The sequence below is a fragment of the Sapajus apella genome, unplaced genomic scaffold (assembly GCF_009761245.1).
Source record: "Sapajus apella isolate SASKATOON/1434 unplaced genomic scaffold, GSC_monkey_1.0 scaffold25, whole genome shotgun sequence".
In the NCBI taxonomy this organism is placed as follows: domain Eukaryota; kingdom Metazoa; phylum Chordata; class Mammalia; order Primates; family Cebidae; genus Sapajus; species Sapajus apella.
Window position 1 is genome coordinate 16,604,484 of NW_022436965.1, and position 129,577 is coordinate 16,734,060.

General features: G+C 38.9%; 3 protein-coding genes, 1 long non-coding RNA gene and 1 other non-coding gene across 7 annotated transcripts in view; 4 read left to right on the forward strand and 1 right to left on the reverse strand.

The window, feature by feature from the left end:
• The window catches only part of ANKRD45 (ankyrin repeat domain 45), a 59,431-nt gene extending 45,039 nt beyond the window's left edge, over positions 1 to 14,392 (forward strand). For all 3 annotated transcript variants that reach the window (XM_032291359.1, XM_032291361.1, XM_032291360.1), the window contains 3 exons: positions 967 to 1,061; positions 3,224 to 3,362; positions 13,746 to 14,392. In XM_032291359.1, coding sequence (XP_032147250.1) covers positions 967 to 1,061; positions 3,224 to 3,362; positions 13,746 to 13,816 — 305 coding nt within the window. In that variant the 3' untranslated portion in view covers positions 13,817 to 14,392. The remainder of the gene's footprint in view (positions 1 to 966; positions 1,062 to 3,223; positions 3,363 to 13,745) is intronic.
• A 7,494-nt stretch (positions 14,393 to 21,886) lies between these two features.
• On the forward strand, positions 21,887 to 96,200 carry SLC9C2 (solute carrier family 9 member C2 (putative)). The gene is made up of 27 exons (XM_032291365.1): positions 21,887 to 22,129; positions 24,431 to 24,531; positions 26,231 to 26,359; positions 37,598 to 37,763; positions 42,352 to 42,468; positions 43,958 to 44,119; positions 48,411 to 48,510; positions 51,187 to 51,330; positions 53,281 to 53,449; positions 56,005 to 56,086; positions 60,510 to 60,673; positions 61,611 to 61,706; positions 64,266 to 64,363; positions 65,361 to 65,480; positions 66,631 to 66,829; positions 68,568 to 68,756; positions 73,103 to 73,252; positions 76,726 to 76,777; positions 78,340 to 78,488; positions 79,167 to 79,292; positions 81,454 to 81,552; positions 85,143 to 85,310; positions 90,806 to 90,937; positions 92,156 to 92,341; positions 93,850 to 93,934; positions 94,186 to 94,193; positions 95,779 to 96,200. Exons 1-27 carry the CDS (start codon positions 22,006 to 22,008, stop codon positions 95,836 to 95,838), a joined length of 3,375 nt encoding a protein of 1,124 aa, XP_032147256.1. The 5' UTR covers positions 21,887 to 22,005; the 3' UTR covers positions 95,839 to 96,200.
• On the forward strand, positions 69,163 to 69,269 carry LOC116560340. The gene has a single exon (XR_004272924.1). It is a non-coding gene; the product is annotated as a U6 spliceosomal RNA (small nuclear RNA).
• Positions 96,201 to 103,183: 6,983 nt separating the features above from the next.
• PRDX6 (peroxiredoxin 6) lies at positions 103,184 to 112,534 on the reverse strand. Its single transcript, XM_032291366.1, has 5 exons — positions 112,313 to 112,534; positions 108,289 to 108,445; positions 106,697 to 106,843; positions 105,809 to 105,955; positions 103,184 to 104,180 (listed from the first exon to the last, which is right to left on the reverse strand). The coding sequence occupies exons 1-5, from the start codon at positions 112,405 to 112,407 to the stop codon at positions 104,052 to 104,054; spliced, it is 675 nt and encodes a 224-aa protein (XP_032147257.1). The 5' UTR covers positions 112,408 to 112,534; the 3' UTR covers positions 103,184 to 104,051.
• Positions 112,535 to 112,606: 72 nt separating this feature from the next.
• Positions 112,607 to 119,653, forward strand: LOC116560131. Its single transcript, XR_004272810.1, has 4 exons — positions 112,607 to 113,166; positions 115,085 to 115,165; positions 115,798 to 115,894; positions 118,607 to 119,653. It is a non-coding gene; the product is annotated as an uncharacterized LOC116560131 (long non-coding RNA).
• The last annotated feature ends 9,924 nt before the right edge of the window (positions 119,654 to 129,577 follow it).

Here is a 129,577-nt window from a genome sequence, read left to right on the forward strand (position 1 = left end):
CTGCTGCTTATTCAGGACCCAAGGGCTCTTCAGTCAGCAGATGATGAATCCTGCCAGGACTGGGTCCTTCCCTTCAAGGCAGCTGGTTTTCTTCTGGCCCAGGGTATGTCTAGAAATGTCACCTTGGAGTTAGGACCTGGAAAGGGGACCTAAGGACTCTGCCTTGTGTCCTATTCTACTGTGGCTGAGCTGGTATCCAAGTTCCAAGACAAAGTCTTATTCTCTTTTCCTTCTCTTCTCAAGCAGAAGGAAGGAGTCTCTCCCAGAGCTGTAAGCTGTGCTCCCTAGGATGGGCAGGGGGTGGTAGCAAGCACTCTCATGGCCACTCAGGCTGGTGTCTCACTAGGTCCTGTGCATCCCAAGTCTACTGGCTCTGATCTCAACACAGCACTAGGACTTGCCCAGGAATTGCAGCCCTCATGACCTATATGACTTTTCAAGTTTATTTAGAACCCCATAGCACTTTAGCCTGTAGTGGTGGGGCCTGCTGGAACTCAGGTTCCAACTGCTGGGATGTGTGCTTCCCCCCTGGCTAGGGCTGGTCTAAATGTTTCCTTCATGGGTGCTAGCTGAATTCTGCCCGATGTTGCTTCTCAGTATGACAGGGAAGCATTGAACTATAGTGCAAAGTCCCACAATCACTGTGCTCTGCCTCTCCGAAGCGTACAGATTCTCTGTCTGCACCATGTGACTATTGCCAAGGGTACAGAGAAAGTGCGGTAAAGGCAGTTTGAGACTGTCTTTCCTACCTTCTTCAGTGCCTCTTTCCTTAGTCTGATGTTAAAATGAGGTCCTGTGATGGCTTATCTGATTTTTGGTTCTCATGATGGTGCTGTTTTGTATGGGCAGTTGTTCAATTTGGTGTTTCTCTTGGGTGGGGTGGACACTGGAGGCTTCCATTTGACTGTCTTGCCCTGCCTCTTGTCTTTGTCTTGTCATTGTGTGTGTTTCTGTCCATTCTTTCAGATGCAAGGCTGACTCTGAAAAAATATATTGCAAAAGTCTCTTTAGCCGTTACTGACACTGAAAAGGGATCAGGGAAGCTCCTTAAGGAAGACAAGGTACTGTACTGTGATTATTGCTTGTTCTGAAGTGCTTTGAGACTTTTGTCTTACAGTTTAATTTCCACACTGTTGTTTTGTTTTAAAGGCAGATTGTGGCCCTTACTTCCTCCCTCCTCCCTCTTTCTTTCCTTCTGCCCTCCTACCTTCCCTTCTTCTTTTTATAAACTACTAATAGAGGATAGTCTGATCAAAACTAAAAGAAATAGTATTAAAGAGTGACATAGAGATGTAGTATCATACCCAGCAACATGTCTGAATCGTAGAAATGTAATATTGAGTAAAAAAAAAAACAAAAAAAAAAACTAATCAAAGACTACATAGATTTTGATCAAGCTCAAAAACAAGCAATATCAAACTATATAATTTAGGGATACCTACATTTAGGAGTAAAACTGTTTAAGAAGCCGAGCAAAGGGGGCAAGCACAGATCATAGTTATTTCTTGAAGGCAGGCAAGAAGGTGGGATGGGGAGGGACAGAAGCTGCATTAATAGTATTGGTAGCGTTCTGGTTCTTCTGCTGAGTAGTAGGGTCCAAAATAATAAAATGGAAATGTTCATTTCATTATTTTGCTTCAAAACTGAGATATACATTATATATTTTAGTATATATGTATATACACAAATACACTGCATATTCTTTAATGTATCAAATTTTCCAGAATGAGAAAAAAAGATACACAGCTATAAACATAGCAATTTTAAAGCCCACTTCCCACATATCTAAGTACTAGATCTAAGCATTCCCCGTGGAATAGTTTTATTGCTCTGAATGTACATTTAAAAAATATACTCAAGGTATCAGAAATGTGTTTTGATTTTAAATTATTTCCTATATTCTCATGCAGGATGCTCTGTGAATTTCCTGTGACCTGTTATTCAGATGAAAAAGAATAGGTATTGCTAAAAGTGTACGATGTCACTAAATCTGAGCACTTGATAAGTTACACATTACACTTGTGTCTTGTAGAGTACTCTACAAAATCTCTTGTGAAACAAACAAAATGTAGGCAAAATTCTATTAGAATAGCCTTTGAAGCTATCAGATCTTCAAAACAAAATTTTTCTGGCACAAAGAAATAGTGCTTTGTCAAACTAGTTACTAAAAAATTTTTATTTTAATTTTTAAAAATTTGATTATTTGAACTAGAAATTATTGTGTATACATAGTAATAATTAGAAAAAATCAAAATGTCTAAAGCAAACATAATAGTTTTTCCTTTTCCATTTCTAATCTTATTACCTACTCTGTGGTTCTGATAACGATTTTGTGTTAATTGTACCATGTTTTCTCTTTCACTTATATAATCATATGTATCTATACACATAATAGGAATTTTATGAAAGATTTTGTTTTTATAAAAGTGGGATCACACTTATATATAATTGTATAATTTTGTTTTTTTCTTCTTAATAAGATATTATGGACACCCTCTAAGTCCACTTCCTTCTACATACTTCTGCATATATGACTGCTTATTATTTAACAGTGTGGACAGGACACACCACAAATGTATTTATTTATCTTCATTATTACAAACCATAGTACTATAAACATCTTAAATCAGACATCAGAAATTTGCCGCATATGTACAATGAGATGATTTTACAATGCAAACTGAGAGGTTTTCAGTAAGGTGGAGCTTTTCTTGTATTTCTTGAACTTCTGTGAATCATTTGAGAAGGAATAAAATATCAGCATTGTCTTTTGAGTTGCATGCAACTCATACCGTCCACCCATTCTTTTCTGGCCTGTCCAGGTACTTCTTTTAGTCACAGGGCTTAATGAAAATAAAGAATTAGGGAGGAAGTATAGACTGGTGCCAGGCTTCATGACTCCTGATGATGTTTTATTGTGCTCATATTCACTAATGTTAGAGCTGCACTGTCCAATATAATAGACACTAGCCACATGTGACTATTCAAATTTGAATTATTTAAAATTAAATGAAATTGAAAATGTAGTTCCTTAGTCACCCTAGCCACATTTCTAGTGCCGAAATAGCTATTTGTATCTAATGGCTACTGTATTGGACGATGCAGGTATAGAATATTTCTATCATCACAGAAAGTTCTCTTGGACAGTGCTGGTTTAGAGATACTGTTGAGTTTTGTTTTTCAATAAATAAGTGGAGAGTAAACTCTGTATTTCTGTCCCTAGAATACCATCCTCAGTGCATGCCGTGCAAAAAACGAGTGGTTGGAAACCCATGCAGAGGCTTCCATTAATGAGCTTTTTGAGCAGAGACAACAACTGCAAGAAATTGTGACTCCTATCCTTGCAAAAATGTCTACACCACGTAAGTTTTGGATAAAAGGTGGTTTGAATGTCAGAAGGGATGAAAATTAAATTGAAAATTGTTATTTCTGAGATATTCTAATTTTAACAATCTTCATTAAGTAGTCATTAACATTGTTACAGGCACTAATCCATGATATAGTTCCCTAGTTTCATTATTTATTTTCAATATTAGCAACAACTAATAACTGAATTCTTCCTATAGGAAATGTCTAATACTAATTTTAATATTACCATCATTAGTCATTAAATTTTATGTGATTACTGTGCCTTTGCTTTGTTTTTTTTTTAGGTAGAGTCTTGCTCTGTCACACAGGCTGGAGCACAGTGGTGTGATCATAGCTTACCACAGCCTCCAACTCTTGGGCTCAAGTGATCCTCCTGCCCCCTGAGTAGCTGGGACCACAGGCGGGCATCACCATGCCTGGCCAGTTTTAAAATTTTTTATGGAGATAGGGTCTTGCTATATTGCTCAGGCTGGTCCTGAACTACTGGCTTCATGTAATCCTCCTGCCTCAGCCTCCTGAAGTGTTGGGATTACAGGTGTGAGCCACCACACTGGGCCTGTCTTTGATTTTGTTTCTCATCTAGGAAGGCATCTCTTCCTGGGAGATAGGGTGGCAGCATTTTATTTTATTTATTTTGTTTTATTTTTTTCCTTCAACATTTATTTTAAGTTCCAACATTTATTTTATTTTGTTACCTATGTAACAAACCTTTGTTATATAGGTAAACGTGTGCCATGGTGTTTTGCTGCTTTGGTAACTCACCACTTTGGTATTAAGCTAACCATCTATTAACTATTCTTCCTGATGCTCTCCTTCCCCCAGCCCCCAGAGCATATGTTTCTCCCCTCCATCTGTCCATGTGTTCTCATCGTTCAGCTCCCACTTGTGAGAATATGCTGTATTTGGTTTTCTGTTCCTGCATTAGTTTGCTGAGGATAATGGCTTCCAGCTCCATTCATGTCTCTTAAAAGGATATAGTCTCATTCCTTTTTATAGCTGCATAGTATTCTATGGTATATATGTTCCACATTTTCTTTATCTAGTCTATCATTGATAGGTGCTTGAGTTGATTCCATGTTTTTACTATTGTGAATGGTGCTATAATGAACATATCCATGCATGTATCTTTATCATAGAATGATTTATATTCCTTTGGGTATATACCCAGTAATGGGATTGCTGGGTCAAATGGTATTTCCACCTCTAGATCTTTGAGGAGTTGCCATACTGTCTTCCACAATGGTTAAATTAATTTACATTCCCACCAACAGTGTATAAGCATTCCTTTTTATCTATAACCTCGCCAGCATCTGTTGTTGCTGGACTTTTTAATAATTGCCATTCTGACTGGCATGAGATGATGTGTCATTGTGTTTTTGATTTCTCAAATGATCAGTGTGTTGAGCTTTTTTTCATGTTTGTTTACTGGTCACATGAGTGTCTTTTTTTTTTTTTTTTTAAGCGGAGTCTCACTCTCGTTGCCCAGGCTGGAGTACAATGCTCACTGTAACTTCTACCTCCAGGTGGAGTGCAGTGCTCACTGTAACCTCCACCTCCAGGGTTCAAGTGATTCTCTTGCCTCAGCCTCCTGAGTAGCTGGGATTACATGTGTGCCACCGTGACCAGTTAATTTTTATATTTTTAGTAGAGATGGGGTTTCACCATGTTGGCCAGGCTGGTCTTGAACTCTGACCTCAGGTGATCCGCCCACCTCAGCCTCCCAAAGTGCTGAGATTATAGGCATAAGCCACCATGCCCAGCCTATTTTTTTGAATATCTTCTTTCGAGAAGTGTCAGTTTATGTCCTTTGCCCACTTTTAAATGGGGTTGTTGGTTTTTTTCTTGTAAATTTGTGTAAGTTTCTTGTAGACTCTGGATATTAGACTGTCAGATGAATAGATGGCAAATATTTTCTATAGATTGTCTGTTCACTCTGATGATAGTTTCTTTTGCTGTGCAGAAGCTCTTTAGTTTAATCAGATCCCATTTGTCAATTTTTGCTTTTGTTGCAGTTGCTTTTGGCGTTTTAATCATGAAATTTTTGCTTGTGCCTATGTCCTGAATGGTATTACCTAGATTTTCTTCTAGGATGTTCATAGTTTTGGGTTTTACATTTAAGCCTTTAATCTATCTTGAGTTACTTTTTGTATAAGGTGTAAGGAAGGGGTCCAGTTTCAATTTTCTGTATATAGCTAGCCAGTTTTCCCAGCACCATTTATTAAGTAGGGAAAGCTTTCCCCATTGTTTGTTTTTGTCAGGTTTGTTGAAGATCAGATGGTTGTAGGTGTGTGGTCTGATTTCTGAATTCTATATTCTTTTCCATTGGTATATGTGTCTGTTTTTGTACCAATACCATGCTGTTTTAGTTACTGTAGCCTTGTAGTATAGTTTGAAGTTGGGTAGCATAATGCCTCTAGCTTTGTTCTTTTTGGTTAGGATTGTCTTGGCTATTCAGGCTCTTTTTTGGTTCCATATGAATTTTAAAATAGTTTCTTCTAATTCTATGAAGAATGCCAATGACAGTTTAATGGGAATAGCATTGAATCTATAAATTACTTAGGACAGTATGGCCATTTTCACAATATTGGTCCTTCCTATTCATGATCATGGAATGTTTTTCCATTTGTTTGTGTCTTTTCTGATTTCCTTGAGCAGTGGTTTGTAGTTCTCCTTCAAGAGGTCTTTCACTTCCATTATTTGCTGTATTTGTATGTATTTTATTCTTTTTGTAGCAATTGTGAAATGGATTTCATTCATGATTTGGCTCTCTTCTTGCCTGTTGGTGTATAGGAATGCTAACAATTTTTACACATTGATTTTGTATCCTGAGACTTTGCTGAAGTTGCTTATCAGTTTAAGAAGGTTTTAGGCTGAGATGTTAGGAATTCCCAGATGTAGGTCATGTCATCTGCAAACAAAGATAATTTAACTTCCTCTCTGCCTGTTTGAATACCCTTTATTTCTTTCTTTTATCTGATTTTTCTAGACAGAACTTCCAATACTATGTAGAATAGGCATGGTGAGAGACTGCATCCTTGTCTTGTGCTGGTTTTGAAGAGGAATGCTTCCACCTTTTGCCCATTCAATATGATATTGGCTGTGGGTTTTTCATATAGGGCCCTAATTATTTTGAGGTACGTTCCTTCAATACTTAGTTTATTGAGAGTTTTTAACATGCAAGGATGTTGAATTTTATCAAAGGCCTTTTCTTTGTCTATAATCATGTGGTTTTTGTTTTTAGTTCTGCTTATGTGATGAATTGCATTTATTGATTTGTGTATGCTGAACCAAACTGGCATCCTGGGGGTGAAGCCAACTTGATCATGGTGAATAGGCTTTTTGATGTGCTACTGGATTCAATTTGCTGGTATTTTATTGAGGATTTTTGAGTCAATGTTTATTAGGGATATTGGCCTAAAAAGTTTTCTTTTTCTGTTGTATCTCTGCCAGGTTTGAGTATCAGGATGATGCTGGCCTCATACAATGAATTAGGTAGGAGTCCCTCCTTTTCAATTTTTTGGAATAGTTTCAGTAGAAATGGTACCAGCACTTATTTATACCTCTGGTAGAATTCAGCTGTAAATCCGTCTGGTCTTGGGCTTTTTTTTGGTTGTTAGGCTATTTATTCCTGCCTCAATCTCAGAACTCGTTACTGGTCTATTCAGGGATTCAGTTTCTTCTAGGTTCAGTCTTGGGAGGGTGTATGTATCTAGGAATTTATTCATTTCTTCTAGATTTTCTAGTTTATATTCATAGAGGTGTTTATAGTATTGTCTGATGGTTGCTTTTCTGTGGAATCAGTGGTGATATCGCCCTTACCATTACCCCATGGTGATATTACCCTTACCATTTCTGATTATGTCTGCTTGATTCTTCTCCTTTTCTTCTTTATTAATCTGGCTAGTGTTCTATCTATTTTATTAATTTTTTTCAAAAAAAACAGCTTCTGGATTCATTGATTTTTTTTTTGAAGGGTTTTTAATATCTCTGTCTCCCTCAGTTCTCCAATTTTGGTTATTTCTTGTTTTCTGCTAGCTTTGAGGTTTGTTTGCTGTTGGTTCTCTAGTTCTTTTAGTTGTGGTGTTAGGTTGTTAATTTGAGATCTTTCTAGCTTTTTGATGTGGGCATTTAATGCTCCCTCTTAACTCTGTTTTAGCTGCATCCCAGATATTCTGGTACGTTGTCTCTTTGTTTTCATTAGTTTCAAAGAACTTCTTGATTTCTGCCTTAATTTCATTATTTACGCAGGAGTCATTCAGGAGCAGGTTGTTCAATTTCCATGCAGTTGTGTGGTTTTGAGTGATTTTCTTAGCATTGAGTTCTAATTTGATTCCACTGTGGTCTAAAAGACAGTTCGTTATGATTTCAGTTATTCTGCATATGTGATCAATTTTAGAGTAAGTGCCATGTGGTGATGAGAAGAATCTATATTCTGTTGTTTTTGGGTGAAGAGTTTTATAGATATGTAGCAGGTGTGCTTGATCCAGAGCTGAGTTCAGGTCCTTAATATTTTTGTTAATTTTCTGTTTGGATGGTCTAATATTGTAATGGGGTGCTAAAGTCTCCCACTATTACTGTGTATGAATCTCAGTCTCTTTCTAGGTCTCTAAAAACTTGCTTTATGAATCTGGGTGCTCCTGTATTGTGTGAATATATATTTAGGACAGTTAGCTCTTCTTGTTTCATTGATCCCTTTGCTGTTATGTAATGTCCTTCTTTGCTTCTTTGCATTTTGTTTTGTTTTGTTTTGTTTTGTCTTGTTTTGTTTTTTGAGATGGAGTCTCGCTCTGTCATCCAGACTGGAGGGCAAGGACACAACCTCGGCTTACTGCAAACTTCACCTCCTGGGTTGAAGTGATTCTCCTGCCTCAGCCTCCTGAGTGGCTGAGATTACAGGTGCCCACTTCCACACCTGGCTAATTTTTGTACTTTTAGTAGAGACTGGATTTCACCATGCTGGCCAGGCCTGTCTTGAACTCCACCCACCTTAGCCTCTCAAAATATTGGGATTACAGGCATTAGCCACTGCACCTGGCCCCTTCTTTGTCTTTTTTGATCTTTGTTGGTTTAAAGTCTGTTTTGACAGAAACTAGGACCTGGCCTTTCTCTCTGGCTGCTCTTAACAGTTTTTCTTTCATTTAAATGACTTTGGAGAATCTGATTTTGTGTCTTGGGGTTGATCTTGTCTTGGAGTATCTTACCGAGGTTTCCTGGATTTCCTGAAGTTGAATGTTGGCCTATCTTGCTAGGTTGGGGAAGTTCTCCTGGATAATATCCTGAAGTATGTTTTCCAACTTGGTTTTGTTCTCCCCATCTCTTTCAGGTACCCCAATCAGTCATAGGCTTGGTCTTTTTACATAGTCCCATATTTCCCAGAGGTTTTGCTCATTCCTTTTCATTCTTTTTTTCTCTATTCTTCTCTGCCTGTCTTATTTCAAAAGATACCCTTCAAGCTCTGACATTTTTTCCTCCTCTTCATCTGTTCTTCTACTGATACTTGTGATTGCATTGTGAATTTCTTGTTCGTGGTTTTCAGCTCAGTCAGGTCAGTTATGCTCTTTTCTAAACTGGCTACTCTGGTTACTAGCTCCTGTATTGTTTTATCATGATTCTTAGCTTCTTTGCATTGGTTTACAATGTGTTCCTTTAGCTCAGTGAAGTTCATTATTACCCACCTTCTAAAGCCTACTTCTGTCATTTCAGCCATCTCAGCCTCAGCCCAGTTCTGTGCCCTTGCTGGAGAGGTGTTGCAGTCACTTGTAGAAGAAGAGGTACTCTGGCTTTTTGAATTTTCGGCATTTTTGCATTGATTCTTTCTCATCTTTGTGAGCTTATCTATCTTTGATTTTTGAGATAGCTGACCTTTGAATGCAGTTTTTGTGAGGTCTTTTTTGTTGATGCTGCTGCTGTTGTTGCTTTTTGTTTGTTTGTTTTTCTTTTAAGAGTCAGGGCACTTTTCTGCAGGGCTGCTACAGTTTGCTGGGGGATGGCTTCAGCAAACTGGGAGTTGCCTCAGTGTTTCCTTTAGCTGGAGGTATCAGCAAGTGCAGGTGTTGAAACAGCCAAGATGGCAGCCTGATCCTTTCTCTGGGAGCTTCGTCCCAGTGGGGTATTGACCTGTTGCCATCCTGGACACTCCTATAGGAGGTATCTGAAGACCTGCATTGGGAGGTTTCACTCAGTCAGGAGGGATGGGGTAACACACCTGCTTAAAGAAGCAACCTGGCTGCTTTCTGGTAGAACAGGTGTGCTGCATTAGGGATAGCACTTCCTCATGCAGACTCTCTAGAGCCAGCAGGCTGGAAAGGCTGGTAACGGAACTACAGAGACATCGGTTATCCCTTCCCCGAGGGGCTCCATCTTAAAAGAGATCAGATTTATGTCTGTATAACCCAGGCTGGAGTTGCTGTAATTCTTACAGAGAGGCCCCACCCAGGGAAGGGTCATGGATTGGGGTCCCATTTAAAGAGGCAATCTGGCCAAGATCTGGCACAGCAGCTGTGCTTCATTGTGTGGGACCCTCCTCATCAGGATTTCTTCAACTCCCCGGAGCTGGGAGGCAAGAAGGGCTGAATTGAACAAATTGCAGAAAGGGATGGCAGCTGTTTCTATCCCTGGGGACTCATCCATCTCAGACAGTCTCCAGCCTGTTGTACTGTCTGTCAGGAATTCCAAGGTGGTGGGTCTTAACTTGTGAAGTGCTGTGGAAGTGGGGCCCACAGAATGACACTGCTTGGCACTCTGTATTTAGCTCCATTCCTAGGGGAGAATATGAATAGATCTTCTGCCTTGCTGGGATTCCTGGAGCCAGAGTATGTAAAACTCCTGAATCTCTGTGTGAGCCTGAGTGTCTGCTCTGCCAAGACTCCACACAGGTCTGTGTATCGGCCCCAAGGCTCTGGTGGCATGGCCTCATGAGAGGATCTCCTGATTGGTGGGTTACAAAGATTGGTGGGAGAAGTGTGATTTCTTAGGCATGGTCACACAGTCACTCACTGCTTCCCTTGGCTGGCGGTGGGGGTTCCTTTGGCTTTGTGCCACTCTCGGGTGGGCCGCTGACCCCCACTCTGCTTTTCTTCATTCTTTGTGGGTCGAGCCATTTGCCTAGTCAGTCCCAATGCAATAACCTGGATATTTCATTTGAAGGTGTCGAATTGACTCACTGTTTTTATTCTTTCCATGAGATCTGTGGACTGCAGCTACTTTAATTGGCCATCTTAGTTCCTCCTTGCAGCATTTTAAAAAGCAGTTTAAGTATTATAATTCTCTATTTGGGGAAAAACCTACTGTGGGAATACTATCCTAAGAATCAGAAGGTGAACGTTATCAGAATCTTGGTGGTAGGCACACCCTAAAATTTTTTTAAAAAATAATAGCTTTATTAAGATCTAATTCTCACACCATAAAGTTAACCATTTTAAAGAGTACAATTCAGTGGTTTTCAGTATATTCACAAAGTTTTGTAATTATCACCATCATCTAACTTTAGAATTTTACCTCTCTGAAAAGAAACCCTATAGCTATTAGCAGTCATTTCCTATTCTTCCCTCCCTCAAGCCCTGGAAACCATTAATCTACTTTCTGTCTCTATGGATTTGCCTTCTCTGAACATTTTTTTTTTTACTTTTTTTTTCTGGGGGTAGGGCAGGTTGGGTTAGGATGTCTGCCCTCTGGACCTGCCCCTGAACATTTTATACATGAAATAATATGTGTTGCCTTTTGTGGTGGCTTCTCTCAGTATATTTTCAAGGTTCATCCATATGGTAACATGTATCAGTACTTTGTTCTGCTTTATGGCTGAATGATATTTCATTTTGTGAGTACAAATTTAATCTATTTATCAATTGGTAGACATTTGGGTTTCCACTCTTTTGGCTATTATAAATAATGCTGCAATGAACTGCTGTATGAAAATTTTTGTGTGGCCACATGTTTTCCTTTTTCTTTGGTATATTAATGAGTTATATGGTAACTCTATGTATATAACCTTTTGAGGACCTGTCACTGTCTTGTTTTTTTTTTTTTTTTTAAATAGCCATCCTAGTGGGTATGAGGTGGTATCTTAATATATTCTGATTTGCATTTCCCTAATTGCTAATAATTTTAAGCATCTTTTCATGTTTACTGGCCATTTGTATATTTTCTCTAGAGAAATATCTATTTGAATTGTTTGCCTATGTTTTGTTTTTGTTTTTTTTTTCTTTGCCTGGTCATTAATGGGAAGAATCCCTCCCCTCCCCTCCCCTCCTCTCCCCTTCCTCCCTCCCCACTTCCTCCCTTGTTCCCTCCCTCCCTCCCTTCCTACCTTCCTTCCTTCCTTCATTCCTTTTTTACTTCCTCTCTCTCTCTCTCTTTTCTTTCTTTCATTTTGAGACAGGCTCTCACTCTGTTGCCCAGGCTGTAGTGCAGTGGCACAGTTATGGCTCACTGCAGCCTCAACCTCATGGGGCCCAAGCAATCCTCCCACCTCAGCCTCCCAAGTAGCTGGGAGTACAGGGGTATGCCACCACATCTGGCTAATTTTTCTACATTTTGTAGAGACAGGGTTTTGTCATATTGCCCAGGCTGATCTCAAACTCCTGGGCTCCAGTGATCTGCTTGCTTCAGCCTCCCAAAGTGCTGGGATTGAAGGTGGGAGCCACCATACCTGGCCTTGCCATCTTTAAATTGGGTTGTCTTTTCATTTTTAGTGTATGAGTTCTTTATATATTCTGAATACAAGTCTCTCATTAGAAATATGATTCTGTTTCCTTCCATTCTCTGGATTGTCTTTTCATTTTCTTAATTATGTTTTGAAACACAAAAAGCTTTATTTGGATTGAGTTCAATTTATCTATTTTTCCTTTGTTGCTTCTGCTTTCTGTGTCATATCTAAGAAAACCATTGCCAGTCCAAGGTCACCAAGATTTAATTCTGTGTTTTCTTCGAAGAGTTTTATAGTGTTAGCACTAATGTTTAGTTCTGTGATCTTTTTTGATACATATATATATATGTGTGTCATATATATAGTATGTACATATATATCTATACAAACGCACACACACATATATATATATCACATATATATGTATAGTATATATAGAGTATGAGATGGGGTCCAATTTAATTCTTTTGAATGTGGATATTTAGTACCTAAGATTTTTATGTTTATCAAATGTTGTATATTTTTAACAGTTAAGACGCTTACCCTAGTCCAGGTATTACAGTATGACAGAATGTTTCTTACCATCTAGAACTAGTATGAATTACATGATCTGTTGAACATACACATAGCACTCTCCTAGGAGTCTACTACTTAGTTTGTGAGTAGAACATACCTAAAAAGATGATCTAAGTGCTCTATAGGATCAGAGAAGCCTAAGTATAAAGAAAAAGCATCACGAAGAAAGAAGAGTTACCTGAGAAGATGGATAACCAGCGTGGAGTATGAAGGAAATTCCAGAATGAAAGCACAATATTGCTGATGAAATGTTCAAATGTGGGAATAAGGAAATGGCCAGTAACCATCTGGCTGATTATAGTTGGGTTTGTGTCAAGGTACAGTAGAAATGTAGAAAAAACAGTTAGTTGCAAAGTTAACATGTGATTTTATTAAAACTACTAAATTATAAATGTAGAAGGAGAGAAGAGGGATTAAGTAGGGGAAAATAATCTGGCCTTCTTTGTAAAATGGATTGGAGGGAGAGGAGTCTAGAGAAAGTGAGATGAGTATAGTTTAGGAGTGAGATAATTAAGACCTGAATTATTTTTATTTTTTTAAGATTTTGTGTTTTACTTAATTTTTTTTCAATTAAAAAAATTTTTTTACAGATGAGATCTTCCTATGTTACCCAGGCTGAACTTGAACTCCTGGTTCAAACAGTCCTCTGGCCTCAGCCTCCTAAGTAGCTGGGACTATTGGATATACAGTTATTCCTACCTCTCCACCACTTCCATTAACCTGGCCCAACAATCCTCCTTCCTTCCCTTCTCACCTGTGAAGATTTGCCTGTCTCCCTGAACCCCCTGTATCACATGTTCTCTAAGCACTTTCAAATCACAGAATGTTAGATCTTGATGGAACCTCTGAAATGACCCCTGCCTTTGCAGTTAAGAAGATGAAGACGATAGAGGTTTAACTCATCCACTCATTGATGAGTTATTCTCATCAATGGCAGAACTAGGGACAATAATACTGATTATATGGGAAATATGACCTCACAGCTTTAAATATAATGAAAAGGAGAGAATATTTGAATGACATACCAACAACACTAGGGTTGAATTAGTAGCTGGGACAGTCTGATTTATTCCATGCCTATTGTCTTAAAAACTGGCTTCATTTTGTTTCGTATTGCAAATAATTATATGTAATTTTAAAATCTGTTTCCTTTTAGGTCAAGTGAAAAGTGCCAAATCTATAATAAGCCATGATCAGAAGAGAAATCAAGATGATACCTTCCACTGAACATATGCTTTGTAAAAGGTCACATTTTCTTCTAGTATCTGAAAGACAAACTATTCATGCCATTTCAAACCTAGATAACATATGTGGTTTTCTTTAGGTATTTAAGTACAACATTACATCACCCTTGTTTTGTTTGACCTGTTCAGCATGCTTACGTCCGGACTCTCTGGCCTTGCCTCTGCCCCTCCAAGCACAGCCCCATGTGAGTTTCACGTGCTCCTTCAGGAAAGCACTTGGGCATAAATCACTCACAAAGACCATGTGGAGGCTTTAATAACTACTCAGAGAACCTAATAATTTTCTGTGTAATTGAGGCATTCCATATAAAAGGACATATTTGGCTGTTTCCAGAGAAAAAAATTTGTTCTCCTTCTCTAAAAAGGAAATGTTATGGAATGACACTTGGAGCAAGGAAATATTAAGACTGGGTTGGATTAGGAGCCTCTGTGTACAACGATCACTTTTTATGTCCAAAATAAAATTTACCTATGAGGTGGGACTTTACCTCTGAGTAAACCCCCTCTTTATCTTTGACCTCCATCTATAAATTAATAAACACAAATCTGTATAGTTTTACTATCCTATAAGGCTGGCAATACAGATACTGTAACTGGACTGAAGGCCATTTCCCCTCCCATTCTGTTTTATATTTCCTAGGTTTTAAATACTATAGTCGGTTTCATATTGGTGGTTTGGAAAACCTTTTTTCTAGTTTATTTAATCAAGCGCCTCAACCTTCTCTTACATGTAACTTTATGGAAAAATTTTATAGAAAAGAAAATCATTTTTAAAAAGCACTTATTCTTTGTTCTTATGACTTTCTCCTCTTTGTCTTGTTCTGAAAGCTAGTTTTCCTTTATGGGGAGAAGGAAAAGAAATGAGTAATTCAGTAATATTTTGTCAGTTGACATTTACTTAACCATGGTTTTAAGATAACCCTGTTTTAAATGTCTCCCAAATTTTAAAGTTTTTAATCTTTTTAATGTGTGAACAATTCAGTTTTAATTTTTCAAAGCAAAAGAACACTGTAATAACTCTCAACACACCTTTTTGGCCAACCCAGTGGGTGTTTATGGAGCAATACAAAGAAGATCTGTGTTTGCTCTTTTTTCTTTTTTTCCTTCCTTCTCCCTTCTCCTTTCTCCCTTCTCTCTTCTCCCTTCCCCTTCCCCTTCCCCTTCCCCTTCCCCTTTCCCTTCCTCTCCCCTCCCTTCCCTTCCCTCTCCTCCTCCTCCTCTTTTTTCCTCTTTCTGTCTCTGTCTTACCCACCCTCTTTCTTGACAGGGTCTTCTTTTGTTGCCCAGGAGCTGTCATGATCCTAGCTCACTGTAACCTCTAACTCCTGCACTCAAGTGATCTTCCCACCATGCCTGACTAATTAAATAATAAACATTTGAAAGCTGGGTGCTGGCTCACACCTGTAATCCTAGCACTTTGGGAGCTGAGGCAGGTGGATCATCTGAGGTCAAGGGTTCGAGACCAGCTTGGCCAACATGGTGAAACCCTATCTCTACTAAAAATACAAAAATTAGCTGGATGTGGTGGCATGTGCCTGTAATCCCAGTGACTCGGGAGGCTAAGGCAGGAGACTCACTTGAGCCCAGGAGGCAAAGGTTGCAGTAAGCTGAGATCACATCACTGTACTACAGCCTGGGTGACAGAGCAAAACTCCGTCTCAAAATAAATAAATAAAAAAAATAAATAAATCAATAAATATTTGCAGAGATAGAGTCTTGCTACATTTCTCAGGCTAGTCTTTGAGCTCCTGGCCTGAAACATTCCTTTTGACTTGGCCTCCTGAAGTCCTGGGATTACAGGTCTGAATCACTATGCCTTGCCCATTTTCTTAATACAGTGTATCATGAGAAGACCAGTGTTCTTAAGCACTGCGATAAGTCCAGGTACCGCTTCTGTCATTTCTACTCTAACTCCACATTTTCTGAGCTTGGATTTTGAATACGACATTACTTTCCAGGTGTGTGTTCCTGATTAGGGAGCAGTTCCTGGATCTTACTTCAAAGATTCCTAAATTAGACCAAGACATTTCTGGAGACCCCTTAGTATAAAATAAAACTATTTTCCCTCTTTATTCATCTTTGAATCCTTATCCTTAAATGTTTTATAGCTTTTGATACATTTGCTGATACTATTTTTAAACTCCTTGTGTTGGCACCTTTATACCAGTTATGATTCCTCTACTCTCTTAAAACTGCTTTTCTAACTCCTTCATCAGTTACTCTTCTTCATCTTGCCCTCAGTTGTGGGAATTTCTCAAAATTCAATCCTAACCCTTAGCAAAGCAATCTGTAATTCTCTATTCCATGACCTTTCCTGTCACGAGTATTATGAAGAATGAGTCCTTCCCTCTTTGGGGCACCTGTAGTGCTAATAGCCTCATACTGTATCCTACTTAATTGTTCACAAGTTTGTCTTTCCATGTGAATTGTAAGCTTTTTGAGTGTAGGGACTTTGTCTTGTTCCTTCTTATACCTAAAAAGTTCGTAAGACAGTAAGTTAGTAAATCATTGAATGAATTATCTTTTAGTAATACCTTATACATATAACTCATTGTCTCTTCATTAATTTATAGAGCTTGTTCACCTTTATAAAAATGACTTTACACACTTGATCTCCACATCTTGCCCCATTTTAACTCCTACTCCTCCAGCAGATAAGCCACATATATATCCAACATTGTAATTCTATGCCTAATTTCTCCTCTGACCTTCTATTTTCTAAGCCTTCACCTTGAATGTCACTTTACTTTTTAGCATGTGAACCTAGTGATTACCAACAGATTCCTGGATCTCATGTCAAAGATTCCTTTGATGGGAGAATCTGAACATTTACTTATATCTATAGATTTGTAATGTTAGTCCATTTTGAGAGATATAGTATCTCTTGTCACATACTGTTGCATTGAATTATATTCATAGGAGAGCTTAAATGCCCTTTTGCTTTGAGTTTTGAGCATAGGTAGCTGCATACAGTAGTAGCTGCATGGCTTTTTCTGAACATCCACAAAGTAGTTACTATCCAAAGTGCATACTAATAAATCCATAAAGCCTCCACATTATTTGGGAAGTAGCCAGTCAAAGGCTAAATTCAATGTTATGTTAACTTTTAGACAGTAGTTCTTTAGACTTTTGTATTTAATTGACCAGAAAAAAAGGAATGGCCACATCTCCCTTCTCACATGCTCTTCTTACAATATGGTCATGACATTCCTCACATAGAGAGGTGTGTCTCTGTTCTTTCCTCTTGAATCTGGGCAGACTTGTCACTACAGTGGAAATGATTCTATGAGGCTAGATCATAAAAGGTGAGAGTTCTCAGCCTAACTAGGGGAAATGCTTTCTCTTGAATGCTTACTCTTGGAAACCAGCCTGTAGAGAGATCCATGGGGAAGAACTGAGACTCCAGCCCACAGCCTTGGCTGAGCTCCAGCCTGCAGTCATCCCCAACTTGCCAGCCATATGAGTGAGCCATCTTAGAGCAGATCCTCCAGTCAAGCCCGCCCAGCTGATGCTGTATGGAGTGGAGACAAGCCTTCTGTGCTGAGCCCTGCAAAAAATTGCAGATTTGTAAATGAAATAAATGAATGTTGTTGTTTTAAGCTACTCAGTTTTGTGTTTGTTTGTTACTCTGCAATATTCACAAATTTTACAACTTGGAAGTGAGAAATTGACATAACAAAACCTAAAATATGTGGCGTTGTCTTTCGGACTGGATAGGCAGAGGCCAGAAAGGCCTGGAAGAAGGTGTGGGTGAAAGCTACAGGCCTTCAAGTGAGGAAGGAGACCCAGGCATCTGAGATCAACTTCCCCTTTGACTATCACACTGCATTTCAATAGAAGAAAAGGCTGACTGACTGGTGCCTCCTATTTCACCTTCCTGTAGGTGGCAGGCTTGGTCTTGGGGAAACTCTCCGGAAGACACTGCTTTTACTTAAAACAAGATCAAACCCGAAACCTTTTCACATGAGTCCTAAAACTGTAAACCGGAACCCTTTCATATGTGATTCCTAAAACTGTAAACCGGAACCCTTTCATATGTGACTCCTAAAACTGTAAACCGGAACCCTTTCATATGTGACTCCTAAAACTGTAAACCGGAACCCTTTCATATGTGATTCCTAAAATTGTAAACTGCAACCCTTTCATATGTGATTCCTGAAGATGTAAACCAGCACCCTTTTCATATGTGATTTCTAAGACTGTAAACCCAAGATTCTTCGACATGTAATATCTAAAGTATAAGCCTATATAAAGGCAGAACCTTCCTTTGTTAGATGAACTGAGCTTTGGACAAATTATCACTCAGGCTCCTTCCTTCTCCATTTGGTGTTCTAGAGATTTCCCGTGGCCGCTCCTGCTACAAAAGTACAGTATTAGCAGAAGCCCTAGGGCCCTCTAGTAGGCTATTGGTGAGTTTATAGTAAAGAGAGGAAAGTGTTACCAGAAGCTGGAGAAAAGGGGCCCTTGTTAGGAGACGGTGGGCAAGTTTGGCCACATTTTGTCTATTTAATGAACTTCAGTGACCCTGCTAAGGATATTTCCGCTGAGTGTTCAAATACCACCTGGCTTCTACTAAAAGAGAGAAACTGAGAAGGAACATTTCAGCTTTCAAATAAAATTTAGAAGATATATAAAAGAGCCAGTTCTCACTGGCTTTCAAAATAAAATTGCTTTTCAATCCTATCCTTTCTAGGGGGCAAAACGTTCTCCACCTAAGAAATGGTTTCTGGGAAAAGATGAAATCCATGGTAGAAGTATAAAGTCATTTGTTAAGAACTCGGAAATATCTAAGGTGGTGCCTCATAGAACCTTTCAGACTTTAGGTGGGCTTTCTCCATACAGCTGGGAAGGCGGCCTCTAGCTGCTCTGTGCAGTCATCATCACAACTAAACCCAAGTGGTGAGAGAAGAGCTGTCTCCCAATAATGGAATATACCAACCTAGGGAACCATCTAATTGGTGCTATCGGAGTCCGTGACCACTCCTGAACCAATCATAATGTTAGGGGATGGGAAACTGACTAACCCTCCTATGTTATGTGTCTATCTAAGTTAAATAGTATTATCTCTTATCAGAAGATGGAGTTGGGAGAAAATACACTGGGCAGCCTCTCAGCACTCAACTCCCCAGATTTACCAGCATCTCCTCCAGTTGGATTTATTAAAAAATGGTGAGATATAACTTTATTATTATTATAATTTTTAAAAAAGCTCTCTGGGAAGGGTTGTAATGTAGAGAAATTTGGTCATCTCTATATTTTAGTTACGTGCTTTCTTTAGCTTTGAGAAATATGTGTAAGCTAGCTGACTTTATGGATTTCCTCCAAGTTTTCCTGAAGTATAAGGATTTTTCTAAAGGCCATGGGAAATCTGAACTTCAAGGAGTCTTAGCTGCTTGGTTTAGGTGAACCAAATGAGCCTGAGGGGAAAGCAGTTAGGATAGGAACTAAATGGTACCTGGAAGGGCATTACTCAAATTGATCTGAGGCAGTGCTGAGATCAGTTTGACTAAGGAGAGAGTCAAACTTAATTCTGAGAGGAATCAAGGTGACAGCCAGTATTGAAGATGAGAGTGGGAGGGTAGTGAACTTGGGAATGAGGTGAGTTAAGTAAAGGCAGAAGAGGTAAGAGTAAGGAATGGGTCTCTTAGGAGAGGGCCTGTGAATGAGACAATTTGTCTAAACATGGTACTTGGCATTATAGTAGGGCTGGGCCCAGTGACTTAAGAGAACCACACCAGTTTGTACAAAAAAGGAATTCATAAAGAATATTTTAGGAGCTAGTATGTGAGCACCAGTGTTGCTTGTCACAGTCGTAGAGCTGTTGACTCGAGTTTTGTTTAGTCTCAAGTAGGAATTGATACTCATTTGTCAGAGGTTTCTTGATACATAGTGAAGGAGTAATCTAGGATGTTTGCTTTGGTGCCCTCTGGAAGACGATGTGCAGAACCTTGATGAATGTGGCACAGGAATCAGAATTTGTCACCAAACAACCCTTCCTTGAAAGTAACCCACAAATTGATGATGATTATTCATTTGTTTAATATTTATACTGTATTTGTTTTTAGTGATTAGATTTGAGGCAAGAAGTATGTAAGTTAGGCCTCATGGAATTTGGGATGCATTTGTCATCCCATGAAGAATGGATGACATTGTTTCTTCAAATTAAGAACTAGAAACCAATGATAAATAGGAGTTAGGAAAATGAGAGTGAGCAAAACTGAAAAGGAAGGAAAGGTAGAAAAAGAAAATGAAACAAGACCACTAAAAGATAACTAGAGAGGAGACAAGACTGTTGAAGAGGGGGTTGAGCCAGATAATGTTGGCATAAGAAATATAGAGTATATATTAAAAATATAGAAGGAGATTCTGTCTATATTAATATCTTTGACCATTTCAGCTATTATATCAGCAAAAAAAAAAAAAAAAAGTCAGTTAAAACAGTTGTGGGTGCCTACCTAGCTTGAGCGTTAAGATATGAAAGCATCCCCAGAACCTTGGGGATGCTTTGGCTTGGCTTCTTCTGGATTGGGGGTTGGGATAATGTAGGTAGCCAATCAGAATGAAAGCAGGTTGGCAAGAAGCCAATGGGAAGTAGGCATGGAAATAGATTTTGGTGTGATATCAGTTGGTAGTACTGTCCCTGGCAAACAGACGCAGAGCTGTGCATTGTTCTTTGGGATTTTGAGAGCCTTCATCTCAATTTCAACTTTGAACTAGCTTAATATTGGAGGAACATATCTCTGATCTGGGTAATTTGGAGAAGAACTTAACTTGAGGGTCATTAACACATGAGGATAGCAGGGGTTGAAGACACTAAGGACCTGAAGGGCTACTGGAGGGACAGGTGAAGGCATTTGAAGATGTAGCATTTTGAATCTCTTTCTGGTCCATCCTCTGCTTCACATAGAATCACTGTGACCTGTAGACCAAACAAGTGCAAAACAAGGGACCAAAGATAAGGCTTAAATATTATTGGAGATACTCCAGGATTTTTAGGTTAAAGCTAGCTGCAAGGAAAAATAAAACAGAACAAATCTTTCTCAAGACCACTGCATAGGTTTGCACAGGGTACATCCTAACAGAGCACCAGTTGAGGTGGGGGCCTGGGGCTGAAATCCAGCCTGGTAGTCACATCTCAAGTCATGTGCCCTGTTGTCAGGCTTCATTGCACTGAGAAAGGGGGTCTTTCTCTAATTCACTCAAAGGCATCATATGATCAAAGCTCAGTCTTGGTCTTTTCCCTTATTTTGAGGTTATTCACCCTTATCCTCATTCCAAAACCTTAACTGGTGTTACTCAACTTGATTTTGTTTCCCATCCACCATCTTTTATTCGAAGGATGCAGAGAGAAGAAAAATAGATATTGGGGCTGGAGTGGTAAAATGGAATTCCAGAATGATTTATACCCACAGAGAAGGAGGGGCATAACATTTATCCTTGCATCTTCCCCCTCAAAGAGTTCAGCCCATCAAATATTTTTGGAGAGCCTATCTTGTGCCACATACCATGTGCACAGCCTTAAGGAAAGTTTGGGCACTGGCCTTTGAGAAACTCCCTGTCCAATGGGTAAAGCAAGCACATTACCATATTGGTATAATGGTAAATGTGCCAATCAATGCACCCCCTCTTTCCATATGCATGTAACAGTACAAGGAGTAAATACTAACACTGCTGTTAGTGTTCCTATAAAATGTTCTTGGAGCAAGAGATAGGACAAGAGGTATTAATGTGTGCTCTGTGACAAGAAGAGACATGCTCAGATCTGAGTGTGGCACAATCTTAGGTAGAAAGAGTATGGATGAATTGGGTCTTGGTAGGTCTCATGTTCTTTTTGCATGCTATACAGTTTAGTGTGCAGAAGTGTAAGTGTCAATAATAACCGAAACGACTCCCATCAAGTTAGGTCTGGGGAAAAGCAGCAGCAAAAATGAGTTACTTCTGGTCCAAAACAAAAGTACCAGACCTGATTTACTCTGCGGGCATCCAGCTGACTACCTTGTTGAAGACAAACATTTCATAATGCTTGTATGTTTCATTGTTGCTTTGGGAGGTAAGCGATTGTGGTCTCATGTTCTTTTTGCATGCTATACAGGTTAGTGTGCAGAAGTGAAAGTGTCAATAATAACCGAAACGACTCCATCAAGTTAGGTCTGGGGAAAAGCAGCAGCAAAAATGAGTTACTTCTGGTCACAAAACAAAAGTACCAGACCTGATTTACTCTGCGGGCATCCAGCTGACTACCTTGTTGAAGACCAACATTTCATAATGCTTGTATGTTTCATTGTTGCTTTGGGAGGTAAGCGATTGTTTTTGAAATTCATCTTTCTTCTGTTCTGTGAACCTTTTGTCAATGCAGAAAGCCATCACAACTACATACCTCAAAAGAAAGGGCCCAATGAAAAGATAAAGACATGGGTTAATACTGTCAATCTCGCTTCATTTAATTATAAGTAGGATCTATTCTATATTCCTCTATTCAGTAACATTTGCTGAGCATGTAGTGTGGTAGACATGTAAGAAGAATAACTTAACTTCAAGGAGTCTTCTCATGGGGGAGATTGGCAAACACATAATTACTGTGCAGTGTGTTAAGTATAACTATAAAGGTGTGGCCAAGATTCTCTGCTCACAAGAATGAGGAAGAGCTGTACACTGCCTGCCTGGCCAGACCTAACCTAACCAAAATATCTGAGAGAGGAGAGGGCAATGGGAGCAAACACACAAATAGAGCCCAGGCATACAATTCATGATTTACATAATTGATGTCATTAATTTTGTCCATTTTACTATGGCTTTTGATGTGATCGTTCTTCAGGGAAGATAAATAACCCATCCCAACCCCAAGAAGAAAATTAGGAAAGGCTTCACAAATAAGGACCTCTTAATGTTAAGAATTCAACAGGTATAGTGAATGATATTCATGCGGATCAAGCAACATATTCAATACACAGATGCTTTAGTCTGCAATTCAATGCTAGAGATGAGGAAAAAGTTTCTAGACTCCTGTAAAATAAAATTTATTTGGGAAAAATAGCTGCTTTAAAATCCTTTCTGGTACTAGGAATACTATATAGAAACAAATAATGAAGCAAGTATGCATAAAGAACTCCTTCAATTTAACCCATTGTATCAAGGAGTGAAATTGCTTTCCTTGGGGATCTTTAATGTACTCACTAATGATCTTGGTCCCTTTTGATATCACAAGGTGCTGACGACCATGAACTAGCTCTATAACCTTTATAGAGACGAATGCTCCAGTAATAAAGAGCATTGCAGAGATAGTGTAAAAAACATTTCTTAATCTGGTCTTACCTGTTAGAAGTGCAGATGCCAGCCGGGCGCGGTGGCTCAAGCCTGTAATCCCAGCACTTTGGGAGGCTGAGGCGGGTGGATCACGAGGTCAAGAGATCGAGACCATCCTGGTCAACAAGGTGAAACCTCGTCTCTACTAAAAATACAAAAATTAGCTGGGCATGATGGTGCGTGCCTGTAGTCCCAGCTACTCGGGAGGCTGAGGCCGGAGAATTGCTTGAACCCAGGAGGCGGAGGTTGCGGTGAGCCGAGATCGTGCCATTGCACTCCAGTCTGGGCAACAACAGCAAAACTCCGTCTCAAAAAAAAAAAAAAAAAAAAAGAAGTGCAGATGCCTTTGATTATCAGGTTGTATCCTAATAAACCCATCATAAATTAAAAATATTGTAAGTTGAAATGCATTTAATACAACTAACCTACTGAACATTGTAACTAAGACTAGCCTACCTTAAAAGCTTTCATAACATATCAGCCTACAGTTAGACAAAATCATCTAACACAAAGTCTATTTTATAATAAAATATTGACTATCTCAGGTAATTTAGTAAATATTGTACTAAACATGAAAAACAGAATGGTTGTATGAGTACTCGAAGTATAGTTTCTTCCAAATTTGTATCACTTTTGCACCATCCTAAAGTAAGTCAAGACCTTCTGTATTAATATTTAATGATGCGGCTTGACTTATAACTGGAAGTCAGGAAATGCAGAATCTGGGATGCCAATGAATCTTAATTGAATTATAGTTTATTTATTGTCTCTGGAGGGAATGAAATGAATAACTTTAGACAGAGTAGAATTTCAAGGCAAGAAAATGCAGATAGAGAATAATGACTGGCTTTTGTTACTAGTATCATAAAAGCAGTTTCTCTATAGAGCTCAGTTAAATGTCTTTCTGGCTTCTGGGAAAATTATAGAAATATGTCGCTATAGCTTAGGATGAGGAATCATTAACATAAGGTGTACTATGTAGATGTAAAACTGGGCTTTCCATAATTTCTCACTGTCCGATCCATTGGTAAGAAACCCATACATTATTCTGATGTGTCACGGGGTGGGCAAATGGGAAGTTGTTGAAACATTAATATTTTCCAGATTCGCCTGTGAAAGATGCCTTATTATATGTTATATACTTAAGAGACAGCATTTATAACAGCTATCAGCTATTCATCCACAAGAATATGACACTCGGAAGTTTGAAATTAAACAACTAGAGAAAAGAAATATTAATTAAATTGTTTTGAAACAAATTATGTTTAAATAACACATATATACATTTCTTTAGGGTTTTTGAAGACGTGTTTAAAGAATTCTGAAGTCATTGTTTTGACAATTCTCTCTCTATCAGGATTTGTGATAGGACGAATGGCCTACAATTCTGTTGAGGTATGTACTATAAATTAGAGAAAAAATTAGAGGAAAGAGGCCAAAAATAAAGTCTACTCCCATCTTATTCCTGAATGCATGGAATATTTTCTCTTATGGGAAGAGTTACTCAAAAAATTCTATCTGGTATTAAAAAATTAGAAAATAAAAAAAAAAAACACACAGTAAAGGACACATCAATTAGGGAAGCTTTAAAAAAGTAGTAATAAGAGAAAAATGTGGCTGGGTGTGGTGGTTCACACCTGTTATCACAGCACTTTGGGAGGCCGAGGCGGGTGGATCACTTGAGGCCAGGAGTTTGAGACCAGCCTGGCCGACATGGCAAAACCCTGTCTCTAATAAAAATACAAAAATTAGCCAGGAGGGGTGACCCATGCCTATAATCCCAGTGACCTGGGAGACTGAGGCACAAGGATCACTTGAACCCAAGAGACGTAGGTTGCAGTGAGCCAACATCACTCCACTGCATTCCAGCCTGGGCATCAGCACAAGATTGTAAAAAAACAAACACACACACACAAAACCAAAACAAAACAAAAAAAATAAAGCAAGGAAAATGTGTTTGCATTTTTGGGTTTATTATTTGCTTCTGGAGCCTTGCTCTTCCCCTCCACATACAGTGGCTTCTTCCCTGCTGTTGCCTTATAAAAGACCTGCTTATAAATGGCACCAGTTATGTTCATCACGAGGCATGGGCACTGCCAGATTAAATGTAAAACATGCTTCACATAATATATACTATAGATACAAAACAACATTCATTTATTTATCAACCTAGTATTAACTTCTGATTTCAGCTGTATAGCAGTATGATCAATAACAATTTGCTGTCACTCATTCCTTTATTTTTTAAAAATGGAGATAATGCTTGTACCCATCTAGGATTGTAAATACCTCTTCCTAATCTTCTGAAATACCACCGCTACTACTAGCTGACATCTTCAGAGTGTGCCAGGCTCTCTTTTAAGTGCTTTGTATTTATTAATTTATTAGCTTAGTAACCTTTGAGTTAATTTATTCAGTCTCACAGCAACCCACTGAAAGCAGATACTCTATTTCCATTTTACAGATGAGCAAAGTGAGGTATAGGGAGGTGATGTAATGAAAGTTAAACTAGGGGGCCAAAATAAACTTTTTAGTATGGAATATTTATAGCCCTTCAATCATTGTTGTTGAGTTTTCCATTAATCTGTGTACAACCTTCATGATTTATGCCTTATGTATACAATCTACTGTTTTCTATGAATTATTTTTCTCTACTGTCCCACTTAAAGATTTAAAAATCCTAAGCCCATGTCTGTGAAACAAGCACCCATTCAGGATTCTTTCCTCAACTAAAGCAAATGGAAATAAACATCTAACAGTCAAATTAAAAAATACTTACCTGTGAATCACCTAAAATATTTTCTAATATTACCAATGTAGGTAATATTGAAAATACTGATTGCATATCATAAACAGTGTTTGTGTAGCTGCAAACCATATAATTCACTGAATAGAGGACTACATATATAACCCATATGGATGGCTACATTAAGAAATCTACCATGGGACCCTTAGGATTGCCCTTGTAAATACTCTCTCACTAGCTGTAAACTGAGAGATTCTAAAATGTGTATTGATTGACATAGCATCAAACTAATTTCTAATACTTGGAATTGGTAGCAAACTAATTTCTTGTTTGCCTTTGTTATTTTAGGTGCACCAAATTGTCTACCCTCTTATAAGAACATCAAGTTTTTCACTTTTTTCTTACTTTTCACCTTTAATTATGTTCATGGCTGCTTTGGATGTAGACTTTTATATAGTCAAGAATGTGTTTTGGCAGGTAAGAAACACCTTTAAAACAAAGTATGATCAATTTTTGCTTATGCATGTTGATAGAGAAAATGGCTGCATATATAGATGATTAATAATTCATAAAATCTCACATTTTATTTGTTTTGCCGTCTTCATTCAACAGAACTACTAACTAAAAGAAATTGAAGGGAGATGAAAGAAATTAGTATTTGCTGAGTGACCATTATGACTAGGCATTCTCAGTGTAAATATCATCTCCATTTTGCATATGAGCAAACTGAAGCTTAGAGATCACAAACAAGGATAATAAATGGCAGAATTTGGATTCTAGTCCCACATCTGACATAATCTCAACTGTGTCTGTAGATTTGCCCATTTTTCCTGCAAAGATTGTTACTTGTGTCTTCCTTCCTTTTTTCTAAATCATGATTGTTGGACTGTTTTATTTCTTTTTTCAGAGAACATTTTATTTTGGTTTTATTCTGTTCTTTTTAATATCTTAATAGTTGATTGATTTTTAGCTTTTTTTTGTTTTCTGTGTGCAGTTAAAGTTTTAAATTTTCTTTTTAGTGGCATCCCACATGTTTTGGTTTTTAGTGTATTCATCATGATCCAGTTCTACAGTTTCTTAAACTTTTTGACCCATTAATTATTTATAAATTGTTTTGAATTTTCCAAATATGATGTTTTATTATTATTTCTCTTATCACACTGTGATCAGAGAATGTGTTTTGTATGTCAGTTCTTTGATTTGTGAAGATTTGCTTTGTAGCCTTGAATATGACTGGTTTTTCCAAATGTTGTGTTTGCTTTATAAAAATGCATATTCTCTAATTGTTGGATGCAGGGGTCTAAATTTGTTCAGTAGATTGTTTTGTTAATTATGAAGTTCAATCTTCTATATTTTTCCCAATATTGTTTTTCAGCTAAATCTAACAAGTTTCCACTATCACTGTGGATTTATCGTTTTCTCCTTGCAATTCTGTCAGCTTTTACTTTATACAAATAGAGGTTGTTATTAAGTGTCTATAAGTATTAATATTTTCCCAGTTAATTTTTTTCTTATTATTTAATTTCCCTTTTATCCCAAATAATGCTTTTTGCCTTAAATGAATTTTATCTGGTATTACTATAGCTACATCAGCTTTATTTTGTTATTTGCTACAATTTTTCCATCCTTTTATTTTCAAGATTTTGGTGTCATGACGTTTAGATGTCTTTTTGATAGTATACAGTTGGATTTTGTTATTTTTTCCAAGTTGACAATTTCTGCTGCTTTTTAAAAACTAGTTTTAGTCCATTAGTATTTATTGAAATTAAAAATAGATTTAGAAGAGAAAAGATTTTAACAGATTTGAGACACCAAGGAAGACATATGGATGGAATAAAGGCACTTGGAAAGACACTCAACATTGTAAGTCATTAGAGAAACACACATTAAAACCACAGTGAGATACCACTGTCTACCTACTGGAGTAGCAACAACAAACTTGTTAATGCCAAGTGCTAGTGAAGATATGAAGACAATGAAACTTGCATACATTGTTCGTGAGAATGTAAAATGGTAAAACCACTTTGGAAAACACTTTGGGAGCTTCTTATAAAGTTAAACATACACTTGCCACATGACTCACCAATCTCACTCCTATGTTTTATTTCAAGCAAAATGAAAACTTATGTTTAAAAAACCTCTATATGAATCTCTATAGCAGCTTTATTTATAATATCACATGTCTGGAAACACTCTTCAACTGGTGAATGGATAAACAAATTGTGGAACATCTTTTTTTTTAATTTAAAATGAAATTCTGGTATTTGAACTTTTTTTAAAAAAAAAAGAAAAAGAAGAAAGAGAGAAAGAAAGAAAAAAAAGAATTAAAAAAAACGAAGGAGAGGAAGAAAGAGGAAGAGGAAGAGGGAGAGAGAACGGGGGTGTTGCTTTATTGCCCAGGCTAGCATGCAGTCTAAAAATGGATATGCCTATAATTGTGCTTAATAATAGAGACATAAAAAAAAAGAAAAAAAAATGAGGGAAGAAAATAACAAACAAGCAGCCAACCAATATTTCATTTAAACCTGTAAATAGGTGTGATGTGGTACTAAGAAGAGTGTATATTTTGTGTATTTAAAGTGGAGAGTTCTATAAATGCTAAGTTTACTTGTTCCAGATCTGAGTTCAAATCCTGGATATTGTTGTTAATTTTCTGTCTCATTGATCTGTCTAATGTTGATGTTGAAGTCTCGCACTATTATTGTGTGTGAGTCTAAGTCTTTTTATAAGTCTTAAATATCTGGGTATTCCTGTATTGGGTGTGTATATATTTAGGATCTTTAGCTCTTCTTGTTGCATTGATCCTTTCATCATTATGTAATATCCTTCTTTGCTTCTTGTGATCTTTGTTGCTTTAAAGTCTATTTTATCAGAGGCAAAAATTGCAACTCCTGCTTTTTATTTATTTATTTACTTACTTACTTATTTATGCTCTCCATTTGGTTGGTAAATCTTTCTCCATCCCTTTGTTTTGAGTCTTTGTGTATCCTTGCATGTGAGATGGGTCTGGATGCAGCATACTGATGGGTTTGGCTTTTTTTGCCTGTCCGTGTCTCTTGATTGGGGGATTTAGTCTATTTAAATTTAGAATTAATAATAATATATGTGAGTTTAATACTGCCATTTAATGTTAGCTGGCTGTTTTGACCATTAGTTGATGTAAATTCTTGATTATGTTGATGCTCTTTACTTTTTGGTATTTTTTAGAAAGGCTGATACTGGTTGTTCCTTTCTATGTGTAGTGGTTCTTTCAGAAGGTCTTGTAAAGCAGGCCTGGTGGTGATGAAATCTCTGAGCACTTGCTTGTTCACAAAAGATTTTATTTTTCCTTCGCTTATGAAGCTTAGTTTGGCTGGATGTAAAATTCTGGGTTGAAAGTTCTTTTCTTTAAGGATGTTGAATATTGGCCCCCACTCTCTTCTGGCTTGTAGGGTTTCTCCTGAGAGATCTGCTGTGAGTCTGATAGGCTTCCCTTTGTGGGTAACCTGACCTTTCTCTCTGGCTGCCCTCAGTATCTTCTCCTTCATTTCAACCCTGGTGAATCTGATGATTATGTGCCTTGAGGTTGGTCTTCTTGAGGAATATCTTTGTGGTGTTCTCTGTATTACCTGGAGTTGAATATTGTCCTGCCTTGCTAGGTTGGGAAGGTTCCCCTGAATAATATCCTGAAGCGTATTTTCCAGCTTGGATAGATTCTCTTCGTCACATTCAGGTACACCTATCAAACGTAGATTAGGTCTTTTCACATAGTCCCATATTTCTTGGAGACTTTGCTTGTTCCTTTTTATCCTTTTTTCTCTAATCTTGTCTTCTCGTTTTATTTCATTAAGTTGGTCTTTGACCTCTGATATCTTTTCTTCTGCTTGATCAATTCGGCTGTTAAAACTTGTGCATACTTCGCGAAGTTCTCGTGTTGTGTTTTTCAGCTCCATTAATTCACTTATATTCCTCCCTAAATTGTGTATTCTTGTTAACATTTCGTCAAACCTTTTTTCAAAGTTCTTAGTTTCTTTGCATTGGGTTAGAACGAGTTCTTTTAATTCACTGAAGTTTCTTATCATCCACCTTTTGAAGCCTGCTTCTGTTAATGGAACACACTCGTTCTCCATCCAGCCTTGTTCCGTTGCTGATGAGGAACTGTGATCCCCTGTAGAGGGAGAGGCGTTCTGATTTTAGGTATTCTCAGCCTTTTTAGGCTGGTTTCTTCCCTTCGTTATAGATTTATCCATCTGTGGTCTTTATAATTACCGTCTTTATAATTGGGTTTCTGAGTGGACGTCCAACTTGTTGATTCCCAGAGCTAAAATCTGAGCAACCCACTGTGCCGGCCAAAACAGCGGTGTTAAGATTGATGGTGCTTTTCTGACTCTGCACCAAGAACCTCTGCACCAAGGCAGCGGCAAAACCGCCTCACCGGCCACAAGAGTCACACTGGCAACCCGTGGGGCTCCTCTGCTGGGAATCTCCTGGTGCGTGAGCAACAAAAATTCATCTGAAACTGTGGCGTCCTCTCCTTCTCTGTGCTTTCCCTGGGAGCTACCATCCTGAGCTGCTAGTGATCAGCCATCTTGGATCTCTCTCCTGGAACATCTTATAATGAAATATTACTCAGCGATAAAAAAAGGAATGGAGTATTGATAGGCACAACAAGGAAGAATTTAAAATGCATTATGCTAAGAGAAATAAGCCAGCCTCCAAGGGAGACATACAATTATATAATTACATTCATAGACCTTCTAAAAATGGCAAAATTATAGGTCTAGAGAACATCATTGGTTGCTAGGGGTTGCAGTTGGGGAAAAGAGTTGACTACAAAGATGTAGCCTGAGGAAATTTTGGGAGTGATGTATGTGTTTTGTTTCTTAGTTGTGGTGTGATTACATAACCGCATGCATTTATCAAAACTCAAATAACTGTACACCAAAAGAGTAGATTTTACTGTTTATAAATTGAAAATAAAGTTTTTAAAAGGAATATATTTGGACTTTTTCTCACATGTTATTTTGTCCTTTTATTTACCTTTTATTTACTTTTTCTCATTCTTTCTTTTCTCAATTAATTGAGTTAATTCAGTTTTCTTTAATCCCTTTGTTCCCTCTACCAATTTAACAGTTTTATGTTCCTTTTTTTATGGCAGGCATTTCTGGCTGCTTATCCAATATGTGGTCTCCCTCTCTTTCTGACTAATAGAAACTCAGTATTTTTTTGTTGGTATGGCAATAGGCCTAGTGTGAAATATCATACTTCCAAGCATTCCTGACAACTTTGGTAGCTTAAGAAGACAGTTTGGCCAATGAAAAATGTACAAAAGTTTGCTGAATAGGCTTCTAGAAAGCCCTATTGGGGGTCAAATCATCTGGCATGTGCTTTTTGCTCTTTGCTTTACCTTGCTTTCTGCCTGGAGCCCTCCAGTGGGCTGAAATGAGTATCCATCTTGAGATTGTGAAGTGGTGACCATGAGAACAGACACTAAAGATGGTTGAACACAAAGAGGAAAAAGAGCCTGGGTCCCTAAAAGCATTGGGAGCCACCATACTAGCACAAGGCTGCTTATTCTGGATTTAGGATTACTTGAGAAAAACAAAATCTCCATTTATTATTATAAGTGCTCTTTTCTGTTAAATGCAGTCAAAATTGCTATATTCCTAAATACAGTTTTCTTAGTGGTTTCATACATTAAAAAAATCTTAAATTGTAATAATTATATTTGATTTAACAAGTCTAAAGCTAAATAGCTTTGCCTTTCTCCAAATAATGCAGGAACTTCAGAATGCTTTAATCATCCTTTCTCATCTTATATTTTGTTACATTATTGACATAGTACTAACATCTTTGAAATTAGTCATTATCATTATTATTACTATTGTAATGTTTTAGGTACCAGTGCTTCTCTCCACTCGTCACAAGCTTACCAATTTCAGTTTCTTTGCTCACGGTTCGTTTTTGCATCCAACTCCATCTTTTGGGATTCAGCTTCCTTTTTCCTGAATTTTTGCTCTAGTGACTTTTTAAAAATTGTATTTTTTAATTGACTAATAATTGTACATAGTTATGAAATACATAGTGATCTTTCCATATCTATAATGTATAATGATCAGATCAGGGTAATTAGCATATTCATCAACTCAAACATTTATCATTTCTTCATGTTGGGAACATTCAATGTCTTCCTTCTAGCTACATGAAACTATGTAATATATTGCTGTTAAATATAGTCATCCTGCAGTGTTATAGAACACTGGAAGTTATTCCTATTTAGCTGCGATTTTGTATCCTTTTCATTAAAGATCTGTGAGTAGTCATCTTTTTTCATTTCATCTTTTTTCTTAGTGGCTTCATCTGTTTTCATTTAGTCTTTGTTTCTCTGAAAATGTATCTGTTTTGTCTCAATTTGGATAATACCTGAGCTTAATTGTTGCTTTTGAGACAACTGCTATTAATTGTAATTGTCATTATTTGTAAGTACCTGTCTTTCTTTTAGATTGTCTCTTTCTCTTGGTGTCCTGTACTCACCTCTTATCCACCATTTTGCTTTCTCTGGTGTCAGTTATCCAAGGTTTCAGTTACCTGTGGCCAACTATGGTTCGAAAATATTAACTGTAGGTCTCCAAGAACTTGCTTTATGAATCTGAGTGCTCCTGTGTTGGGTGCATTTAGGATAGTTAGGGCTTCTTGTTGAATTGAACCCTTTACCATTATGTAATGCCCTTCTTTGTCTTTTTGATCTTTGTTGGCTTCAAGTCTGTTTTGTCTGAAATTAGGGTAGCAACCCCTGCATTTTTCTGATTTCCATTTGCTTGGTAGACTTTCCTCCGTTCCTTTATTTTGAGCCTGTGGGTGTCATTCCATGTGAGATAGGTTTCTTGAAGACAGCATACCATTGGGTCTTGCTTTTTTTTTTTTTTTTTCTTTGAGACGGAGTTTCACTCTTGTTACCCAGGCTGGAGTGCGATGGCGCGATCTCGGCTCACCGCAACCTCCGCCTCCTGGGTTCAGGCAATTCTCCTGCCTCAGCCTCCTGAGTAGCTGGGATTACAGGCATGTGCCACCATGCCCAGCTAATGTTTTGTATTTTTAGTAGAGACGGGGTTTCACCATGTTGACCAGGATGGTCTCGATCTCTTGACCTTGTGATCCACCCGCCTCAGCCTCCCAAAGTGCTGGGATTACAGGCTTGAGCCACCGTGCCCGGCAGGGTCTTGCTTTTTATCTAACTTGCCACTCTGTACCTTTTAAATTGGGCATTTAGCCCATTTAAATTCAAGGTTATAATAATAATAATAATAATTATTATTATTATTATTATTACTTTTTGAGACAGAGTCTTACTCTACTGCCCAGGCTGGAGTGCAATGGCATGATCTTGGCTCACTGAAACTTCTGCCTCCTGGGTTCAAGCGATCCTCCTGCCTCAGCCTCCTGAGTAGCAGGGATTACAGGGGCACACCACCATGCCTGGCTAATTTTTTGTATTTTTAGTAGAGACAGGGTTTCACCATATTGGCTAGGCTGGTCTCAAACTCCTGACCTTGTGATCCACTTGCCTTAGTCTCCCAAAGTGCTGGGATTACAAGCATGGGCCATTGCGCCTGGCCAAGGTTATTATTGATATGTGTTGATTGGATCCTGTCATTGTGGTGTTATCTATTTATTATGCTGACTTGTTTATGAGGTTGCTTTATAGTGTCACTGATCTGTGTACTTACCTGTGTTTTTGTATTTGCTGGTGTTAGTCTTTCCTTTCCATATTTAGTGCTCCATTTAAGATCTCTTACAAGGTGGATCTGGTGGTAATGAACTCCCTCAGCATTTGGTTATCTGAAAAGGATCTTATTTTTCCTTTGTTTAGGAAGTTTAGTTTGGCTGGATAGGAAATTCTTGTTTGAGGATTTATTTCTTTAAGAATGTTAAATATAGGTTCCTGATCTCTACTGTCTCGTAGGGTTTCTGCTGAGAGGTCCACTGTTAGTCTGATGGGGCTTCTCTTTGTAAATGAGGCATCCAAATAGGAAGAGAGGAAGTCAAACTGTCCCTCTTTGCAGACAACATTATTCTATATCTAGAAAACCCCATAACCTCAGCCCCAAATCTCCTTCAAGTGATAAATAACTTCAGCAAAATCACAGGATATGAAATCAGTATACAAAATCATTAGCATTACTATACACCAAAAACAGCCAAGCTGAGAGCCAAATTAAGAATGCAATCTCATTCACAATTGACATGAAAAGACTAAAATATCTAGAATACAGCTTACCAGGGAGGTGAAAGACCTCCACAATAAGAAGTACAAAACACTGCTAAAAGTAATCAGAGAAGGCACAAACAAATGGAAAAACATTCCATGCTCATAAATAGAAAGAATCAGTATCATTAAAATGGCCAAACTACCCAAAGCAATTTACAGATTCAATGCTATTTCTATCAAACTACTGCTGACATTCTTTACAGAACTAGAAAAAAGTATTTTAAAATTCATATGAAGCCAAAAAAGAGCCCAAATAGCCAAGGCAATCCTAAGAAAAAGGAACAAAGCTGGAGGCATCACATTACCCAACTTCAAACTGTATTACAGGGCTGCAGTAACCAAAACAGCATGGTACAAAAACACACACATAGTCCAATGAAACAATACAGAATCCAGAAATAAGGCTGCACACCTAAAACCATCTAATCTTCAACAAAGCCTACAAAAACAAACAATGAGTAAAGGACTCCCTAGTCAATGAATCATGCTTGGATAGCTGGCTAGCCATATGCAGAAGATTGAAATTGGACCCCTTTCTTACATCATATACAAAAATCAACTCAAGATGGATTAAAGACAAACATAAAACTAAAAAAACCATGGAAGATAAGCTAGGAAATATCATTCTGGACACAAGAACAAGCAAATATTTCATAATGAAAGATGCCGAAAACAATTGCAACAAAAGCAAAAATTAACAAATGAGATTTAATTAAACTTAAGAGCTTCTGCACAGCAAAAGAAACTATCAACAGAGTAACAACCTATAGAATGGGATAAAACATTTACAAACTATGCATGTGACAAAGGTCTAATATCCAGCATCTACAAGGAATTTAAACAAATTTACCAGAAAAAAACAACTCCATTAAAAAGTGGGCAAAGGATATAAACAGACACTTTTCAAAAGAAGAGATACATGCAGCCAAGGAGCATATGGAAAAAAGCTCAACATCACTAATAATAAAGATATGCAAATCAAAACCACAATGAGATGCTATCTCACACCAGTCAGAATGGCTATTAATAAAAAGTAAAAAAATAACAGATGCTGTCAAGGTTCTAGAGAAAAGTTAATACTTATATACTCTTGGTGGGAGTGTAAATTAGTTCAACCATTGTGGAAAGCAGTATGGCTAAAAATAGAACTACCATTCAACCTAGCAATCCCATTACAGGGTATATACCCAAAGGAGTATAAATAATTCTGCCATAAAGACATATTCACATGAATGTTCATTGCAGCACTAGTCACAATAGCAAAGATATGGAATCAACTTAAATGCCCGTCAATGCCAGATTGGGTAAAGAAAATGTGGCACATATTTGCCACAGAATACTATGCAGCTGTAAAAAAGAATGAGATCATGTCTTTTGCGGGAACATGGATGGAGCTGAAGGCTCCTTATCCTTATCAAACTAATGCAGGAACATTTTCTCACTTATAAGTGAGAGCTAAGTAGTGAGAACTCATGGACATAAAAAGGAGAACAACAGATACTGGGGCTTACTTACTTGAGGATTCAGGATGGAAGGAAGGAGAGGATCAGAAAAAAATAACTGTTGTGTACTAGGCTTAGTACCTGGGTGATGAAATAATCTGTTCAGCAAACCCCCATGACACAAGTCTACCTATATAACAAACCTACACATGTTATCTCTGAACCTAAAATAAACACTTTTGAAAAAAAGAAAATATTAAATGAAAAATTCTAGAAAAATTCATGCATTTCAAATTCTGTGCCTTTCTGAGTAGTGTGATAAAATCTTGTGTCATTTTACTCTGTCCTGCCCAGGATGTGACTCATCCTTTTGACCTGCATGTCCACTCTGTACACCTCCTGTTCATTAGTCACTTAGTAGCCAACTCAGTTATCAGATAGACCATAGGGTATCACAGTGCTCATTCAAATAACCCTTATTTTACTTTGTAATAGCCCTAAAGTGTAAGAGTAGCTATGCTGTCATACTGTTATTCTTGTTCTATTTTATTATTATTATTGTTAATCTTTTACAGTGCCTAATTTATAAATTAAACTTTATCATAGATATATATATATTTTAAAAAACTATAATATATATAGGGTTGGTACTATCTGTGATTTTAGACATCCCCTGGGATCTTGGAGCCTATCCCATGCCGATAAAGGAGGAAGATTGTACTTTCACTGTGATGTTTCTGGGTATTAGTATCTTTTTATTTATACATACCAAGACTTCTTAGGCTTACTAAATCTGATTGCCTAAGTGCAGGAGTTTGAGGTTGCAATGAACCATGATATTATCACTGTACTCCAACCTGGGTGACAGAGCAATCCTCCCACCTCAGTTTCCTGAGTAGCTGTTTCTACAGGTGTGCACCACCGTGCCCAGCTAATTTTTAAGATTTTTTTGTACAGGTGGAGTGTCACTATGTTTCCCAGGCTGGTCTCAAACTATTGAACTCAAGAGATCCTCCTGCCTTGCCTCCCAAAGTGCTGGGATTATCAGCATGAGCCACTGTGCCTGGCCTCCTCCCTTAATTATTTTATAAGGCTTCTTTAACCTTAACACCAAAACTATATAGGAATATTAAGAGAAAGAAAAATCATGAGCCAATCTTGCCCACAAACACAGAACAATTCTACACAAATTTTTGGCACAAATATATCCAGTAACATAAAAATAATAAAAACATGATCAAGTCACGTTTATTTCAGAACAAGATTAATTTAACATTTAAAAAATTGCTTAATGTAATTCATGCTCTTAAGAGATTTAGGAAGAAAAACCATATGACATCAATATAGATAAAGAAATAAAAGGACCTAATGGGTAAATTGTGGAAACCTCACAGAAAGTAAAACAAAAAACAGATGGAAAATATGAAAAGGATTGAATAACACAACTATTTTTTTCCTGAAGATAATTTTGAAAAATAAATATTTTCTTATACTTAGGCATAAACAATGTGTGCATAGAAATTACAAAACTCTGTTAATCACTTAATCTCAAGCATTTCATGGCCTTCCCTTTCTCTGTTGCAGAACTACTTGTTTTACAACTAATAAATGGTAAAGCGGGGGATCTTCTGTGAATATATTAGAGTCTTGGTATATAAATTTGTGTCATGTACTAGACACAATATGTCAGTAACAATTTATTTTCCAAACAGGATACATTCTATATAGAAGCAGGAGAGATTTGCATTGTGTTTTAAGAACCTTTCAATATTGAGAGCTATCAAACTAGAGTAACAACAAGAAAGACAGTTGAGTCAATCTTTTTAATAATAAGGTAGAATCTTGTTTATTTGAAAGGGACAGTTTCTTTGTGGAAGGTGGTTAAACTAGAATACCTTTTAAAATTATCTTCCAGGGTAATTGTATAACATTTATAACCAAGATGTGACTCTTAGGATGTAAGTAAATGCCATCATGTCACCATTAGATGTTAAGTCTAATACTGTGTTATGAATTGATTCGCAGGTCTTGTTAGCTGGATTAATCAGCTTTTCTGCAGCGTGCATCATAATTGGATGTGTGGTTATAATATTCAATAAAGAGTCGTGGGATTTGCAATCTTCCCTATTCTTTAGCATCACCCTTAGCATTACCGATCCTCTTCATTCTGCGAATTCACTGAAAACTATTGGTATGTCACATTTATTTCTTTCTCTCATCTTGAAAATATAAGGGTACATCATTTTCTTTTGATTATATTTTTCTTGCATGAATTGTGCACTCAGAAGAATAAGAATCTGTGCTTTTGCTCTTAATCTTGGGGGGTAGAGCAATGATTGAAGGAGACAGTGCAAATAAGACAACCACTGAGGAGATGAGATACATAGCGTCAATTATAATCTCCAAGGAAGATTTTCAGTTTTTTTTCAAAGAGAATGTAACCTTTCTGGAAGGTGATAAAAATTGGCATTCTTGTTCTGTTCCAGTGAATTCTTAGCCACGAGGTAGATATTCTAAGTTGGTGAGTTTGTTTACCAATCAGGGGAAACATTAAGATCCCTAATGAGACTTTTCCAGGGCTTTGCTACCTCCTGTTAGAACTGCCTCCATTTGGAGTTCTAAGGTTTGGCAAGTGGTGGAGAGGGGATTATCGTGTATCTTCAAGAAAAGGGGTGAGGATATAGTCTGGCACTCAAATATATTATTACTCAATAAAAGCTTATTCCCAAGAAGGTTTGGAGTCCTGCACTATTTCCCATATTATTTGGTAAGGTGGAAGATAATTTCACTCTGAAATATCCCCCTATTGTCAGGTTTTTTTCTTTATTTCTTCCAAAAAAAAAAAACAAACCCCAAAACAGGATACATATACAAAATGTGCAGGTTTGTTACACAGGTATATGTGTGCCATGGTGGTTTGCTGCACCTATTGACTTGTATTCTAAGCTCCCTCCCCTCACTCCCACCCCCTAACAGGCGCAGGTGTCCATGTGTTCTCATTGTTCTCACTTATGAGTGAGAATATGTGGTGCTTGGTTTTCTGTTCCTGTGTTACTTTTCTGAGGATGATGGCTTCAAGCTTCAGCCATATCCCTGCAAAGGACATGATCTCATTTCTTTTTATGGCTGCATAGTATTCCATGGTATATATGTAGCACATTTTTTTTTTTTAATCTAGTCTATCATGGATGGGCATTTGTGTTGGTTCCATGTCTTTGCTATTGTAAATAGTGCTGCAATAAACATACATGTTCATGTGTCTTTATAGTAGAATGATTTATATTCCTTTGGGAATATACCCAGTAATGGGATGGCTGGGTCAAATGGTCAGGTTTTATTAACACAGCAATAACAACATGAACGGCTAGATGCTTTGGTTTCTGTTTTGACACAGAAATATTTTCCTAACCAATTTTAAAGTATCAGTTGTATTTAGTGAAAATATATTACCTTATGATTGGAGTGAGAAACCTCCAACCTTTCCAGCATGTGATATTCTTATTTTCATACCCGTGGGAAAACACAGGGTTTTAGGCACTTTTGGTGGTTCTGTTCTAAATTGTTACACGGTTGATATATTTCTCAAAGATTCTGATCCTGTTCTCTTTTTTCTCTTTGCAACCCTAAGTACAATTTTATTTCTCTCTTTCCTTACCTGTCTTTTTCTTCCAACCATTTGTATTTACCTCTTGTTTTATTACTTCATTCTCTTCCCATACTCTCTTGACTGTAAATGGTTATAATAAACTGTAAATGTTATTTACTGCAGTTCCAATGTTCATTTTATTTTTTTAAAAAGGAGTACGGTAGAAAGGCTTCTTTTTTTTTTTTTTTTGAGATGGAGATTTGCTATATCCCTCAGGGTGGAGTGCAATGGCATAATCTTGGCTTACAGCAACCTCTGCCCCCTGGGTTCAAGCAGTTCTCCTGCCTCAACCTCCTGAGTAGCTGGGATTATAAGCATGTACCATTATGCCTGGCTAATTTTTCTATTTTTAGTACAGATGAAGTTTCTCCATGTTGGCCAGGCTGCTCTCGAACTCCTAACCTCAAGTGATCCGCCCACCTTGGCCTCCCGAAGTGCTGGGATTTCAGGGATGAGCCACCTCACCCAGTTGACAGTCCTCTATTTCTTTTTTTTTTCTTTTTTTTGAGACGGAGTTTCGCTCTTGTTACCCAGGCTGGAGTGCAATGGTGCGATCTCGGCTCACCGCAACCTCCGCCTCCTGGGTTCAGGCAATTCTCCTGCCTCAGCCTCCTGAGTAGCTGGGATTACAGGCACGCGCCACTATGCCCAGCTAATTTTTTGTAGTTTTAGTAGAGACGGGGTTTCACCATGTTGACCAGGATGGTCTCAATCTCTTGACCTCGTGATCCACCCTCCTCGGCCTCCCAAAGTGCTGGGATTACAGGTGTGAGCCACCGTGCCCGGCCAATCTTCTGTTTCTTTAAGACAAAACTTTAAGTGAAGGTATTTTGTTGACTCTTAATTCACATTTTTTTTTTTTTTAATTTCAACAACACTCAGGAGGTTAGATGGATTCTGGATCCAGTAGCATTGTCTCCTGATAAGACAAATTTGACTTATTTTTACAGGGAAAGTCACTCTCACTTGTTTTGGGTGTTGGCAGGGCCATCATGTTGTCCCTTTGTGTGAATTAGAAAAATGATTCTTTCTTCAAAACAGTTTTCTTCTATTTAATAGTCATAACATATTAATTTTTTTAAGGAAAAGCTATTTTTGGCCATATGCCTAAAATTATCATAATATACAGAACTACAATTTCTACAGTGTTAATGGCATTTCTTTTGATGAGGTGCCTGCCTGCATTGTAAACCTGTACAACCTAAATCTAAGGTGGACTGGCCCCGTCAAAAATGTAGTGGACATTTATATGTAAGTTAAAAGGAAATTGTCTATTCATTACCTGTTTTAAAAGAGTGCAAGGGCTTAAATAACTTTTATTTTACAGCAAATCTGGAAGAGGATCTTGTAAAGAAATAAAATACAGAGTTTTAGTATGATCTCAATTGAGTGAAAAGAACCATTTACTCAGAAAATGACTTCAGTTTTAAAATGGTTACATGTGAGTCATCACAGAATTATAAAAATTTTTAAAAATTCTTTCCTTTTCCAAATTTTACAATGAATCAATATAAATTAGGTCCACATTAAGCCAAAAAAGAAGGTGGAGAGCAATTCTTACCGTGTCTTACTATTAAAAATAACTATAAATCAAATCCAAAAGGTTTTGGATTTGATTTATAAATGGCTTTATACACCAAGCCTTATACTTTACTTGTTCTGATTAGCCCACAAATGTGAGAGCGGAATTAGAGGATTTCTTCACCAGATAAATCAAATGTGCTAATAGTCTCTCAACCTGTTTAACCAGTATTTTTATGCCTTCTGCCATGACTATGGTAGTAAGGCAGCAACAAGTAGTAAAATGAGATGATTGTGACTGTTAATAACAGCGGATTAGACACTGCAGAGGAAAGGATGAGAAAACTTGAAGATGTAGTGATAGAAAGTATCTAGAATGGAACACAGAGAGAAAAAGACTAGAAAACATGAACTGAGCATTAGTGAGCTGCGGACAATTTCAAATGACCTAATATATAAGTCCCCAAAAGAATAAAGTGGGAGGAACAAATAATTTGAAGAAATCATGGAGGAAAAATTTCTGAATTTGATAATAATGAATGCTACAAATTCAACAAGCTCAATAAACTGCAGGCCCAAGAAATATAAAGAAGACTACACCAAAGCACATAAAAAGCAAATTCCTTAGAACCAATGATAAAGAGAAAATTTTCAAAGCAGCCAGAAACAAAAGACACTTTGTATTTAGAGGAACAAAAATAATGACAGCAGACTTAGAATTCTATACTCAGTGAAAATATCTTTTAAAAGAGTAAAGTGAAGACTTTCTTAAACATACAAAAGCTGAAAGAATTTATCATCAGCAGGCCTGTACTATAAAATTGTTAAAAGTCTTCTAGGCAGAAAGAAAATGATGTTAGATGGGAAGTTGGTTGTGGAATTTTATCTGCTCAAGCCTCTGGAAATCACAGCCAGTTTATTTTTGGTCTCTATGTATTTGTCTATCACGGACATTTCATATAAATCAAATCAGACAATATGTGGCTTTTGTGTCTGGTTTCTTTCACTTAGTATAATGTTTTCAAGGTTCAGGTTGTAGTATGTATCAGTAAGTACTTCATTCCTTTTTGTGGAGCAATAATATTCCATTGTAGGAATATATACATGTATTTATTCATTTGTCGGCTGACAGACATTGAGTTGTTTCTACCTTGTGGCTCTTACGAATAATACTATTATAAATATGTACAAATCTTCAAGTGGTCATACATTTTCAATTATCTTGGGTATATACCTAGAAGTAGAATTGCTGGGGTCGTAATTTGTCCTTATTTCGAAAATGAGATTATTTTGGAATCTGATTCAGGTTTATTCAAACTAAACGTGTTATCTTGAGAAGTATTTGTCTCATTCTGCAACCCAAGTATGGTTGAGACAATGAGCAATACAAGCAGTGCTATCGCCATGTTTCTTTGCCATTGCCAATACAGGAGGCACAATAGAAAAGTTTAAAAATGGTGATTGTGATTGTCTTACAGACTCATCCCAGTCATAGTTGCCTTGTTCTTTTCCTTTTTTCTTTTTCTGTTCTTTCTCTTCTGTTTTTGCTTCCTGTGCAAAAACATTATTTTCATATAGCATATTAAGTTATATTTTGTATTTACTTTTTCAGGCGTTTCTAAAATATATACTGATCTCATTAGAGGAGAATCAGTGATCATTTGTAGCATCACATCAATTTTTTTTGGAATTTTTCGGAACAAGAAAATCTACCTTTCTGTTTTTAGAGGTAGGAGCATTTTTTTTGGTCTGTATATTTTCTAAAACCATTCTAATTAAAATTAAGATACATTCAAGATGTTTTAAGTGTACTGCCTTCTCTATACTTTATTCTTGTGCTGATTACAATGATATATTGAGTAACAAGAAAAAAATCATAGTTGGCCATTTGCATCCATGAATGCAACCAACTGCAGATCAAAAATATTCAGAAAAACTCAATAAAAATAACAATACAACAGTAAAAATGCAAATTAAAAATATATATAGTATAACAACTATTTACATAATATTTACATTGTATTAAGTATTACAAGTAACCTAGAGATGATTTAAAGTACACAGGAGTATGCGCTGTAGGTTATATGCAAATATTACACTATTTTATATCAGGGTTTTGAGGATCTGCAGATTTTGGTATCCAAAGGGGTTCCTGGAACCAATGCTCCATGGATACCTGAGGGAGGACTGCATGTGTGTTCCTGGACATTAAAGGGGAAAGAACATTTAAAAAGGGTTTTAGTTTTTCTCGATATGCATAGATGTATGTGTCCACACGTAGACAATTGTGTCAGCTAACTCAGACTTACTTCTTGCCTGGATCAATCTGGATCTCAATGAATGAGTGCTAAGAATTGGATTGGTTCTGGATTTGGGTCTGAGAGTAAAAGCAGAACGTTCTATGCAGGACTGGAGAGTCCAGTCCTAGAAGTAACAAGAGCCAGACTCCTGCAGCTAAAGACCATTGGGACATGAAGCATGTTGCCTTGCTAGGTTTCCAGATGTGGTACTAGTAGAGATGAAAAGGGGAAAAAAAAATCACAGTATGAAAGGGGAAAATGTGTTTTCCTGATATACTTTTGAGATAGTCACAAAATGAGGAAGATACTAAAAGGAGAAGGAAATATTGAGGAATAAAATGGGGTTTGCAGTGCTTCTCAATGAGGGAGCTATCGGGCATTGGGGTGGGACAATTTCTGTCATTGAGGACTATCCTGATAGCTACCCATTAACTGCCACTAGTGCCCACAGTTATGGTGACTAATGAACATTTTTCATCTTCATTTTCCAATGTCTCCTGGGCTGGGGGCAAGGTCATAAACTAACTGCAGGTTAGCAGTGACCCTGGCCCTGACTAGCTTGGTCTTGACATAGTTTATCTAAAAATTTTTAATTTGGGTTTTTTGTTTGTTTGTTTAGATATTCACTGTAAACCAGTTTGTCACAAGTTTTTCACATTTATTCTCCTTGCCTTTCTCCTGAGGACATTTGAATCTTCTTTCCCTCGATAAACAAATCTTAAGCTGCAGACCATAAGGGAAGGATATTCTAAGAGAGCCTCTTTTACCAGACTTTCACGGGACACTTCTATTTGCTGAAGGATTAGGTCCCTACTCAAAAATCGCATCAGCAAACCAAAGTGCAAAGGCCTAAATGCCATCAATGAAAGAAACGAAAGTTATGGCTCAACATTTTATTTCTTATTTATTTATTTATAGTGTTACATGCAGCCATTGGAATCATCTTGGACATTTTTGGAAGCATAGTATTTGGATATTGGTGTGCAAGAATCATTCAATTTATATTGGCTGACCTTTTCATCAATATGCTGACTGATATCGTTCTCTGCTTTTCAATGGTGTACATGACTTTCTATATTGGTAAGGCAGAAAAAAATACAAAAAGTACTGTCCTCAAAGTAAGCTTTATACACCTTTATTTTTTCCTGATCTTGAATCCAGTTCTTCTTTCCAACATCTCTTTCTTTTTGTGGCCCCACTGTGTGTCTTGTCATACTATCTTACTGTTACCTCTAGCCCTTTCTTGGTCTTTCTTAATATCCTCTTTATTTCAACTCCATGTCCCATTTTCTTGCACTGTTCTCTGTGGTTATTCTATTCTTTTTGAACTCTTCCTTTGACCTTGTATATAATCACCGGCATTCCCTGGGCAGAGGAATCAACACTGAGCTCATTCTGCTCTAACCCTGAGCAAACCATCTGCAAACTGAGGAGGCTGGGAGAGATGCTCCTGAGGCCTTTCTAGATCAACAGCCTTTAATACAATGGTTGCCAAATTGAGGGGACTATAGAAATGGCAGCCTTTACTTAGGCTAGGAGTCAGGAAAGGAGAGGTATATTTATTGTTGAAAGAGAAGCAGGAGAGTGAAATAATCACATGAGTAAGAGTGCCCAGTACTGGCTGACCCTCAGCTAGTTTAGTCCAGTGAAACGGAGATCTAAGTGTTTACTGGCCTGACTGAGGGGCCCAGTCCCTAAGAGACATAGCAACTGTGGCCAAACTGTCAGATTCCACTTTTGCTCTCATCTCACACAGTGAAGCAACTTCTGTTCTTGAAAGACCTCAGGTATCAAGAGGTTGTTTCTCTTTCACCTACAGTTTCACCTACAGCGCTTTTACCTAAAAGCGCTGCTTCTTTTACAGATTCCTGAGGGTTGCTCACTGCCCTGAATCAATAAAATCATAGAAAGCATTCACTGAAGGTTCCTTTCCTTCAAATGTCTTCATCTTTTTTTCTTCTCCTTTGCTGCTTTTTATAGATGCCTTAAATGTTTGAAGAAAGAACGTTTATCTACTACACTGTGAGTTCCTTGAGGTGAAGACTGTCTCTTAGTCATCTTCCTGTTTGTTCTCTTTTCTATGTTTGGAGCTTGCCATATGCCTGATAGTAATTTAACACATGTTGGTTGAGTAAACTGCTACTAGTCCTTGAAGAGCTTTGGAATTGGGCAGACTTGAGTTCAAATCTCAGCTCTGCAATTTATTAGCTTGGTGATCCTGGAAAATTACTTAACCACTCTACGGTTCACTTTCCTTATCTTTAAAAGTGGTATGATAGGCCGAGTGCAGTGGCTCATGCCTATAATCCCAGCACTTTGGAAGGCTGAGGTGAGTGGATCAATTGAGGCTAGGAGTTTGAGACCAGCCTGGCCAATATAGTGAAACCCTGTCTCTACTGAAAGTAAACAAATTTAGACAGGTGTGGTGGCTCACGCCTGTAATCCCAGCTACTCGGGAGGCTGAGGCACAAGAATCTCTTCTACCTGGGAGGCAGGGTTTGCAGTGGGCCAACATCACGCCATTGCACTCCAGCTTGGGCAATGGAGCAAGACTCTGTCTCCAAAAAAAAAGTATAAATTAGTTCAACCATTATGGAAGACAGTGTGGTGATTCCTCAAGGATCTAGAATTAGAAATTCCACTGGACTCAGCAATCCCATTACTGAGTATATACCCAAAGGATTATAAATAGTTCTATTATAAAGACACATGCACACATTATGTTCGTTGTGGCACTGTTTATGATAGCAAAGACCTGGAACCAACCCAAATGCCCATAAATGATAGACTGGACAAGGAAAATGTGGCACATCTACACCATGGAATACCATGCAGCCATAAAAAACGACAGGTTTGTGTCCTTTGTAGAGACATGGATTAATCTAGAAACCATCATTCTCAGCAAACTGACACAAGAACAGAAACCAAACACTGCATATTCTCACTCATAGGTGGGAGATGAATAATGAGAATGCTTGGGCACAGGGAAGGGAACAACACTCACAGGGCTAGGTGGGGGGAGATGAAGGGGAGCGGAGGGAAGGGACAGTTAGTTGCATTTGTTCGGAAGACTTACTGCAGAGTATGAATGAACTATAGAAGGTAGGGATTTTACACTAATCATTCAGGCTTAAATACATCCCAGAGTCAGCACATATGTGTGTTATATATACCGATTTTAGCCAATGATTCTTTGGGGCTTCAAGGCAGCACTGTGCCACTGCTCAGAAAGAAAGCTTGCTAGGTAGCCTCTTGTTTTAGGTTGAATTGCATCCCCCTAAAGGATGTTGAAGTCCTGTATTCCAGTACCTGTACAGGTGACTTTATTTGGAAATAGGTCCTTTGCAGATGACCAAGTTAAGATGAGGTCATTAGGGTGGGTCCTAATCCAGTATGACTGTATCCTTATAAAAAGGGGAAATTTGGACACAGAAACAGACACACATAGAGGGAAGATTATGTGAAGACGCAGAGAGAATACCAGCTATAAGCCAAAGGATGCTTGAAACTATCAGAAGCTAGGAGAGAGGCCTGGGACAGAATCTCCCTCACAGCCCTCCGAAGGAACCAACCCTGTTGATCTTGGACTTCTAGCTCCAGAACTGAGAGACAGTACATTTCTGTTGTTTAAGCCCCCTAGTTTGTGCCATTCAATTTGGCCTCCCCAGGAAAGCAATACACCTCCCTCCTTAATTACACTTTCCTCTGCTTCAGGAATTAAAAAACAATGTCAGGCAGTCCTTTACTCATACTTAGTAAGTTCCTGACAGCAAAGTCAGAAATAGGCAGTGTCATAAGGAGATGTTCCATAGCCAGAGAGCTATAATGTAGATAAAATTCTCACTTATACATTCTCTAATGCTACATTTCTTTCATGCTGTTTAATTTTTTTTTTCCCTCACTTAAGCTTAAGTCCAGAGAGCATCTGATTGAGGTTGGAGAGTCACCTCTTGGAATGCTGATGTATAATTCATGAAAGAACATGGGTTCTATAAAAGTGTAGGCTAGAGGCATTCCTCCTAGCAAGGAGGAATATTTCATTAAGTGACAGTGTTTAGAATTTTGGGGGCAATGGAGATAATAAAAAGTGGAAGGACTTTTTATCATCTTTATAATTGTTTTAAAAGTCTACAAACAACGCGTCCCCTTGTTGCCTGTAACTGGGGCTTATTACTTACACTGTCCCTTCTTTATAAAACCCTAATTATTGAAAGATAGTTTCCCTGTCATCACAGTTTGCAGCACTCCTGGTTTTATTGTCATTGGTTATTTAAGGTAAATTCAGTTAACAGGTAGATAAAAAGAAGTCTAAATTGAACTTAAGTGATTAGATAAACTGAAAGAATAGTAAACTCATCTTTAATAAATAATATTAGTTTGCTAAGCAATAAAGTAGATACAAACAACAGCATGATAGTATTATCACTTATTCATTGCTTTAAAAGTGTGCCAAGCATATGAGTCATAACTATTTTATGCCTGTTTTATAGTTGCAGGGCCATTAATGGAGGAAGGTGAGGCCACATTCCAAGAGCAATTAGCTCTGCTTTGCCTCAAAGCCCTTGCATTCCTACCTTTCATGTTCTTTGTCTTCCTTTCTGTCTGATGGTTTTAATGTGCTATTTGAAGACTCTGTGGTCTAAGACTATCAATATTTATGGTATTCAAACATCCTTCAGGTTGGTTTTCCTGCCTCAGACTATTAATACATTTACACACTTGTTTAGAGCCTAGCAAATTACAAGTTTAATTAGGAAGGTCTATATCAGCAAAAGAAAAGCAGGCATAAGGAATTGGGGTCATTACAAGCACTGAGGTTGGCTCACAACTCCTGGTACATGTAGTGCAGTATTCCTGAGATGCTTAAAGGACACCTTGAGGGCTGTGGAACTTATTTTTTCATGAGCCCTATTCTCAATGATGGTCTCCAGCAGGAGTTGGCAAACTGCAACTCTTGGGCTAAATCTGCCTGTTAGCTGAAAATAGATTTTACATTTTAAAATGGCACAAAAGAAGAATATTTTATGGCATATGAAAATTATGTGAAATTTGGACTTCAGTGTCTAATAACCAAGTTTTACTAGACACACCCATTTACATATTATCTATGGCTGCTTTTGCACTACAGTAGCTGAATTGAGCCATTGTAACAGAGCCTGTATGGTTCACAAACATTAATATTTACTATCTGGCCCTTTATAGAAAAAGTTAGCCAGCCCCCAATTTACTGGATTAGGTCAATCCCTTGAAGCAACTTTCTAAGAACTACTACTCCTCTTAAGATTCCCATCAATTCATTCAAGATAAAGTATCTCAGTGTACAGATCTGAATGCATTTCGTTTGATTCATTTGTTTATTTTTTCTCTGCAGTGGAATATTTAGGAATGTCAGGCGTTCTTGCCTTAGCCACTGTAGGACTGAATTTAGACTCTTTAACCTTTAGACCGAGGATCGAATTTGTAATTACTAGGTAAGTTTCCTATCGTGCACTTGGATAGATCTCATAGCAGTTTAGTGCATAAGGGATCTCAACTTCATGTACACTAATAAAATTCTTTTTCCATAGCTTTTTTTTTAATCCTTAAAAATTTTATTTTTGCTATCAGTTATATTTGAAAAGAATTTAAGGTGCCAACAATTATCAGCATTAATTGACACTCTGGTTATGAATAAGTATCAGTGGCTCAAGAGACCATGGTGTTTTTTGTATATAACCTGATAAAAATTTACTTTGAACTGTGAAGATTTAAAAAAACACATTATTTCTTTGTTTCCTTCATCATATACCTAAATAACAGTATATCAATATGGGAAGAGCTGGAAAAGAAGAGTAGCAGAAAGATGTAACATCAACAAAGCTCTCACCTGCCTTTTACTCCTGGTAATAAATGCCACGTGGACATTTCTGGACAGAGGGAAAATCATTTGCCTGTCTGGGCATGCAAACAATAAATTAGCCTTTCTCTTAGAGACTATGATAAATTAGAGAATTGGTTAAGAATTATTGGATACCAGATCATCGTCTAATGTAGAAATTTCCACATCAGATGAAAACAAATGTCGAACTGAGAAAAATAAGCCATAATCTTGAGTTTTCCCAGGAAAATTAATTTATTTAATGTATGGACTATGCATTATTATAAAATTATGTTCATCCTACCTTTTTTGTTGTTTATACTGTCCTTTCTTTTACGACATTTCAATGACAGAAGATAGTATTTTCTTGCCTACTTGGCAAAAGAAAATAAAAACATGGGCACCTAAAACTATTCCATATTTGTGTGTATGTGAACGAAACTTTACTGTGTTTTTTAAATCCAGAGGCTTGGGAATAACATGTCATAGAACATCTATTTGGCATAATGCCTGAATTTAGACAGTTTCATGAGTAGTGCTGTCTGTTGACATCATTATAAATTACTTTCTATTCACTCAATTATTTATTTTTTCACCCATTCAACCCAATCCTTTCTTAACATCTGCTGTGGTCCGGATATTGCATCTTAGGTCTGGGGCTACAAAAATAAGTCCCTTCTCAGAGGTGCTTATTGTTAAGTGGCAGACGTGTTTATATAAGAAAGTAACAATATGTGTGAATAAGCATGTATTTTTCAGGTTCTACTATACGTAATGCATTTTTTAGGTCTTGTGGAGAGATTAAAAAAAACTTTTTTTTTGAGACAGGATCTTGCTTTGCCTCCCAGGCTGAAGGGCAATGGCACTATCAGAGCATACTATGGCCTCTACCTTCAGGGTTCAAGTGATCATCCCACCTCAGCCTCTCAAGTAGCTGGGACTACAGGCCTGCTCCATGATACCTGGCTAGTTTTTTTTGTATTTTTTGTAGAGATGAGGTTTCACCATGTTTCTCAGGCTGGTCTCAAACTCCTGGCTCAAGCAATCTGCCCTCCTCAGCCTCCCAAAGTGTTGGGACTACATGCATGAGCCACCGTGCCCAGCTGAGGTTTTTGAAAAAGTATTTAACTCAGTCAGTTATTCCATGACTTCTGAATTTTTTGAAAACTATGCACTAGGGTTTGAGGTTCCCCTACTCTTTCCCTGTAGGGGTTTGGAATCAATTGAATCAAGAGATAGAAGTCACTTGGAGAACCAAACTATTTCCTTAATTGGGGTAATGCTGTATGTATCAAAGAACATGGTTTATATCTGTAGCTAAAATGAAGCTTCCTTGTGCTTCTTTCTGAGCGTAAATTTTGAGATCCACCTGTAAGGAGGCTGGTTTGTGGGGCAGACACACTTACCCACTCAGCTGAAAGAGAAAGACCCGAGAGGGAATCTAGAGGAGGCAGGTCTTGAGATCTGCTTGTGGAAATCACACTTGGCCCTGACCCAGGTGTGCTATGACGTGCAACTATACAGAACAGAATGTGTACTCTACTGAGGCCTCAGTCCCATGCCCTAACCCATGTGCTCTGGTCTACTCAGTAAGAATCTCTGCGGGTGGTTCTGTCAAGCTTTAGAATTCAATCTGGGTGATTCTAATGCTTTCTTCTGCTTAAAAACTACAGTAGTGCAGAGAGTCGGCACTGTAGGAGTTCAGAGCAGGACCGCCACCACCTAGGGTGCTTAAGAGGCTTTCATAGACAACGTGGGGCTACAGTTAGCCTTACAAGACTTTTAGGAATTCAGGAGACAGGAAAGCAGACAGGATAGACTTTCAAAGTAAATAGAAGAGCACATGTGAGTCACAGAGGGAGAGGTTGTGCAGAGAGCATTGGGATGATCCGGTTAGCTATTGCAAAGTCAAAGTTACTGAGATGTACCTCCTAGTAGCAACACAACTCTGGGTTTAGCAGTAGCAGCCCCAACAGTTGATATGCTGCCAGAAAATCCCAGAGAAACTGATAAATCATCTGCTGGGGGAGGGCCTCAGTTTTCTGCCTTGCTGTTATTATTCTACTGTGAGAAGCAGCCCACGGTATTGGTGTGATGAGGGTAATGAAAAATATGGAACTGGGTGTTTTTAGATCCAACAAAATTCTTTTAATTGTTGACTGTAACAGAGGTGAAGGCAAGGGCCTCTGCTAAGACAGTGAAAGGTATAAGATACATGCTTTTATGTGAAAAAAAAAATTTTATTTAAGATGCATTGCTTAAAATGTCATTTCCTTTTCATTCATCCTAGGTTCTTAAGAATGTTTTCATCTGTATATGAACATTTAATATATGCTTTCTCTGGCATTGTGATTGGATGTGGAGAAAGCAACCATTATGACTTTCACACCATAATTTTCATACTCATCTTATTTGCAACAGTGAATTTAGTAAGGTAAGAATAATATTTTAAAGTTTGTTTACTAAGCTTAGATTCTCAAGCTCAGAATTAGAATTAGGAAGCATTGGCATATAGCAAAAAGGGCTCTGAACATGGAGCCAGGAAACCTGCCTTGTTGTCAAGGCCTTGACAATAGCTTGGTGTGCAACTTGGGATAAGTGTGTTTATTTTTCAAGATTTTATCCATAAAATGAGAGGGATTGGCATCACCTGTAAGCTAGACAGAAATGCAAATTCATGGGCCCATTTCAACCTACTGAATTGAATCTCTAAGTATGAGAGCCAGGAAATAGTTTTAACATGCTCTGCCATGAGAGCTCATATGTAAGCTGAGATTGGTCATAAAGAAAGAAACATGGCTTTAGCACACTGTTTGACTCAGGTATACATCCATTATCTAATTTCATCTTCATAACAACACTAGGAGATAAGAATTATCATCTCCAATTATTTATCTCTGTTATTTTCTACATTTTGAAGAAATCGGCCCCCAGAAAAGCAAAGGACCTTGTCCAAGGTCAAATGGCTAGTGAGTGGCAGAGATCTTGCTGAACTGATGGTTCCACGCACTAGAGGAAAGGCTTTAATCAAGGGCATTATCCTTAAGTTGGCCCTCGAAGTGTGGGTGGGTTTTCTTGTAAGACTTGAGAAAAACATTTCAGAGAGTATGAGCCAAGATAAAGAAATGGGAATACACGAACATAATAAGTGTTGCTGATTGAATATTTTGTATGGATACATGTGTATCGTATATAGTTATAATTATGTATTGATTATGTATTGAGTGCTGACCACATGCAAAGCATCATTCTAAGCCCTGAGTATTGCTGCATTTAATTGAATTACCACAATAATCCTTTGAGGCAAGTACAATTGTTATTATCATCTTCATTTTACAGATGAAGGAGCTGAGGTACAGAGAGATTAAATAGCTTGCGAATGTAGTTATGCAGTTAGTAAAAGGCAAGCCTAAATTTAACACAGGTAGGCTGACTTCAGAGTCTTTTGCTATTCTGCCTCCCTGTTTTTGATATCAGGAAATGACATAAGTTGGTTCTATTTTGGTTGGACTCTGATATTTTAGGGAAAGGTTATTTAGTAAGGCTGAAAAGGTTGGTAAGAGTCACGTTGCAAAAGGCTTGAATGCAAGGCAGAGGAGTTTGCCAAAATTAATTATATACATTATAGATGGTAATTGTAGATTTTCTGTTTCTCAATGACAGGAATTCTCTAAATTGACTTGTACAATTTATAGCTCACCAACTGATGCACAATATACTTTTTGAGGCTAAGAACACATCTGATTTTACTTTTGCGGAAATTTCATTTGTTCTAAATCATTTGAAGGACAGTACTGATATTCTCTCAGTGCTGGTCCCTTAATGATAGATTTTAAATTTTGGCACAGGTTACTTTTAAAATGTAATCTGGAGAGCAAGAAGGCGCAAATTAAAATTATTTGTGTGACATTTAGCGTATGGATTCTTGTGGGAGCTCAGTAAACATTTGGTTGGGTTAAGTTTATTAATGTGTCTACAATAATCTTACATTTGGGTCATGATCTGCACATGCCCCCATTATAATTTTTGAATCCAGTCATGTATGGCTTTTCAGGGAGTAGATGAGCTTGTCAGCATTCTTAGAAGAGGTTTCCCTGTGAGAATTTACTACCCAAATCCAAACAATATACAGTAGTGTTGATGATAATTCCTTATATTTGTTTAAAACTTTCAGCATTATTTTTCAAGACTTGAGTATTACGTGCAAAATTTAAATAGTAGATTTGATTAGTCCCAGAAAATTGGAAGGATTTAACAATAAATTGCATTGTTTTCTCTTTCCTGAAGAAATGTATATTAAATTTAGTATTTAGTACATGCTTTCAACCATGAATAACATTAATAAACAAGGTGTGATTTATTTTTAATGTTTCTCTCTCCACAGGTTGCTCACTATTTTGTTAGTGAGCCTTATTTTGATGCGTTCAAATTATGAATATAATTGGCGATGGGGAGTTGTTATGGCATGGTCTGGAATTAAAGGAGTTTTTAGTTTACTCCTTGCTCCTGATATTTATAATCTCACTGAAAAAAAAGTAGAAGTACCAGAAATGGTAGGAAAGATCATGTCTCATGATTATTCATATTTATAATTTTTACTTATTTTTTATGTCAGAGAACCCAGTAATAAAGTTAACCAGTTTTGAATTAGATTTTAAGTAGAAATGCATTCTTTTAAGTAGAAAGGAACTGAGCAGAACCTTATTTATGCTGAGAATTTGAAAGGGACCAGTAATTATGGAGTAGTTATGGATATGGTATTAGATGAACTTGGGCTCTGGTCTGAAACTCTGCCATTCACACGATAGATGATCTCGAAGAAGTTCCCCAGCCTTGCTGAGCCTCAACTTTCTGTTGAGGATTGAGATGATGCCCAGTAGAATACCTGACACTTAATAAATGCTCAGTAAATGTTATTGAACACACAAATGCTATTTTCTTTTTCTTTCTTTTCTTTTCTTTTTTCTTTTTTTTTTTTTTTTTTAGACAGCACCTCTCTCTGTCATCCAGGCTGGAGTGCAGTGGTGCAATCTTGGCTCACTGCAATCTCTGCTTCCTGGGTTCAAGCAATTCTCATGCTTCAGCCTCCCAAGTAGCTGGGATTACAGGTGTGCACCACCACACCTGGCTGATTTTTTTTTTTTTTTTTATTTTTAGCAGAGACAAGGTTTCACCATGTTGGCGAGGCTGGTCTTGAACTCCTGGCCTCAGGTGATCTGCCCACTTAGGCCTCCACTCAAAGTGCTGGGATTATAGGCATGAGCCACCATGCCCAGGTACAAATGCTATTTTTCAATGGCTGCCAGAAAGCACGAAAAAACAATACTTTTGTCAAAAACATCTACTCCTTATAGTTCTTAGAACAAAAACTGAAAGGTTTTGGAACAAAAACTGAAACTAGTTAAGCATACCATGATGAGAAAGATTTTATACATTTTTAAATTAAGGATCTAGTTATATTTATGTCTTTAGGGCTAATTAAAAAAAATTTATTTCTTGAAAAATTCTAGGCAAAGACTCCATTATCTGTAGCCAAAAAAAAAAAAAAAAAAACTTGGTTTCCTTTCCACTCTTTCTGAAAGCCTTTCCCCATGGGTTAGCTGGTGGATTTCTGGGCAGTCTGGTGGTGGTTGTATCCTACAGTCCCCGCAAATCCAAAGAGCCCAGTGCATCTGCTGGCAGTGCACCTTGTCATCTGTAATAGCACTGTAAGCTAGATAGAGAAGTTTCCAGAAGCTGCTACAAATCTCCAGGATCAGCCCCTCATTACCTCCAGTCAGATAAACCCCAAATCTTGTTTTTGGGAGGGGGAAAACCACTTGAATAATATGAGCTCAAGAACGCTGACTTACCTACCAAGAAATCTGGAGGTAGATGTATGGAGTTTGTCTATATTGTCTAATTTCCAGCCCAGAATTTCTCCTCTTTACTATTTTCCTGCTGTCCTGAAGGCCCAAGGAGTACAGTATTTATTTAATATCTTCTTTTTGGGAGCTACTATTGACCTTTCCATATTGCATGTGGAGAAATCGAAGAGAGGAGTCTTCTGTATGTAGCATGAGAGGGAAAGACCTCAGGTGCCCTAACTCCCAAAACAGGAAGTGCTGTTTTTGATGGGGTATCATATTCATATTCCTCACCACATTTTTTTCTGAGGATTTATATCTGTGGGCCTTCTCTGAGCATTAATTTTGAGTTCAAATAACCGGTGGTTTTGCAAAGACTTTGGTTCTTTCCGTGCTTCAAAAGAAAAGTGAAATAATCAACATTACCGCTCCTTCGATTTTCTTTTATGCAAGGAATTGGCCTAGAACCAAGTCAATGAGAAGTTAACTAGCACCTGGGAATCATTTTACAGCGTTTCTTAATTCCGTCTGATGTTAGGAATCCCATTGCTTCCACCCTAGACCTACAGAATCACAACCCACAGAGGGAGTCAGTACGTCTAACAAGTGCTTCAGGTGATTGTTGTTATTAGTCAAGCATGAGAGACACTGGAGGAGAAATTACTATGAACTCTTCTTTTCAGTGATGGACGCTGTGGCTCAGAGGGGTTAAATTAACTGGCCCCCAATCACATGGCTAAGAAATGTCAATGTCACGGCCTACAAATGTGGTTACCTTTCTGCTTCTGCACGGCACCTCTCCAGACCCCACCACAGCTCCTGCCTTCTCCTTCAGAGCCTCTGGTACAGCCGTAGTAAATGCTGGTGGCAGGCACATACCCCTCTGCTGCCCATGGTCACCATCCCGCCTGCGGTTGCTGGGCTTTCTCCCCACCCTGCAGGTTCCACAGCCACGTCTGGGATGGCTACCACTTTGACTGCTGCCAGGAGTGGCAACTGTGGAGAGCTCCCCGCACAGTGGCCTTAGTATATAATCTCCAGTCTATTGTTTTCCTCATTGCAATTGGAAATTAATGTCTGCTCCAGTGTAGTATGTTCAGACAATGTTCACAAAACACCCTGTTTGCCTTAACTGACTTATCAGGGACAGGGTTTTAAAATGTGGATTAAGACATTCATAGAATTTTGTTAGTGGCTAAACAATGATTACTTTTGGAGTACTTAATATTTTGCTTCTAACTATGTATGTGCTTTGTTTTTAGTTTATACTCTATATACAAGTAATATCGTTATTGACGATGGGAATAAATTCATACATGATGACTCAGTCAGCCAAGAAGTTAGGTAAAGTATATGTCTCATTCATGAATTAACTGAGGAGAAAAACACAAACAGGTTATTGTTGGCTGTCATAGGGACATTTCTTATGAAGCTCAAGAAATTGGTTTAGAAATTATTCATTTTTCATTATTCATATTCCAAGTAACAGATGCTGTATTACTTGGGATATTGGTTCATCCAGTTTAACAAAAGCCAAATGAACAAAGGCTTAAACAAGACAGAAGGATTTTTCTTTGCCTTCACCAAAAAGTCTAGAAGTGTGAGATGGTTCTGCTCTACAAGATTGCGTAGAGATCCAAGTTTCTTTCCTTTGATTGCTCTTCCATGCCCTAAGCAGCTGCTCTTGAAACGTGCTTACTACCACCATGTCTACAATCCAACCAACTAGAAAGGGGAAATGGTGGGGGACGGGTGTGTGGCAATGGAGGGTAAGCAGCCTCTTTCTAATATATCATTATCACTCACATTCCATTGGCCAGAACTTAGTCATATGGGCACTATGGGCAAGGCAAGCTGGGAAATATCTTTTCTGGTTGACAATATGATCAGTCAAAACTTAGAGATTCTATTGGCAGAAGGAAGAAGATAATGGATATTGGGAGGCTCTGCCACAGTTGGTTATTTCTAAAAGGAATCTCAGGTTGTTTACAATAAAATGCATAAATATAATAAAATAACAAATAGACACATTCAGTAGAGAAATCCAGGAGAGAGGGGAAAACTGGGGTGAGATTAGGCAAAGTCTTATAGTAGAGCGTTAGTATAGTTGAATATGCCATGGCTTGATCCTCAGCTCTGCTGCTACAGAGACCAGATTTTTTCCAGGAATTTAAAATTAATCAGACTATTGGAGATTTACATATCAGGCATAACTTGGAGATATTGCAGGTTCAATTCTGAACCATATGAGAAAGCAAATAATGCAGTAAATATCACAATAAAGCAAGTCTATAAATTATATGGTTTCCCAGTGCATATAAAAGTTGTGTTTACACTATGCTCTAGTCTATTATAATGCAAAAGCACAGTGTCTAAGACAACTATTTATATACCTTAATGAAAAAATGCTTTTTTTGCAGAAAAATGCTAATGATCATCTGAACCTTCAGCAAGTCATAATCTTTTTGCTAGTGCAGGGTTGACAGCTGCTGACTAATCAGGGTGGTGGCTGCTGAAGACTGGGTGGCTGTGGCAGTTTCTTTAAGACAACAATGAAGTTTGGCACATCGACTCTTCCTTCTGTGAAAGATTTCTCTGTAGCATGTGGTGCTGATTGATAGCATTTTACATAGAGTAGAACTTCTTTCAAAATTGGAGTCAATCCTCTCAAAACCTGTTGTCGCTGCTTTAGGAACTAAATTTATAAAATATTCTAAATCCTTTGCTGTCATTTCAGCAATGTTCACAGCATCTTCACCAGGAGTAGATGCCATACCAAAAAAGCACTTTGCTTACTTGTCCATAAGAAGCAACTCTTCATCCATGCAAGTTTTATTCTGAGATTGCAGCAATTCATTCACATCTTCAGGCTCCACTTCTAATTCTAGTTCCCTTCCTATTTCCACCACATCTGCATTTACCTCCTCCACTGAGGTCTTGAACCCCTCAAAGTCATCTGCGAATGTTAAAATCAGCTTCTTCCTGACTCCTATTAATGTTGATATTTTGACCTCCTGCTATGAATTATGAGTGCTCTTAATGGGACTTTGAATACTGACTTCTTTCCATGAGGTTTTCTACTGATTTTCCCCAGATCCATCAGAGAAGACACTATCTATGACAGCTATAGCCTTACAAAATGTTTGTATATATGTATGTATGTATGTATTTATTTATTTTTAAACATGTGAAATGCTATGTATTTGCTGAGGAGTGATTTACTTCCAATTATGTGGTCACTTTTAGAGTAGGTGTGATGTGGTACTGAGAAGAATGTATGTTTTGTGGATTTGGGATGGAGAGTTCTGTAATGTTTATTAAGTTTACTTGTTCCAGATCTGAGTTCAAGTCCTGGATATCCTTGTTAATTTTCTGTCTCGTTGATCTGTCTAATATTGACAATGGGGTGTTAAAGTCTCCCACTATTATTGTGTGGGAGTCTAAGTCTCTTTGTAAATCATTAAGAACTTGCCTTATGTATCTGGGTGCTGCTGTATTGGGTGCGTATATATTTAGGATTGTTAGCTCTTCTTGTTGCATTGATCCTTTTACCATTATATAATATCCTTCTTTGTCTCTTTTGATCTTTGTTGCTTTAAAGTCTATTTTATCAGAGACAAGAATTGCAACTCCTGCTTTTTTTTTTTGCTCTCCATTTGGTTGGAAAATCTTCCTCCATCTCTTTGTTTTGAGCCTTTGTGTATCCTTGCATGTGAGATGGGTCTGGATGCAGCATACCGATGGGTTTTGGCTTTTTATCCAATTTGCCTGTCTGTGTCTTTTAATTGGGGCATTTAGTCCATTTAAATTTAGGATTAATATTGATATGTATGAGTTTAATACTGCCATTTAATGCTAGCTCGCTGTTTTGCCCATTAGTTGATGCAGATTCTTCATTATGTTGATGCTCTTTACCTTTTGGTATGTTTTTGGAATGGCTGATACTGGTTGTTCCTTTCTATGTGTAGTGCGTCTTTCAGAAGCTCTTGTAAAGCAGACCTGGTGGTGATGAAATCTCTGAGCACTTGCTTGTGCACAAAAGATTTTATTTTTCCAAAATGTATTTATTAAATAATAAGACTTGAAAGTCAAAATGAGTCCTTGATACTTGGGCTGCAGAATGGACATTGTGTTAGCAGGCAGGGAAACAACATTCATCTCCTTGTCCATCTCCATCAGAGCTCTGTGTGACTAAGTGTATTGTGAATGAGCAGTAATATTTTGAAAGGAATCTTTTTTTTTTTTTTCTGAGCAGTAGATATCAATAGTGAGCTTAAACTATTTAGCAAACCATGCTGTAAAGAGATGTGCTGTCATCCAGGCTTTGTTTTTCCATTTCAGAGCTCAGACAGAATACATTTAATTTATTCTAGGATTTTTAGAATGGTAAGTAAACATTGGCTTCAACTTAAAGTCATCAGCTGTATTAGCCCCTAACAAGAGTTAGTCTGTCCTTTAAAGCTTTGAAGCTAGGCATTGGCTTTTAGTAATGAAAGTCATCCATAGCATCCTCTTCCAATATAACCAAGCTTCAGATTTCTTTAACTCACTGTGGAATAAAGATTATATAGCAAGTACTTTATCTTTTCAGAGTCAGTATTCATCCTCTCTAGAAATATTGTGTGGTACACATTTAACAGGTACTTAATGGATTTTAGTTTTATTAGTCAGAATTTCAAACCAACTCCTTCCACCTGGTCTAATGCTTTTAAGCAGTCCCTCCTCATACTCTTCCAGGATCATCTTAAACACTGGGAGTACATTCAGATGGGCTGGTGCCACCAAGTGGCCCATATGCCTTCATGCTTCCCCTGAGAACCTGGAAAGCGGCTGATGCCCATCATATGGGTGGGATCTAGTTGGACAAATGAATACATTTTCTCCTTGTGTGGTCTTTGCCATGGGAATTTTAAATCCAAAGCAGCAGTTGGTCAGATGCATCTTTGCTCTCTCTGGGTTATAGTGAACTGATCCTGATGCTTGAGAGGGATATCCCTACAGACCTTTCTGAATCCCCAAATTTCAAATCACTCCATTGTACACAGTGTCCCATAGAGAGTGAGCTAAAGTTAAACTGAAACACTTAGGAGCCATTTAACCCTTGAAGACACATTTCACATGCAATTATGAGGCGAGAACAGCTTTATTAAGATGGAATTGTGTGTAAGTAGGCTAAGCTCATTTACTAGTTAATTTTTTCTCTTTGGTGAGTCTTATAGCTCATACCTCAAGAAAATACAAAATGCTACAAATTTTGAACATATTGATTCACTGGCCAGAAAACAGAGATGTTAAATTTGAGGGATCTCTATTGCATTGGCTTTTAAATGTTACTATGTACAGTATAAGAAACAATTGGAGAACCTGTTAAAATGCAAATTTTCAGGCCAATCTGATTCTGCAGCTGTGGGGTGGAACAAGGAATCTGCATAGTTTGATAGGCAGCCCTTCCACTGTATCCGTTCCACTTTGAGAGCTACATATGGGTTGTGTTGAAGTAGTCAGTCATGTCTTTTGCTGTAGGGAAAGCAAGGAAACCAATAAACATTTTTTAGCAGTTGAGTCAGATAAAGTTGAGCTATATAGCCGAAAAGAAACAAATAGTTGGACCATTTTCTAGAAAGTTTTGTAGGAAAAATTGTTCTTGCTATAACCACTTTGGTTTGCAGGCAATCTCAAGATAACACTACAGAATCATGCAACATTTTTTTGCTTTCCATTGCCTTCTCTGTACTCTATTAAGCTCTTGCTTTCTTCTTTCTCACAGGTTTGTGTGTTCTTTCCCTCCCAAGACAATTGGCTTTGCAAAATGCCGCTCAGCACATCCAGGAGATAATACGGAACACAATAACTTTATTTAAAACAGAAAAAATTTTGACAAATGTTAATTGGACCATAGTAGAAGATAAAACGACGATTGAATACATTCCTGTGAGTTGATACCTGGCAAAAAGCAGTCTTCTTTTCCTTCCCTGGGCCTACCTCGCTTGCTTTAGTCTATTGTTAAAAGACCTGATTCTGCTAATTAAATTGGGAAGATAGTTACTAGCTTTGCTATTTTGGAGAAATGACTTTGAATTCTGTCTCTAAAGACAAGGTCTTGGTTATCCAGCTTTATTTGCCAAATACCAGGAGAATGAATGGTTTTTTTTTTTTTTTTGTTTTTTTGTTTTTTTTTTTTTGAGACGGAGTTTCGCTCTTGTTACCCAGGCTGGAGTGCAATGGCACGATCTTGGCTCACCGCAACCTCCGCCTCCTGGGTTCAAGCAATTCTCCTGCCTCAGCCTCCTGAGTAGCTGGGACTACAGGCACGCGCCACCATGCCCAGCTAATGTTTTGTATTTTTAGCAGAGACGGGGTTTCACCATGTTGACCAGGATGGTCTCGATCTGTTGACCTCATGATCCACCCGCCTCGGCCTCCCAAAGTGCTGGGATTACAGGCTTGAGCCACCGCGCCCGGCAAGAGAATGAATGTTTTTGCAATCTGGCTGGTTGAGTACGAATCAATGGCCTCTGCCAAGATGATGTTTTCAATGGCTTAAGATAAGAATTCTCTCCTGGTAGAAGTGTTATAAAAAGCAGAAAACACAGGCTGATTTAGAGAGCAGTCAAGCATGTAGATAGGTTTAGAGACGAATTTGAGATATAAGTCTCCCCAAATGAATACTTACTTCAGCACAATTGAAGGCAACACTTCTTATATGTGAAAAAACATTACCCAAGTTATACATAGCTCTTCATTCTAGCAATTCTCCTTTGAATTATTGGAATCTTTGTTAAATGTAGCATTTGCCAGCTCTTAATCATTTTTACTTATTTTTAACTTTATCTCTTTATGTTTTAAAATGTCGTCTGATACGGTTCAGTTTTCCCATGTTTCACCTAAGGAAATGAAGAAGGAATCCCCAACAGATGAAGTTTTAATAGAAGAAGCCAGATTGCATGTTGCTGTAATACAAATGGTTGGTGCTGTTCACATAATGTTTTGAAATTTCTTTTCTTGCAATGTCTTTAATCCTTGCATATGGTTTTCAGATGACTTGAAAACTTTTCTTCACCTTCTGAAAGTCTATTGATTGTTAAAATTAATGTGTGACTTTTTAAAGTTAAGAAAAAAAATCTCCTTCCTGAGGCTTTCAGTCACAAACCTTATTATCCTGTTTCTATGTCTGGCAAATTTTAGCAGTCACTTTTGAGGGCTCTTAGAATAATGTTTGGTGCTATTTACATACTGATTAGACATTTTCAAATATTTAAAATTGCTTTTACAAATTTAACATATCTGAGTTCCTTTTATACAAAATTTTCTCAAGTGCTTATTTAACTATTAGAGATGTAATAAACTAAAATAAATCTGATGAATCAAAAATTCTCTTGAAATGTTATAATACTAATATTTAAATGTTCTAATATAAACATAGGAAGATTACCTGGTAAAATCAAGCTTAAACCAGCTTATCAAATTGTACATTGTAAACTGGAATTATGATCTAATAGAACACATTTTATTCAATATAAAATGTATATAAAATACTAATTATGCCCAGAATTTTTGTCTATTTTTAAAACTTATTGTCAATATTAAGAATTCCTAACATATGCAGAAGCAGATAGACTTGTGTAATAAAGCCTCACGCACCCATCACCCAACCTTAAAAAACATCCACACATGACCAATACCTGCTGCATCCTAACCCACACCTTATGTATTAGTTTGAAAAAAATCATACATGGCATATCATTTCACCTGTAAATATTTTAGTATCTATCTCTAAATTTTAAAGTATTTTAAAAAACATAATAAATTACTAATATTATACTTAAAATGAATAATAATTCCTTAATAATATCAAATATTGAGTCAGTGTAAGATTTCCAGTTGTCTCAAAAATGTGATACATATTTATTTTTACAGTTTATAGTTTGAAATTGAACTCTGATAAAGTCCACACATTGCAATGAACTGATATGCCCTTCAAATCTCTATTAACATATAAATTCCTTCTTTTCTCTCTCATTTTTTTCTGTTGAAGATCATATTTCCCTTTCCTTTCCTTTCCTGGCCATTGCCCCTTACATTTGGAAAGGGAGCTTCAGAATTTGCATAGCCTTTATCAAAGCTGTTACTGGTGAATCATTTTTCTATCTTCTGAAAAAGGAGCTAATGAATGAATAAGAATCATATTGAGATATAAGTGGCATGAATTCGCTCCTTTCCTGAAATGACTATCATCCCTTAAATTTTAAGACTTGAGAAAATATGTTAAATGCAGTAGCAGTTGGAGTCAACATTTTTAAACAATGGATAGGCAAAGTACATGGTCAGTATGTGAAGAAATTTAGGCAGCAGTTCCAGGAGGTAACACTGGGAAATGCTGGCTTAAATAAAGTTAAATGAGTTTCTTTTGGAACTTCTTGTAGAACTTCTCAGAGTTTTTAATATGCTGATGTACATTGAGATTCTTCAAGAGGGACTATTAAATGCAACATTTCCTTACCCTTTCCCCTTCCCTGCATAGTTTTTCTGAATTTAATGTCAGTATTATGTAGAAGCTGTAATTTTTCTGCTATTTTAGGGGGAGGATTGACATAACCATACAGCCTATCTTTTTATTTTGATAGTTCTTTGTGGGGCTGAAATGATTACTTAGAATTAATACTTTGCACACTCTATTCTGCTATAAAAAGATGATGCTACTGATGCTATTTATATTACTAAAGCAAACTCTTTGAGTTGTATATATATATATATATTTTTTTTTTTATCTATTTCTTTTTTTTTTTTTTTTTTGATATGGAGTTTTGCTCTTGTTACCCAGGCTGGAGTGCAATGGCGCAATCTTGGCTCACCATGCCTTCTGCCTCCTGGGTTCAAGTGATCCATAGTGCTTGATTCTCACAGTATAACACTGACTAGAAGGAGAATCAATGATCATGAACAGAGTTAAAAAATGCTTTTCAATCAATATGACTTTATCATTAATCTTTTTTCTTTTTTTTTTTTTTGAGACAGAGTCTCTGTCTTTCAGGCTAGAGTGCAGTGGCATGATCTTGGCTCACTGCAACCTCTGCCCACTGGGTTCAAGCAATTCTCCTGCCTCAGCCTCCCGAGTAGCTAGGATTACAGGCATGCACCACCATGCCTGGCTAATTTTGTATTTTTAGTAGAGACAGGGTTTCACCAGGTTGCCCAGGCTGGGCTTGAACTCCTGGACTCAAGCAATCCACCTGTCTCAGCCTCCCAAAGTGAGCCACCATGCCTGGCTGAGTGGTATACATTTTGATTTTCTAGAAAGCTAAGACTCTTTTTATCTCTCATAACATTCAGGACTGTACTTTATAAAAATGAGTATTCAGTAAACATTTGCATTTAATGAAATTTATTTCCTACTATATAATTTTTTGTAATAGCATATTTTGATATATTGAGTTCAATAATAATAGTGAGACTATGTAAGGGTTAAGAAAAATACATTCATGTTTTGATCTTTTGTAATCTTCATTTAAAATTGTATGTTTAGAGTAGCTTTGAGCAACAGCATAATGATGGAATTCTTGAAATAGAGGCAGCCCAGATATTAATTGGTGCAGCAAAAAGCTATTGCCTCATCCAAGGAAAGTAAGTGTAACACTTCTTTAACTGATATTTCCAAAATCAAATGGTTATATGATGAAGAATGAATAAACTGAGAATTAAATGTCCAGATGGATCAATCCATTATTTCACATATCTATATCTAGCCATCTTCTGTCTGTCCATCTGTCTCGTCCTTCCATACATCTATTCATCTACTTTTAATTTCATTTGTTTACATTTCTTCCCCTAAAGTTTTATAACCCTGGTGACATTAGGGGATTCTGGAGAAAGATTGAACTGTCATGTAATTAGATAAAACACCAGGGAATCCATGAAAAGGAACTTATATAGCTTCAATTACTATTATAATTATTTTGCCTTTATATTATCTTCACTTTAAATTACCAGACAGATGAGGTACAGAAGCCTGGAGGCTGCCATTAGACTGCTCCCTGGGGTGGAGCAAGCTCTGGAAGAATTGGCCCAACTGCTGATGCTGACAAGTACAATTAAGTCTGGTGGGAAAAGCTCAGTATCTTAGAGATACATTGATCTCTTGTTATAGTCCTGGAAAACATTAGATAATAGATGATCCAACACAAAACTGTGGGGCAATAATGATAGGAGATCCTGGCTGGATGATACATACATTTCAGCGGCCAGGTAATCTATTTGGAAGATCTATTATCAGTCCCAGGAATAAAGTTTGGGAAGGGTAGAGCCTTCAGGGCCTTGGAGGGGGTTGTGCTGGAGCCGCATGACAAAGGAAAGCTTGATTCCAAACTCCAAAGAATTGTTCTAGAGAAGCTTTACTTATGTGTGATCTCTGGTCAGGAACAGAGGCAGCAGGAGTCTCATACTAAAAATGCTCCTGTACCATGACCATGGGGTGGATAGGTGGATGGACTCAGAGGCTTGTGACTGAGCATATTTGGTGGGTCCATGTTAAATTTATACTTAGTACACCTCCCCCTTTTATATTAACCCAAAGTAATACTTGCTTTTTATTATAACACAAATGTATATTTTTCTCTGTTAGATTCATGAGTATTTACGATGTTTCATCTTATGTAAGTGCTAGAAGTTGGCTTATAAAGTTTAAAAACGTTTTAACTTTCTTGGACTATCCTAAAGAAAAGATACTTTTTATTCCACCTGAGTAAGTATTGTGAACCTTTAATAGAAACATACTTGAAAATACTACCATTTCTACATTGTCAGAACAGCTTATCTCAATTTTCCTTATTTAAAAAAAAAACTATATTATGGTTGATTTTCACTGATTGCGTGGTGCTTGCTTCTCTTCCTCCATTCTGTTTCAGCAACTTCATTGACATCTCTATTAGAGAGTAGTCAGGAAGGAAAAAAGGATGGTCATATTTGAATACTGCAAGTTTTAATTGCTGTGTCTGAAGGTTATAGTGTGTTGTTGGCTGCTTAATATTCTCCTGGGTATAACATAGAGCAAGGGTGAGAAATATCTAACTGGTGACTAGATCTAGCTCTGTTTAATTTCACCTGTGCTATCACGTGATTCTGTTGATCTATAATTAGGAAAAACACAACATGGCCTGCATAATACCTGTAACCAATTTTCCAAAATACCACGAAATACAGATTTTACTTAACTGGGGTGGATTTTTTACTTCGTTATATAAATTGTGAGCTTACATACTTTTTAGAGTGCAGAGACATAACTTTTCTACCAATAGAAGATGTCAAAACAAGATCATACCAAGAGCATTAATGCTGCTAAATTTTAAATGAGGATTAACCTTTTATAACAAATTCTAATTTGTTATAAATTTTAACTTTTTTCTATTTAATAAGTTTAAAGAGATATAAAAAATCAAAACTGTAGAATCTTCACATATATCCAAAGAATCTCTTTTTGTCATGCTCTACATTAGGCAAATTGAAAAGTTTTAAGAAGTATGTGATATAGTAATTATTTAATAAGACTATTTATTTCTCACTCGATTTTAAACAATCCAATGTATAATTCATTTTCTTCCAAACTTATTTGTTTCTTGCTTTTATTTATGAACCTTTGCATTGTTTCCAAGACACTGTAGCCTTGATTTTTAAAAATGCTTCCCCCATCCCTGATATGGATTTTTAAAAATGATATTTTTTATTTTTTTCCATTATAATGTTTATGTACAGGAAATATGCTTTTGATTTTTATTATTATTTTATATTATCTGTAGTCTTCAAATTATTTTTAATGATTTGTTTAAACAAATGTTGAACTTCAGCTGCTAATTATACTTTTAAGTGATCTAACATTTTATTTGGTCTCTTTTCAGGAGTAATATATTTCTGACTTCTGTATTTCACATAGTATTTTCTGAAGAATTTGAATATGCAGGACACATTATACATCTGATATATATTTATCCTCTGATAATACAACTGTGGCCAATGGCAAGAGAGTTAAATGGGTCAGCACTGATAGCGATGAACTACTATTTTATATTTTTGTATGTATTAGAATCAACATTGAAGGTACTGTTTAAAATAGAAATATAATCTATAAAAAGAGCAATTCAGGTATTTTGAATCTATTTTTGTCATATTATTGAAGTAACTTGATCCAAGAGCCATTTGCTATGATAATTAATGAGATCCTGGAAATTTAGTAACCTTTTTGAATTTTCTAAGTTTTATAGTGAAATTAGTATAAAAGTCATGGTATTGGACATCAGCTAAGTATCATAAAAGTAGAGAGATTCTCCACTTGAATCCGGGAGGTGGAGGTTGCAATGGGTCTTAAAAAAAAAAAAATAGTACAAATTACAACTTTACAGTGTGACGTAAGATTTGGTATCTATATTTATCACAGTTTTTCACCATCTTTTGGTTTAGTTTATATTAGCTTCAGAAAATGGAAGTTTTAAATAGAATAGGCATCTCCACTATTTTTAAAATGGCTTTTTATGTTACCTCTCTTCTTGCCAATTTTGTTCATTTTTATTTGTAGCAAACATATCAATGAGTTTTAGTATAGGTTCATATCTATATTGTATTTAAATCAACTATGGGTTTATATAAATGCCAAATTTAGAACAATAGATTTAGATCATCAGTGAATACAAGTATTTTTTTTTAACGTGAAACATATTTTATTATAGAAAAAAGATTAATGAGGCCAGGCACAGTGTCTCATACCTGTAATCCCAAAACTTTGGGAGGCCGAGGTGGTGAAACCCTTTCTCTACTAAAAATATTTTAAAAATTGCTGGGCGTGGTGGCAGGCGCCTGTAGTCCCAGCTACTCGGGAGGCTGAGGCAGGAGAATTGCTTGAACCCAAGAGGCGGAGGTTGCAGTGAGCCAAGATTGCGCCACTGCACTCCAGCCTGGGTGACAGAGCAAGACTCTGTCTCAAAAAAAAAAAAAAAAAAAGAAAAGAAAAAGAAAAAAGATTAATAATAAAGTCATATTGGTTGAAAAATATATTTTAACTCTGTTCATGATCATTGATTCTCCTTCTATTCTGTGGTATACTGTGTGAATCAAGCACTATGTCATAAAGAGCATTTCCCTGTTAATAATTACAAACTGAAGTGATAGAGGCATGTCAGAATTGAGAAAACACTTCGAAGCAAAAGCAATGTGATGTACTCTATTTTATTATGTTTGTATGTAAATACTATCGTAAATTGATCAGAGTGAAAACATTTGACAAACTCTAACGCTAAAATCAATTTTTCTAAATTACATAAATAAACCTAATTTTCTTAAAAAAGAAAAAAAAAAAAAGGAGACAGATTCCCAAGGATCAGGTAAAGAAGAACTGAAAATCCAGACAGGGATGTTTTCCTCAAATATTTTTTGAAATGATGCAAGAAATAAATAAGTGAATAAGAATTGGTTTGCTAGGCCCTTGTCATAAAATGTGAGTTAATTATTCGTATAAATGTGTAAAAGGTGATTTATCAGCATTACTATTTTCACATTTTATTATTAATAGTATTGCAATGAACCTGTTTATTGCTATTTTTAATGCTTGTTTTTGGCAATCTAACTTTATTATAGAGTATATATTTTTAATCAAATTATAATTTTTGATATTGAAGATTTAAAAGAATTTTGGGGGGATTCCAAATCAATAACTTAAAGCTCAACTTTTGGAATATAACTCATTTGTAGTCAAGAATCTAATCGTTAATTTTATAGATTCCCCCCCAACATTACTGTATAGGTGCTATGAAATGACACTTGTTTCTATTTGTTTTCTATACAGATAATAATTCTGAAAAGGAAATATTTTCAACAGTTTTGGAATGTTTTGGAATTTTCTATCCTGGTCACTGGAATCATTGATATCTTTTTTATGTACCTTGTGAAACGGATACCAAACAGCTTGACTCTTATTCAGGTTACAGTAGTAACAGAATATTTAAGACTCATTAGGTTTCTTACTCTCTTCAAGGTAAAATTTCATATTTTAAAATATTAAGATTTGCCAGGAGTGGTAGCTCATGCCTATAATCCCAGCACTTTGGGAGGCTTAGTTGGGCGGATTGCATGAGTCCAGAAGTTTGAGACAACTTGGGCAACATAGCAAGACCCCATCTCTACAAAAAATTAAGAAATTACCTGAGCGTGATGGTGTGCACCTGTGGTCCCAGCTACTTGGGAGGCTGAGGTGGGAGGATCGCTTGAGCCCAAGAGGCTGAGGCTATAGTGAGCCAAGATTGTGCCATTGCACTCCAGCAGACAGAATGTGATGATGGCTCTGGTGACAGAGGCAGACCCTGTCTCAAAAAAAGTAATAAATAATAAAATAAAATATTAAGATTCTTTTCCTACACTGTGTGTTAAGAAACCCCATTGTTGTGCTCGCTTCGGTGGCACATATACTGAAATTGGAACGATACAGAGAAGATTAGCATGTCCCCTGCGCAAGGATGACATGCAAATTCTTGAAATGTTTCATATATTAAAAAAAAAAAAAATGAAAAGAAAGAAAGAAGCCCCATTGTCGTGAAAGAAATGAAACAGAAGTTGTCCCTTCTGGAACACCCTCTCAGTAGGTATCTGCGTGGTTCCCTCCCTCACTACCTTCAAGCCATTGCTCAAATCTCACCTTGCCACAGAGGCCTCCCCTGACCAGCCTATGTCAACTGGCAACTCACCCTTCACACCCTCAATTCTACCTCATTCTCCTGATTCCCCTCTACCTGCTTAACTTTGATTTTTCCCCACAGTACTTATCAGCTATAATTGTATATACCGTCCATGAGGTAGAGATCTTTGTTTTGGTCTTTCTTTTTCCATTTTGAATAGAGATGGGATCTCACTATATTGCCCAGGCTGGTCTCAAACTCCTGGGCTCTGGCAATCCTCCTGTTTCAGCCTCCCAAAGTGCTGGGATTACAGGCATGAGCCACTGTACTCAGCCTGTTTTGGTCATTGATGTAACTAACCTCTGCCTCCAGAACAGTGCTTGGCATATAGTAAGTACTTAATAAATATTTGTCGAGTGAATGAATGAAAATCTGGGTGCCGCTTGAAGCAGGGTAACCCAAAGACAAGTTCTTGAAGTTTCAGTAAAATTTATTGATGTCTCCCAAACTGTGCAGAAACAAAAAATATTTTCTCCACAGCTCCACAGTCACATGGCATACTACCTATGGAATTAAATTATGCTGTGGCCTTCAATTGCCTTCACAATTGCTATGCCTTCTTTCCCTGACTCTGGTTTTGATTCTGAAGGCAGATTTTTATACTTTCAGTTTCTACTCTTATGCCTCCTTTCTCTCTTTCCAGTGGAGTTGCATTATATAAGGTTTTAACTTGGGGGCTTTAATGATTTCACTTGCCATGCCATGTTTGTTGGTGTTTAATTCTTATTACATCAAGCAAATCTCTTATATTAGTATTTATTGAAGTTATATAGAGAGACTTAACATTTTTAAAAATTGCAATAAGCCCTGATGGTAAACTGCACACTTTATACTCCTCCACCTAGTCCCCATTCTCCACCTTTAATAGTTATCTTTAAAGCAGAATTGTTTGACTATCCAGCTTGTGCTTACAGACTTTCTTTTTTGTTCCTTCATTTATTCTGCATTGGTGTAACCAAACTTTAGCGTTCAGAAGAATTACAGTTCAGAGTTACTGTACCTGGTTTAAAGGGTAATTTTGATTCGATGTGCTTTTTGCCTTATGAGCTGAGTTTGGAGCAAAGGACTCATTTAAGGCATAACTCCACCATCATGGAAACTATCCTAGAAATCAGGATGTGTTGTGTGAGGCTAATTGTTGAGATGGAAGATAGAAGTTTCTTTAGGTAATCAGTATTTATATAGAGGTCGTATGCAGGTAAATGTAAAATAATTATTTTGGAAATAATACTTTGTGAAAAGTATTTAAAATGAAACAAAGATTTAAAAATGTATTATTGTGGAAATGGTCACAGGGGAGCAACAGCTATCTGGGATGGTGGCCCGGTAGCAAAATAATTTACCAAGACAGTTGTAGATAAAGAAAGGCAGATTTATTAGAGAAAGTAGGAAAATACATTGCCAGGGAAACAATGGGCAGCCTGCAAGAAAGAAGCTGACTGCAAAGAAACAAAGGCTTGCTGGAGATTTTATAGGATGGTGCGTCCACTGCCTGCTGCAAGGGCTTTGTGCTGTTAATGCCACAGTTGCAGTGAGCTAACTTGCAGGTGTCTGGTGGTAGTTGGGCACAGAAGATTTTGAGCTGTTTGTGCAGGAAGGCAATGTGTCCTGGACCATGAAGAAAGGCAGACTTGCAGCTTATCTGCTGTTGCTTTTTGCTTTCCCCTGCTCCCACCAGGCTGACTCCTTTTGCCTAATTAGGGACGTCACATAAACCAAATCTATTTAGAGTGTGGGCAGCAATGTTCTGAACCAGTTGTCCCTTCTGTCTAGCATGCTCTGACAAATCTCAGTGAAGTATATTACCATGGTTTTTAATTGAACACTCCCTATTTTCCAGGAATTGTGTAAAGCACTTTACATAAATTGTCTAGTTTAATTATTAGAACAGCCCTGTGAGGTAGATGTCACCACTATGTAAAGTTAGGTGGCTCATAGCCAGTCTCAGCATCATGTGGCTTTCAAAAGAGACAAACTTGCACTGGAAAACTTGAAAGAATATTGGTGAGCTTTAGGTGCCCTAAAAGAAAGCTCATGGAGTGTCAGTGCACTGTGGAGTATAACTTTGAAAAAATCCTCTTTAGGATGTGGAGAAATAGGAATGCTTTTACACTGTTGGTGGGAGTGTAAATTAGTTCAACCATTGTGGAAGACAGTGTGGTGATTCCTCAATGATCTAGAACTAGAAATACCATTTGACCCAGCAATCCCATTACTGGGTATTTACCCAAAGGATTATAAATCGATCTATGATGAAGACACATGCACACATATGTATATTGTGTCACTGTTCACAATAGCAAAGACTTGGAACCAACCCAAATGCCCATCAATGATAGACTGGATAAAGAAAATGTGGCACATATACACCATGGAGTACTATGTAGCCATAAAAAAGGATGAGTTCATATCCTTTGCGGGGACATGGATAAAGCCGGAAACCAACATTCTCAGCAAACTGACCCAAGAACAGAAAACCAAGCACAGCATGTTCTTACTCATAAGTGGGAGTTGAACAATGAGAACACATGGTCACAGGGAGGGGAACATCACACACTGGGGCTTGTCAGGGGGTGGGGGGCTAGGGGAGGGATAGCAGGGGTTGGGGGCTAGGGGAGGGATAGCATTAGGAGAAATACCTAATGTAGATGATTGGGGATGGATGCAGCCAACCACCATGGCATGTGTATACCTATGTAACAAACCTGCACAATCTGCACATGTACCCCAGAACTTAAAGTATAATTTAAAAAAAAGAAAAAAATCCTCTTTAAATATCTCTCTCTGTGCCCAAAGTTTCACAGGCAAAATAACAGCTTAAAAAAAAAATTTCCTTCTCTGCTCTTGTACTTCCTTCACTATGATGCCATCTTCCAGTTCAGTTTTTTTTCTCCCTTGTTACCCAACCCCTCACCATCTACCCCTGTGCTCTGACATGACTTTAACCCTTTGGGAAGCCCCCATCTGTGTGATTGACTACGTGCATTTTGAGGAGCAGCCCTATTGGAATTCTGGTACTTAGATATTATTTCCTCATTTTACGCATGAGGAAACTGAGTCCTCAAAGTCACTAAGTAACGTGCTCAAGGTCATAGAGCTGGTGAATAGGAGAGCTGGCATTTGAATTTAGGGAGGAGTATATTTAAAATTCCATTCTCTTAAGCCGTGACACTAGCCTGCCTTAGCTTATGGTTGGAAAAATATAGAGCTAAGCAACATCTTAGATACCCTAAGTTCCTTATTTTCCAAGTGAAGAAACCGAGGCACAGAGTGATAATTTGTTCCGTGGGTATCTATTACCCAGCTTAGGAGACCTAATTAGAGGTCTCCTGAAATCTGGGGGTACAGAGAATGAGGGAAAAGGCAGTGCTGGAGACTTTATTCACTAAGCTTCACCTTCTTGCGAGGATGGGCCTTAGACTTTTGTATGCACAGAATCACCTGGAGGACTTGCTAAGACACCGACTGCCGGGCCCCACCCCAGAGTGTCTGATTCTGCAGGTCTCCAGTGTGACCTGAGAATTTGCATTTTTAACAAGTTACTGGGCTCTGCTGTTGCTGGTCTGGAGATGACACTTTAAGAACTTCTGCCTCGGAGGGTGCCTATCCTCATCAAATTTACAGTTTTTTCTTCTCCTCATTATTCCAGATAATAATACCAGTACTGTTACGTATTGTAAATGTGCAGATCGAAAAGCGCCTCAGCTTGATGTACAGTATTACAAAAGGCTATATCAAAAGTCAAGAAGATGCCAAACTTCTAATAAAACAAATATCTGGCCGTGAATCAATATATAAGGTGAGAAATAAGCACTGATCATTTGGGAGAAAAACTTCTGAGGCGTATTAACTTCTTTTAAGACTACTTCTATGTAGATTTGATCAAACAGACAAACTCCAACAGTTGAAAGGGATTTAATTGCTCATTATAGCATATGAGGCACTGCAGAGAACAGTCTCTGATCATTACATTTCAGCTGTTATCGTCAAACTCATTATCTTCAGAGCAGAAAATATATGATCTATTTTCTTCTTCTTTTTTTTTTTTTTTTTTTGAGACGGAGTCTCACTCTTTCACCAGGCTGCAGTGCTGTGGCACAATCTCGGCCACTGCAATCTCCACCTCCTGGGTTCAAGCAATTCCCCTGCCTCAGCCTCCCAAGCAGCTGGGACTACAGGCACGCACCACCACACCTGGCTAATTTTTGGTATTTTAGTAAAGACGGGGTTTCATCGTGTTGACCAGGATGGTCTTGATTTCCTGAGCTTGTGATCCACCTGCCTCGGCTTCCCAAAGTGCTGGGATTGAGCCACCACTCCCGGCCCATATGATCTATTTTCTGAGTGCAGAGGATAGAGAAGAGATCCAGTATGTCTCTGTAACATTCTCTGAAAGACAGGGCACTTGAGAAGGTGTTAAGCAGGAGTTGAGACTTGAATGAAGCTTCAAAGAAAGGGTAAGTCTTGAGGGGAGAGGAAGAGAGGGAAAGAGAACCAAGATTTGACAGTGAAAACTTGAAATCCTGGTACGGTGGGGCAGGTGAGTAGAAGTATTTATTTTTTATCATTTAAGACCCTCCTCATTTCCAGCCACTATGCAGTAAGCACCAGATAAAAGCCTAGCGGTGGAGTGAATCCCGTTCTAACAAAGCTCCCTCACACCAGTCTGTCTACTATCAGCCACTCGCAAAAGAGTGGGAAAAGTGGAACGTGACTGCTGTGTGATTCTCATGCTTCTTTGGGCCTGATAATGTAGAGGTGACTCGCGTTCTTCAGATAAAAAAACTTCCTTATTTTTCACTCATAACTGTCAACTCTCGTGAGACTTTTTCAATTGATTTTCCAAGTTACAAATTTTTAAATCTCTAGTTGTATTCATTCTGCTGTTCAGCCCATCTATTAAGCTTTTTAAATTTTTTTGACACTTACTTTTTGATCTCAAAAAACTGTGGTTGCTTCCTTTTCATAACAACTGTTTACTTTAAAAAATTAATATAATATTATCTTGAGTCTTCTTTTTATCTTAAAAGTTTTTTTTTTTTGTTTTGTTTTTTTGTTTTTTGCTTCCTGTGTTAATTCTGCTTCCTTGGGGTTCATTCTCCTGTTTGTTGTGTTTGGTTTCTATATTTCATTCTGTTTTTGCCCCCAGTGTTTGGTGATTTTGGTTATATTTTCACATGTGTCAATGAGAGTCTACGGGAACAGTATCAACAGCTGAAAGGTGTTTTCTCAGCCCAGGTGACCTTGATTTCTAACCAGCGATGGATTTAAATACTGATTACTAAAGCCCTAGATACAATGATTGTGTGGATACATAAAACCATGAATGGCCTAGAGGTTATCTCTTCTGGTTAGAGTGCCTATTTTTTGTGGTGGCTGTTATGTTACCTCTGACTCTTAGTCAAGAGAGGCTCTTATTGAAATCAGAAGAGGAAAAGAGGCTGTGAAGATACCTACCTTTATTGGATTGAACATTAGTGTGTAACAGAATTCTGTCCTGTTGATTTACTTTGAAGAATGGAGAAGAAAATTGAACTACTCAAAGGCTAGATTGATCTGCATTAGAAAGAACATAGAGCTATTCATAGGAGAAAAGATTTCAGAAGCAGAGGAAGAGAGAAGAAAAACAAGAGGCAGTGGGGGGAGTTAAGGATGTGTTTTTAGGAATCTGGGAGAAGATGCAGAGAGTTGATGACACAGGTGTGTCCTTAATGTGTCACAGGTGAAGTGAATCCCCTGTGGCATTTTTAAAGAGACACCAGTAAAGATTTAAATGGTCTTTTGAGATGTGTTTATTCTGGAACTGACTTGGTTCTGGAAATTGGCCTGTGGCAGCTCACCTTAAGAAAAATAAATGTATGTCCATGCCTTCATAATTACATTCTCTTTGTAGGCAGAAGTCAGTTCCCATTCGCTCTTGTGCAAAGGCTTTCTAGAGCAGTCTTGCAGGATTGCTGTAAGTCTAGTTTGATGGGAAAGGGGGCTAGCTGCTGTTTTTGTACCTATGCAAGCAGGGCTGGACTAGGTATGTTGGTGCCATGGATAGGCTACTAATTTGGCACCCTCCCAATATTGATGCAGTATTATCGAGTAAGAAGAAATAAATTAATAAAAATTACATAACTTATTCTTATATTCACAATGAGGGATTCATTACATGTGATTTTTTTTCTAAACCAAAACAAACACAAAAATAACCAAAAAACCCACAAAAACTTAACTTTGTTTAAAATTTAGATAACAAGCCAGTTGTTCCCTGTAAATAGCACTATGCCGTGCGTTATTTGGCAGTTTCAGACATCTGTACCTGACCACTCTAAAGAACTGTCAGTTGTTTGATTCCACGACTGTTGCTGTAGCCAAGTGCAAACTCCCCAGTGACTCAAAGCTAGAGGGTAAACTTCATGAGGAGAAGTGCCTGGGACATAGTGGGCATCCAACAAATATCTGTTGTATGATTGATTAAACAGAGATTGGTTAGCCCTGGAGTGCAGTGATTTATTCAGTTATCCAAGGAGTTATTTTTAAGAAATATGAACTAATCAATATCACATTTTCTCATTTTTCCACTTCTTTTTGTGCTCCTGATAGTCTAGCTTCCCAACTAGCTGCTCTGTTGGCTCACTCCCAGATCAGGGTCTGTCAGTGAGAATTCTCAGTGCACAGTGGAGTGCATATTAATCTTTCCTGAGAACTGTTAGGCACAGTAGTTAGGCAAGCTACTGACTGTACTACACTCATTGATTGAGACTGATGTCTGAGCATGAGCAAAGAAGCAGAATTGACCCAGAGGGAAGAATTGAGTCAATAGCTTTTCTAGATTTAACTAAGTGAAATTTCTTCTACCATACTTCCTTTTGTCAGAATTTAAAAGGAAAGCCATCTGGGTGTGGTGGCTCATGCCTGTAATCTTAGCACTTTGGGAGGCTGAGGTGGTGGATCACTGGAGATCAGGAGTGTGAGACCAGCCTAGCCAACATGGAGAAACCCCATCTCTACCAAAAATACAACAATTAGCTGGGCATTGTAGCTCACGCTTGTAATCCCAGCTGCTCGGGAGGCTGAGGCACGAGAATCTCTTGAACCTGGGAGGTGGAGGTTGCAGTGAGTCGAGATCACGCCACTGAACTCCAACCTAGGTGGCAGAGCAAGACTCCATCTCAAAAAATAAAAATAAAATGAAAGCCAGAAGTGTACTTGGTGGAATAAGTATACTTCTTGGAAGTACACTTGGTATAGTAAGATATGCATGTTTTTCTTAATATCTTACAGAAACTATATGAAATTTTGGAAACCAACAAACAGGATGCTGTCAAAGAATTAGGTAGGTAGTTCAAGTATCTGAGTTCTTAAAGTCACACCTTATTATTCCATAATTTAATAAAAGAAGAAAAATTTATGCTTTCATTTACTTACCCATTCATTTATGCACTCAACAAGCATTTATTAAACACAGCTAATGGGCCAGGTATGGAAAAGCAGAGATGGGAAACCCCAACCCTTAAACAGAAGTGTATAAGCATATCAATAGATAATTGCAGAGTTAGCAGAGTCCTATTAGTTGTTACCAGAGTGTAGAGGAAAGAATGAGAGGAGTGTGGAAAGTGTATTAAGGTGGCGAGGTCAGAGTCCTCAAGATTAGAAGAAAAAGACACATGAAGGTTACCTGTGACAAGATGGTTTTGTTTTGTTGTTTTGTCTTTTGCAAAGATACTCTGGAATGTAGGGCTGCAAGAAATGTCACTTCTCGAGTATCTATAGTCACTCCACTTTACTTGAAGCATGGAGCAGGAGCCCAGGAATTTAATACCAGGTTTTGTGGGTCAGCTTTCCTCATGTGGGGCTGTGGAGCAGGCTTTCAGTGTGTGCAAAAGCATCTGGTAGAGGGTCTGGTACATGTAAGGCCCTTAATAAATGGAAGTTATCAGAAAAGAAATAAAGTAAATAAAGTAAAACCATTTCGTATTCGTGACTATGCTGTAAGACACCATATGATTACGCTTTCCAAATCAAAATGGAAAGTATGTGGTCTAATGAATGAAAGTGTAAGTTTAGAGACAATAGGTTAGAATATTTTGGCATCGTCTCGGAAAACCCATGACCCATTGTTGCCATTTACGTGTTGACAAGTTTTTATTTTCTTTTAAAGATTAAGGGATTAGGATAGCTGCTTTATATTATGTTTTAGATCAGTATGGAATATTACAAAGTTTTCTCAGTTCACTACTCTAAAAGGCAGTGCTTGTTTCCATGTGGTTACTGGAACTGATTACTGAATGCTTATCGTGGCAGGAACTGCTAACTGCTTTATATACATTAACTCGTTTTATCCTTATAATTACTCTGCGAGGCAAATATATTATTAGGGAGGTTAACTTGCCCGAGTAAGTAGTGAGCCAGGTCTCTAGCCCAGGTGTGTTTGACACTAAAACCTATGCTTTCGATCATTGCTACCTTTCACTTTAGTGGTCAATTCATTTTAGTTAAAAAAATGAGTGAATACCTTCAATATGGCAAGCATTGTGCTCCATGTTGAATATGAAGATGAAACAGATGCAGTTTTAACCTTGACTCACAGTCCAGTTCATGTTTACTAAAGGGGAAAGAATATGCGCCTTGATCTCAGAAACACCCACCAGGGTGGGGAGGGAGTGTGGGGGAGAAACCAGTTTCCAATTTTCTCATCCATAAAGGAGAGTTGAAAATAACAAGAGTTATTTTCAGCCCTATTTTATGAGGTCTTGTGACTGACCTCACAAGTTCTGCGTGAAACTAGAATGAAAGAATTTTGTGTAGATGCTTTGGAAATTATACAGTATTATACTAATATTAGTTATTGTGGTTATCACACAGGCCACTTACTGAATTTTATTTCCTTTGCTGTAGGACTCATAGAGCATGAGTGTCGTGATGTTGTCATTGCTTTGAAGACTAAGCAGGCAATCCGAAATGTGATTGCTGAAGCTCTAAAAAATCTCACCTTCCTTTGGTCAAGAGGCATTATTGATAAACATGAGGGCATCGAGATGAATAAGGTAATTTTACTTGATTCTATCTGCATAACACCCCAGCCTTCATGGTTACTTTAGCAGTGTGTAATGAGGATGAAGATTGAAAAAAAGTGTTTAACTGCAGGTGTTAACTCTATAATCACCTGTAGCCTTTGATAATGCAAAGGACAACCAATGCCAATGCTACCCGGTGTGCTACATTTGTCAAAACTACTTGATTGCAAGTAACAGAAACCAACTTGAACTAAGTGTAGTAAAAAAATGATTGGGGGATGTATTAAAAGTATACAGAGTGCTTTATAGAACCCACAACAACCAGGCTATGTGACAAGGCCTAAGGAAGGGATTTGAACACGGATCTAGAAAGCTTCCTAGATTCTCCATTTCCTAACAGGGTTGCCATCTATGGCATTTTTCTTTGGCTCCCTCTATAGACTTACTAGACTTTTCTGCTTCTCCATCCACTGTGTCAACTGAATTATGAAGACAATAGGTTCAATCTGAGTTAATAAATCAGTGAAAATAGTAATAAGGGAAGACAAGGGACAAAAATGATTAGAGGAATTTAGATAGGATGAGAAAAGCCATGAGTCAAACAAGGTTCAACTTGCCTAACAGTAGCTTATTTAGATTTCCTTAGTTTTTGCCTCATGTCTATTTTCTGTTATAGGATCTGATCCCCATTATTGTGATTATTTTTAGGTACTTCTTAAAAAAATAAAAGCACTAAATAACATTCCAATGGCAATCCCACCCCCAACTCCTGACAAATACCTTCATAATATCATTTGGCTGGAAGGTAAAGATGTTCTCATTCAGTTCTTCAAGGTAAAGATTCTGTTTTCTGTTTTGGTTCAGGTTTGATAATTACCCATTTTTCCCACTCCCTAATGAAAGGTTTACAGAAAAGCATATTCCATACTGGCCAATTCAGGGAAAGCCAAAATGGAAGCCCAGGAAAGCCTAGAGGAAGAATAGATCTCTTTTTGAGCCTAAAGGGCAAAGATAGTTTTGCACAATGGCTTATCTGATTAGGAGTAGCTCTAGGTGTCTATTACCAATCCCATTCTATTTTATGTTGTAGACTTCTCGATGTACACACAGGGAGAGACATTTTTTGGAGCAAGGATCTCAAATTTAGGTTACTGCACAGACCAGGCAGATAGTATAAAAGTAAAGCCGATTGGGCATAGTATAATAGGGAACAGTGAGAACTGAGGAGTATTCAAGTTCATGCTCTGTCAGCTGAGGGTTGTCACAGGACTTTGGACTCTTTCAACAAATATCTATTGAATATCCTCTACAAGCCGGAGACTGTTCTAGGTTTTGGGATATGGCAGTAAACAAAACAGATGAAGTCAACTACTTTCTTTTTTTTATTTTTATTTTTATTTTTATTTTTAGATAGAGTCCCACTCTGCCGCCCAGGCTGGAGTGCAGTGGTGTGATCTCAGCTCACTGAAATTTCCGCCTCCTGGTTTCAGGTCATCCTCCTGCCTTAGCCTCCAAAGTAGCTGGGATTACAGGCATGTGCCACTGTGCTCAGCTAATTTTTATATTTTTAGTAGAGACAAGGTTCTACCATGTTGGCCAGGCTGGTCTTGAACTCCTGACCTCAAGTGATCTGCCGCCTTGGCCTCCCAAAGTGCTGGTATTACAGGTGTGAGCCACCATGCCTGGCCGAAATCCCTACTTTCATAAAGCTTATATTATATGGATGGAGATGGACAATAAACACACCAAACACATAAATATATAGCCTATCAGGCCTATCAGATGGTTGTAAGTGCTAGAGAAAAATAAGGTGAGAAAAGGTAATATGGAGAGGCCATGGAAGGCTGCTCTAACAAGGTGACATTTGGAGAGAGATGTGAAAGAAGTAAGGGAGCAACCCAGGTAGATGTCTTAGTGAAGAGCACTCCAGGCAAAGGGAGTAGTGGGTGCAAGGAGGCCCCGACGCAGGATGTGTCTGATGTGTTCCAGGAGCAGCACAGAGGCCCCTGGCAGGAGCAGTGCTGGAGGGACCACATGAAGTCAGTTGCAGAGAGCCTGAAGAACATAATGACTCTCAGGGGCCCTGGGCACTTCTGCCTTAGTGGACCTCTTCCTCCACAAAAAGCATTAAAAATTAGACTTTATGATTGTATTAGTATAACAGTGAATATATTAGTATTACATAATAAAACATTTTTCTCTTATACAACTAGTTTTCCTCCTTCTGATTCTAAAAAACATTAAAACATTGTTGTAAATGTCTAAAAGTATTGTAGATGCAGGCGCTGCGCCTGCGGATGCCTAGTGGATGGCTCAACCCTGGTCGCCATCCCTCCCTGCCTGAGACATATGCCATCTTTGCTATTACCCTAACTGCAGACATTCATTTGCTTCTGGATCGTGCATATATGAATCTTCTGCCCTGGAGGTCTTCAACTCATGTTATCCGGGCTATCCTCTTTCAAGTCTCAGCTTAGCTGTCCTGTCTGCTGTAAAGGCCTCGCAGAACAACCAAGATAGGATCCTGTGGCTTTTCTGCATTTTTTTGCATAGTGCCCTGTCCCTGTTGTCTTCTTTGTTGTAATTACCCCACTTGATTGTGTAAATATCTACCCAACATAGCTGAAAGTTTTTTTCCGAAGTCAGGGAAATTGCTTAGCTTACCATTATAACCCAAGCTCCAAACAGGAGCTGAAAAAAATTTTCATTCATTAATTTGCATATTCATTCCATAGTTATACAAGTTACTATGCTAGGTACTAATCACAAAGTCAAAGTGTGTCTGCCTGTTCCTTTCTTTCTAAAAGGTGATGAGGTAATAGCACATTACAGTTCAGTAATAAACCAAGAATATAGTTTGTGTTTTTATGCTACTTGGAAACTGTTTTTAGTTTTAAAATCATGTATATATATATAATATTTAGAAAAGTAGACTAGGAAGTTTTTGTGTTGACTGTCTTTTTTTCTTTTCTTTTTTCTTTTTTTTCTCACTCAGGGAAGAGCCAAACTTGCCTATTTTGACTATGGCGATATCATTTGTAAAAAAGGTGAAATGCCACAAGGAATTTACTTAATTATTTCAGGAATGGCAATTGTAAGGGTCTATTGATTTTTTTTTTTTTTTTTTTTTTTACTTAAAGTGTATTTTGAAACATGTAATTGTAGAATAAGAAGAAATTTAGGTACTGAAAAAGTTTACATTTTTAATGTAATGAAAGCATTTCTACTCTGACTATGACAGCTGAGGGATAGTCAACATCTGAAATGCTGTCATACAAAATGCTGTCATAGTCTTTACTTATTTCTTGCAACAGTCCTGGGAGGAAGCAGGATTTTCAGAATGTTCAAACAAGGAAATCAATACTTGGCATGGCTTGAATTATGCATGCCATGCCAAGGAAATAAGATGAGGATCAGAAATACAACTTTTAATCTGTCCAATGGGAGGCTTTTGTTGCCCAGAGAGACAGGGGGGAGAGAGAGAGAGAGAAAGAGAGAGAGAGAGAGAGAGAGAGAAAGAGAGAGAGAGAGGTCATAGAGTGATGGGGACAAGAATCCTTTGTATTTGCATAATAGTAGTTTAGTAGCTGAATTCATGGGTGAGCCCCAATTTATGAGCCAAATAATTCCTAGATCCTAGATGATGGTCATAAAATGACAAATCCTTGATATGGGAAAATAATATATTTGGCTTTCTGGTTTTGAAATGTGTATATCAGACCTTAAAATATCATGGAAACAAACTACTATAATAAATAGAATACTAACACAATATAACACTTATTTACTATTTGGCACTATTCTAAGCACTTTTCGTGCATCAATTCACTCAATTATTCCACAAATATTTGCTTCATTACCACCATGTGTCAGGCACTGTTAATTCTAGGCATGGGATTGACAAAACAGACACAAATTCCTGCCTTCTTGGAGCTTAATTACTCGTAGTGGGATAAAAGGAGATGGGACAATGAACAAAACAAGTAAGTTTACAGTATATTAGAGATGATGTAGACATGAAGAGATTAATTGTGATTTTTTAAAAGGTAGTCAAGAAAGGCAATATGGACTGGGCACGGTGGCTCACAGCTGTAATCCCAGCACTTAGAGAGGTCTAGGTGGACAGATCACATGAGATCTGGATTTTGAGACCAGTCTGGCCAACATGGCAAAACCCCGTCTCTACTAAAAATACAAAAATTTGCCCAGCATGGTGGCACACGTCTATAATCCCAGCTACTTGGGAGGCTGAGGCACGAGAATTCCAGATCGTGCCACTGCACTCCAGCCTGGACAACAGTCTCGCTCTGTCACCTCGGCTCACTGCAACCTCTGCTTCTTGGGTTCAAGTAATTCTCCTGTCTCAGCTCCCGAGTAGCTGGGATTACAGGCATGCACCAGCAGGCCCAGCTAATTTTTGTGTTTTTAGTAGAGACGGGGTTTCACCATGTTGGCTAGGCTGATGTTGAACTCCTGACCTCAGTGATCAGCCTGCCTTGGCCTCCCAAAGTGCTGGGATTACAGGTGAGAGCCATCGAACCCAGCCATCAACCCTATATTTTACAGAAAACTGATGCACAGAAAAAAAAATAATTCACTTGGCCGCAACTACACATACTCAGAGGTCAAAGATTACTTAGAACCCATGTAGTCTGTCTCCAGTATCCATGTGCTTAGCCATTATACTACTGTATACTCCCATAAGAATTCTGGGAAAAACACACTGCTGCCAGTGTTTATGAAATATGGCAAGTTCAGTACTTAAAAGCTGCAACTTGCTGTAACATGTTTCTTTGAGAGTTTTCCTGCAATGACTAGACTAGCTAAGCCTTCTTAAACTATAGTCCAATGATGCTTGGTCTGAAGAGGTTATATTAGTACTCTTTAGATACCATAACAAATTACCACAAATTTAGTGGCTTATGGTCCTGTAGGTCAGAAATCCAGTGAGTTCTGCTGATTTCTCTGCTTGGATCTCATGAAGCTGAAATCAACATGTCAGTAGGACTGCATTTCCTTCTGCAAGCTCTAGGGGCAGAATCTGTTTCCAGGCTCGCTGAGGTTGTTGGCAGATCTAGTTACTCTTGATAGCTATAGAACAGAAGTCCCTGCTTCTTCAAAGGCTGTCAGCTGGAGCCCACTTTGAGCTCCCAGAACTGCCCTTTCGTCCTTGAATGCAGGCTCTCACGTCTCAGAGCAAGCAAAGGCATGTGGAATCTTTCACATGTCTCTCTCTGGTGGACTCCCTTCTGCTTGCAAGGGCTCACGTGATTACAGTCCCCCCAGTATTCCCATCTGTTGTTCAATCAAATACTAATCTGGCACGGCTGTGAAGGGGCTTTGTACATTTTTCTAAGGTCAGCTGATTAGTAACTTTTATTCCATAAATCATCTTTTTAAGGTAGGCTGATAAGCAACCTTAATTCAACTACAAAGCCCCTTCATTGCAATCCCTAGATTAGTATTTGAACAACAGACAGGAATCTTGCAGGGGGGCTTCCTTTAAAATGCTGCCTACTCAAATGTCATCATCTTTTCTTGGTTTGCAATGAGCAGAGGCATTCTTCATTGCTCAAAGATCCTTTGAATTGCATTCAAAATTACAGCCATTAAAAAAAAATTCAGCCGGGTGCGGTAGCTCAAGCCTGTAATCCCAGCACTGTGGGAGGCCGAGGCGGATGGATCACGAGGTCAAGAGATCGAGACCATCCTGGTCAACATGGTGAAACCCTGTCTCTACTAAAAATACAAAAAATTAGCTGGGCATGGTGGTGCATGCCTGTAATCCCAGCTACTCAGGAGGCTGAGGCAGGAGAATTGCCTGAACCCAGGAGGCGGAGGTTGCTGTGAGCCGAGATCGCACCATTGCACTCCAGCCTGGGTAACAAGAGCGAAACTCTGTCTCATTAAAAAAAAAAAAAAAAAAAAAAATTCAAACTCCTCTGGAAGCATGAATGCCTTTCAAAGTCTGAATGCTAATTGCTTTTGCTCCCTCTTTCCTGTGTCTTGAACAATACCCTGCCTCTTTGATGTTTACAGCTAAACTTTCTGAAAAATTCCGTAATCCTTCTCATCTCAATTCTTGCAACTTCCCCCTAAAATCTGATACCTCTCTTCTTTCTCCAGTTATGCCTACCAGTTATTTTCTTGAAGTAACTCAACCATCCTATGTTTATCCTAAAACCTTTACTTGTTGATATTGCACGATAATTATTCTTAAGCATTCAAAAAAGAGACAAGTCTTTTGTTAACATCATGGCTTGGTTTGGAGGCATATTAATTCATGATATCTGATTTATGTGTCCAAGCAATCAAAAGTTATTTCCACCTGATGCATTAGCCCACTATGGTAAGAATATCTAATGGACTCAATGAGTGATTGCATTAGTTGCATACTATAACTACCAGTTTTGGGGTGATTTTTATATAAGACAGGCATAAGTAGCAAGTTGTAAATAGGGGCCATCTGTAAAACCAATGATTAGAAAAAAAAATCCTTGCCCTGGGGAGTTGAAATGTGAAAGGAATAATGATTTTTTTTTTTGTGAAGCCTAATGCCTTCACACCTGACAAGAGATCTTTACTTTCCACTGGAAAAATTGTGAGAAATAGTGGAAGCTCCTATGGTTTGATCAAAGGGTTTTTAATTTCTTCTTTCGCTTTGCACACGTTTTCCCTTTGCAGTTGCGTGATTTATCTCCTACCTTTGGAATAGGGAGTAGCCAGAGGCCTGATAGAGAGTCCAGAGCTATGTTTACAGAGTTCTGTACGAGTGGGGACGTAATTGGAGAGCTAAGCTGTCTGCTTAAGCGTGAAATTGAATATACCGTCATCTGTGAAACTACTTTACAGGTAGGAAATGGTTCTGTCATGAGTTATTAATTATTCCTCAAGTAAATAAAGCCAGCATCTTTTCTTTCTTTGGGTTTTGACATCTTAGTCACCCAACCAGCTACTGTGAGGTGAGAAGGCAGATTTAGTGTCGCACATGCCAGGCTCTGCCAAACTCCACTGCACCCTGCCTGAGGGAGTAGTTATTTAACCTCCTTAAGTCTCAATGTCCTTGTTTATGAAGTAGAGAGAATACCTACCTTTTGATGTTATAAGGATTCGAAAAACATCTACGTAAAATGCCTGACACGTGTAGGTGCTCAATAAATCGTCACCATTATGACAATAGTGTTTTTTTAAAGAGTAATTTATTTGTTTTTAAAACAACCCCATTAAAAAGTGGGCCAAAGATATAAACAGATACTTTTCAAAAGAAGACATACATGTGGACAACAAGCATATGAAAAAAGTTCAACATCGCTGATCAATAGAGAAACACAAATCAAAACCACAATGAGATACTATCTCACACCAATCAGACTGACTGCTATTAAAAAGTTTAAGAATAACAGATGCTGGAGAGGATATGGAAAAAAGGAACAATTGTACACTGTTGGTGGGAGTATAAATTAGTTCAACCGTTGTGGAAGACAGTGTGATGATTCCTCAAAGCCCTAAAGACAGAAATACCATCGACCCAGCAATCCCATTACTGGGTATATACACAAAGGAATATAAATCATTCTATTATAAAGACACATGCACATGTATTTTCACTGCAGCACTGTTCATAATAGCAAAGACATGGCATCAACCTAAATGCCCATCAGTGATAGACTAGATAAAGAAAATGTGGTACATACATGCCATAGGAGAATATGTAGCCTTAAAAAAGAGTAAGATCATATCTTTTGCAGGAACCATGGATGGAGCTGGAGGCCATTATCCTTAGTAAACTAATGCAGGAACAGAAAACCAAATATCACATGTTCTCACATGTAAGTGGGAGCTAAATGATGAGAACACATGGACACATAGAGGGTAATAACACACAGTGGGGGCTATTAGAGGGTGCAGGGTGGGAAGAGGGAGAGAATCAGGAAAAATAACTAATGGGTACTAGGGTACTGAAATCCTGACTAACAGTCTCTCAGACCACAGTGCAATCAAATTAGAACTCAGGATTAAGAAACTCACTCAAAACCACACAAGTACATGGAAATTGAACAATCTGCTCCTGAATGACTCCTGGGTAAATAATGAAATTGAGGCAGAAATCAAGAAGTTCTTTGAAACCAGTGAGAACAAAGAGACAACATACCAGAATCTCTGGGACACAGCTAAAGCAGCGTTAAGAGGAAAATTTATAGCACTAAATGTCCACATCAGAAAGCTAGAAAGATCTCAACTCAGTACCCCAACATCACAATTAAAAGAGCTAGAGAAGCAAGAGCAAATAAGTCCAAAAGCTAGCAGAAGACAAGAAGTGACCAAGAGCAGAACTGAAGGAGATAGACACACACACACACACACACACACACACACACACACACACACACACACACACAAATGCTTCAAAAAAAATCAGTGACTCCAGGAGCTGATTTTTTTAATTAACAAAATAAATAGGCCAATAGCTAGACTAATGAAGAATAAAAGAAAGAGGAATCAAATAGACACAATAAAAAAATGATAAAGTGGATATCAACCCTGAACCCACAGAAATATAAACTATCATCAGAGAATACTACAAACACCTTTATGCAAATAAACTAGAAAATCTAGAAGAAAAGGATAAATTCCTGGACACATACACCCTCCTAAGACTAAACTAGGAAGAAGTTAAATCCCTGAATAGACCAATAATGAGTTTGGAAATTGAGGCAGTAACAGCATACCAACCAAAAAAAAAAGCTGAGGACCAAATGGATTCACAGCCAAATTCTACCAGAAATACAAAGAGGAGTTGGTACCATTCCTTCTGAAACTACTCCAAAAAAATTGAAAAGGAGGGACTCCTCCCTAACTCATTTTATGAGGCCAGCATCATCCTGATACCAAAACCTGGCAGAGACACAACAACAAAAAAATAAAACTTCAGGCCAATATTTCTGATGAACATTGATGTGAATATCCTCCATAAAATACTGGCAAACCAAATTCAGCAGCACATCAAAAAGCTTATCCACCATGATCAAGTCGGCTTCATCCCTGGGATGCAAGACTGGTTCAACAGATGCAAATCAATAAATGTAATCCATCACATAAACAGAACCAATGACAAAACCACATGATCATCTCAATAGATGCAGAAAAGGCCTTTAATAACATTCAACATCCCTTCATATTAAAAACTCTCAATAAAGTAGATATTGATGGAACATATTTCAAAATAATAAGAGCTATTTTTGACAAACCCACAGCCAATATCATACAGAATGGCAAAAGCTGGAAGCATTCCTTTTGAAAACTGGCACAAGACAAGGATACCCTCTCTCACCACTCCTATTCAACATAGTATTAGAAGTTCTGTCCAGAGCAATCAGGCAATAGAAAGAAATAAAGGCATTCAAATAGAAAGAGTCAAAGTCAAATTGTCTCTGTTTGCAGATGACATGATTCTATATTTAGAAAACCCCATTGTTGGCCGGGTGCAGTGGCTCACACCTGTAATCCCAGCTCTTTGGGAGGCGGAGGTGGGCAGATCACCTGAGATTGGGAATTCGATATCAGCCTGACCAACATGGAGAAACTCCGTCTCTACTAAAAATACAAAAAAAAAAAAATTAGCCAGGCATGGTGGCACATGCCTATAATCCCAGCTACTCAGGGGTGCTGAGGCAGGAGAACAGCTTGAACCCGGTAGGTGGAGGGCGCAGTGAGCTGAGATCATGCCATTGCACTCCAGCCTGGGCAACAAGAGCGAAACTCTGTCTCAAAAAAAAAAGAAAAGAAAAGAAAAGAAAACCCCTTGTCTCAGTCCCCAAACTCCTTAAGCTGATAAGCAATTTCAGCAACGTATCAAGATACAAAATCAATGTGCAAAAATCACAAGCATTCCTATTCACCAACAATAGACAAGCAGAGAGCCAAATCATGAGTGAACTCCCATTCACAATTGCTACGAAGAGAATAAAATACCTAGGAACACAACTAACAAGGGACGTTTTCAAGGAGAACTACTAACCACTCCTCAAGGAAATAAGAGAGGATGCAAACAAATGGAAAAGCATTCCATCCTCATGGATAGGAAGAATCAGTAGTGTGAAATGGCCATACTGCCCAAAGTTATTTATAGATTCAATGGTATTTCCATCAAACTACTATTGACATTCTTCACAGAATTAGAAAAAAACTATTTAAAATTTCATATGGAACCAAAAAAGAGCCTGTATAGCCAAGATAATCCTAAGCAAAAAGAACAAAGCTGGAGGCATAACGCAACCTGACTTCAAACTATACTACAAGGCTACCGTACCCAAAACAGCATGGTACTGGTACCAAAACAGATATATGGACCAATGGAACAAAACAGAGGCCTCAGAAATAACCCCACACATATAGAACCATCTGATCTTCAATAAACCTGATAAAAACAGGCAATGGGGAAAGGATCTCCTATTCAGTAAATGGTGCTGGGAAAACTGGAAAGTTATATGCAGAAAATCAAAACCGAACCCTTTCCTTACACATTCTACAAAAATTAACTCCAGATGGGTTAAAGAGTTACATGTAAAACCCCAAACCGTAAAAACCCTAGAAGAAAACCTAGGCAATACCATTCAGTACATAGGCATGGGCAAAGACATCATCACAAAAATGCCAAAAGCAATTGTAACAAAAGCCTAAATTGACAAATGGGATCTAATTAAACTAAAGAGCTTCTGCACAGCCAAAGAAACTATCATCAGAGTGAACAGGCAACCTACAGAATGGGAGAAAAGCTTTGCAATCTACCCATCTGTCAAAGGTCTAATATCAAGAATTTATAAGTAACTTAAACAAATTTACAAAAAATATCCCATCAAAAAGTGGGCAAAGGATATAAACAGACACCTTTCAAAAGAAGGCATTTATGTGGCCAACAAACATGAAAAAAAGCTCGTCACTGATCATTAGAAAAATGCAAATCAAAACTGCAATGAGATACCATCTCATGTCAGTCAGAATTGTGATTATTAAAACGTCAGGAAATAATAGTTGCTGGCAAGGCTGTGGAGAACTAGGAATGCTTTTACACTGTTGGTGGGAATGCAAATTTGTTCAACCACTGTGGAAGACAGTATGGTGATTCCTCAAGGATCTAGAACCAGAAATACCATTTGACCTAGCAATCCCATTACTGGGTAGATACCCAAAGGAATATAAATCATTCTGCTATAAAGACACATGTACACATATGTTTATTGCAGCACTATTTATAATAGCAAAGACATGGAACCAACCCAAATGCCCATCAATGATAGATTGGATAAAGAAAATGTGGTACATATACTCCATGGAATACTATGCAGCCATAAAATGGAATACATGTCTTTGCAGGGACATAGCTGAAACTGGAAGCCATCATCCTCAGCAAACTAACACAGAAACAGAAAACCAAACACTGCATGTTCTCACTCATAAGTGGGAATTGAACAATGAGAACACATGCACACAGGGAGGTAAACAACACACATCAGGGCCATTTGGGTCTTGGTGGTGGGGCGCTAGGGGAGGGAGAGCATTAGGACAAATAGCTAATGTATGTGGGGCTTAAAACCTATATAATGTGTTGATAGGTGCAGCAAACTACCATGGTACACGTAGACCTATGTTACAAACCTGCACATTCTGTATTTGTATCCCAGAGCTTGAAGTAAAATAAAATAATTTTTAAAATAAAAAATGAAAAAAAAAAGAAATGAGCCAAAGAATTCTCAATCTTTGGAGGCTATCTGATGCAGCAGAGCAGGATTGAGTCTTAGGGGTGTGTGGAGTGGAAGGAAATGTTTTAGCGATTTCATACCATTTTATTTTGGAAGAGGAGAGAAGGCATGAGTTTAGTCACAAGGCTGAATTGAGCTCACTGAAGTTCGTGTAACTTGAACCTGAAAGTGCATCCTTTTTATTCAGCTAAGCTGTTTGTCTCTGGAAACAAAAACCTTGAATGAGCTCACTTTTATCTACCCTGACAATAATAGTAGATAAATTCACATGGCTTAGTTCCGGAATCCTGGGCTTTGGGCTCATGAGCCATATCCTTCATTGTATCTATTGACTGATATGAATTTTTCTGGTCTCTTATTAAAGTCTATAGCTTTAATCAGACCATACATGTTATCATCTTATACTTAGCAAACAACAATTTTCAGAGTACAAATGCTTCTAATGACAAGAGTAGCAAAATTATGCTAGACTTGATAGTTTTTCTGAGAGATAAGATGAAGATGAAATCCACAGGTATCTTGTTTTTTGATGGTCTTGTAATTTAGTTCCAAATCAAGCTGCTATGGCCTGGTGCCTTTTTGTTTCAGGCCTGCTTTATCTCCCTGGAGGATTTATATGAAGCCTTCGATGTCTTCTGGCCATCTCTGGAGTATAAAATATGGCTAAAGCTTGCTCTCAATACTGCGTATCGGTATTTTGAATCAAGTCTTATAGATGAGGTAAGTTACATGATATTAATATTAATAAATTTTTGTGCACTGTATTTTTTACAGAATGCATTTCATATTTTTGAGACAAAAATAGAAAGGAAATGTGTGTTTGATTTTTTTTTTTTGAGACAGAGGCTCACTCTGTTTTCCCAGGCTGGACTGCAATGGCATAATCTCAGCTCACTGCAACCTCTGCCTTCTAGGTTTGAGCAATTCTCCTGCCTCAGCCTCCCAAATAGCTGAGATAACATGCGCTTACCACCATCCTTGGCTAATTTTTGTATTATTAGTAGCGACAGGGTTTCACCATGTTGGCCAGGCTGATCTCGAACTCCTGACCTCAGGTGATCTGCCCACCTCAGCCTCCCAAAGTGCTGGAATTATAGGCATGAGCCACTGTGCCTGGCCCTGTGTCTGATTTTCTAAAATAAGATTGCTGGAATTTTAACTGCTATGTTATCCTGAGTTCCTGTAGGTTGTCAATCCTTTTGTCACAGTTAATTTTCCCAAGCTATATGCAATCATTTCTAAAAAAAAAAAAAAAAAAAAAGTAGATTCAAGTCTGTGTCCAAATCTCCCCTTTTTATAAGGACACTACTCTTTCAAATTAGAGGCCCACCCTATTCCAGTATGACCCCATCTTAACTAATTGCATCTGCAATTACCCCATTTCCATAGGCCACATTCCAGGATACTGAGTTAGGACTTCAGCATAAGAATTGGGTGGGAGGTGGTGTGTGTGTGTGTGTGCGTGCACACACGCAATTCAACCCATAACAACTCCCTCCCAGTTCTAAAGTCTATGATGTTGAACCTTGAAGTATATATAGCTCAGACTCAGTGGCTTGCTTGGTTTTCTGCTAGTCCTAATCACCTGTCAAGTGGAATGTAAGCTTACTGCTAGGTGAACCTCTGAATCTTTTAAGACTCTAGCTCTTGTGCAAATAGAAATCTCCTGAGTCATGGCCAACCACCCTGCTGTGACTGAGAGCTCACAAATTAGGTCTGGGCAACAGTATGCAGGGACCATTAACAGCATAAACACTTGGAATTCAGAAACTTGTCAGAGGCCGTTCTGAATGCTAAATAAATTCTGTCTGTTGGTGCCAGCAGCCGTGTGCCTTCTGACACCCACAAAGAATGCAGATAGATCAGTGAATCTGTTTTCTTCTTGATACCATCTGTCAATTTGTATGATTTATTTTTAAAAATGCAATTTTATTGTAGGACTTAAGGTTTCAGAAGTGTGTGATGTACAATCATGCATACGTGGAAACTTTATCAAGCTATAATGAAATGGCTATTGATAATATGACCATGAAATTTGTTATCATTGTGTATGGCAGTGTAATTGATACTAAGACGGAGGAACCGTATTTTGCACCTTGCATTATACCTAAAACCTGTGAGCAGGTAAGGAGTATCATTTCTAAAGAGTCACTTGATTTTCATGGTGTCCCAAAAATGACTTTAAAACTCAACTGACCACCTTAAAAAGATATGTAACCTGGAATGACCCTGCAGTTCTTACCTGCCTTTTACAAACAGGAAAAAGGTAGCGAGGGCTTCTGTGTACTGTAGTACAGGTGCCCTACACAAGGGTGTGCCCAAGGGAGAGGGAGCTGGAATCTGCCTGCTATCTGCTTGTCATGCCCTTTGCCCTGGCGTGGGACTGTGCCAGAGGAAGGATGAGATGCAGTGAGTTTTTCCTAGTTTACATCAAGGCAACGATGCTGTGTTCTAGCATAGCTCTGAAAATATCTGCACTGGTTCACAAGAAAGGAGTAGAGTAGGGGCCATGTCACTTTGTGGCCATGTTAGGGGCTGTCGACACAACTTGATAGTAGGTCCTGGGCCCTGGGCCTTAGCATTCCATGCCTCTGTAAAGACAAAGGAAGTGTGACCACCTAGGACATAACAGGGCATGGGAAGGGTAGAAGCAAAGTGCCCAATGGCCCAAGCTGCCTGCCATTGGACAAAGGAATGGGAAGGACAAAGAGGCCATGGGAAGAGCTGACATCTCTTTAAAGTTTCTCCCCTTTGGGAGGGACCTTTTCTGCCAGTTCAGACTGTGAAAAGTCATTAGGAAAATTTGTCCTGGAAAAGTTGGTAAACCTAAAAAGTGAATTTTCTCCTTTCAAAACATTCTTATTTTGTAACTTTTAACATTTCAGAGAATGAAGGTAATTTACATGTTTTTAATAGAAAATTAAAATCTTTTTAGATTTGAAACAAAGGGTAGGGGTAAGAGGCAAGGGGGCAACAGGAGTAATGCGTACAGCTTAGTTTGTTAAGAGACCAGGGTTTGGAGTCAGGCACACTTGGACTTAAAACTTGACCCCTGTGCCTACTTATACTTGAGCTTAGATAAGCTGCTTAACGTTTCTGAACCTCAATTTCCCTCTTAGTAAGATGGGGATAAGGTCAGCAGCCATCTTATCAGGTTATTGTGAGGATTAAATGAGATAATAGGTGGTAATCTAAAAATGACAGTTCTAATGAGTACTAGTGTGCTGCTGGCATTCCGGGAGGCAGCTTTTATGGCACATGGGACAAATGGTTTAAGAACAGAAGATAGTCTGGCCATCCTGGGAATGCTGGGCCTTGAGCCCTTGAGCATCAGTGCAGGAGTAAAAGTAGCTTCCTGGATGCTGGGGATTCCCTGCTTTCCAAACTGGGAATTTCCAGTCTAGTTACAAGTAAGGTGTAGACATTTCCTTTCTGGTGTCCAGATATGCAAAGACAATTTGCTGGTTGCTTCCCAACAACAAAGAGGATTTGAAATTTAGAAGACAGAGCCAAGATTGAAGACCCAGCTCTAGGCTTTGGCTTATTTTTCATATTCTTTGGAAAGGTTAGGAAGCAGCCAGGTTAGAGATCAAAGAGTGCCCTTTTGACTAATTTTGACTCTTCTCTTCTAGGTTCAGGGAACTTCTGATTTAAGCAAGCTGCTGATAATCCAAGCATCTGAGCCTGACCGCAGCAATAGTAAAACCAATGTCATGGGTAAGGGATACACCTTTACCAGTAGGAAAACTATTGAGAAGGAACTTCAATATATGTGAAATTCCCTTACCTCTAAGAAACTGATTTGAGAGGGCACTATGTGGGTTTATCATTATTCCCCATCCTCGGGCCCACCCTGGCCGCCACATTGCTCTGGGAAGTCACACATGAGAGACTTCCAGACAGTTAAATCCAGGTGGCTCCTTCCTCTGCCATGTCCCTCCCTCCATACACTAGTCAAGGGAGAGCAGCTTCTGTGGTGTACTCTATTGCTGCCCTGGTAGGCTGGAGCCACATGGTGCTGGCAGTGCAGGAATGGGGAGGGAACAGACTCTTTCGGGCCCAGGTACAGAGAACTGGTTTGCCCCCAGCAACTGAAGGGAATAGGAACCCTGATCAGTGAGTATTCCAAACGTGACCATGGCTACAAGTCAAGTGACTTGCCTTGAGTACGCTTTGATAGTCACTGAGTAGTTGTAGTTCCGTTTATTAGCACCCAACTGCATGCATCATGGTGCTAAGCATTATACAGAGAAGCCTTGATAGGAAGAGCTTGGTCTAGAAAAAACACACTGAAGATCTTTCATCTATCTTATGCTCAGCATCCCTGCCCTCCCAAGCCCAATGTCAATATTCTCCCAGCTGCCCCAGCTTGAATACACACTCTAGGTTTGTAACTCTAATCTGCACCATCCCAGTGTTTACAATTCATGGGATCCACCAGTTTAAATATTATGCAGTTCTTAATGGATTGTTACTTTGGGGGGAAGATTTACATGATTTCAAATAACAGTGCAAAGAGTGATATTTTCTCTTATATGTCAGTATTTCTCAATTGCATACTTTTTATAAAATGCAGCCCCAGTGTGTGCTGGGTACTGTACTAAGTGCTAGTTGGTGAGTGAGCCAGATGAGGTATTTCCCTTCTCGGGGAGGAGAGACAGATATTCTATAAATAATTATGCTTTTCCCTTGGCAGCAATTTGAACCTCAGAGGTTCCTGTGGCTCACCTTCCATCCCCTCTTCTAGGGTCATGTGCAGCTCTGTGATTTAGGGAGCTCCCTCTGCTCCTGGGTCACCCGTTCAAGTTGGCTAGCACTGAGATGACCATTTCCCCAGCCTGTGCAGTCTCTTAAGGTCTGCCACTCTACTGCTTCCAAATCCCCCTTGGGGCACAGGTGTCTATGGCAAGGCTGGGAACTCAGGGCCCAGTGTCGGCCCCCTTGGGGCACCCTAAGAAGGGCTATTGAGCCAGAGATCTTAAGCACTGTCAGGGAGCAGGGCACAGGTTCCTACTGTTTTTGTGCCCACAGGCCTCTTTTCTTCATGAGGTCGTCTGTAATCATTTTCAGATGGAGAGAAACACATCACTTTGTATTCCCATGGGTTTGAGACAAAAGTCACAAATGGCAGGCCCGTGCACTGGAGCGAGCCAGAACATTGAATTTGACCCCCTCTTTTTTTCTTTTAAAGTTTCAAAATTAGTTGCCAAGTAGAAACAAATGTTTTGCATTTTAAAAATGCAGATTTTGAAGTTTTCATGCAGACACTCTGCAGCTTGCCACGGTCCGCACTGCTCCCTCTCGCCTTTACCCAGCCCACTTCAGCTGTTTACATGATCTGCCTATTATCATATGAGTTTGGCAGCTCTTATATTGGACTTTAGGGAGCCTATTACAAACCTCTGAGGGAAGAAAATAAAGGGACATTTGCGAGGGGGAAGGGAAAAGGGAAACTTACAGGGAGAAAGCAAACAGATTTTTCAAAATATGTCCTTGCTGCCTTTCCTCTTAAATTCCTAATTTACTTTTTCTGTTCAATGCTTGGATTTGGTTAGCCTCAGTCGACCCAAGTCTTCAAACAACCAGGAGAGTATATAACTGGAAGACAAAAGATGAGATAATAAACTTGACACTTTGATTAGATTTTTTTTCTTATTGCAAATATTGAACTACACAGCTAAAATAGAGTGAGGTAAAAATAGCAATATGTAGGTGGTGAGAAAAGACACTCCAAGGTACAAGTGATTAATTTGGACACATTAGAATAAAGCCAATCTGAATTACTTAAAAATTAAAGTTACAGAATATTTTTGAAAGACGTAATTTTGCCCCACCCCATTTCCATCCCCCTCACTGATATTTAGGCCAAAGAGTAGGTATCTATGGAATTTGGGGTAAAGAGGGACATATATCATGCACATGTTTAGACACTAGAGTCCATCCATGTTTCTGCCTTTGGAATGTGGATTCCTGGATGTATGGATTGCTAGGCTTGCAGTATGGGGAGTCATAGGCTGATCATAGGCATCTTCCTAGAGCACCAATTTTACTTGAGCATCTTTTAAAGAAAAAGGTTAACTCATTTAACTGGTAGGTTATTTAAATCATTTTATATTAAAAAACATACTTTCGAGTAGGATGACAAATTTGCATGCATTTTTAAGATAAAACAAGAGACTTCAAAACATTTTGTTACGGAGAGGCACGTAGATTTTTGCCCCCACATCTTTTTCTACTTTCCTCAGTGACCAGGACAAATTTAGAGAAGTTTGAGAAGGCTGGAAATCGTGCCTAGAGCTGAAGAGGAACGTGGGCCTGCCATATTGGACTAGGACAGAATAGAGACAAGTTTGGTGGTGGCGGGCGGGGGACAGCCTACAAGGCTTGTGACTCCAGATGTCTCTATTAGGACTCCTGTTTGGGCTACAGCAGACTGCTGGGTGGACTGGAGGATCAGATGGTTCTGACAGGGTAATAGGATGCTAGGCAAATGCAGAAGTGGGCCAGGTAGCAGTTATGGTGCTGAGCACAGGCTTCAGGGACCTGTAGCACCCTCCCTTCTCCCAGCCAGGTGCTAAGTCATCCCAAGTAAACAGCTTTAAGAGAAGTCCCTTGGCCCACCTCATCCCCAACCAGACAGCCACCCTGAGACCCTTCTAATAGCATTGTTGATACTGCCACTGTTATTTATGATAATCAAGTTGGTTTGCAGTATATTTGTTGGGGGAAGGAAAGTTGCATTCATGAAATTTATGGTCAATAGTTCCTTTAAACAAGGTAACTTGGTTCTTTTCAGGCAGCTCTTCTAGGGCTTTCCTTTCCTCTCTCTTAAAGGGACCCTATTTCACAAATGGAAATTAAGAGTCAAATAATTGAGCTCCTCATTTGTTACTATCTTGTCCAGGCCCCATTACTTAAAAAGAGTCTCATTCCAATTTACAAAAAAAGTTTCCAGTAGCCCTGCAATCAGTCATAAAGTTAATTAGAATTCAACTTGTGAAACATTTCTCTTCTTCTTAAACACACCTTTGTTAGACTACTGTCATTGAATTAATGTAGTATCTCTTCACAAGATGACAGTGTAGAGATGCACATGTGATTAATTACGTGCGTCACTCGAAACCCGTGACATGAAGATCTTTGAGGAGAAATGTTTCAGATAATAAAATAGAAATGCTTAAATGAGTTTTATGGCTCCATTTAACAGGTAAGAAGTTTTTCCTAAAATGCTTATAGTCTAATATTTAACTTTTGACTTTCTTTTATAGTTGAAAATTGGATACCACTTTAGAAGAGGGTATTAATGGTACAAATACGACGTGTGGAGTCAGGTTAAAGACGAAGCTACTTTCCTCGCTCAAATGCTAAAGTATTATCTGCAATGAGTTTACTTAGAAGCTACTGAAACAGGTTGCTGCATTTATTTTATAAGCAATGGATGGACTACTGTAAAAACTCTTAATTTTAAGTAGCTGCATTATATTTGAGATGTTAAAAAATTCTTCAAGATAATATGATACACTGAAACATATGTCCTACCAAATAAAACCATTTCCAGCTAAGAGCAAATTTTAACATAGTGCATTATAAAAAGTGTTTTACAACTGATATATTACTCTTTAAAGCATAGAACCTGTAATTTTCATTTGTGAAATTGGTATAATTAGTGCCTCATTAATATTTTCCAGAGTATAGCTATTCTCCCCTTCCCAATTTGGTAAATATTGAAAAACGGAATTATATTCCACAATCTTAAGTAACTTTCAGTAAGTAAGTAATTTTTGCTTTTAGTAAAATTTAGGAGAAAATAATATTCTCATATTGCATAGTACTTTTTGATGTCACCTTTCATTTTATTTTTAAAAATCAAATAAAGTTGAGTTTTATGGTATGTTTATTGTTAGAACCCATTATTCCATTTTATCTCAACAAGACTGAAAGAAATACATAATATGTTAGAAGAAAACCATAATAGAGGTGTTACAGGAAAGGGGTCAGATTCAGACCCCAAGAGAGGATTCTTGCATCTCGTGCAAGAAAGAATTTAGGGCAAGTCCACAGTGTAAAGTAAAAGCAAGTTTATTAAGAAATTAAAGGAATAAAAGAATGGCCACTTCATAGACAAGAGCAGCCCTGAGGGCTTCGGGTTGCCCATTTTTATGGTTATTTCTTGATAATATGCTAAACAAGGGGTGGATCTCCTTTTTAGACCATATAGGGTGATTTCCTGATATTGCCATGGTGCTGTAAACTGTCATGGCGCCGGTGGGAGTGTAGCAGTGAGGACGACCAGAGGTCATTTTCATCGCCATTTTGATTTTGGTGGGTTTTGGCTGGGTTCCTTTACTGCAACCTATTTTATCAGCAGGTTCTTTATGACCTATATTTTGTGCTGACCTCCTGTCTCATTCTGTGACTCAGGATGCCTGAACCATCTGGGAATGCAGACCAATAGGTTTCAGCCTCATTTTACCCAGTTCCTATTTAAGATGGAGTTGCTCTCGTTCACGCACCTTTGACAGAGGTAAGAATAGAAGAGAATACAAGAGGAGAGGTTCAAACTATTAAGAATCTTCTGGATACCTAGCTTAATAAGGCAGTATTTCTTAGCACAGTCTTTGGAACACCTGTGTGTCAATAAATATGAGGTGTTTTTGCACATTACAGAAGTCTGACCCTAGTGGCATAACCACATAGGGGTTCCTCTTTCCAGTTTAACAGGATGTCTGGAAATAGGCGGACAGGACTGGTGCAGCTGCTTGAGGATGTTATTATGGACCCAGCATCCCAGTGGCCTACTTCTCCTTTATCCTTGGCTTGTAACATTTATCCTCATGGTGGCAAAACACCTGTTAACACCAGGCATCCCATTTGTTTTTCAGGAGTAGGGCTGAGAGCTTTCTCCTAGAGAGGCTTTGCCTTTTCAGTTAGGAAGGGACCTGACCCTAGGCCAGAACTGTCACATCACCACATCTATTTCAAAATTCACCTTGAGATGAACCAGCACCTCACCTTGCTACCCTTAATGTAATCCTGGTGTTCTTAGTAAGGCTTAAGAGGGAAATGGGTATTGGTTGAAAAACAGCAGTGTTTGTTGTACTCTGTTGCCTGGGTTGTTAAAAGTGAATTCATGAGCTGGGTGTGGTGGTACGTGCCTGTAATCCCAGCTACTCAGGAGGCTGAGGCAGAATCCCTTAAGCTCAGGAGTTGAAGACTAGGCTGGGCAACATAGTGAGACCCTGTGTCTAAAATATTGTTTTAAAGTTAAAGAAAATGGATTTATAGCTACCTATCGAATCAATCCCTGGGGTTAGGCCTCTGGGCTCTGCATTTTAATGTGCTCTTCGGGTGGTTTCGTGCAGATTGAAGCCTGAATTTCACAAGCATAGGTGATATAGGAGTAGAAGAAAACATGTCTGTTTGTTTAGGAGGTGGTACATCACCGTATATTTGAGACTACTGGAGAACAATATTTCATCTCATGTGTATGTTAGGATACTGTGGGCTATAGGTACCAGAAAACCCAACTCACACTTAAATACTAAAGAAAATTTTAATTTTATGCAATGCAAGTTGAGAGGCAGGATGTTTGTGATTGGTAGACTCAGTGAAAATCAATATAAGTTTTTCTGTCTCTCCACTCTGCTGTTCACCTTTCCAGCCTCATTCTATGGCCGATTCACTACTCCTAGGTTGTAAGACAGCTACCAGCAGCAATTAATGCTTCATCTTCTCTTGTTCATATCCAATGGGAGCAAACAAGTGCTTACAATTGCTCTCCAGAGTGAGAAACAATTCTAGAAACCGCCAACAATCCTCTCTTTCTGTCTCATCAGCAAGAAGTGAATTACATGGCCATTTCTGAAAGACTAAAGGGTAGCAATGGCCTTTTAACCAGTTAATGCAATGCCCTTTCAGCTAGAATCAAAGTTGTCAGCATTTCAACTTGCACTTCTTTCAAAGAGATAGGGTCAAATGGGTGTTGGAGGGAGTAAATCTCTATGCCAGTTCACTGCACCCAATAATCAGCATCCTGACTTGGCCACTTAGGCACAGCCATTCTGGCTTCTCAGCCCTTTGCTGAGCTTCTCACTGCAGATCCCTATCCTTTAGGTGGAGGTTGCGGGTGAGATCAGAATTTTGACAAGAAGACCAGAGTTACAAGTCTATCACTTTGGTCACCTTAGAAGACTGGCCAAAGCATTTCTTAACTCCGAGGTTGCATAGACTTGCTCTTTTTTTGAGACAGAGTTTCACTCTTGTTACCCAGGCTGGAGTGCAATGGCACGATCTCGGCTCACTGCAACCTCCGCCTCCTGGGTTCAGGCAATTCTCCTGCCTCAGCCTCCTGAGTAGCTGGGATTACAGGCACGCGCCACCATGCCCAGCTAATGTTTTGTATTTTTTAGTAGAGACGGGGTTTCACCATGTTGACCAGGATGGTCGCGATCTCTTGACCTCGTGATCCACCCGCCTCGGCCTCCCAAAGTGCTGGGATTACAGGCTTGAGCCACCGCGCCTGGCGACTTGCTCTTAAGCTGCATTTCTTTCATAGCTGCAGTAGCCATATATTAATTCACTTTCTATAAATAAATCATTGGATACATAATGAAATTTATTCTTTATGAAAATTAAGGGCAATTCGCAATAAGGGAACCACTCTCCCTGCCTAATAGTGTTATAGTGATGTGTCACATAACAGTGTTTCAGACAAATGATGGATCACATATGATAGCAGTCCCATAAGTCTTTAATGGAGCGTTTATAGAAACCTAATATATTGGACTTGGTGTTGGCCTTGCAGATCAAGTACGGGAAATGACTGATATTCAGCGATGATGCTGGGACATTTGGTTTTAAATATGATAAAATATATAGAAAATAAAAAAATATATACCTCCTAGGTTTGTATAATATACTCTATGATGTTCACACCACAAAGAAATTGGCTAATGGTGCTTTTCTTAGAACATATCCCTGTCATTAAGCATCATATGACTGTATTTAAAAATGTACTTACGGCTGGGCGCGGTGGCTCACGCCTGTAATCCCAGCACTTTGGGAGGCCAAGGCGGGTGGATCACGAGGTCAAGAGATGGAGACCATCCTGGTCAAAACGGTGAAACCCCGTCTCTACTAAAACTACAAAAAATTAGCTGGGCATGGTGGTGTGTGCCTGTAATCCCAGCTACTCAGGAGGCTGAGGCAGGAGAATTGCCTGAACCTAGGAGGCGGAGGTTGCGGTGAGCCGAGATCGCGCCATTGCACTCCAGCCTGGGTAACAAGAGCGAAACTCCGTCTCAAAAAAAAAAAAAAAAAAGTACTTAGGATCACTTCTACCCTGGAAATGCATATTCATTTTATGTTTGGAAATTAATACTTGCACAAGGTCTCATGGCTTCATGGCTGTTTAGTGACAGAACCAGAATTCAATTTGAGGGTACATGACCCATTTTCTTTGAGCTCTCTTTCAGCATTTTTTTACTGACATTATCTATACAGGCAGAATAGCATATACAGCCAAACACATAACAAGGCTGAATAAAAGAGGGATGATAGGTTTGAGGTTGGAGAAAAAGTTGATGAATCCAATTTAGAATTTGCAAATTGAAAAGCAAATTTTCCATCCATCTGTAAACAAGATTCACATCTGAGTAACTAATGTTGGAGACTTTGAACTATCACCATAAAAAGGTGAAGCCAGACTCTCCATGAGAAAGACAAGAACAAAAGAAGGCAAATATCAAAGTGAAGAGAGCAGTGAGGATCCTGATGGCTAGGGAAACAACAGGAGCCAGGGACAGTCATATCTGCTGTAAGAGGACAGACAGCACTTGTTCTTATTTAAGAGACTGCATCTGTGTTGCCCAGGTTAGACTCGAACTCCTGTGCTCCAGCAATCCTCCTGCTCCCAGCCTCCCAAGTAGCTGGAACTACAGATGTATGCCCACCATGTTCAGCAGTATTAGCTCAGGGCAAAATATGTGGAATTGGGAAAGAATGAGAGCAGGAAGCTAGCTAGCCCTCTTGTCTCTTTCAAACCAGCATTCCGGAATAACTGGAATTTCTTACCTACATTCTTGACCTTAGTGTTACTCAAATTTCACATGTGGTGAAATCAAGGAAACTAAAGGCTTAATTACTTGACATATGGCATTAGAGCTTGTTTTACATTATTCTACTCAATAAAAACAGGGATTTCATGCAAAGGACTATACCCAGTACTATGGACTGAATGTGTCTCCCCAACCTTCTTATGTTAAAGCCTAATCCCCAGTGTGATGGTATTTGGATGTAGGGCTTTTGGGAGGTAGTAGGTCATGAGGGTGGAGCCTTTGTGAATGGGATTAATGACCTTATAAGAGATATGAGAGATGATCCCTCTCTTGGTCATGTGAGGATACAAGGCGGCAGCTAACTACAAGCCAGGAAACAGGTCCTTGACAGACAGGATTCACCAGTGCCTTGATCTTGGACTTCTAGTCTCCAGAACTGTGATATGTTTAAGCCACTCAGTCTACAGTATTTTTGCTATAGCAGCCCAAGCAGACCAAGAGATCACAAACGGGACGCCCTTTTCTAAACTTAGCACCTATTAGTAGAGTATAATCAAAGTCAGAGAGTATTAGTTCAGAGCAGTAAAAAGCACTGATGTATCATTATCTTTGAGGTTGACATCCCTATACCCAGCAATCCCATTAAGGCATTAGGTGAGGACAGCTCCTTCTATCAGGGATCACAACACCATGGGACTCTAGGAGCCAAGCAAGTAACAGCAAGAAGCAAAGTGGACCAAGATACATGGTGACATCACATGTTCTTCAGCTGCTCCTCCATTTTCATTACATGAAATCTTATGTCTTTAGAAAAATGTACTCACGCCAATCCTAGGAAGAGGGAAGCTTCCGCCCTTCAGGACATGAGTCTAAGCTGGTACTTCAAAATGTGACAACAGAATTCTCCAACCCAGTTTTAGCAAAGAATTTTATTTGTTGTTTCCTAAAAAGTAAAATCCAGAAAATAGCAACCCACTGCAAGAAGAGTTCTATAAGAAAACATTTTCAATCATTCTCTCTTCTCTTCACATGGTGTACTCTTTCACATACACATCATCAGAAAGCAGACTGAAAAATGCAAACCCTGTGTGAAAGGCACATGGCACTAGTATTGCTCACACCTGCTACACCTCCTTGGAAGCCAAGGGAAGGCTTTTCTGCAGTCTCCCCATTTTGATAGAAACTGATCACATTTTTTTTTTAGAGGAAAATATTTAAAGGTCTCTTCCCCTGCTCTTAAGTTATCTGCTGGAAAGGTACAGAATTAAAAAGCTTTTTTCCCCCAGCTATGATCAAAACACAGAATACTAAAGAGCATCTGAGTTACATACTTGGATATTTTCAGAGGAAGTTGAACCTCAAGTTCTGCTACTCTTCAAAACGGGTAACAAACGAGAGGATGTGATAGGGACAGTTAAAAAAAATTGGTAGTCATTCTCTGATTGAGCAAAGCAAGCTTTCTCAACCATCAGCCAATATGACCTCATTGATCACAAGCCCTGCAGAGATCCAACAAGATTTGAATTTTAAATACAGAACATATTTCAAAGATAAGCAAGAGGGAGTGCTGATGTATGAACAGAATTGAGTGCTGGTGAAGTCAGAGAGTAAAGAATCCCAAGAAACTTTTAGTGCCATTTTCATTTAATAAGCCAATAGAATAGCAACCTAAAAACCCTGGCTGTGATGACACCAGGATGTTTTTATGGAAGTGCTGCAGGAAAACATGACTGGCAGCTGACATCCTCTGGCTCACAGCACCAACTTCTCCAAGAGTCTTAAGGCTGGGGTGTGTAGCGGAGGTATTTCTTGCCAGATGGGAGCTCTTTGGTGAAGACTCCTTTCGGGAAAAGTTTTTTGGCTTCTTCTTCAGGGATGGTTGGAAGGACCATCACACTATCCCCATCCTATTGAAAGACATTGAGAATGGTGAAATTCAATCTCAGTGAAGCTTCAAGGCCTTCAACAATTAACTTCAGAAAAGTAGCTACAGGTACTAATGAGACTGATCAAGTGTTCTTTTTTCTCTCTTCTTTGAGGATTTTGTTTTCCAAGTTGATCTTTGGCGTTTTTGGAAGAAAAGTAGTTCCCTCATCTTAACAAGAAACAGCACTGTTTTTTTTTTGAGACGGAGTTTCACTCCCTTTACCCAGGCTGGAGTGCAATGGTGCGATCTCAGCTCACCGCAACCTCCGCCTCCTGGGTTCAGGCAATTCTCCTGCCTCAGCCTCCTGAGTAGGTGGGATTACAGGCACGCACCACCATGCCCAGCTCATTTTTTGTATTTTTAGTAGAGACGGGGTTTCACCATGTTGACCAGGATGGTCTCGATCTCTTGACCTCGTGATCCACCCACCTCGGCCTCCCAAAGTGCTGGGATTACAGGCTTGAGCCACCGCGCCCGGCCAACAAGAAACAGCACTGTTTTAAACCCAGTAAGAGCCAGCCACCACATTTTAAATTTAATTCTAAGTGAGTATCATGGCCTATATAGGCCCTGTGTGATGGAATCCTGCCTCCCCTTGCCTCTAGTCCCTCACCCCACCTTCTGCAGCTTCTTCTCCAGGCATGCAAGCTTTCTTTGCATTCCTCCAACATGCCCGGCTTACCTGTAGGCCCAGCTTCTTGCACTAACTGTTCCTTCTGCCTGCAGGGCTCGTCCCTCACAAATATACATCTTCTCCCTGTCTTTCTTCCCAAAGGTCCCTTCATAGACAGGCATTCCTTAACAGTCATACTCCCATCCCATCGTGCTGTTATTCTCACCATCTATGTTTGATTCTTCCTGTAGCACTTAATAAACTTGTTTACCGTTTGTCTCCACTCACTGGAATGGAAGTTCTATGAGGGGAAGGACTTTCTATTGTTCACTGCTATCTGGGCTCAGTAAGTATATAGGTAATAATACATTAACTAGTGGATACAGAATTTAAGTGATTTGTCTGTCAGCAAAAAATAACAAAATAAAACCTGGTATTCAGGTTAGCATTATTTAAAAAATGTAGCAATGTTAAGATACACTTGTGATATGGTGTTATCCATGTCCTAAAGATTAAAAGTTTATGAACAAATTTTGGAGAATTCTAGCACAGATTTAAAAGAATAAAGCTTAAAAGAAATGAAATACTTAATGACATTAATACATCCATGACTTAACAGAAATGGCCAATCAAGATTGTGTGATAAATATTTTGCCATCAGGAAAGGGTTAGATGAAAGCTTTTTTTTTTTTTTTTTTTTTTTTTTAAATCTTTCATTAGGAAAAGGAATCATTCTGACCAATAATTTTTCCAAATTATCTAACAGTTGGTAAGCAATATATAGGAAGTTTGTGTTGTATACAAAAGGTGTTACAAAGACATTGAAAACGGCCTACCAGCAAATCTTGAACTCAGCCATGAGGAAAAATCCTCCCAGTGTACCTGCGTGCCAGAAACAGAGCCCCAGGTAACACAGACCTTGTAGTTGGCCTTTAGAGACTGGCCCTTCAGGCCTTCCAGGCAAGTTGAGAAAATGCTTTTTTAAACATCTTTACCTTCCAATCAACTGGGGTGGCAACCCTCTTTTCTGCTGTCAGCTGGAGAGAGATGACTACCCTGAGAATCTCATCAAAGTTCCTGCCAGTGGTAGCTGGATAGAGGATAGACAGCTTCAGCTTCTTATCAGGACCAAAAACAAACACCTACAAAGCACAGAAAGGCATAAATAGGAAGAGTTCTTTGAATGTTTTTGATATTAAAGCCACTTAGAAAGCTCTGCAGTCATTAATACTGTTCAGGGGTATAAAAGCAAGACAAAACCTGGAAGGATACACCAATCTGCTAAAGTGGATGGTTGGAATACAGATAATTCTCTTCTCCCTGTTATTTTCCTAAATTTAGAAGGGAATTCTATTTGGTTCTGGCTATCCAGTAAGGAAAGCTGATATGCAAATTAAATCCAGGAAAGGCTGTGTCAATTGGGGAGGACTATCATAAAAATAATACTAATGGGAGTAGATATTGTTCCTTGAATAGTTGTACATTTATTCAGATGAGGGATTGGGTTTGTTCTCTAGTGGGCAGAGGACAGAACAAATAAAAATTTAAAAACAGCTGCCTTATGAAGAAGGACATGGCCCATCACTTTAAAGACAGGGCGGTCAGGAGAACTATAAAAAGGTTTCTCAATTCTGGAGGACATTTTGGTATAAACAGCTTTTTTTTTTGTAGATTTCCATGAGCTATGAATTAAGTTGAAAAATTTAGCTGAAAACTTCAGCCACTTCACATCAGCATTAAAGATTATCAGTGATATTGTCACCAATACACAGTTATTTCATAATTGTAGCTATTTCCTTATCTCCTCTAGCTGGTATAAGCACTTACATAGGACATGCAGTCTGATCAGTTATGCTGACACAAAATGAATTTGTATGACCTACCACACGAGCTGTCACAGGCATGCCCTTTTCATCCTTCTCTGCTGGATCCAGCATGCCCAACAGGATGGCAAGGTCCCGATTCTTATCATCAATGATAGGAAAAGGTAATTTTTCTGTGGGCTCTTCACCATTGTAAGCATTGATATCCTGAAACATAAGTAAAAGGGTAAGGGGAATCTAAACCCAACACATCCTCTGTGTTTCATCCAGTTAACAGCCATCACCTTGCAAGACAGCAAAGAGGACCACATCACAGTAATTGTCTCTAAGCAATTTTAATTTTAAAAAATGAATAAATGAACACTCTTCAACCCGATTATTGCCAGGATTAACAGCAGAGTACAGTACTTGGGTTGAAACCATGGACCAAAGCCATTTTCCCTAACTTACAAGTCAATGTGTCAATCGCATGTGCTTGACATAGTGATTAGTAAAGAGTAAGCATCCCTCAATAAGTAGTTATCATTGTTACTTAACAATACATTGTAGCAAAGTCCTTAAAATGTTTTCAAGGTAAATTTAGACCACCCAATTTTAAGTAAATTCTTTTGCTAAAAGCAGATAATTCCTTCAATTAATTCATTCAACGAATATTGACTGATCACCTAAGGTGTACTGAGTAGTGAGCATTGTTCCAGCAGCGCACAAAACAGAAGTCTCTGTTCCTGCTGAGTCTACACTCTGCTAGGGAGAAACAAACTAAATAATACGCAGAGTATTTGAGATGGTGACACGTGCTGAGAAGGGGACCGTGAATGTGAAAAGGAGTTATAATTTTATATAATGAGGACAAGAAAGGCGTTGATGAAATGTCCTGTGAGTTGAGACCCAAAAGAGGTGAGGGTAAGTCACGCAGAGCCCTGGGGAGTGAGTCTTCCATATATGATACAGGACATATTTTGAAGGGAGAGTTGACAAGTTTGAGGATAAATCAGATGTATAATGTGAAAAAACATGAAGAATTAAGAATGGCTCCTGGGTTTGGGGTGTGAACAACTATAAAAATGTAGTTGCCATTAGTTGAGTAAAACTCTGGATTTAAGAATGAGGCCTAGTTAGACATGCTAGGTTTGAGATGACTGGACATCCCTGGAGAGATGTTGAGTAGGCAGTGGCTACACAAACCTGGAAGAGTCTGGCCTAGAGATGAAAATTTGAGAATCGCAGCATATAGATGGTATTTAAAGATGTGAGTGGATGAGCTCACCAAGAGAAAGAGTATAGACAGAAAAGAGGAGGTCTAAGAAAAAGGTTCACGTTAACTTCAGCATACATTAGGAGTTGGGAGATGAAGAATTAGTGAACAGGAACAGCTGGGATGTGGTGTCCTGGAAGCCAAAAAATGAAAAAGTTTCAGGAGGCACGTGATCACCTGGGTTGAATGCTGCTGGTAGGCCAAGATGAGGGCTGAGAACTGACTGACCAATGGATTTAGCAATGTGATACTGTGTGTTTCAACTGAAATTTTCAAATAATCAGTGAACTTTGAACCTGAAACTTACTTGTATCTTAACCTCAAAAACCAAGTACTCTATAATTTATAACTTGATCTATAATCTCAGGCTTGAAGCACACACCAATTGATACTATACCTTGCTCCAGGCAAGATGGTCCTCGACACTGTCTATTGAAAGGGCAATCAACTTAACATTCCTCTTGGCAAATTCTGGTGCCAACTTCGCAGCTCTGCCAAGCTCTGTGGTGCACACTGGGGTAAAGTCCCGAGGGTGGGAGAAGAGAATGCCCCATCTGAAAGGAAGAAAAAAACAAGGTCACAATTGAATGAAGAGTTATCACCAACATCGCATAGAATGAAAAGTCATAACTTCTGGATCAAAAACAGGCTTTCTTTTTTTCAATGAATGCTTATGATGATATTTACTTTTAAGCTTTTCTGTTGAGTAATGCTTTTCAATCTACTTACCTCCAGAGAAGCCTATGCTTATAGCCCAATTCAAAGATTTAAAATTCAAGATGACACATATTTAAAAAGGCTAATTTTAAGGTGTTGCCTCCTTTAATAATTGTGGTGCCACCCTGACTCCTTTTTGGCTAATAAAATCTGTGCTATTCAAGTCAAGCAGCTTACTGAAAAAATTTAATTATTTCTTCTTATCCTTTTCTACATTTGTTTTCCTAGCATAGACCCTGACATTCAGCTCCAATAATGGATGTCCCAGAGTGCCCTGAACATCCTGGGACACCCAAACAAATGCCTGACTGCAATAATTAACAGATTATGTAATCTGAAATAAATAGGTTTCTATCCTCTATTTATATGTAAAAAAGTTGACATTTGGTTTCTTTGAAGCAAGTGGATATAAAATCTTTTGTAAAACCACTTTACTAATCTAACCTGCCAAACAGGATACCCAATATTTACACCCTGACAAAACAATAGCATCTTAACAGTTTTACGTATCTCTTCATTTGCAGTTTCTTTTTCTTCTGTCTTTGGACCAAGCAGGTAGAAGACGAATAGCCTACAATGTAGATTTCTATGGCGGCAAATTCTCAGGTAAATACTAACATCTAAGTCATCATTGTCTAAGATTATATTTATAGATTGTGAACACGTTTCAAGATGTCATCAGGAAAGCTGGAGTTTTCAACTGAAAAGGAAAATTTAACACTCAGTTCTCCGCATCCCCATCAACTTAAACCATCCTAAACCAGATGATTTAGGCAGAATCCTAAACTAGTAAATAACTAAATCTAGCCTAGATGCCAAGCTGACCTTTTCAAAGTTTCTCTGAGCACAGAGAACAAGCAAAGACAAGGGCACCTCCTTTCCACCTACAGCTGCCACTCAACTCCCAAGGTTTCAGGAAGGGAAAGACCTTCTTACACAAAGGATGGAGGGGAGGCTGGGCGTGGTGGCTCGCGCCTGTAATCCAAGCACTTTGGAGGCCAAGGCGGGCGGATCACCTGAGGTTGGGAGTTCAAGACAAAAAGGATGGAGGGCCCTATGACAAGACTGGGAAGAAAGTTGATATATTTTTTGTAAGAATGTGGAGGTGTGCACTATGTTCATTTTATTATTAAGATCAAAAAGAAGAAGATAGAGTATATCTTTTGACCTAAGTAATATCCCTATGAGTAAAATCTAGGCCTTAGATTCTATGGAAAATGATCTATTTAATGGTTAGATGAGACTTAACAGAAGGTCTCCAGAAGTTGAGAAGAAATGGAACAGGGCATTTCCTCCTGTATTGTTAAAGGGAGGATGAATTCTTTAGAAAAGTTAGGAGTTCTTTCTCCATTGTGAGTGAGTCAATAGAGACTGTTCTGCTGAATCATGAGAAAGGAACTGGTTTTAAGCCAGTTTACTGTCCTTCCCTCCCTCAGAAGCCAAGGTCCAGTTTTCCGAATGGCTACAAATAGGATAAACTCCAAGAATGTCTTACCTTGGACTTCCTTCCCCTCTAAGTCTTCCTACTGCTGCACTTAAGAGGAATTCAGTGACATTCTCCCATTTCCTTTCTTATTCATTTTCAAAAGACAAAAGGTTTCCTCCTTCAAGAAAATGGTTCCCACTTCCTAAGCCCCAGAATGGAAAACACATATTTTGTTTAGGGAAGATGTGCTAAGAAGCTGCTTCTACCACCTACAGAAACAGTGATAAGGTTCAATAAACTCACCCAATGCAGCATCCAACCTCTTTAGTTGTTTCCAATGATCAGAGGTAAGGTAGAGAGATACATTTTAATTTTTTCTCCTCAAAAATACCTGGACCAAAAATTGACAGTCTGACTTGGGATCATATACAGAACAATTTGGAAAAATCAGGCAAAAATCCATGTGTTATAAACATATAAAATACTCAAACTTCTCTTCCTGGTAAGGTAGGGAATACTGTGCCTGATCCTAGGCAGACTTGCATATTAGTTAATAAATGCAGATATTTTTGTTGTGTTCCTAACTATGGCTTCCTGATAAGGTACCACTTTTGATCAAATCTAGATGGCTCTAGAGGCCAATAAACATTAACAAAAACCCAAAAAAGTATGGTTAGTTTAAAAAGTGACAGCATTTATAACTGTTGGCACAGTAAATATGTTTTATGGTAATGTTTAATTTATACATGCTAACAGTTCTAGAAATATTTTATGTTTCATGGCGTTGAGGGCTGCAGGTAGAAACAGGAAGGAACACAACTCTAAAAATCCCAAGGATTGCTGGAGAAATATTACCTAAGTATGAGACTGGCCATAAGCTGTATATCTAAAGTATTTTTCTGTATTCAAGGTTTGAATATTCCATTTCTCAACCTTTTTTTTTTCAGCCTAATCCCATCTTTCAGAAAGCTTAATTTTTTCCTGTTCAGTGGCTAGAAAAGGGACTTAAGAGGTTGTAAGGGGCTGGGCAGAATCTCTTCCTGGTTTTCTGCACAGCCCTGTCCAATCATTGACTAATTTCATAAGCTTCTCTCTTTATCTCCCTGGATACTGTACATAAAAAGGAAACAAACTGGGGAAGAATTGTCATTGTCAAGCCTTGGAGCCCCACAGTGTAGTGGGACCACGATAACCCCAGAACCATAATATAACTGGACATGCCTGGAATGCTTCTGATGAAAACTAAGCAATTTCCAGTTTGCTGATTCAGGAACTGTTAAAAAAACAAAAAAAAAAGGGAAACACCGATTACTCCTATTCAAAATGGTAAAACTGCCAAGCCAGATCACAGGTCATCAATTTGACTATCATGTGCTAGAAGCAAGGCAGAAAGTAGAGGGGACAGTGAGGGGCACACCACTGGGAAACAAAAGAGTCTCAGAGTGGGGGAGTACACGTGTCCTGGAGCCTGGAACAGCCATCACAAGCGAGAATAGGTCACTGCAGCTGATCAGTTTCAGAAAGTCCTTCCCTCTAAGGGTTGCAAGTTCTGGAATCTCTGAAGGCACACCTACACACAGAGTGTTCTTGGCTCTTCCCAAAGCTGTTATCAGATCATATCTTGGCCAATGGAGGAGGCTAGGGACAAAAAGTCTTTCGGCCACTTACTTGGCAGTTAGTGGTTTTAAATTTTACATTTTGTGCCCAGAAGCCTGCAAATACTACTGCCAACTAGAGCCAGCAGCTGTGTCCTCCACCTTTGGCTTTAGACACCCATCCTCCCCAGGGAGCAAATTCCAGAACGGAGAGTGGGAGGGAAGGCGGTGTGACCCTGGGCAATATTCCCGAGAAGTGACCGCCAATGCCGCCCCGCCCCTTCGCCCTCGGCCAGAGTACTTGCACAGTTTACTAATCCGAGTTAAACGGAAAACAAACCCTCCCCTGAGCAGTGAGTTTCTAAGACCTGCAGAACCCAATTTTGTCCTCCCCACCCCCCACCTTGGCGTGGCCTTGCCCAGCCACGCCGGAGGTGGGGAGACCAGGAGGGATCTAGCAGCCCGCGCAGGACAGGCCGAAGGGGTGGGTGCCAGCCCCTAGCAGCGCAGCCGACGCTGAGCAGGGGCCACACGGCCTGGCGCACCAGAGAACCAGTGCAGAGGAAGGGGCGAGCGGCGCTGGGGGCTGAGCAGAGGGAAGGACGGAAGGGAGAAGAAATAGGGAAGGCAACCGAGTCCCGGTGCAATCGAGGCCAGGGCAGGGTTACGCGGGGGCTACTTACGAGTCTCCCAGAAAGTCATGGAAACGGATGGGGCCGACGGTGGTATTGGCCTCAAAGTTGGGAGCCACGTCCCCGAGAAGCAGACCTCCAGGCATGGCGGCGGCGGTGATGAGCTGGCGCCGCACGGACAGCAACCAAACGAGTGGTTCTCCCGAATAAGGAGCCTCTTTCCCGCGCGCAGATGAATAAGCGAAGGAGCGAAGGGCGGGGACTGGGGCGGCGGGGGCGGGGCCGGGGCGGGGCCGCGGGAGGCCGGCCTCGGGGGATCGCGCCGCGGGGGCGGGGCGGACGCGAGGGCGGACGCGGGGCCGGGCCAGGGCGGTGCAAGAGCTGGACAAAAGCGGCTACCGTCCGTGGCGCAGCCGGGCCTCCGTCCTGGTGGCATACTTCGGGCACTATAGGCCGTCTCCGCACACGTGATGCGGGGCTCGGTCACGTCGCCCCCTGGAGGCTTGAGGGTGCGCCAGGTTTGACTCTGCTGGGCATGCGCGCTTTGGGGGTGGAAGGAAGAGGAACGCAGCGGGAAGCAGAGCCCCAACCGGGAGAGTCGTCCCGGCGCGCACGCTGAGGCGGCTTCGTACAGCGGCCATAGGCGCTGCACGGATCCGGGCACACCTTCCTGCGCACCCACTCGTGGTCAACTCCCTACAGGAGCGGAGTGACTCCTGAACTCCCACCCCTCTTTTAGTGTGAGCGTCTGGAGTCCTGACCGCCGCAGCCAGCCCAGCCATGATGAGCTAAGAGGATGTGGCAGCCCAGCCACGACAAACTAAGAGGAAGTGTGGGTGACCTTATGTCAGAGGAAGTGGCTTTCTTATTGGAGCAAAAATTCCCTTACCAATGTCAGTGCTAGGGTAATGTAACCAAACTTATATTTATTCTTTATTCCACCCCCCTTTCCATTTGTTATGAACCATAAAATATTCAACACAATTATTTCGAAATCTAAATATAAAATTTAAAACATAACTTATTGAGACCTACGGTGTGCAAGTCAACTCTGTTACGGAGGGAAGTGGGAGGCTTAGATTCATTTCTTTCCTATGAGCCAAGCACAAGGTAGCTAAGATGCCTGTTCTCTTGGAGCTTTCCTTCTTGTGAGGGGAAACCGGTGACAGACAATAAGCACAGAAACCAAAATATGTCCTATTCAGACAACTAAAATAGGGTTATGTGTCTAGAGGGTGACTGGGGGTGCTGCTTTGGATCGGGTAGTCTGGGAAAGCCTGCAGGATAATGTAGGTAAAATAGCTCATGGTAGGTGCTCTGGAAACGGTAGCCATTGTTTGGGTGATGATACTGGTTCACGTAATAACTCTTGCGTTGTCTACTGTGTGCTGGACACTGTGCCAGGCCATGCAATGGAGAGACAGTCCCTGCTCTTAAAGGGAAGGCATATTTATATGCAATTATAATAAAACGTAGGGTAGTGGCTGGGCCCGGTGGCTCACGCCTGTAATTCCGGCACTTTGGGAGGCCGAGGCAAGCGGATCACGAGGTCAAGAGTTCGAGACTAGCCTGGCCAACATGGGGAAACCCCGTCTCTACTAAGAATACCAAAAAAAAAAAAAATTAGCCGGGCGTGGTGTCTCGTGCCTGCAGTCCCAGCTTCTTGGAAGGCTGAGGCAGGAGAATCTCTTGAATCTGGGAGGCGGAGGTTTTAGTGAGCCGAGACTGCGCAACTGTACTGCAGCCTGGGCGACAGAGCAAGACTCTGTCTTGGAAAAACAAACAAACAAAGGGTAAATGCTGATGGGGGAAGGTGGAAGGTGGAAGGTGTAAATGACTGGAGTTCAGAGATGAGAAAAATCCTCTGGATGGGACTGGCAGGCTTACGGCAGGGGCGCGGCAGTGTTGAGAGTAGTGACTCACATACTGTGATTTATGTTTTCATCATAGTAATGTGTTTGTGTGTGCATGCTAATCATATTTACCCAGTTCTTCACTGAACCGGGACCTGCAGTAAAATTACTGGTAAAATTTCTAGACCCTCCAGAAAACCATCTAAAGCGAATGTAATTTAATTTCTAATTTGGCTTGAAGCTTTTTTATTTTTTTTGAGATGGGATCTCGCTATGTTGCCCAGGCGGGAGTGCAGTGGCTATTCACAGTCGCTATCCCACTACTGATCAGCGATCCCAATACTGATCAGCAAGGGAGTTTTGACCTACTCCACTTCCGACCTGGGCCGGTTCACTCCTCCTTAGGCAACCTGGTGTTCCCCTGCTCCCGGGAGGTCACCATATTGATGCCGAACTTAGTGCGGACACCCTATCGGCATAGGGCACTACAGCCCAGAACTCCTGGGCTCAAGCCATCCTCCCACCTCAGCCTCCCGAGTAGCTGGAACTGCAGGCATGCGCCACCGCGCCCCGCGGCTTGAAGCTTTAACAGCTCCATGTTTTAACTCCCTTTATAGGGGGGAAAGAGAGTAATTGGGAAAGAAGAGTAGTTTGGCCTAAGACACGGTTAACAACGTGTTGTGGAAATAAGCTAGAAAACACAGTACTCCATAAACATGGAACATGAATACAGAAACAGATTATTGATGTCTGTCAAAGGCATAATTATATAATTGTCTATTGTAAAGTAAGCAAATATAATAAAATACTCATTCAAGTTTATGGTGCCAGAAGCTGTACATTGGCAGTGACCCCGTATTCCGTGAACTTGTTTTAGACTTTGGAAAACTTTAAATTCCTTTGAATTCTCTGTCAGCATTTGAAAACATGATTTTTTCATAAAAATATCTGGATTTTTGTCTCCCGAAAGGTCAGAAGATCTAGCAACACAGCAACACCAGGCCCGTGTTCCACTTGACAAATAGTGGCTGCTGGGTAGCCTTCTTAGAGGGTATGTGTTCTGTTACTCTGAAGGTCCTCTGTCAATTACTGACATTAGAGCAGAATTGGGAGGAAAAAGAAATAGTTCTTGCATCTCTGTCTTTCAAAACTGTGCAAACGAAAGGTTAACTAAGGGCTGTATATTTCAAGAAAAAAACAGCATGTTTCTTTGTGAAAGGAGAGAATGTTCCATGAACTTAATATGCAAACAAAGTCAGAAGAGGACGGTTCTGCCTGGCCTTCGTAGGTAATTGAGTTTAACATCTGACTTATACCGGAGGTGGGTGCTCTGTGGACTGGGCCCCATTCCAGAGAGGAGATTTTAAAGCTATTTTTCTGAGGATCAGTGAGACGTGTCATGGGAAAGGAGGAAGGGATGAAGGGCAGAGGAGGCATTCCAGGGAAAGACTGGAATGTGGAAAAAGGAGATCTTGACTAAGGAAAGGATTTACTTTCCTTTGAGAGAGGGTGGAGGCTTTTGTATCAGAAAAAATGTTTTCAGGCAGCTGTAAGGATTGGAGAGAACCTTGAAGTCCTTACAGTGATCTGAGGGACAGGAAGGAAGGGATTGCAGGGATTTCCAGACGGCTGTGACTCTGAGATGATTCACATCTTCTCTTCTGTCCTTACTGCTTTGACCAGATTGAAGGAAAAGATGAACAGATTGGCAACGGCGATTTGGAAAAACAGCGGTGCACTATGATGCCTGTCTCTCTCACTAGATTGTGAACTCCTAAAGGTTTGACTATATTTTGTTAATGAATGTTTGTGACCTGTTAGACGTAGCGGGCAGGAGGACTCTGTTGCACAAAGTATTGAAGAAACATTTGATAGGCTTCCTGTGGCCACACAGCAAAGTTTCTTGTCTGTCTACAGCTGGGAGTAAGTGAGCAAATATCTCTAGTTACACAGTTACGTCATACAACATTGGATCACGTATACTACAGTGGTCCCATAATAATGGCGCTGAAAAATTCCTTTCGCCTAGTGACGTCTTGATGATCCTGACCCCGTGAAGCCCCAGGCTAATGTGTGCATTTGTGTCTTTGTTTTTAATTTTTAAAGAGTTTTTTTTTTTTTTTTTTTTTTTTTAATCTTTTAGAAGGCTGGGCACAGTGGCTCCAGCCTGTAATCCCAGCTCTTAGGGATGCAGAAGCTGGAGGGTAGCTTGAGCCCAGGAGTTTGAGACCTGCCTGGGCAATATAGTGAGACCCTGTTCTCAAAAAAAAAAAAAAAAAAAAAAAAAGGAAAAAAGAAAAAGAAACCTTTTAGAAGTTTAAAAAAGCTTATAGAATAAGAATATTTAAAAATACAGTATTTTGTGTAGCTATACGTGTTTGTGTTTTAAGCTAAGTTTGTGTATAGCTATACAATGTGTTTGTGTTTTAATGTGTTTGTGTTTTAAGCCAAAAGAGTCAAAACATTAAAGCAGTTTTAAAGTTTATAAAGTAAAAAAGTCATAGTAAGGTAAGGTTAATTTGTCATTGAAGAAAGACATTTTTCTTTCTTTTTTTTTTTAACTTTTTTTTTTTTTTTTTTTATAGAGACGGGGTTCCACCGTGTTGGCCAGGCTAGTCTTGAACTCCTGAACTCAGGTGATCCACCCGCCTTGGCATCCCAAAGTGCTGGGATAACAGGCGTGAGCCACTGCACCTGGCCGAAGAAAGACCTTTTTAAACATGAATTTAGTGTAGCATAAGTGTACGGTGTTTATAAAATCTACAGTACATTTACTCACCACTCACTCACTGACTCACTCACAGCCACTTTCAGTACTGCAAGCTGCATTCATGGTAAATGCCCCATACAGGTGTACCATTTTTTTTTATCCTTTTTTTTCTTTTTTCTTTTTGAGCCAGGGCCTCGCTCTGTTACCCAGGCTAGAGCGCAGTGGTGTGATCATAGCTCACTACAGCCTCGATTTCCTGGGCTCAAGCAATCCTCCCACTTCAGCCTCCTGAGTAGCTGGGACTACAGGCACATGCCACCATACCTGGCCAATTGTTTTATTTTTGGTAGAGATGGAGTCTTTCTAATCTATGTTGCCCAGGCTAGTTTCAAACTCCTGGGCTCAAGCAATCCTCCCACCTTGGCCTCCCAAAGGGCAGGGATTACAGGTTTGAGCCATATTTTCCATGGTGTTATCATTGCCTACACTTTTCCGTACAGTAATATGCTGTGGAGGTTTAAGGTCTAGGAGCAATAAGCTATACCATGTAGCCTGTATATGTAGTAGACATCTAGTTTTGTGTAAGTGCACTCCATGATGTTCACACAATGACAAAATTGCCTAATGATGCATTTCTCATAACATATTCCCATGGTTACATGATGCATGACTCTTATTAGAACTAGGTAAAAATCCCTGTACCACTGGGATGGGGAGTTTCACCTCTCTGTTTCACCTACTCTCTTACTTCTTCGTGTTGATGCTTCTCAGGAACATTTTCTGGCTTTTTTCTGTATCTGCAGTGTCTCTGGAGATGATATCAAGTCCAGCGGCCTTAAGTAACATCTATATGCTGATGATGCTAATTTTTATCTTCAGACAAGCTCAAGATTTGTATAGCCACCTATCTGCCAATTTGACACCTTGATCTGAATGTGTCATAGACATTTGATACATATTCAAAACATAATTCTTAATTCCCATTCTTCCAACAAACTCATTCAATCACAGATGAATATACCCTTTTCCCTTTCTCTTTAGAAGGATCATCCTGCTTCCTCCTTTTACTCCCCTCCCACAGGGGTCTTAACACTAAGTCCAACTGATTCTGTCTCCAAAGCATATCTTGTAACTGTTCGCCATTCTCCATCTTTATTCCTAGCCTCTACATTCAAGTGTGCTTAATATTCATTTCCTTCCTCTTAGTTCCAAACTACTTCTCTTTGTCCTACTTCATGGTACTGGAGATGTACCTGCAAACTACGTTTTTCTCTTGGATACATGGCTTTATATTAGGTTTGGTCAATTAGGGGCTAAGGGTATGCTGAAGGGATTCTCAAGGTTGGAGAAGGGAAAAGGGACATATCTTCTCCTGCTATTTTTGCCTTCTCCACATGATAGTGAATGGATCAGCACACACCTGGCCCTGGCAGTATTCCTTCTGGTAATGAATTGCTCCCATGGTTCCAGCAAGTGAATGTCCCCTGGAGGTTTCTTCTTCACCCCAGCAGTGGGTGAGATGTTTCTGCAGTAGCTGAACCATCTCCTTAGAGGCCCAAATCTTAGCCTGCTGCAGTCCTTTCTACATTTCTAAGTTTCCTCCTTGTTTATTTCTCCTTTCATCTTAAGAGTGATAGCTGTAGTCTGAGGTTGCTACCTCTATTACACCATATGATTCTCTTTTATCCTTTTTAGTGGTTAACCACCCTTTTACCAAGTTAACAGTTCCTTATGATTATACTTTCCTTATTTGAATGACTGTGGTTTTTGTCTCTTGACCAGACACTGGACTCATGGCAGTAGTGATCACTGCAAGGACTGTGGCGCAGGATGGATATTTCTGAGTGTCGTGGATGCTTACAGACAGAAGGTGAAAAGCTCAGGTTCTGAAGCTCTTGGTTCAGTTCTTGGTCTGAGAACTAGAGAATTTCCATGGCAGCCCTAAAATAACCTTTTATTTCTTGTAGCCACAGGGTTGAGATTGTTAAAAATTAAACACAAAATTTAATTTTACAGGTTGCAGAACTACGACATCAGTAATTTTGTTGGGAAGTGAATGCCGGGTTTCTCATGTGAAAGTTAGGTCCTTGATTGGGAAGGAAGGAGACCCCAAAACTTGGAAGGGGACATCTGGTTGGTCTCAAATGAGAGTGAGAATCTTGAACCCCTGAGTTGCTCTGAGTCTCCCTTGCCAGCGTGAGTAGCTTGCCCTTGTATATCTGCAGGGTTTTTCCCCCTCAAAAGCCCTGGTTCATCTGGAGCAAATACTTCACAAACGAGGATGCCCACTCTCCTTGGAACCTACCTCAAACACCCTTTATTGCCACTAGACCCATCACCAGGGTCAGTTGTCATCATATTCCAGTGGCTGGGAAGTGGCAGCAGGTCTCTGTCTATAACTCTGGCACTGAGCCCAGATTCCCAAGTCTGCCCCTTATTCCAGAGGGTCCCTGATTGCTATACAGAGGAAGTATGGGCCAAGATAACCTAACCAAACACCAGGCTCCAGATTCTCAAGCAGTCTCTTTCAACACCATGGTTTTGAAAAGTAAATTTGAGAGGTAATTTTAAGGCTCTTACATAGAAGAATTCTCCCCAAAGAAACATATCTATGGTGATTATTGTTCAATTCTGGACCTCTCAGCATTGTTTTCTTGCTCTGTCAGTTACAAAATAAATAATTCTAGCTTTCTGAAGCTTGAGTAGGATGTGTGACTAATTTACAGAGAAGCATCTCTAGTGGAGGATAAACAACACGAAGTATGTAATTCTGGCTGGGTGAGGTGGCTCATGCCTGTAATCCCAGCTTTGGGAGGCCGAGGTGGGTGGATCACCTGAGGTCAGGGGTTCGAGACCAGCCTGGCCAGCATGGTGAAAACTTGTCTCTACTAAAAAAAAAAAAATACAAAAATTAGCCAAGCATGGTGGTGGGCACCTGTAATCCCAGCTATTCGGGAGGCTGAGGCAGGAGAATCGCTTGAACCAGGGAGGAGGAGGTTGTAATGAGCCAAGATTGCACTGTTGTACTTCAGCCTGGGCAACAAGAGTGAAACTCCATCTCAAAAAATAAAATAAAATAAAATACATAATTATGTTTGGAGGCACCAAGAAGAAATGATATTGGTGTTGTCTTTTTATATAAAGTTAGATTATGAATGATATTGGTGTTGCCTTTTTATATAAAGTTAGTTATTTAATATTTAAAACAATTTACAAAGTTAAATGTTTTATATATCACATTTTCCCACACTTATTCATTCATTCATTTATTCAATAAGCATTTTGCCAGTCTTTGTGCAACATGCTGGTATAAAGCCTTGATGAGTTTATACTGTGATGTTCTTTTCCCTAACCTCTTTTCCTATATTTGCTCATTTATTTGTCATTCCATTTTCTCTAAACATTTCTTCTTTCCTATTTTTTCTCTTACATTATTTAAGTGTGTTATAAAAATAATTGTTATCAGCTAACACCCTTTTTGGCCTTAGCCCACCTGCACCCAGGTGAATATTTAAAAAAAAAATTGTTGTCTGTTAAGATTCAGCTATCCCAAATTAGGAATATATGGATTTTGAATAGTTCTTATAGCTGTAGTGGGCTGCATGCCTGCATTTTGCCTTTGTCACTAACAGCACCTGCTTATGGGACAATCAGAGGCACAGGAGTAGTAGAAGCAAAGTTAGGTACCCTACTGAGATCAATTCCATAATGTTGGACACTAAGCTGTAGCCATCCACCCTTTCAAAGTCTACCCTTCTATTGCTGCAGCATTAATTAGTACAATTCCTACTTCTCTCTGAAACAATTTTAGTTTTAGGTCATTCTCTCTGCCTAGCTACCTTGCCCATATGAAGTCTAGAAACTTTTGTTACACAGAGGTGTGCCACTTGGAAGAAAACAGTGTGGAAGGGCTCCATTAAGCATAATCCGAAAACGTAAAACCATGTGTTTACAATTAGCCTAGAATGAGCACTTTGGGTATGGGGACTCCTGCTGTGTGTTTTCTTGTGGCTGCCTAGCACATGGTGTCTTACTTGCTCAATAAGTCTGTTGTGTTTGCTTAATACATGTTTACTGACAGCAATGAATAAAAACTTAGAAGCTAGGCTGGGTGTTTCAACCGTCAGGTGAACAAATTCTGTGAGAACAAACAAATAAGAGTGACTTCCTTTTTCACCTTCCTTCCCAAGCCAGGGTTTATTTTTTTATTCCAGCCTTGTAACCTAAACTGGAGTAAGACACTGTGGCTCCAAGGTGGAAAAACGCTGAAAACAAGGCCAGAGATGAGAGACACGTACACCTCAGGCTGTTTCATAGCAGGTGTTTAGTAAAGAGATTACTTTTAGTTTATTTTGGCCCATACTCACTCTTCAGAGCAAGTGGAATGAGACAAATCTGGAAACCTGGGCTCAGTGCCACAGTTACACTCAGAGACCTGCCGCCACTTCCAGGCTGCTGGAACAAGTTGAAATTGGACTCTAGTTATGGGTCTAGTGGCAATAAGAAGTGTTTGTGGTAGGTTTTGAGGAGAATGGTCATCCTCTCTTTTGTGCGGCAACTGCTCCAGGTGAGGCAATTACACGGTTTTCAAGGGGGTAAAAAAAAGAAAAGACTTCTTAAAGACACAGAAGGGCAAGATTCTTTTTCTAGAAGCTTATTAGCTTTAAACTTTATAGCCTATGATCCATTTTGAGTTCCTTTTGTATAAGGTGTGAGTATAGGTCAGGCTTATTCTTCATGTGTATGTATGTATGCATGCATGTATTTGTGTGTATATGTATGTATGAATTTATGTGCATTTGAATGTTCAAATGTTCCACTATCATTTGTTAAAAATACCATAATTTCTCCACTGAATTTCTTTTGCTCCTTTAAAAAAATCAATTGACCATAAATACAAAGGTTTATTTCTGGACTGTCAATTCTATTTCATTGATTTATCTTTTCCTTTGCCAATACCACACGATCTTGACTACTATAAAGTCTTGAAATCAGGTAGTATGACACCTCCAATGTTGTGATGTTTTAAAAAATATATATTTTATTGCGTTTTAGGTTTTGGGGTACATGTGAAGAACATGCAAGATTGTTACATAGGTACATACATGGCAATGTGGTTTGCTGCTTTCCTCCCCATCACCTATATCTGGCATTTCTCTCCATGTTACCCCTCCCCAACTCCCCATCCCCTGCTGTCCCTCCCCTATTTCTCCACCACAGACCCCAGTGTGTGATGCTCCCCTCCCTGTGTCCATGTGTTCTCATTGTTCATGTGTTTTGTTTTCTTTTTTCTTTTGGCTAATCTGGTTCTTTTGGTTTTCTATCTAAGACTTTTTTTTTTTTTCAAGATGGGGTTTCACTATGATGGCCACATTGGTCTTGAACTCCTGACCTCAGGTGATCCACCCACCTCGGCCTTCCAAAGTGCTAGGATTACAGGCGTGAGCCACTGTGCCTGGCCTCCATATAAGAATTTAATTGTCTAAATCTACAAAAAAACCTACAAAATCCTTTGGACTTTCAATTGGAATTACATTGACTCTGTAGATTAGGAGATACATTTTAACAATATTGAATCTTCCTTATCCATGAATACTGTATCTCCACATTTATTTAGATCTTCTTTGACTTTTTCATCAATCTTTTGTATTTAGCAGATCAATTGTGCACATATTTTATTGTTTATACCTAAATACTTTCCATATTTTTGGTGCTACTATAAGTGTTATCTTTAAAAAAAAATTCAGATTTCAATTATTCATTGCTGGTATATGGGAATATAATTAACTTTTATATTTTGCCTTGTACATATGCTGCCATCTTGTTAACTCACTAGTTTAAAAGCTTTTTGTAGATTCATTGAAATGTTCTACAGAGATAAACATGTTATCTATGTATGAATAAATATATTTTTACTTTTTCCCTTCCAATATTTGTATCCTTTACTTCTTTTTGTTGCCTTATTACACTGGCTAGTACTTTTCAGTACACTGTTGAACAGAAATGTTAAGAGAGGACAACGTTTTCTTGTTCTCAGTCTTAGGGGGAAAGCATTAGTCTTTCATCCTTAAGTATGAAGTTAGAGGCAGGGTTTTCATAGATGTGTTTTATTAGTTTAAGGAAGTTCACTACTAATTCTTGTTTGCTAGAATTTTTTTTTTTAAATCATGAAGTGATTACTGAATTTATTCTAAAGATTTTTCTTCATCCAATAATATATTCATGTGCTCATTATTTTTTAGACTGTTGATGTTGTGACTTACATTGATTGCTTTTCAGATGTTGAGTGGGCCTTGCATTCTGGGGATAAACTCCACTTGGTCATGCTGTATTATTAATATCTTTTAAATATATTGTTGGATTCAATTTGCTAATATTTTATAAGAGTTTTGTGTCTGTGTTCTTGAAGCATATTGGTTTGACATTTTCTTAATTGTAATGTCTTTGGTTTTACTGGGAAATGTTAATCTCATAAAATGAATTGAGAAGTGTCCTTCCTCTTCTTTGTCTGGAAGAGATTATGTAAAATTGTTATTTCTTCCATCCATGGTAAACTTCATTAGTGAAACCATTGGGGCCTAGAGAATTCTTTTTGGAAGGCTTAAACTACAAATTCAATTTAAAAATTATATATACATATATATGAAATAAATCATTGCTTTAACATAAACTTTTTCTTCCTGAATGAATTTGGTAGTTTTTTTTTAATTTAAAAAATTATTTTGGGCCGGGCGCGGTGGCTCAAGCCTGTAATCCCAGCACTTTGGGAGGCCGAGGCGGGTGGATCACGAGGTCAAGAGATCAAGACCATCCTGGTCAACACGGTGAAACCCTGTCTCTACTAAAAATACAAAAAATTAGCTGGGCATGGTGGCGCGTGCCTGTAATCCCAGCTACTCAGGAGGCTGAGGCAGGAGAATTGCCTGAACCCAGGAGACGGAGGTTGCGGTGAGCCGAGATCGCGCCATTGCACTCCAGCCTGGGTAACAAGAGCGAAACTCCGTCTCAAAAAAAAAAAAAAAAAAATTATTTCATTTTATCTACATTGTCAAATTTACAAACAGTTTTTCATAGTACTGTTCCCTTGTTATCCTTTTAAGGTCTGTGGGGTTAATAGTGATGTTTCTTCTCTCATTTCTGATGTTTCTCATTTGCGTCCTATTTTTCTAGGTCATCCTGGCTAGAGGCTTATCAGTTGTGCTGAACTTTTCAAAGAATCAGCTTTTAGTTTCATTATTTTTCTCTATTGTTTTTCTATTTCCAATTGCTTTGATTTCTGCTCTTCTAATAAAACTTTCCTTCCTTCTACTTACTTTGGGTTTATTCTGTTGTTTTTCTAGTTTTGTCAGTTGCAAGCTTAGATCATTGATTTGAAATGTTGTTCTTTTCCAATATAAGCATTTAGTCCTATAAATTTCTCTAAATTACTGCTTTAAATGCCTTCTACAAATTTTGATATGTTGCATTTTCTCTTTCATTTATTTATTTTTCTAAATTTCTCTGTGACTTTCCTTTTGACCCATGGGTAATTTAGAAGTATGTTGTGTATTAGCCCATGCTCTCATTGTTATAAAGAAATACCTGAGGCTGGGCTTGGTGGCTCATGCCTGTAATCCTAGCACTTTGAGAGGTTGAGGTAGGAGGACACTTGAACTCAGGAGTTTGAGACTAGCCTGGGCCACATGGCAAAACCCCATCTCTACAAAAAATAAAAAAAATTAGCCATTTGTGGTGGCACATGCTTGTAGTCCCAGATACTCTGGAGACTGAGGGGGGAGGATTCTTTGAGCCAGGGAGGTGGAGGTTGCAATAAGCCGAGACTGCACTCCAGCCTGGGTAACAGAGCAAGACTCTGTGTCACCAAAAAAAAAAAAAAAAAAAAAAAAAGATATATACCTGAGACAGGGTAATTTATAAAGAAAAGAGGTTTAATTGACTCATGGTTCTGTAGGCCATACAGGAAGCATAGCTCCTTCGGAAGAGGCCTCAGGAAGCTTACAGTCATGTTAGAAGGTGAAGCCAGGAGCAGGGACACCACATGGTGAGAGCAGGAGCAGGAGTGAGTGGGGAGGTGCCACACACTTTTAAATGAGCAGATCTCACAAGAACTCACTCACTGTCTTGAGGACAGTACGAAGAGGATGATGGTAAATCATTCATGAAAAATCCACCCCCATGATCCAGTCACCTCCCACCAGGCTCCACCTCCAACATTGGGGATTACATTTCAGTATGAGATTCGGGTGGAGACACACATCCAAACTAATCAGTTAGTTTCCAAATATTTAGAGATTTCCTGGGTACTTTTCTTTTTATTAATTTTTAACTTAGTTCCATTATGGTTCAAGAAGATTCTTTGTATGACTTCAGTTATTCCAAATTTGCTAAGGTTTGTTTCATGGTCCAGAATATGGTTTAGTGTGGTGAATATTCCATGTATGCTTGAAAAAATGTTCTGCTTTTGTTAAGTAGAGTATTTTATAAAGGTAAATTATGTCAACTGGATATAACGTTGTTTGGGTCTCATCTATTGGTACTGATTTTCTGTCTACTTCTATGAATTACTGTGAGAGGAATGTCGAAGTCTCTATGCTTGTGGATTTGTCTAGTTCTCATTTCTGTTTCTGTTTCAAGTTTTTGGAACTTCTCTTAATAGAAGAATGTCTGTACATTTAAGATTATTATGTTTTCTTGATTAATGGAACCTTATCCCATTATGAAATGTCTCTGTTTATCTTTAGTAGTATTTCTTGTTTTGAAATCTACTTTGATATTAAGATAGCCACTACATTTTTTCTTTTGATTATCATTTGTATGCCATTTCTTCTTTCATCGTATTACTTCTATTCCTACCTATGTCTTTATTTTTAAAGTAGGTTTCTTATAAATAGTTAGGTCTTATTTATTTTTAATCAAATTTGACAAACTCTATGTTTTAATTTGTGTGCTTAATTTACGTTTAATATAATTATTGATATGTTTGAATTCATTTATTATTGATTTTCTAGTTGTCTCCTCTTTCATTCCTCTGTTTTTCCTTTCTATTGATCTCTCACTGTTTGCCGACTCTTTTTTTCTTTTCTTCTGTATTTGACTATTGAGCCCATCAATTGAATTCTTAACTTCACACAGTGTATTTCTTTCACTTCTAAAATTTCTATTTAATTCTTTAAAAAAAATTTTAAAAACAGACTTTATTTTTAGAGCAGTTGTAGGTTCACAGACAAATTGAGTGAAAAGTACAGAGAGTTCCCATATAACCCCTACCCCTACACGTGCACAACCTCCCACACTGTCAACGAGGTACCAGAGTGGTACCTTTGTTACTGCTGATGAACCTACACGGAAACATTACTATCACCCAAAGTCCATAATTTACCTAAGGGTTTTATTCTTGGTGTTGCAGATTCTATGGGTTTGAACAAATCTATAATGACATATATCCACCATTATAGTATCATACAGAATAGTTTCACTGCTCTAAAATTTCTCTATGTTCTGTGTATTCATCTCTCCCTCCTTGCTAAACTCTGGCAATCACTGACCTTTTTACTGTTTCTATAGTTTTGCCTTTTCCAGAATATCACATACTAGGAATCATACAGTATATAACCCTTTCAGATTGGCTTATTTCATTTAATAACATGTATTTAAGTTTCTTCCATGCATTTTCATGGCTTGATAGCTCATTTCCTTTTAGAGCTCAGTAATGTTCCATTGTGTGGATATGTACCACAGTGTATTAGTCAGGGTTCCCTGGAGGGAAAGAACTAATAGGATAGATGTATATATGAAGGGGAGTTTATTAAGAGTATTGACTCACATGATCACAAAGTGAGGTCCCACAATAGGCCATCTGCAAGCTGAGGAGCAAGGAAGCCAGTCTGAGTCCCAAAACCTCAAAAGTAGGGAAGCTGACAGTGTAGCCTTCGGTCTTCAGCCGAAGGCCTGAGAGCCCCTGGCAAATCACTGATGTTAAGTCCAAGAGTCTAAAAGCTGAAGAACTTAGAATTTGATGTTTGAGGGCAGGAAGCATCCAGCAGGGGAGAAAGATGAAGGCCACAAGACCCAGCAAGTCTGCTCTTCCATCTTCTCCTGCCTGCTTTATAGCTGTGCTGGCAGCTGATCAGATGGTACCCTCCCAGATTGAGGGTGGGTCTGTCTCTCCCAGCCCACTGACTCAAATGTTAATCTTCTTTGGCAACACCCTCAGGGACACACCCAGGAACAATGCTTTGCATCCTTCAGTTCCATCAAGTTGACACTCAGTATTAACCTCACACACAGTTTATTTATTCATTCGCTTACTGAAGGACAATCTTGGCTGCTTCAGAGTTTTGGCAGTTATGAATAAAGTCACTGTGTACATGCATATGCAGGTTTTTGTGTGGATATACGTTTTTCACTCATTTGAATAAATGCCAAGGGATGTGATTGCTGGATTGTATGTTAAAATTATGATTATTTCTGTAAGATGGTTCTCTTTTTTTATAGTTTGTTGTATTCTGCTGATAATTTCTGTTTCTTTCCTTTGTTCAAGAGTGTTTGTTTTTACTTGGTTGAACATAGTTACAATAGTTACTTTAAAATCTGTGCCTGGGCCGTGATCTTATAGTGGTTAGTACTCTGCGTTGTGGCCACAGCAACCTTGGTTCATATCCAAGTCACAGCACCAAAATAAAATAAAATAAAATAAAAATCTGTGCCTGATTATTCTAACATCTTGGTCTTCTCAGTGGTAGCATTTATTGACTGTATTTTTCATGCAAATTAGTATACTTTTATTATATACCACAGCCTTCAGTCTTTGGCTGAAGGCCTGAGAGCCCCTGGCAAATCACTGATGTAAGTCCAAGAGTCTAAAAGCTGAAGAACTTAGAATTTGATGTTCGAGGGCAGGAAGCATCCAGCAGGGGAGAAAGAAGAAGGCCAGAAGACCCAGCAAGTCTGAGTAATGCTGAGTAATTTTAGATTGTATCCTGGACATTTTGAGTATTTAATCTGGATGGTTTTCATTAAAATCCTCCAGAGATTTGGAAGATTGTTTGATTATTTGAGCAGGCGATTATACTGGTTTTGTTTAGACTGTATTTTGTGAGTGATAGTTCCAATGTTATCTCAGTTTTTGGAACCTCTACTAGGTGGCTTTGATTATGTTCCACGTGTACATAGCTCAGGGTTAAGCCTGGGCCCGTGCTAGTTAATACTCAGTTAGGAGATCCATTTCTCTAATCTCTTCTCTCCAGGATTCTCCATAGTCACCCACCTATATAGTCTCCTATTCCTTATCCTCTGGCCCAATAGATAGGAGCTCTTTTGGAGTTTTGGCCGCCTGTGCTGCTAGCGGGTCCTATGACCAGGACCATTTTGGGTGCTATGCGGAGATGGAAAAAAGAGAGAAAAAAATTTACCTACTGACTTACTCCAGTACTCTCTGGACCACAGGAGCCCTTTTCTATTTGTTTAACTAGAAAAACAGAATTTCTATTGGGATTTTAGCTGACCATGCCCCTTGCCACCCTGCTAGGCAAGCTGTGAAAGTTGGGGGAGGGAGTGAGAACGCGAGGATTCCCATGTTCATCAGCTTAAAGGATGCCAGCCTTCTTTTTGGACAGAAGGGATTTATCTGAAGGTATTAGCTGTGTGCAGCACCCCCATCACAACTCATTTGTGTGACTGCTTTCAGCCCAAGGCTGTCAAAAGAAATACGAAGTGCAAAATGCTGTTGCAGTTTTTGACTTCTCTTCGTAATCTGACTGCATTTCTTTACCTTTCAGAGTCCCTAGGCAGTTGTCTTTTGTATTTTGTCCAGAGCTTTTAGTTGTAGTCAGCAGAAGAGGTGGGCTTTATTAAATTCACTCTTTTTTTTTGCAACACATTTGATTTATTGTCATCACCACGGGGCGCCCGCGCTGGAGGGAGCTCAGGTCTCCTGGCGGCCGGGCCTGAACTTCGTGGCTGCTCAGGGAGCTGTGGAGATGGTGATCCCCTCCTCGCCCAGTGCTTCCTCCAGCCGGGTCTCCTGACTTAGGGGGTCGGGCTCGCTCCGTGGCTCCTCCCTCAGCTGCAGCTGGCACCGAGGGAGCTCCCGGCTCTGCCCGGGCGGTGCTGGCGCGCTCCCGGCCTCCGGGGCTCCCGCAGCCGCCATCTTTTTCGCGGCAGCCCTCCTCTTCCTGCCTCTCCCCGCGCGAGCCGCCTTTCCTTTCCTCCCCACGTTGGGAGTCTTCTTCCAGCTCCTGCGCCGCGGCTGAGAGACGGGTTTCCTCTCTCGTGTCTCTTGGTCTTGGCCCGTGGTCGCGAGGCCCTCGGCTTTGGACCAGCCTTCCGCAAGCCAACGTCGCCAACGGTCACCCGGCTGCCTGGCCTCCCTGTGCGCCGCTCCCGGGATCCCAGGCCAATCTTAAGTTCACTCTTGACTGTGCTTTCTTTTATATTCTTTTTCACTTCTATCTATACGACCTCTCTCAAAATACAATGACTGACACCTATCCTATCCTTTTGTTGTTTGAAGTAAAATCCATGACTGTCCTTTTAAAGACCACGTCTGTCACCTCGGGTGTTTCTACTTGTGGCTTTCACTTGCTGGCTGAGCAGGTAAAGCCTGTTTAGGAGGAATATAATTCAAGAACCTCACTTTGAAGCTGACCATCGCAAACCTCGTTTACCTCTAGAATGCAGGTCTGCAACCACTCCTGTCATCTTTTTTTTTTTTTTTTTTTTGAGACGGAGTTTCGCTCTTGTTGCCCAGACTGG

Excerpts from the sequence above, each read along its gene's own strand:
- SLC9C2 (XM_032291365.1), top strand. The coding sequence starts at position 22,006 with ATGAGTTACTTCTGGTCACAAAACAAAAGTACCAGACCTGATTTACTC. Across the intron at positions 24,532-26,230 it reads TGGCCTACAATTCTGTTGAG|GTGCACCAAATTGTCTACCC; the intron begins GTATGTACTATA and ends TTGTTATTTTAG. Across the intron at positions 85,311-90,805 it reads TCTGTGAAACTACTTTACAG|GCCTGCTTTATCTCCCTGGA; the intron begins GTAGGAAATGGT and ends TTTTTGTTTCAG.
- PRDX6 (XM_032291366.1), bottom strand. The coding sequence starts at position 112,407 with ATGCCTGGAGGTCTGCTTCTCGGGGACGTGGCTCCCAACTTTGAGGCC. Across the intron at positions 105,956-106,696 it reads TGCCTGTGACAGCTCGTGTG|GTGTTTGTTTTTGGTCCTGA; the intron begins GTAGGTCATACA and ends TGTGCTTTGTAG. Across the intron at positions 104,181-105,808 it reads CCACCCCAGTTGATTGGAAG|GATGGGGATAGTGTGATGGT; the intron begins GTAAAGATGTTT and ends GTCTTTCAATAG.